This window comes from Humulus lupulus, chromosome X (assembly GCF_963169125.1).
Source record: "Humulus lupulus chromosome X, drHumLupu1.1, whole genome shotgun sequence".
Classification (NCBI taxonomy): domain Eukaryota; kingdom Viridiplantae; phylum Streptophyta; class Magnoliopsida; order Rosales; family Cannabaceae; genus Humulus; species Humulus lupulus.
In genome coordinates this window covers 1,163,717-1,295,029 of record NC_084802.1, presented here as the reverse complement: position 1 = coordinate 1,295,029, position 131,313 = coordinate 1,163,717, and the positions used below count along the sequence as shown (strand labels likewise).

The window sequence follows — 131,313 nt, the reverse complement described above, 5'->3', positions numbered from 1 at the left end:
CTATGTCGTTTTCCTCTTTTCAATTTGTTGTCGTTTTCAGCTTCTTAATTTAATGTCGTTTTCATCAACTCCTTAATTTATTGTCGTTTAAATGTTTCGGCCCGTTTTTTCAAATTTAGCTAAATTCTGTCATTAATTTCATTTTGCTCTTGAATTTTAAAGTGAAAAATACGTGAAATATATTTTTTTTTTCATTATGTTTGATAAATATGAGATTTTCAATATTGTATATTTTTCATGATTTTTTTTTACAGTTTTCTGGAATTTTTTTCCCATATTTTGATAATAATATTTTTTTACCATATTTTCTTTGGAATAATTTTAAAAAAAATTAATGTAGTAACTATCAACTTTTTATAGTTTTTTAGCCATGTAGTAGTAACTATCAAAATAGCATGTTACACTGATAACAAATAAATTTGAAACATAAATAAAAAAGGAGTTACTTAACCTTCTTATTAAAATTTCAATTTTTTTTATATTATAAATTATATTTTAGGTTTTTTTAATGATTATTATTTTTCTTTAAACTATTTAGAGTATTTAAATAGTATTAGATACATGCAACGTGCAATACAAATTTACTCAGTTTTATTTATAGAATCTATTAATTATATTTATTAAATTTGTATCATTAACATTGTTTATGATTTTATATATATATAATATGACAACCTTTATAAATATAAATGATAATTTTTTAATAAAAATTAAGATTATGTATTATATATTATTATCATACTAATATTTTATAACATTTAAATTTATATTAATATGCTTATTCAATATCTAATTTTTTATTGTATATTATTATAATAATTATATTTTTTTACATTTGAATTTATATTAATATAATTATTATATATGTAGTCTTATATTAAATATTAATATACTAATAATATTTAAATTTATATGAATATGATTGACAAATATTTATTTTTAGGTAATTTTAAAAGTATATTTTGTTAAATATTTAGATTATTTCGTTAAAGCTAACGAAACAAACAGTTAAAACCAATAAATTTTATTATCTACACATATTTTTTTTTATATATATGAGATTTTTTTGTAGTCGTATACATAACACCTCTTCTCAGATTGGAGAATATCGCAATTCAAATTTTTCATCCCCAATTTCAAAAAATATATATATATATAGATTTTTAATATTTAAAATAAATCAAATATGATGTAAGACAATAAGGTGCAGTCATGTGACTTTCACACATATATTACTAAGGTCAAAATTGTTATATAAATATTTAAGGGCTACAAAATTAAATATTTCAGAAATTATTTTAATTGCACCAAAACATTAATGATTGCACCCAAACATTAATACCAAAGAATTTGGCCACCAAATTTTTTTTATGTAAATATTTAAGTGCTACAAATATATAATAACTCCATTTTGTGTGGCTTTCTGTGTTGTATACATTTTTTACTTGATTTTTTTCCTTGTGCCATTTGCCTTTTTCTACATTGTGGACTTTCAAGGACATTCCTCTTTTCTTATAAATAAATATCATCCTTATAATTTAATGATGTTAATACATTCCATTCCATAGTTACAACTTACATCTACAAAAATAGCTCATATTACTACTACACTCTTTCTATTACTTCTACAATTCTTAAAGTTACAATTAGGACAATGGGTGAACTTTTTGAAAACAACAATCTCAAAAAAAAAGGAAATTTTCTTCAATTTATGAGCAAAAAATATGCAACTAGGGCAAAACATAGCAAGAAAATAATAGTAACAATAATAATAATAATAATCATTTTATTCAACAAAAGTACACTAGGCTTCAGCATATAATGTTTCTTCAACTTATGGAGATGGGCAGGCTGCATTTAACAAATAGTAACTAAACACTTAAACCCCCAAAGAACAGAGCTAATTAATTAATAATAGGAAGACCAAAAGAAAAAAAAACCCCACAAATCTTGGTTTCCAAGAGAATTGACTGTTGAAAGAATGATTTGCATGAGAGCCCCACTTCTACTTCAATCCCAGAAGGGTTAAAAGATGGCAATGAGAAGATCATAACAAATCAGCAAATTCTGAAAGAGTGGAAAGAATGGTTAGAACTTAGAACTCAGAACTCAGACCGATCGATGGTGGAAATAACAAGGAAGAACAAAAATCATGATAAAAATTTCACAACCCTTATACTAAATCCAAATAATACAAAGTTGAAGATGGCCTAAGAAGTATCAATGAGAATTGAAGCACCAGAGAGCAACTACTTCTGCCAGCCAGCCCCTCCTCCTCCTCCATCCATCTTTAACTCTAGCAACACTTGTGAACAGCAGCAGCCTTCTTGAAATGGCGGATTTAGAGCAACGATCACACATTCTGTTGAGTCGGAGGAGAAGGAGAAATAGGCTTCGGTTTCTTCCTCAAAAATTTTACACAGGCGAAAATGGTATCCTGACCTAGGAAAGTTAGTCTTAGTGGATAGTGGGGTTCTGGTAATTTGGCAGCTTCCACGGCATTGATAAGAGAAGGAAGACGGTAAGTAAGTAACCAGCCAGCCAGCCTTTTCCAAAAGCTCTCTTCCAACAAAAAGTACAGCTTTCCGGAGACCATATCTATGCATAATACATGTAAAGGCTATTTGAAGCGGCACAGGCAAGTGAGTTTTCGGTTGGATGCCAAGCAAGATGGAGCAACTTTGTTGTGAAATCAAAACCATTTCCGTTCGTATCGGTTCCAGAGGTATCCGCACCTTTGTGGTTAAAAGGTATATAAACAAGTTAGTTAATAGACATAATGGGATGAAAATTAATATCAGTGCCTATCAATGAACAGCGGTGTGGAAAAAAAATAAGTAATGGGCAAGACATACCTCGCCGCAGAACACGGGGAAGGCTGCCCAGTGATCTTGCAGGCCTTGTTGGATTTTGAACTTGTCTCCTGAATTCCATGAAAACAAAATGTCGTATCAAAACACTCAATGAGAATGAGTTCTGCACTAATTATTTAACTGTGTTATATATGTTGTGGTCCAACTTCAGATACAGGCATTCTCATTATACAAATTCGGAAAATACCTTGTGGGGTTTTTGCTGGCTTCCAATGTTGTAGATTCTGTGCTACCTTCGGAACAACCAAAAACACGGAAAAGATTGCTGGAATAACATAATAAAACAATTCAGAACATGTTTCTGTGCATATATACAGCTACAAGTATTATAATACGTCTATGTGTGTATTTGTATGTTAAGCAGACCTGTAGGAACCTGTTGCCACTCGACGTCCATCTCCACTTAGACAACACTCGAATTTATCAAAGATAGAATCATTTTCGTATAAGTCACACAGCTGGCCAAGACAAAAGACAAACAACTAAGATAAGTCACGTTTGCCACATCATAAATAATCTAACATCAAGAGACTTTCGGAAAGAATACATTACCCTGGGCCTTAAGTATTCATGAACCTGGAAAGTTGCAACTGGGCCAGAATCCATATTTATGTCCCAAAGCTGGGTAAGTAAGAAAAAATGTGAGAAAGCAGAAATGGTTGTGGTGCCAAAATCTACAAGTACATATTGAGCACTACGATCCTCAAAATTTCTTTTATCTATTTAAATATTACCCACACTTATAATAGAAAGTGTTTCAGGTTTTTTTCAGCAGACAAAGAACACAAACACCCAAAATAAGGAGCCATGAGCCCCAACTCATGCAAGAATGTACAAGAAATATTTGTAATATAAATATTTGTACTATGTTATTCTAAAGAGAGGTGGAAATAAGAAACTCAAAGGGCCTCTACTAATATGGCGTATAAGAACAAAAATCATTACCTTTAGAGTCATGTAGTCACGACTGAGAATATGCCTTCCATCCTTAGCAAACTTAATATCCGAGATGGAAGCTATAATCTCAGTGAAAAAAGACCTAGAACCAGGGGTTTCCTGTTCCTCGAATCTGTATCATTGGTGAAATAATTTCATTAATCCAGAAGTGACGAGAAAAAAAGATGGAGAAAAACGAAAAACCGGAAGCAGGTGCACAAACTGAACTTACAGTTTACTGTGAGTGTCGCATAAAGCCGACTGCCTCATATCAATGAGGCGGACTGAGCCTTTTGAGCTACTATATGCTAACATATTGCAATGAGTAGGGTGAAATTCTGCTGACGTTATCACCTCTGCACATATAAAGTCAGAAACATATATGTTTGCGAAGATGAAGCAGTAGCACTAAATGTAAATTGAAAACATGGCACAAAATAAAGTGTACTACAACTATAGAATGTTCCAAGCATCTAATGCAACGAAAGCATCAGATTCAAACAATGATAAAGAACCAGATCAAACATTACTTTCTTATATGCAATAAGAGTTCATTGTACTAATCTAAATATTTAAGAAATAGTTAGAAAAAGAAAAGAACAAAGTAGACAAATTGTGCATTTATAATTCGTAGTGCTGTTTTTCTACCAGTTAGATCCTCCATGTTTGCAGGCTTCACGTCAACTATATTAAAACTTTGACTGCTAATTTCTAAGTTCCAAAGATTAATTCGGAGGTCATCAGCTGAGATAAAAGTTTCACCATCACTACAAAACAGACAGGAAAAATACATTTAATATCTGTAAAATGTCACAAATACATAAGAAGAAGAAGACCATCAATTGCAGATGTAATAACCACACAAAAATTCCAAATTGTATCCCATAAAATCAATGATTCCACATTAAAGCTACTACCCCTTTCTTTTCTAGATCAATAGCAATATAACACCATAAATGACAAGAAGACAGTGAACCGCACCAGAAGCAGTGTCTTGGGGACATCTAGTTCACAAGTTAAAAACTTCACTGTTGAAAAGGAACTAAAATAGGCCTATATGCAATAATCATAGAACGAAATAAACATAAAAGGTCAAATAAAAATGGAGGCATGCGTTCATAAAATAAAAGGTGCACCTGTTATTTGAAATTGAATTGATATGATAGTCATGAGCATGAGCATAGACTCTTCGACATCTAGCCATAAGACTTGTCTCATGAGTCACCTGAATGCCGCAAATGCAAAAAATGTTAAAAGCAAAACAATATATAGCAACATTAACTTATTTCCATTGCCAACTATCAGAGCATGATAATTCTTTAAAAGAAATTCTACATATAACTAGCAAAGGAACAACTAATAGCTTCAGCTATGACTGATTCTTTCTAACTAACAAAATCATATGCTTCAATAAATAGATAAGTCGGCCTGAATACAACTACCGTGGGCAATTTTAGGGATGGAAAACCCCCAGATGGAAATAATATATCATTGCTTGGATAATTGGTGGTTCTCTCTTTACATCCTCCATTGGCAAGACAATTTTTAGAGCCTGTTGAAACAGAGCCAGCAACAGGACCATTTCCCATTGCCTTAGAAGGATCCAAATTCATTTCACATACTTTCTTAACCTTCTTCTCCTGAACCTGTTGAAAATAAATGCAAAAACATTAAAATACTGCTTTAATAATTAATTCATTTGATTACTAGAACGAAATATATAATTAATAAATTTAATGCTCTTCGTATGCAAGTGCCTTCACCGAGATGCTGGAATTTATTACAATAATTCTCAACTTCAGCCATCAGAATGCAGTCAACCCTTGGTTTACTGGTAAAAAAAATAGTTCTCTTATGAAATATTTCACATATTTATACTAACACACTTCAAATGGTGTTTTGATTTCAATATAAACATACTTTTACAAGCATCAACTTCATCCCACATTTCTGATGAATTGAATACGTTAAATGGGAGTAAAACCCTGTTGTAATAATCTCACAGGTTTACCAACAACAACACCATGCACACCCCCTTGTTTAAATGCTCACAATGTGATGCAGTATCAGCTTATTTGCTCTAGGGAATAATTATTCGAGCCTCTCTCCAACTAAACCAAAAAGTGCTCATGCAGGAACCACTACTAATTGCAGACAATTTTTCCTTATCCAAATTTTTTTCTTGTATTACTTTGTTGCTGTACAGCGCTCCTAAACTAAATATAAATTCACAATACATTTGGTCGTATGACATATGAATCATAGCCTTGAAAAGTAAAATATCAATAGAAACTGCAGGTGTTTGTCCGAAGTAAGATACAAAACTTCGACGGAAATAATTTAGAACCTTGCTCTACCTTCCAGTATTTTATGGTTTTGTCATTTGTTGAAAGAAGAAACAAAGCACCATTAGCTGCCTGGCACCATCTAATCTTGTTAATCTTCTCCTCAATTTCCAAACTCTTGAGATAGTCAAACTGAGTTTTAACAGACAAAAGAAAAAGGAGGAGAAATCATCATACTTCAATTTGTAGCGAGAAGGAAAAATATTAACTGCAACAAGAAGTTAACAGCATAATATTCAACAATAGAAAAATAATACCTCTGGTTCATGACTTTGGAACTCAGTTTTATAACGGAACTCGGGATGTTTACCGATTGAATAATCAGTCCTCTCTATATCTCTCCGATCAGCAGCATGCTACATAATATATGTTCATAATGGAGAAAAATATTACACCATTGTAACAAACAAAACACATTAGAAACTGCAAAACCGATATGTAAACAAAAAGGTAGGCAGTTAACTTACTTCCCTAACATCTGTTCTTTCAAACAAGACAACACGGCCTCCGCGGTCTCCAGTGGCCAGGTGGTCGCCAGTTCTATCAAATTCAATGGCAGATATTATATCAACTGCAAATAAAACAGTGAGCAAGTGAGAAAATAAAGTAGTTATTTATGTACTAATAATACTAGTAGGCCTAGAATCCGCGAAAACATAAAGCAACTGTCTTTATTCAAATTATAAAGACATCTCTTGAGCCATTTGGGGCTAGCCCAGGTGGTCAGGTGATTGGGTGTGTGAGTGTGTGGGGGAAATAGAAGAAGTTCAATTCCCCATTGTGTCAAAAAAAAATAAAGACATCTTTTGAGTAAGAATAAAAAGCAAATGAACCTGTAAGATTTGACCTTTTTCCTTCAGTATGCTCCAATATTTTTTTTTATGAATGTTCTTTTATCTACTTAACTTAAAAGAGAAAACCAAATTAAACAATTTCAGAAGTTCTGCCACTCTAGCTTTGTGTGTATACATGTATATAAATGAATCATTACGTCTATACAAAATGATGTTGACATATTTAAAGTGAGACTCTATTTAACATACAGGGCCAAGTACCTTCATTTTGAGGGAAAAAAACAGTGGTCAAGTAAACTGAAACCTAGACAGAAAAATATTATCTCAAAGCTAGCCTTGTGGGTGCCTAAGGTAGTGGCCTACTTGACTTTTTCAGAGTAATTGCTCTAATCTCTCATACCCACTTAACTTCTTCATTAGTGCTCCTTAAACAGTACTTAATCCCAACCCAATATACTAACAAATATGTATACTATATGTACATACCTATATAGATATAGGTATAGATATACAGGTCACTGTAAAGCAACTTTGTCTTCTGGGCAACCAAATCGCCAACACAAAATCCTTTTATCCAAACTCAATTATCATTTTCATGTATTTTTCATTCTATACACAAACTTACACACCACGCTAAGAAAAAGAAAATAAAATAAAAAATTCAGATTAGTCACAGACAAATGCCATTAAAACAATTAAACAAATAATATTCGAAAACCCAATCACCAAATGCCTAATTTTAATAAAAACCCAAAACCAAAAACAAAATATACATAAATCAGAATCGAAAACGAAAAATAAGCAAACAAAATCACCTTCCTGAACTTCTTCGCCGGCCGTACGCTCCCCAAACACCTGAGAGAACTTCCAATCCAGCGGCGCCGCTGCAGCCGAAGCCGATGCCCCATCCCCGCCGCCGTTCATTGGCAATTTGGTAATTACACTAAACTTACTTTCTATCCTCCGTACCCGAAAAATTAAGGAATGAAAGAGACGAATCAATGCAGGAACAATCGATCTGAAAATGAAATTGAGATCACCATGAAAATCTGAAAATCAGAGATTCTCATCAACAACAACAATCTTCATTAGCCAGATTAACGCACTGCCTTTCACTTCTCCATCATCATCATCATCATCATCATCGTAATCATCATCATCATCTCTTCAAACAAACAAAGCTACATACTTTTTGGTCTCAACGACGAAGAATTTCTCTCCACACTCTCTCTCTCTCTGATCTCTCCTTTTTCGATTTTGTTCTCTCTCTCTCTCTCTCTCTCTCTCTTCTCTCTTTTACCTTTTGCTTTTTTTGTTTTTTTTTTTTTTGGGTTCGGTGGTGAGAAGAGATATCTTTTATTAATAATAAAAATTAAAATAATTACAATCTCCTTAATCACTTACCCTAATTATTATTACATAATTAATTCTTTTCATTAGCAATAAATAATTATAATCAATTGAAAATGACATTAATATTTTACTTTTTATTTTTTGTCTTTAACTTATTATATAAATAAACTATAATCTCTTCATTTTTACTTTGGCGTAGGTTACTATGATAATGTCTTTAAACTAAACTAAATATGTCCTTTTTTACTAATTAATTTTTTTTTTGCTTTAATGAAAAAAACAAAGTTTATAAAAATAAACAAAATCATGGACTATTCAATCAATTAATTAATTATATGTTAACTCAAAAAAATTAATTAATTAATTATATGCATTCATTCTCCAACTTTGAGTTGATATGTGAAAAAATAAAAAAGAAATTCTATTTTTTTATTATTATTAATTTATGGTGAGAGTATATATTCTATTATTTTAAGGATATTTAATATAATTATCTTTTAATTTTTTAGTGTTTGATACAAAAAAATTGAATTAACAAGAATAAATCATAGTAATTAAGTTACTCTTTTTATAACTAAAAAACTATTGGATTATTTTTACTAAAGTTTTGGCAAAATGAAATAATAGTGTTAAATTGTTCTTTTAGCAATTAAGTCATTCAATTTAATTTAATTAACTCTAATTTATAAAAATTAAAACTATAATGATAATATTTTTTTAGAAGTATATGTTAATTGATGGTAAATTCAAATATTAACATTTTACTAAACTCAATAATTTTATGAGTGTTGACGTCGTTTTTCGTCAACGTAATTATATAGTTGAAGAATTAAACAAGAAGAAAATAAAAGAAAAAGATTTTTAGGTGTTTCAACTAGGGCTGTGCAGAAACGATCCGATCCAATAACAAACCGACCGATCCAATGTCAACCGACCGCTAAAAATTGGATATCCAATCATGATTGGATTGGATCGGAAGACATTTTTAAAAATCCAATATTGGATCGGTCGGTTATTGGATGACATGTAAATCCAATGGATCCAACCGACCGATCCAATCCAATAATGATCTAATACCATCCAATTAATATTCAGATAAAAAATATATTATATATATATTTAAAGTTAAAATATATTATATTTTATTACATTTACTGTATTTTTATTATTTGGATGAGTAATTAGTGTTTTTATAATTGAAATAATATTTTTTTTATAAAAAAATCAGCCTAAATAAAGGTTTTAAAAGATCGGATGGATCCGATCCGATCCAACGGATAACCAATGGATGCATCCAATGGATGGAACCGAACCGATCCAATCATCCATTAGATCGGATCGGATCGGTTGGTTCAAGATGATTGGATCGGATCGGATGGGCTTAAAAACATTGGATGTCATCCAATGAACACCCCTAGTTTCAACAATTAAAATATGTTTACGTCCACGAGTCACTTTTATTAAGATCTGTGGCAAAGTTTTAAGAAATATCAATTTCACATAGCGTTTTTCAGTACCCAATTGTACGTAAGTACAAATGACCAAATAATGTATTTATAGACATTGTTACAAGAATATTTTTCCACAACTTTATAGAAGTTACAACATATATTCAAATTTGAATATCTAAATAATAATACATCTTCAATGCATTATTTAAATAAATATCTCATAAAAATAGAGATTCAATACACGGTTTAACCTAATCCCAAATTAATAGGTATTTCCTAACAATTTTTCTGGGTGTATGTTTAACACGTCTCCAAGTTTGAACACTACTTCAACATGCATTCGAGATCACGTAATTTCGAGTTTACCGTTCCAGTTGTCGCCATGTCTTTACAAGACTAGTTCTTCGAACTCATCCTTTTGGATGAGACTTATCTTTCGAACCTACAACTCACGAGCCTACATTTTGAGGCTATTCACTTATTCTCAAAATTTGGGTGTAATAATAAGACAACACAACTACAAAAAAAGTTTTTTAAGACTCATAGGGCGCGAGTCCTGAAAAGTTTTATTTTAAAAAAATTAATTGATGGGTTTTGAATCCCAAAGCACAGTGGTGGTCGTCGGCGGTGGGGCACAAGCGACGATGGTGACGCTACCATTCAAAGGTGGTAATTCAGAAAACAAACTATTGGGTTTTAGAGCCCAAGCCAAGGGGAATATCATGGTGGCGGTGGTTTAGATTGAAATGGCTAAAAAAATCTCGGATCTACGCTTAAAGGTTCGGAAATCACCATGGATTCCAACGAGCATTGACTTCCAACTCCAGTGACCATTGAGTCTGATTTTTTAGTGGGTTTTGAAGCCCAAGAAGCAAGGAGTATGGTGGTGGTTCAGCTCGTGGTGGCCGGAAAATGCTCGGAAAGTTTGGGAGAAACCCATGAACGACCGAACTTCGAGTGCCCCGTTGAGGGCCTTAGGTCACGCGTGGGTGTCCATCTTCGGGGGTCGGGGTTTCGGGGGACGGCGTGTCCGACGGTGTGGTGCGTGGCGGTGGCCGGAGATGGGATGACGGTCGTTCGGCCCTGGCAGAGACGACACAAGGAGAGATAGGTAGAGTGAGAAGGAACTTCAGGAGAGAGAGGGGGAACCAAGGAGAGAGAAAAAAAAAAGGATTGGGTGATTTTTTATTGTTTGTTTTTAATAAATAATAATAAAAGTTTTGTTAAAAAAAATCAAAATTTTAGGACACGCATAGTTTTTAGGACTCGCGCGAGTCCTAAAAAGTCTAGGAGGTGTTTGTTAAAAAAAAATCAAATTTTTATGACACACATAGTTTTTAGGACTTCATGAGTCCTAAACGAAATTATTTAGCGAGTCCTTAAAAATCCATAAGTTGTTTTTAGGACTCACATTTAGGTGAGTTTAGTGCCCTAAAAAAAAGTATACTAAAAGAGTATTTTTGTAATAATACAACCATAATTATTAAAAAAAAAATTATCAAGACTATATATTATCGAACATCAAAAAATTTATAAAAGATTTATGCTAAAAACTCTTATTTTAATTGGTGAGAAACATTTTCTTTACTAATTTAAATTATAATAATTTTTATTCTCTCAAAAAAGTTATGAAAAAAAATAACTCTTATTTCAATTGTTTGTACTTGTGAAAATTCTAGAATGATTTTCAGTTATTTATGTTGGTAAGACTATGAACGAAATTTTAGTGGATAATGATATTGATGATTATCATAATTAATTAACCATTTAAGTAGTTAATTTGTTTCTTATATATATTAATGATTAGTAAATACACGTGCGAGGCACGTGCAAGTGCCTTGGACAAATTTTTAGATTATAAAACATGTCCTCTTTCTCAAATTTATTTATTTATTAAAAACTTGTCGATATTCCCTAAAAAACATTTCAATATTTATTATTTATCGAATTTTTCTTATTTAAAAAAAATCGGAATTTTCATAAAATAAAAAGACACGTGGATCAATGAGCCGAGCAAATGCAATGCAAGGAAGCCACTCTATTTTTATTTTTGTTATAAATTAAACCTCAAAGAGTTTTAAATTTATACATATATTCCTTTTATAATTTTATCTTAATAAAAAGATATTACAATACTATCATTATATGTCTTTATTAAACTAATATAAGATTATATTGCTACAAAATAAAAGATATTAATACATTTTTGTCAACAAAAAAATTACACTCATGTACCAATTTAAAAAAAATGGCCGACAAAAATACATTTTGTAAATAAATTGGAAGTGTTAGAGATATATAAATTGCTATAGGCTACGCTTTTAATTTTGTTTGAATAAATAGTATTTTTGCCCCCAAATTATTACAATTGTCTGAATGTCCCCCGAATTGTTCGCGTTGTTAAAAATTCCCCCCGAGCTATCCCGTTACTGAGTTGTGGGACTTCTGTTAGTTTTCATCCTACATAACTAACAAAGTGTTGATTTGGCACTTTAGGTACTAACGTGGCATTAACACGTGTATAATTAAAAAAAATTAAAAATTAAAAATCAATTTCACTCACTAAAAAAATTAATTTAAATTAAATAATTCATTGAAAATCAATTTTCTTCCATATGCAGAACACAAACCAGTACCAAAATGTGAAAACAACATATAAACAAATTGTAAAAATTCAAAACAAAAATCCACATTGTTCATCAATCTACAGAACATAAGCAAATAATTTAGATCCAAGCAAACCTAATATTATATTCTTCATCTTCAAGCTCATATTCAAACAAAAAACTCAAATCCAAACTCGGATTCAAGTAAACACAAGAAGCTTGCGATTGGGTGCGGTGGGCGACTGGGTGCTTCCGACTAGGTTCGCAGAGGCTTGCGTGTGACAGTCAGAATCCCGTGATCCGTAAGGGGAAAGACCGGGTAAGCTGTGCAATCCCACACTGCCTGGGGAAGGTAAAGTGTAATGATTCTAAAATTGTGTAGGTATGGGACTACACAGTTGAAGAGGGCTTAAATGGATTGATGGGTACTACCTATATCAGGAAGGTGCATCTTCTTTTCGGCAGCCCATCACTTGAGAACTCCATGGTTAAGCGTGCTTGGCCTGGAGTAATTTAGGGATGGGTGACCTCCTGGGAAGTTTTCCCAAGAAGTGTGCGAGTGAGGACAGAGTACGCTGGAAAGACTTGTCTTGGTTTGTAGGGCCAGTCGTCATTCCAGAAAGCAGCCATAGTGATGTGGGGCATAATGGTATCAGAGCCTTGACCCAGCCGGAAGTGTGGTCGACGGGGACGTCGGGCCCGTAAGGGGGGGTGATTGTGACAGTCAGAATCCCGTGATCCGTAAGGGGAAAGACCGGGTAAGCTGTGCAATCCCACACCGCCTGGGGAAGGTCTAGTGTAATGATTCTAAGACTGTGTAGGTATGGGACTACACAGTTGAAGAGGGCTTAAATGGATTGATGGGTACTACCTATATCAGGAAGGTGCATCTTCTTTTCGGCAGCCCATCACTTGAGAACTCCATGGTTAAGCGTGATTGGCCTGGAGTAATTTAGGGATGGGTGACCTCCTGGGAAGTTTTCCCAAGAAGTGTGCGAGTGAGGACAAAGCACGCTGGAAAGACTTGTCTTGGTTTGTAGGGCCAGTCGTCATTCCAGAAAGCAGCCATAGTGATGTGGGGGGTCACATTGCGACTGTGTGCGGTGCTTCGCATATGGGTTTGCAGAGGCTTGCAACTGGGTGCTTCACATCTGAGTTCGTAAAGGCTTGCAGCTGGGCTCGAGGACGTGCGCGCCTCCAATCACGTGGGTGCCTCGACTGGGCTCGCGCACCTGTGCGAGAGGCTGGGCACAAAGTCGCGGAATGATCTTGGGGTCTCGGAGTTCGCGGAGATGGGTTCAAGAGGAGGCGCGGGTTTGGGGAAGGCAACGATTTTCAGGGTGGGCTCTCATGAAGCTTGGGTTCGTGGGGGATAGGCAAGGGGTCCTGGGTACACTAGGCTTGGAGCTGTGGTGGTTATGGCGACGGAGACTGGTGGTCGGAGGTGGGTATGGCAGCTGCTAGGGGTCCAAGGGAGGAAAAAAGATGAGGGAAAAGAAGATGGGAGAGAGAGAAATATGGTATCAGGCATGGTAATATATATATATTTTTTTAAGTGCTGATGGCCAATATTTTTATTCTTTAAGTTAATTTTCATTTTTATCTAATTATTTTAATATTATTCATTTTCAAATTAAATATTTAATTAGAATTTTACATGTGGCACTGACATGGCAGTGTCGTGGCAGTGCCACGCAAGTGACCAAAATGCCAAATCTTTTATCTGTTAGCCACATGGGACATAAAGTAACAGAAGTCTCATAACTCAGTAACAGAAATAGTTCGGGAGGATATTTTAATAATTCGGATGGCACAATCAGACAGTAGTAATAGTTCGGAAGGCAAAAATGCTATTTATTCATTTTGTTTATGTTAGGGTGTGATTGAAAATCATTGCGTAATTGTCAGGCTATTATGATGTTTGAATGTTAAGTGTTTATTATATATGAATTTGTATTAAGATGTTTGGCAAAAATAATTAGTAATTATACAATAACATAATATTAGGTAATAATTAATTTTTTTGAGGAATGTAACAATTATTATTTAAAACTAATATTTGTTTTATAACACTCAATTTTTTCAAGTGATTGAGAATTAAGGAGTATAATTGAGACATTTCAATTACCTTAAATTACATCAAATGATGTTGTGAAAATACTTACCAAATTTATAATCAACATATATCAAAATGGAAAATTTTATAATATTGAATAAAAAATCTTAATGAAAATTTATTTTATATTTAAGAGTTTTTACAATTTTGATTATTGACTAGAAACAAAAATTCACATAATTCTGTGATTCTAAAAATCACAAATCGACCCAAAACTCACAAAACTAATCCCAAATACAATTTCAACCAATTACAAGCTTAAAATCGATCACAGATCAATAATACAACCCTCATTACCTTATAAACAACATTAAAAAAAGGCTCCAAAACCTAACAAAACCTCAAAAGCCAGAAATTGACTAAACACCTTAATAATACCTAAAATAGATTAAAACACAGCTTCTTATCTCTTAGAATTTGAACTCCTCACTGGATTCTCAAAGCTTGGCAACTTCTAATCCTCATAACAACTTTCAATTCCACTAAGGGTTGCCTCTAAAATCAATTCTTCAATAATCTTCTTCTTCTTGGAGCAAAGTAGGGTGTGAGAAAGAGAGCAAGAGGGAGAGAGAGCGATTTTTTCTTTCTTTTCAGAGTTACCTAAAGGCTCATAACGGACTAAATCAATCCATGTGCCTAAAATGACCAAAATGCCCCTAGCCTAAATCCTTAATCTTTAATGCCCTAAAGGGAAAAATGGTCATTTAACACAACTTTCCCGCTAAACCTCGAATTTCACTTAAAATTTTCAATTAATCCTACTAATATCCCGGTAATTCACCAAATTACTAAAATACCCCTAGGCTCCTGAGCCGTGTGTTAATCCCCAACATGACTGTAACGCCCCAACTCCAAGGACCGCTGCAGTGCACATTGTAAACAGTGCTAAACTCGCTAATCAAGTCATTTGGCCATAAACGTGTATCTAAGTGTGATTAGCGGTTTAGGGATTAAAAACGTTGATTAAGATATAACGTCTCACTAGAACGTTTACTGTATACATTGGGATCCCAAAAATATAATTTTAGAGTCTACTACAAAATAATATTTACAACAGGCCGTTCTAAGCGGCAAAATAGGGTTCAACCCTAGTTCCACTTTCAAACCTCGCCCAAGTATTGGTCGAGCAGCTGCATATGTACACGTCATCACCTCAGCTCTCCAACTCAAGGATGGCTCAGCTTCCTTTTTCCTTTACCTGCACCACAAAACACCCGTGAGCCGAAGCCCAGCAAGAAAACTCATATGCTCAAAAACAGTCATATCATGATATCAAATCATATCTGGCATGCCTAGCATTCATAGTTCTACTCAGCATGCAAATGAGTTCAAACATATGCTGGGGTATCCAGGAAAAGAAAACCTGGCCTTCTGATTGGAGGACTATCAAGTCAATCCTAATCAGATGAGTGTCGTAACACTAAAGGTTCTGATAAACCATGCTGAGTGACCGACAAGCGAATCACTAACTCAAGTGGAAGGGTGGCTGTTGGGTAAGCCTCTAACCTTCAATAGGTTCTGGTAAACCATACTGAGTGACTGACAAGCATGTCACTAATTCAAATGGAAGGCTGGCTGTTGGGTAAGCCTCTAACCTTCAACAGGTCCTGGTAAACCATACTGAGTGACCAACAAGCAAGTCACTGGGGCCTCAGTGCCCAAGCCATGCATATGATGATCAAAATGATCATGCAGAGCCCGTAGCTCTGATCAGATGAGTGAATATCACTTTGAGGTCCTGGTAAACCATACTGAGTGACTGACAACCAAGTCACTAGGGCCCAGTGCCCATTTCCTGCAATGGCTCTATATGACTAGCCTTTGGCTAGATAAATGCTTGTTTATATTCATCGAACTTGAGGTCGGTCCTGCATTAATGCTTTTGGAGTCATTCAATGCAGAGGGTCGATTAGGTCCAATCGACATAGCTTGCACTACTCACTAGGGTTGTCATGTCTAGTGAGACAGCACAATGTGGCCAGTGCCCAGTACCACTGCCGAACCTGACTAATAAGTCACAGCTTCACAGTTGATACTAACACCTTTGCCAAACCTGACTAATAAGTCAGTGCCATGCACAAGTAAGCAATGCTATCAATATGTATCATATGCCAATTATCCAAGAGTAGGGCACTCAGCATGCTTACTAAACAGTTGCTAGCATAATTATAATCATGCACAAACACAGAGACTCAAGCTCTGACCAATCTCATATTCATAATTCATGGCATGCCCTAATCACATGTTTCTCATGCATCACATTTAACCAACCAGCATGCCTCAATAATAATCATACGCAAATGGGCAAGATTGCCAAGCGTTCATTATGCTATCAATGTTTACATTTAAACATCCAACATGCATCAAACATAACCATGCATGTCACAAATGGGGTGCAGTTTTCTTACATTGGGTCCAAGCACAGGTTACCAACAAATGAGCCACAAGAACGATTAACAAATTGTTTGTCTGGTTAATTGTCTTTGTTTATAAGTGTTTGTGTGTGTGTTGTTTTGTCTTCTGTCTTGGGCTGGTCTTATTGAATGCAATGGTCGATGATGAGTTTATGAGTGACACTAAACTTGAATGCTAGAAGATGATGGATAGATTATGATTCGTGTGATTGACTCCTGTTTTGATGACTACTTGAATTTGTGATTTAAATAACGATTTATTACAGTTAGATTGGCTACTTACTTGTGTTAGGAATAGTTTATGCATGTCGAAAGAGAAAAAATAAAAAATAAAAAAAAGAAAGAAATATAGATATATTCAACTTAGCCCCCGCCACTTTAGAACACACTAGTAAATTGCTTGAGGCGAAATCATAAGTGCACAGAATTAGGAAAATGATAAAGGCAATTTCTTTGGATCGTTTGAGCCTTTCAAGCCTACCTTATCAATAATGTATCCTTAGTTCCCTGTTTTGAGCCTTATTGACCATATATTTTTTCCTAGAAAACTCATTACTTAACCCTAAACTTCTTTGTTTTTCTTTATCTGTGTTGATAACCCATTGCACCATGGCTTAGCTAGTTAAATTTCTACTATGGGATGAAAGGTTATATGAAAAAAAAAAAAAAAAAAGAAGAAGAAAGAAAGAAGAAAAAAAAAAAGAGAAGTATAGTAAGAGTTTCTGTATATGATGTGGTTATAAGTGTAAAGATCTCCTATTTATCCCCACGAAATATGTTAAAAGCAAAAAGAGAAAAAGAAAAGAAATTTTTTCTTTTCTCTTGCATGAAAATAAGTGTGGGGGAAAATAGAGAGATCAACAATGTATGAAATTTATGAGGGAATTGTTGAAGAAGATCCAAAGTAGAAATAGAAAAGTATATGTATTAGGTATGCTATGGTGCAATATGAGCCTAAAATGTATCTTTCTCATCTACCCTGTACCCTAGCCATCCATTATAAGCTGATAAAGACCTTTTGATTCTTGATTCTGTGTGTTTATATTAGTGGAGAGTAATTGGTTAGTGTCTATGGAGTGGTTGCCCTTTATATATATATTCATTTTCTGATGAGGGGCTAGTTTGCTTAAATTTTTTTTGAATAAAACGACATGTATAAATTCATCTTGATTCAAGTGAACTGGTAAGTATGACTGTTATAACTCGTGGTTTAAGGCAAATTTCAAGTGGTTCATCAATTTGGGAGTTGAAAATCTGATGGTTATGAAATTCAAAGTCACTATAGCATAATATTTTAGTGAAATTCTCTGAGACAATCATCGTATTCAGTGAGACCGCCTCTGTGATAGTTTTTAGTTTTGTTTAGAGTCTAGTGGGTTTGCTAAGGGACTAGCAAAGTTTAAGTGTGGGGGAATTTGATAAGTATATTTTTGTATAAAGTTTACCTTTCTACTTATCAGATTTTGTGTTCATAAGTAGTGTGTTTGGGGATAGCTAGAATCGTTTTGTTAATTTGATTCATTTAATCTAAATTATTATTTTTAAGGATAATTGTATATTTTTGATGATTTTTGGTTGAATGATGATTTTGTAGGATTCTAACCATTGGAGTAAAGTGTTAAAGAGGAGAAAAATCGAGAAAAGAACAAAAGTACAGAAATCTGAAAGCTTGCCGCTACAGGGAAAAGTCCCTGCCGCTACGAGGGAAATCAGAAAGGTCCTTGCCGCTACAGAGAAAAGTCCCTGCCGCTACAAGAGAAACAGAGAGTCTCGTGCCGCGGCAAGGAAAGTTGCATACCGCGGCACGCAAAGCCCATATCGCATATCTGAAGCCTCGTGCCGCGGCAAGGAAATATGGATGCCGCGGCACGCGTTAAAATTCAAATCCAAATTCGATTTTTCTTAATTTTTAGACGGGAAATAAAAGGGGGATTAGGTCATATTCGTGAATTAAGTTGGAGATACACGATTTTAGAGAGAGGAACACAGAGAGAGCGGAGGAGAAGAAGGAGGATCGCATTCAACCTTTTCAATAGTTTTCTTCTTCTCTAAACTCTTTTATTCTTTGATTCTGGTTATGTTTTTAATCATGATTGTTGGCTAAGTTTCTTTTAGGTTAAGGGTTATTCAAAACCCAGACATGAATGTTTGATTTGAGATGTGAATATTGTTCTTGATTTCCATAATGTTAAATTGCTTCTATTCTTCTATGCCTATTGTATGAAATATTGTGATTCCTTGTTAGGGTGTACAACTAATTAGGGCTTGCATTATTTACTGTCATCTTAGAATTTCTATTCACCTAATAGTTTAGGATTCTAAGTGTTTGTGATAAATTGCAATTGATGATGTGGTCAAAAACATTGTTGATTGTGATGAAGAATAGAACCTAGGTTAAATGAATTAAATGCTTCATTGATTTATTGCCTAGATTAACCTATCTCCACTGTTGTTAATGCTTTTACTAAATTAAATGAATCGTATGCTTAATAGGTTTGTTGTTTGGTAAAAAGAATTAATTATTGAGCGCTTAGCCGTAATTGATTGTGATAGGGAGATTGAGATAATTGACTGCTTAAGCGTTATCTGTAGGGTTAATAGTTTAATTGGGAATCGGAATAATATTCATTATTGATATAATTGCATGACGGTCTGAGGTGGAGAATAATTCTTAACCATCTTTAAAATCGTTGTTAATCTCTTCTTGCTATCAATTGTTTTCTTAATTTTTGCTTTTACTTTTACTTTCCAAAACCACCCTTTCCAATTTAACTTTGTTAAGCTTTTGTGAATAATAAACTGAATATAGTTCCCTTGGGTTCGACCTCTATTTGCCGTTATACTAAATAATTGGTTTGAGAGTAAATAAAATATTTGTTAAATTTGGTACGCAATACGACACGCATCAAATTTTTGGCGCCGTTGCCGGGGAACTATTTAATTCTTTTTATTATTCATATTGGTTTACGCTTACTAACTTGATTTCTCTTGGCATCTCAGAGTTATATGTCTGGCGAAGACACTCAGAATAGGTTGGAGGCAATCAAACAGTATCTTGCTACTTCATCTTCTTCTCGGACTTCGCGGACTATTACTGATAATCCACTCTTTCAACGTCTTGCTCATCAAGTGGATCCTGTGAAAGTGCCCTTACCATCTCACGACTCAGATTCAGACGATTCTATTACATCTTACAGAGATATGGCACAAAATAGGACGTTGAAAGAGTTGGCTGCGCCAGATATTGATCAACAACCGCTTTGCATTCAATATGCACCTCTTGATGTGAATTTTGAGCTTAAGTCGGGCCTCATTCATCTATTGCCATCGTTCCATGGGCTGCCTGGTGAGGATCCGAATAATCATCTCAAGGAGTTCCATATTGTATGCTCCAGTATGAAGCCAGCCTCAGTGACAGAAGAACAAATAAAACTCCGAGCTTTTCCTTTCTCTCTAAAGGATTCAGCAAAGGAGTGGCTGTATTATCTCCCCCCTGGTACTGTGGAGACCTGGAACACTATGAAGACCTTGTTTTTGGAGCGGTATTTTCCAGCGTCTAAAGTGGGGAGTATAAGGAAAGAAATTTGTGGCATCAGGCAGGCTGTGGGAGAATCACTCTACGATTACTGGGAGCGCTTTAAGCGGTTGTGTGCTAGTTGTCCTCACCATCAGATCAGTGAGCAACTATTGATTCAATATTTCTATGAGGGATTACTGCCGTTGGACAGAAGTATGATTGATGCAGCCAGTGGAGGGGCACTAGTGGACAAGACTCCTGCAGCAGCCAGGAGCTTGATTTCTAATATGGCAGCTAATTCCCAACAGTTTGGTATTCGCCAGGAGCATATGTCAACTTCAAGAAAGGTTAACGAGGTGCAAACTACTGTTGATAATAAACTTGGTCAACAGATAGCTCAACTGACTTCAGTGGTACAACAACTAGCTTTGGGCCAACAGGTGCGGCCATGTGGAATCTGTCAAGTAGTGGGGCACCCTACTGATACGTGCCCCACTCTAGTCGAGGGAGAAACTGAGGGTGTTAACGCTGTAGGAAATTTTCCTGGTCAATTACGTCAGATGTATTATGAACCATTTTCACAAACCTATAATCCTGGCTGGCGTGATCATCCAAACCTTCGATATGGGAATCAACAACAACTAGCTCCACAACCAACAGCAGCAAGACCACCTGGTTTCACTACACAACAGAGGTCTCCAAATAATTATGCACCCAGACCATCACAACCACCGCAGGCTGCTCCACCACCAAATGCTAAACCTTCTACTGAGGATTTAATCAATGCTCTTGCCACAAATACTCTTCAATTTCAGCAAACCACCCAAGCTTCCATCAAGAGTTTGGAGAATCAGGTGGGACAATTAGCGGCATCATATAACCGGTTGGAGGCTCATCTGTCAAATAAATTGCCTTCACAACCTGAGATGAATCCCAAAGAGAATGCTAGTGCAGTAACTTTGCGTAGTGGGACGCAATATGATCCACCTAATCCGCCAGTGCCCAGTACATTGTCATCCAAGCCACAAGTCGATTGCTCAGTCAATGATGATGTTCCACCAAAGCCAACCACCCCTACACAACTCAGGCCTAAGCCTACTATTGTCATTCCACCTCCATTCCCAAGCAGACTGAAAAAGACAAAAAAGGAAGAGGTTGACAAGGAGATTCTTGATACATTCCGAAAGGTAGAAGTGAATATTCCTCTTCTTGACGCTATTAAACAAGTGCCGCGCTATGCCAAGTTCCTGAAAGAGTTGTGCACTAATAAGCGTAAGTTGAGGGGTAATGAAAAAGTTAGTGTGGGGGAGAATGTTTCCGCAGTTCTACAAAAGAAGCTTCCACCAAAGTGTAAGGATCCTGGTACTTTTACTATCCCTTGCACTATTGGGAATAAAAGAATTGAGCGGTGTATGTTGGATTTGGGAGCCTCTATCAATGTCATGCCATTCTCCATTTATGCTTCATTGAATCTCGGTCCACTTGAAGAAACGGGGGTGATTATTCAACTTGCTGATAGGTCGAATGCTTATCCCAGGGGTGTAATAGAAGATGTTTTAGTTCAAGTTAATGAATTGGTGTTTCCGGCTGATTTTTATGTTCTTGATATGGAAGATGAATCTATTCCATGCTCCACTCCAATTTTGTTGGGAAGGCCATTCATGAAAACTGCGAGAACTAAAATTGATGTGCATGACGGTACGTTGACCATGGAATTTGATGGGGAAACTATTCGATTTAATATTTTTGAGGCTATGAGATATCCAAGTGATGTGCACGCTGTTTACTCTATTGATGTGTTGGATAGTCTTTCTCAACGAGTTTTAGATTTGCATAGTGAAGATGATTTGGAGGTTGTGTTGAGGGAGCATCTTGTGTTGACCGATGAAGATTTGTCTCATGAGATCATGGATGTCATAACCACACTCAATAGTGGTTTTGACAAGACTTTTAAGAAGGTTGCATTTCTTGATTTGCCGATTTCTAATGATAAATTGCAGCCATCAATTATTCAAGCTCCTACACTTGAATTGAAGCCTCTTCCGGAGCATCTCAAATATGTTTACTTGGGGAAGAACGAGACACTTCCTGTTATAATTGCAAGAAATCTTAACCAAGGCCAAGAAGACAAATTAATGAGAGTACTCCGAGAGTATAAAACAGCCATTGGTTGGTCTATAGCGGATATTAAGGGGATTAGCCCTTCCATGTGCATGCACCGAATCTTACTTGAAGAAGGGTTTAAGCCAACACGTGAGGCGCAACGGAGATTAAACCCACCAATGATGGAAGTTGTGAAGAAGGAGATTCTGAAGCTCCTTAGTGTGGGTGTGATTTACCCAATCTCTGACAGTAAATGGGTGAGTCCAGTTCAAGTGGTACCCAAGAAGTCTGGCATTACTGTGGTGAAGAATAATGAGAATGAGTTGGTTCCAACTCGAGTTCAAACAGGGTGGCGGGTGTGTATTGATTACCGCAAGCTAAATTCGACAACTCGAAAGGATCACTTCCCCCTACCATTCATTGATCAGATGCTCGAGAGATTGGCTGGCCACCCCTATTACTGTTTCTTAGATGGTTATTCGGGGTATAATCAGATTGTCATAGCCCCAGAAGATCAGGAGAAGACGACTTTCACATGTCCCTTTGGCACATTTGCTTTTCGGAGAATGCCATTCGGTTTATGCAACGCTCCTGCTACATTTCAGAGATGTATGGTTAGTATCTTTTCAGATTACATTGAGAGCATTATTGAGGTATTCATGGATGATTTCAGTGTATATGGCGATTCATTTGATAAATGCTTGCATAATCTTACTTTGGTTCTCAAACGCTGCATTGAGACCAATCTAGTTTTGAATTGGGAGAAATGCCATTTTATGGTACAGCAGGGGATTGTTTTGGGACATGTTATCTCAGAAAAAGGAATTGAAGTGGACAAGGCCAAAGTTGATCTCATTCGGTCTTTACCACCTCCATCTAGTGTCAAGGAAATACGGTCGTTTCTTGGTCATGCGGGTTTCTATCGACGATTTATAAAGGACTTCTCTAAAATCTCTACGCCACTGTGCAAGCTCCTCCAAAAAGATGTTAAGTTTGAGTTTGATGAGAAGTGTCTATTGGCCTTTAATATATTGAAAGAATCTTTGACTACAGCTCCTATTATCCAGCCACCGAATTGGGAGTTGCCTTTTGAGCTTATGTGTGACGCTAGTGATTATGCAGTGGGTGCAGTCCTAGGGCAGCGGGTTGGTAAGCTTCCTCATGTGATTTACTATGCTTCTAGAACTCTAAATGATGCACAGTTAAATTACTCTACCACTGAGAAGGAACTATTGGCGGTTATCTATGCTTTGGAGAAGTTCCGTTCTTATTTGATTGGGACGAAAGTAATCATATATACCGACCATGCTGCTCTTAAATATTTGCTAGCAAAGAAGGAGGCAAAACCAAGACTTATTCGGTGGATTTTATTGTTACAAGAGTTTGACTTGGAGATAAAAGATAAAAGCGGCTCAGAAAATCTAGTGGCTGATCACTTGAGTCGGTTGATTCGGGAGGAGGAGTTCTTACCATTGCATGAGCGGTTTCCAGATGAGCAACTCCTTGCCATGCAAGAAGTTATTCCTTGGTATGCCGACATTGTAAACTACCTTGCTTCAAAGGAGTTACCAAGTGATCTCACACAAGCACAACGGAACAAGATTAAGCATGATGCTCGCCACTATATATGGGATGAACCTTATCTTTGGAAGTATTGTACTGATCAAATCATTCGTAGATGTGTACCGGAATCTGAATTTCGTTCCATCCTTGCTTTTTGTCATGCTTATGCTTGTGGTGGACACTTTGGACCTAAGAGGACAGCTCGTAAGATATTTGACAGCGGTTTCTATTGGCCCACAATTTTCAAAGATGCTTATGCTTATTGTAAGGCATGTGATCGTTGTCAACGAGTGGGTAACATAACGGCCAAGGATCAAATGCCTCAAACTCCCATTTTAATTCTTGAAATCTTTGATGTTTGGGGTATGGATTTCATGGGACCATTCCCATCCTCTTTCGGCTATGAATATATTTTATTGGCGGTAGACTACGTGTCTAAATGGGTGGAAGCGATTGCAACTAGAACGGACAATTCCAAAACAGTAGTGGATTTCATTCGCTCCAACATTTTTGTGCGTTTTGGTACACCTAAGGCTATACTTAGTGATCGAGGCACTCATTTTTGTAACAAGAGTATAGAAGCATTGTTTCGACGCTATAGTGTAACTCACAAGGTGACAGCTGCTTATCATCCACAAGCCAACGGGCAAGCGGAGGTTTCTAATCGTGAAATCAAATTGATCCTTGAGAAAACTGTAAATTCAAACCGGAAAGATTGGAGTACAAGGCTAGATGATGCCTTGTGGGCGTATCGAACGGCATATAAAACACCTATCGGTATGTCACCTTATCGATTGGTGTATGGTAAACCTTGTCATCTACCGGTGGAGCTAGAGCATAAGGCGTGGTGGGCTGTAAAGAAGTGTAACTTGGACACGGTTGCTGTAGGACAACAAAGAATGCTTCAATTGCATGAGTTAGAAGAAATACGCAATGAAGCATATGAGAGCGCGAAAATCTATAAGGAGAAAACCAAAGCTTTTCATGACAAACATATTCTTCGGAAGAGCTTTGTGGAAGGTCAGAAAGTCCTCATGTATCACTCTCGCCTTAAACTCTTTCCAGGGAAGTTGAAGTCTCGCTGGTTAGGTCCGTTCATTGTTACCAAGGTTTTTCCTCATGGAGCGGTCGAAGTTGTAAGCCCAAGCACGGGGAAGTCTTTCAAGGTGAATGGCCAGAGACTGAAGCCTTATTATGAGTCAATGGCCAAGGAGGAGCAAGTTCATGTAATGTACCTTGAAGACCCAGTTTATGTTGATGAAGATTGAAGTTCTGAGTCGAGCTAGCGACGTTAAACGTAGCCATCTTTATTGTTTTCAGTTTTAGTTATTTTTTTTTTTTTTTTTTTTTTATTTTTGAGTTGAACATTTAGTATTTCAATTTTATGTACTCTGATTCTCTCTTTAAACCGTGAAAAACGTGAAAAAAAAAAAAATTAATAAATAAAAAAAAAAAAAAAAAAAAAAAAAAAAAAAGGAGAAAGAAAAAGGCACCATGCCGCGGCACATAAAAGCCCTGCCGCGACACGATAAGAAGGCACGCACCAGAATGCCAGACCCGAGACCCATTGGCCGCGGCAAAGAAAAAGGCTACCGCGGCACGAACTGAGCCGAGAGGAGTGTGCCGCGGCACAGCAAATCCCCTGCCGCGGCACGTTATCGAGTCCCAGAAACCGAAGCTTCCCTGCCGCGGCACGTAAATATGCGTGCCGCGGCACGTGCCCAGAAATCCCTAAAACCCCTTTTTCTTTCATTTTTCCCATTCACTCACCCATCTCTCAAAACACAAACCGATTCTCCCAATCCCCTTTCTTCTTCTTCTCCTCATCCCTAAACATCACTCCCATCTCCATCACAAAATCTCTCTAATCCTCAAACTTCCTCACCCTCATTAACCCAACATCATTGCCTAACCCCACCATACCCATCATCCATTCCCATTCCTCAAGATCATCATCCTTGGCCACCCATAACACCCATTACCAATTCTTACCCCTTTAAGCAGTGTTTGCACGGGCTAAAAGCAATATCAAGGGCAACTCACGCACGATTTTACAGTGTCTAGATTGGATTCATCATTTGAAGGTATTTTCCTCTATTTTGCTCTTTGATTGAGAATGGGTGTTGATCATTAGAGTGGGCGGGTTTTGTTGGATCTCCTTCTTTGATTTTGATTTCTGTGGTGACAATGTTTGTATACTGAGTGTATCTACATATTGGGGGTAATTGATCAAGCCATAAACTTGTGATCTCTGAAGTTTAAACTGTGCACTCTACATGCTCGATGAAATGCCACAGTGAGTTGAATAGTCAGATTTGAGCGTGTTACATCTTCTACTCTGTGCTGTGCCATTAATTATTACTCATTACCACTTTGAAGCCGTTAATCCTCAATTATTGCCTGTAATATAATGTCGAGCAAGAGATCACGCACTGACCATGCAGGCCCGTCTACCACAGCCAAAGTCAAGTATGATGCAAAGAAATTCACTTCTAAAGAAGCGTTTGAAAGCTACAAGGATGCCATTGATAAGAAGAAGGCATGGGTGGCAGAACGGGGCTTTGATCTAGACATGCATCATCCTTACCCAAGGTTGATGAGTATCATCGAGCAGAGGGGTTGGCAAAGACTGTGTGCCCAACCACAGCCCGCGGTTGTTTCGATTGTTCGTGAGTTCTATGCTAATGCAATCGACCGCAAGAATTTACAGGTAATGGTTAGGGGTGTTTCCGTTACCTATTCTGCCTCTGCCATTAACCGTTACTATGGCTTGCCAGACATTCCCAATGACGAATTTAATGCTTCTGAATCAAATCTGGACCCTAATGCCATTATCCAAGCTATTGGCATTCAAGGAGCACGGTGGAGGGCGACAGAGAATGCCTTGTCACACAAACTGGAGTCCAAGTATATGGACTATGAACTTAAGGCATGGCATCGTTTTGTTGGGGCAAAACTATTCCCAACAAAACATTTTGGAACAGTTGATTTGGCCTGTGGGAATTTGTTGAGGGCTATTATGACCAACGAGACTATTGACGTTGGCAAGATCATTCACGCCTCTATTCTGAAGAGTATGGCTAGCACACAGTACGGGTTCTACCATCCTTCATTAATCACAGACTTATGCAAGAAAGCCGGTGTGCGCTGGAATGATAATGAAGAGGTCATAAACCCAATGCATATCATTGACAGGAATACTATTCAGCGGTTTGACAAACCCGCAGCCACATCTTCTGAGCAACCTGCATCTTCTTCACATGCACCTGTGCAGCCTCACACAGGCCGATCCAGGTCACTTACTGATCGGGTTGCCGCCATGGAGACGGAACTTTATCGAGCTCGCATTGACATGCGAGCATATCATGATGAAATGGTGGCCCACAACCAACGGATGATGGAGATTGCTGCTTATCAAGACCTATGCTTCAGGATGCAGCAAACCTATTTAGGGGCGGATATGTCTGCATTCCCACCGGCCCCAAATTGGTTGCCACCTTATCCTCCAGCTGTTCCAGTACAGCCGAGTAACACTCAGGAATATGGAGATGCTGATGAAGCAGCTGGCACAGAGGAGTTCAACTATGATGAGGATGACACTTTTAGTCGCAACTGATGAGGGAGTTTTCTTTTTTCGTATTTTCTTATTTTTCTTTTATTTTCTTTTCTTTTATTTTCTTTTCTTATTTTTCTTTTATTTACTGTTCTTGTCTCAATTTGTACTTATCTCCATTGAGGACAATGTTCAATTTAAGTGTGGGGGAAAGGTAACAAATTGTTTGTCTGGTTAATTGTCTTTGTTTATAAGTGTTTGTGTGTGTGTTGTTTTGTCTTCTGTCTTGGGCTGGTCTTATTGAATGCAATGGTCGATGATGAGTTTATGAGTGACACTAAACTTGAATGCTAGAAGATGATGGATAGATTATGATTCGTGTGATTGACTCCTGTTTTGATGACTACTTGAATTTGTGATTTAAATAACGATTTATTACAGTTAGATTGGCTACTTACTTGTGTTAGGAATAGTTTATGCATGTCGAAAGAGAAAAAATAAAAAATAAAAAAAATAAAGAAATATAGATATATTCAACTTAGCCCCCGCCACTTTAGAACACACTAGTAAATTGCTTGAGGCGAAATCATAAGTGCACAGAATTAGGAAAATGATAAAGGCAATTTCTTTGGATCGTTTGAGCCTTTCAAGCCTACCTTATCAATAATGTATCCTTAGTTCCCTGTTTTGAGCCTTATTGACCATATATTTTTTCCTAGAAAACTCATTACTTAACCCTAAACTTCTTTGTTTTTCTTTATCTGTGTTGATAACCCATTGCACCATGGCTTAGCTAGTTAAATTTCTACTATGGGATGAAAGGTTATATGAAAAAAAAAAAAAAAAAAGAAGAAGAAAGAAAGAAGAAAAAAAAAAAGAGAAGTATAGTAAGAGTTTCTGTATATGATGTGGTTATAAGTGTAAAGATCTCCTATTTATCCCCACGAAATATGTTAAAAGCAAAAAGAGAAAAAGAAAAGAAATTTTTTCTTTTCTCTTGCATGAAAATAAGTGTGGGGGAAAATAGAGAGATCAACAATGTATGAAATTTATGAGGGAATTGTTGAAGAAGATCCAAAGTAGAAATAGAAAAGTATATGTATTAGGTATGCTATGGTGCAATATGAGCCTAAAATGTATCTTTCTCATCTACCCTGTACCCTAGCCATCCATTATAAGCTGATAAAGACCTTTTGATTCTTGATTCTGTGTGTTTATATTAGTGGAGAGTAATTGGTTAGTGTCTATGGAGTGGTTGCCCTTTATATATATATTCATTTTCTGATGAGGGGCTAGTTTGCTTAAATTTTTTTTGAATAAAACGACATGTATAAATTCATCTTGATTCAAGTGAACTGGTAAGTATGACTGTTATAACTCGTGGTTTAAGGCAAATTTCAAGTGGTTCATCAATTTGGGAGTTGAAAATCTGATGGTTATGAAATTCAAAGTCACTATAGCATAATATTTTAGTGAAATTCTCTGAGACAATCATCGTATTCAGTGAGACCGCCTCTGTGATAGTTTTTAGTTTTGTTTAGAGTCTAGTGGGTTTGCTAAGGGACTAGCAAAGTTTAAGTGTGGGGGAATTTGATAAGTATATTTTTGTATAAAGTTTACCTTTCTACTTATCAGATTTTGTGTTCATAAGTAGTGTGTTTGGGGATAGCTAGAATCGTTTTGTTAATTTGATTCATTTAATCTAAATTATTATTTTTAAGGATAATTGTATATTTTTGATGATTTTTGGTTGAATGATGATTTTGTAGGATTCTAACCATTGGAGTAAAGTGTTAAAGAGGAGAAAAATCGAGAAAAGAACAAAAGTACAGAAATCTGAAAGCTTGCCGCTACAGGGAAAAGTCCCTGCCGCTACGAGGGAAATCAGAAAGGTCCTTGCCGCTACAGAGAAAAGTCCCTGCCGCTACAAGAGAAACAGAGAGTCTCGTGCCGCGGCAAGGAAAGTTGCATACCGCGGCACGCAAAGCCCATATCGCATATCTGAAGCCTCGTGCCGCGGCAAGGAAATATGGATGCCGCGGCACGCGTTAAAATTCAAATCCAAATTCGATTTTTCTTAATTTTTAGACGGGAAATAAAAGGGGGATTAGGTCATATTCGTGAATTAAGTTGGAGATACACGATTTTAGAGAGAGGAACACAGAGAGAGCGGAGGAGAAGAAGGAGGATCGCATTCAACCTTTTCAATAGTTTTCTTCTTCTCTAAACTCTTTTATTCTTTGATTCTGGTTATGTTTTTAATCATGATTGTTGGCTAAGTTTCTTTTAGGTTAAGGGTTATTCAAAACCCAGACATGAATGTTTGATTTGAGATGTGAATATTGTTCTTGATTTCCATAATGTTAAATTGCTTCTATTCTTCTATGCCTATTGTATGAAATATTGTGATTCCTTGTTAGGGTGTACAACTAATTAGGGCTTGCATTATTTACTGTCATCTTAGAATTTCTATTCACCTAATAGTTTAGGATTCTAAGTGTTTGTGATAAATTGCAATTGATGATGTGGTCAAAAACATTGTTGATTGTGATGAAGAATAGAACCTAGGTTAAATGAATTAAATGCTTCATTGATTTATTGCCTAGATTAACCTATCTCCACTGTTGTTAATGCTTTTACTAAATTAAATGAATCGTATGCTTAATAGGTTTGTTGTTTGGTAAAAAGAATTAATTATTGAGCGCTTAGCCGTAATTGATTGTGATAGGGAGATTGAGATAATTGACTGCTTAAGCGTTATCTGTAGGGTTAATAGTTTAATTGGGAATCGGAATAATATTCATTATTGATATAATTGCATGACGGTCTGAGGTGGAGAATAATTCTTAACCATCTTTAAAATCGTTGTTAATCTCTTCTTGCTATCAATTGTTTTCTTAATTTTTGCTTTTACTTTTACTTTCCAAAACCACCCTTTCCAATTTAACTTTGTTAAGCTTTTGTGAATAATAAACTGAATATAGTTCCCTTGGGTTCGACCTCTATTTGCCGTTATACTAAATAATTGGTTTGAGAGTAAATAAAATATTTGTTAAATTTGGTACGCAATACGACACGCATCAAATTTCCCCGGCAACGGCGCCAAAAATTTGATGCGTGTCGTATTGCGTACCAAATTTAACAAATATTTTATTTACTCTCAAACCAATTATTTAGTATAACGGCAAATAGAGGTCGAACCCAAGGGAACTATATTCAGTTTATTATTCACAAAAGCTTAACAAAGTTAAATTGGAAAGGGTGGTTTTGGAAAGTAAAAGTAAAAGCAAAAATTAAGAAAACAATTGATAGCAAGAAGAGATTAACAACGATTTTAAAGATGGTTAAGAATTATTCTCCACCTCAGACCGTCATGCAATTATATCAATAATGAATATTATTCCGATTCCCAATTAAACTATTAACCCTACAGATAACGCTTAAGCAGTCAATTATCTCAATCTCCCTATCACAATCAATTACGGCTAAGCGCTCAATAATTAATTCTTTTTACCAAACAACAAACCTATTAAGCATACGATTCATTTAATTTAGTAAAAGCATTAACAACAGTGGAGATAGGTTAATCTAGGCAATAAATCAATGAAGCATTTAATTCATTTAACCTAGGTTCTATTCTTCATCACAATCAACAATGTTTTTGACCACATCATCAATTGCAATTTATCACAAACACTTAGAATCCTAAACTATTAGGTGAATAGAAATTCTAAGATGACAGTAAATAATGCAAGCCCTAATTAGTTGTACACCCTAACAAGGAATCACAATATTTCATACAATAGGCATAGAAGAATAGAAGCAATTTAACATTATGGAAATCAAGAACAATATTCACATCTCAAATCAAACATTCATGTCTGGGTTTTGAATAACCCTTAACCTAAAAGAAACTTAGCCAACAATCATGATTAAAAACATAACCAGAATCAAAGAATAAAAGAGTTTAGAGAAGAAGAAAACTATTGAAAAGGTTGAATGCGATCCTCCTTCTTCTCCTCCGCTCTCTCTGTGTTCCTCTCTCTAAAATCGTGTATCTCCAACTTAATTCACGAATATGACCTAATCCCCCTTTTATTTCCCGTCTAAAAATTAAGAAAAATCGAATTTGGATTTGAATTTTAACGCGTGCCGCGGCATCCATATTTCCTTGCCGCGGCACGAGGCTTCAGATATGCGATATGGGCTTTGCGTGCCGCGGTATGCAACTTTCCTTGCCGCGGCACGAGACTCTCTGTTTCTCTTGTAGCGGCAGGGACTTTTCTCTGTAGCGGCAAGGACCTTTCTGATTTCCCTCGTAGCGGCAGGGACTTTTCCCTGTAGCGGCAAGCTTTCAGATTTCTGTACTTTTGTTCTTTTCTCGATTTTTCTCCTCTTTAACACTTTACTCCAATGGTTAGAATCCTACAAAATCATCATTCAACCAAAAATCATCAAAAATATACAATTATCCTTAAAAATAATAATTTAGATTAAATGAATCAAATTAACAAAACGATTCTAGCTATCCCCAAACACACTACTTATGAACACAAAATCTGATAAGTAGAAAGGTAAACTTTATACAAAAATATACTTATCAACGATCCCGACTCCAAGCCTCTAGTGATAACCTAGTCACAACCATAATATAAAACCTCATCAAAATGAGTAAATAAATACTTCCAAACCCAACCCAAGCCTCCGAGACATCGAATCTCACTCAACTAAGTAGTAGGATCGATCCCGGGCCCTTAGAGCTAAGTTCCCATCACAAAAACCACCATTTAGTATTTTTTTTCCCTTAAGGGTCGCGTCCCTACATGGCCATGCCGCGGCCCGCCCCCCTGGCAGAGCCTCCTCCATCTTCTTCAAGCTAGGGCCGCGGCGCCCAAGAACAGGGCCGCGGCCCAACCTCGCACCAGCCACTTTTCTTCGTTTTTTCCATTTTAAAACCTTCAAAAAACCCATCCAAACATTCCCAAATCATTAAATCAAAGTTCCCAAACTTCTCAAAGGTCTAAAACCACCAAAACCTGAAGCTCAAACAAACTAAAAACTCAACGATTCACAAACTCCAATTCAAGCTTAAAAACTTTTAAAAACTTAAAACTTAAACTTGAATTACCTCCGATTGAGTTGTTTCCAATTAAATCCTCTGGCTAATAAGCTTCTAATTCTCCTTAGGATTGCTATGTCTCGATCCTTGCTTGATTCCGAGTCCTAGAACTCAAGATACCTTCGAAAATGCGATCGGGAAACGAAAAGGGAACTTTTAGGGAGAGAGAACGTACAGAACGTTCTTTTTATTTCCTTAAAAGGTTACTTCAAGCTTAAGTAGCTTCCAATAAAACCTAACGCTTGGGGTCCCGAAAACACCCCCGGGGACATTATAGTCAAAACTTCCAGAATTTCCCCCTGATCTTACTAACCCCCAATTTATCACCAAATATTAATTCTCATTACCCAATAACCCGGTAATGCTCTAAATACCCCTTGACTTACTCCGACTCAAGCTTAAATCCCGTTGTGACTTTCCCACTAGCTTACCCCCTAGGACCGTCTTGTGCTGGGTAACCCTGGCATAACCAAATAATAACAAAGCACCACACCCATTTCACATATATGCAAAAAATGCCCGAAATGGCCAAAATATGAAAATCACCCAATTAATCACAAATGGGTTCACATGCATATTTAATACACCTAAACATGCATATTATCATTAAATAGCATAATAAATCAATTATGGCCCTCCCGACCTCCTAATAAAGGTCCTAAACCTTATTAGGAAATTTGGGGCATTACAATGAATTTTCTGACAAATTACTCATTAGGATCGCCTCGTGTCACACATCCCAAATATATTCACATAATAATGCGGTCCCACTCACAAAACACGTATAATTATAATTATATTCTCTACGAGTCAAAATTACGAAAATGTCATTTTTCACCAAAACGGACCCACAATCACATTTAATACACATAAACATACATAAATAGTCATATTATAATACAACTCATATATTTCACATAATCACACATATATTCAATTAAATTAACATATAAATTCATTCATGCCGACCCAACACGATATAAAGGCACTAGGCCTTATTAGCAAATTTGAGACATTACAAAATTCCTTCCAATTCGTATTATTTTCCCATTACAATCACAATATTAATAAATTATATTACTGACAAACCAAAAAAAAAATTTCAAATATGTTGTTCGTGATTTCATCATTGGACATGTGACAGTCATTAGAGAAGCAATTAGGCTCCTCAGGAGGATGGTGATCTATGAACTTCGCCGAGAGCTTCTCGAAGTGTAGTATCCTTGCAGCATGCCGAGTTCCTTGTTTTAGGCATGAATGTCTCCAAATGAGGTCACGCTCCGAGAACCACCCTATAGGTCCTCCTGTCTTCTTGATCCGATAGTCTTCCAGGTCTAGGAGCTTTGTCCTCGGGCCTAGAAAGAGTGTCAGGTGTCCATCACTGTAGCCTTGGCCCACCACAAGATTGTATGACAGCTTTTTGGGGGCCTCGAGTAGTGGCGCTGAGTTCGTACACTTGACAATTGGTATTTCCCACAACGCCACGTGATACGGGAAAACATGCAGCCGCACCCTCGCACCCTGACAATGTTAGAAGTGTGACTCCTGTAAAGTTGATGGGCTGCAACCTACGAATTAGGCCCTTGTGATACACACGGGCCCACAATCTTTATTAGAACGTTCAAAGGAGAATATTTGTAATTAATGATATTAATGACTTTCAAGCTACCATACCATTGTAAAATAGTTTACAATTTTTATACTTAAAGCAAAATATACGCTGCCTTTGAAGCTGCCTTTGAAACACTCATTAAAGCTTGCCAGCTCAAGCTTCAAAGTTTATTTTAAAATCATTGATGTTTATATTCATTATTTTTTTTAAGTTCTATTATTAATTTAATAGCTAAAATGTCAATTTTTCAATTTACAAAAAGGTGTGGTTTGAAACCGAAACCAAATACGTTTAACTAAAATAAAATAAAAAGAAATCTCTTTAAAAAAAAATAAAAAAAAATTGTTATAGAAGATGGAACTAATAATTGAAGTGAATGAACAATCAAAATTCAAAATAGCAAAAGACTTCACTTCCCTCCTTTACTTCTTCTTCGTCTTCTTCCCCTAAACTACTAAACTAGGGTTTCATGAAATTGTCTGTCTTTCCTCTGAAACTATGAACCAAACACTCTCAAAACCCTACCATCACCCAAACCCTAACCCTAACCCACCCGACCCCTATGTCTCCATGCTCCAAGACTCCATACACCGCTTCATCGCCGATTACCGCAACTCCGTCACCGACTTCTCCAATTTCTCCTCCATTTTCTCCCGACTGCTTCAAACCATTCCCGACCCTCCCCTCGAAATCATCTGGTTCTACTCCGCTGTAACATTTCGCACCGCCAAATTCAATGCTCCGGCTACAGTCGCCGTCGTCAAGGACTTGTTCCAGTTGCTTGTTTCCTGCTCCGCCTCGTGTCGTGGCCCCGAGAGAATCGCCGTGCTCGCTCCGGTCGCTTATGAGCTGCGTAATTTATCTTTTGGTGTGGAGGAGGATCACTGTGAGGAAGAAGAGGTTCGGAGCTTGTTGGAAGGGCTTATTAGCTACATTAGCATTTCTTGTAGTAGCGGCAATGGTTGGGACGGTGATGGTGATGGTCTGAGTTCTTGTTTTTTGGACGTGGTTCGCGTTTGGGTTGTGGATAGAGTTGGGGTTGGTGGTGGTGGAGATGAATTGTTGAAAGTGTTCTTCCCGATTGTTAGTGATGAGGCTCGAAATGGGATGAAGAAGATGGTGGGAATGGGATGTGGGGTTGGCTATTTAGCTGGGGTTGTCATGTGTGAATCTTTCTTGCTAAACCTTTGCTTTAAGTTTGGGCTTCTTCAAACCTCGAGAGCAGAGTTGGAGAAGGAGGTCCGTAGTTGGGTGGCTCAAACACTAACTGGGTTTCGCTGTTTTCCCTTTTATGGTGAGATTGGCTTCTGACTTTCTCCAAATTGTGAGATATCTAGTACTGTTGTTCTTACTGCATTTCCTTGTTTGAATTCATTGTTGGGTCCTTTACAATGTTTATAGTTGTGTTGTTTTACTTGATCAAATTGTGCGGCTTCTGATTCGTCACTGGTGTGTATCAGAGACTCTCTTCAGGACCTTGCTGGAACCAGTTTTGCCTGTCGCCAACCTGCTGGTGAGTCTTCAGACCAGCTGGGATTTAAACCCCAGTCCTCTTACTCTCTCACACACACGCCCGACCACTTTTTAAAGTGCCGCATAGCTAGATAACAAAAGTAATAATCTCAATTGTCCTGTTATGGAGGGCAGGCGAATCTCGGAGCATAACATCTGGTTAGGAGTGGGGTTTACCGTTTGGATGTTGTTGTTGTTGTTGTGTGCATTTGTGGTTTGTTCATGGTAAGATAAGTTATACATACATTTATCCTGTCCTAAATAGCATGCTAATCTAGTAGTGTAGGTATAATATTAGTATATTACAATCATATGTTATGGTGTTGAATTGTTGCCAGAGCCTGGAAGTCGCTCTTTTTGGTTGGTCCTGTAAATGCATGTTATAAGCTGATAATAAGACTACAGGCGAGAAACGTCTCTTTGCTATACAATCGCTGGGTCGAGATGTATCCTCTTGTAATTGTGAATGAATTATATATGGTAACAATAGCATGGTCATGTCCAGGGAGAACTTCAATGCCATTTCATTAGAGAAGAATGTTTGATATATCAATATGGTATTTATAGCAAATATTCGGCTGATTTTAGTATTTATCTACTTGCAGAATTATAAAGACCAATGTCTTTTACAAGAAGTTCTGTATGACTCTGTGATAATGGTGAATTATTCTTTTCTCAAACCTCAAATAGGAATACAGTTACCAAGTGAACGACTGAAAAGTCTTGCCATAACATGGTTACTTGTTGCTGACAACGGCATAAGGTTTGTTAGGTACGAACAAGAAATAATTGGTTTTTATTGCGATTTAATGAGTTACTTTAGAGTATTTTCATCTGACAGCTCTATTTGTTTACCACAGGAACAATGATGACCAGAGCAAAGTCATTTCTTATTTAAATGCCTTCACTGAATCTTGCCTTGCCTCTCACTTGATCACGTGGCTTACAAATCAGACTGACACAGAGGAAAGAAACTTCAGACCAAACTTTTCAACTCCGGTGGCACTTATTAGTGAGTTCTCTGCTATCTTTATATTCCTGTCAACTTAGTTAAGTTTAGAACCCGTTCAATGTTTTGTTTTGTTTGGCTTTGATTCTCAACATGGGATTGTTGTTACGTATAAAAGTGGAGCAGAGAAAATACTAGAACACCTTCCTCTTCTGGGAAATATGGCAGCATTCTGTACTGCAATTTATTGAACTATACATGCATTCTGGACAAATTGAAGAGCAGCTAACTAGAGATGAGTTGTCCTGTTTTGTAAAAAAATTATGCCTTGGTGGAACCTTTACGACATTGTTTCTCACTGAACTAATCACAAATTGATATCATCCTCAGAGTGGATGCTGCTTGTTGAAGAGCGAGGAGTAAGAGTGTTTGATTGTGAGATTTCCAAGCTTCAAGCCAAAGGAGTTATATGCAAGTCAAGAGTTGAGTATGTGCTTCCAGAAACTAAACCCGATGAGAAAACCCTGGCCAGTGGTGATCTTGTGATGGTTGATTCTGTAGACAATGTATCAATGGCTATTAACGGCATTATAAACACAGTAGCATTCGATGGGACAAGAAAACGCAAAGGAACAGTGGACGGGACAGGCACAGGAATACAGGTTAAGTTTGTCAAGTATCACTTTGACGAGAATTCTGTGAAGAAAGGGTTTCATTCTTCGGGTAGTGATGGTAGTTTGAGCAGTGAGAGTGAGGTAGACAATCCAGATTCTGATAGAGCCATGGAAGATATGGAGCAATGAGTGAACTTTGACACTGAATTGGCAAGAGAATGTTGGTGATGCATTCAAGGTATGTGCTATTGACTTCTGCTATCCTTACTGTTATTGAAACTTCAGGAATGTATTTAGGAGTATAAACATATATCTCCATCATGGATGGATATTTCCATACTAGATTAGATTAATAGAGTAGATGAAGTATCAGAATACGGCTATTAATATAGTTTGTGTGCATTAGTAGTAGTACATCTTAATCTTCCATTTCCACTAGCTTCATTGTATCAAATAAATTGACTTTGATACAAGGGTCATGGTAGAGAAAGTCCATTTTGAGTATCATGGCTTCTCTCACGGTATTGTATATGTTCTATATGCTATGAGCAATGTTAATGATGATATTTTCAGATTTAAGTTAACTAGTTGTTTTTTGCAGTTGTATTATTGATATGTTATTAATTGATTTTGAGATGTAACACTAAAAATCTTAAGATGAATGTGATTCAATATTGATATTTGAAATAGCTATATTTTGAAAGAACATGTTATAATATAAGAACAATCTACAATTCTAACAATTTAACATAACTAAAATTACATTTTATTTTTATTTTTTTCGTTTCTACTATTTGGTCATGAAAAATTTAAACATATTTATTTATTACTTTTTTGTTTTTTAGCCTAATATTTTGTCATTTTGTTATTGCTGGTGTTGTCATTGTTGCTACAATTTGACCAAGTTGCAAGCATAATTTTTTCTTTGTTTTTTCCTACTATTTATTATGTTACCATTTTGTTATTTTGTTACTTTTTAGTTTCTTAGTCTTTACCATTAATGTCCTTTCGTTACTGTGTTACTTTGGTTTTAGTTTTTTTGTTTGTCTATTAAGTTAATATGATGTAATAGGTTACCAAGTTATAATTAATAAGTTTTAGTGTCATAATGTTTGGAACAATGACACCTAAAAAAATGTATTAATATAACTTAATATGTAACCACTTTATCACTAAAAGGAATTATTGTTGTTACATTTTGAATAACGGAAAAAAAATTAATAAAAAAATGAAAAAAGTTGTTGAATTTTCATAGAGTTTCTAAATCTTAACCTAATTTAGTTTGACTCTATCTTAAACCATTTATTTTTACATCAATGGTGATGTTTGAATATTATTATTTTTTTATATAACTAGCATGGTGTCTAAAATGTATTTTATGTACACAAGTTTTGGTATTATTTGTAATAATTCTTAAAATATATTTCACATACAGATTATTGGATTATTGGAGTTGGGCCTAATATTAACAAAAATAGCCCACTGCTTTATTTCTTTATGGGTACAATAATGGATTTGGGCCTAATAATGGCAGCCATAGTATCAATCCAATGGGTACAAGGAATGTAGAATGGTATTTTTCAAAAGTAGTCATCTTACTATAGTTATCTTTGGTGACTTAGATTAATTAAATTAATAATTATGTTGACCATATCTTTATTCCATAAAGAATTCTAACTATTGGAATGTTACTTTGGTCTAAAAAATAAACAAACTTGTGACACTCATAAGTAGTTAAATTCCAATGGTTGAAGTGTTTATTAGTCCAAGGGGTTAAAAAATTGTTTATTTTGAAAGAAAAAGAGAAGAGTAAATTTGCTTAGAAAATAAGCAATAAAATGTGAAAAATATATAAAGGGGTCCCCACAAGAATTGGTAGCTAAATAAATCCTAATCGTTCCCATGATATAAATGGGAACTCACTTGTCTTTCTCAATCCCAACTAAGTTCATAAATATTGTACAAATAAATAAATATAAAAAACAACCTTATAGCTCATAAAAAATGAGAGAATTGATAAGGGGTATTAGTGTTGTCGAACACTATGAGAAGGTGTCATATAATTATTGGTGCAATTTAATATCGAGTCTCTTTGAATTTACTAAATATTATGAGGTATCACTAACGAATTATGAAGTATCAACCCGTGTGGTGTTGAACACCTTAAAATCACAAATAACAATACTAAAATAATAATAATAATAAAGAGAAAAAAAAAAGTAAAAGGTACAACACATGGCACTTGAGAACGATGGTGATGGTCATAGATAGAGTCAATACTCATACATACATGTCATAAGTTTGACGTGAGAGCTTATAGAAAATTACACTTAATTTCTTTCACTTTACATTTATTCGTTTTATTTTATTTAATTTTAAAAAAAAAATGTGTTTGAAAGACGAGAATTTTGTGAGGACAAACCAATCTCACCGACACTTTGTGTGTTGGATCTTCTAATGTGAACCAAGCCTCAATCTAACAAATTAAACACATGTTGTACTAAGCACATAAATATCATACCCCCCCCTATTATTTTTGGTAGGGGCAAAATGGACTATAAGCATTTTTGAAGATTTTGGCTTATTATTTGCTTTTTTATTAGCATGTGGGCCTTAATATTTTTCGGTTCTTATGGAGTTCTAGATTTGACGGATATAAATTTGGATCTAGCTCGTCTTAATTTAAACTCGATTTCATAAGTTTAAAAGTTCTCGATTTAAGGATTATTAATTTGAGTCTAGCTTATTTTAATCCAAAATCGACCATATGTATTGGTAAATAGATTAGATTACATTACGTCTTATATATACATAAAATAATTTTGATTGAGACATAAAAAGAAAAAAACAATTACGCCAAATATATTATTCAATTTTTGTAATGTAAATATTTTTGAAATACATTTGATCTATTATCCCAAAATACTTTAAATTTTGAAATAATCTCTTCTTACTCAATCAAAAATCAAACGATTGTGATAAGAGTTTTTCACATTCATTCTAAATGAAATATAAATAATTATATATATATATATATATATATAAATATACAAAAGTGTAAGTACGTAGATGAACATTAATTGAGGTTAGGCCTACCAATTGGATATTTCATGTGTGTTAAAAAAAGTTGGTCAGTTTGTGTCGGTCATTCTCTTCAATAAATAAACAAAAGTGTATTTAAGAATTTGTAGATCTCAAAGTAATATCAAATTTCACATTTTTATGATTTCTATAAATCTATGCCAATCAATGCCCTCTTATCTTTTTATCTTTCTTTATATAAACAATCATTAATTAATTTCCTTTCTAAAATTATTTATTCATTTTTTATATTTATCATAATTATTATTTCTCACATTAAAATACAAATAAATAAATAAAAGGGTTACCTCCTTGTTGGGAAGTGGGAACCTTAGAAACATTTGTATGATATGTTATATATATATATATATATATGGTGGGATCTACAAAAATATATTTCTATTCTATTGACAAAGTTATATATATATATATATGAATAAATATTATTTTTGTCCATAAACTTTTGACACTATCAAATTATACCTCTAAAATATATAGTCAGTTAAATTTTTTTTATTGAATTATTGATACTATAAGATCGTGCACCCTGTTATAATTAACATTTTTACCCTCCTAACTTTGACAACTATTAAATTGTGGCCTATTTTATTATAAAAAATTTGAAAATCTATTTTTCTAATTAATTCTTACAAAATTAAAAAAAATTATTAAAAAAATCAATAAAATACTAAAATTATTTAAAATACATTTAAGTTTAAAAATAATTTTTAAAATAAAAACTAAATTGTTACAATTAAAAAAAAAATTCCCTTCTTCTTCCTTATTAATTTTTCTAATTACTTTCTTTTCTTTAATTTTTCCCCCTAAATTCATTTTAAAAATGAAATATTTATGTATAAAATATTACAATTTAAAATGTATTAATTTTAAAAGAAATATATAAAACTTAATTAATTAAAAATATTGGGAAAAAATGAAAGAATAGAAAGTAATTTAAAAAGTATATTAGAAAAGAATAAAAAAAATGGAATATGTTTTTTTAATTTGTAACAATTTAGTTTTTCCTTTATAATTTTTTTTAAACTTAACTGTATTTTAAAAGGAATTTTACATAGTTTTACTCTTTTATTGATTTTTTTTTAATTTTTTAAGAATTAATTAGAAAAAAAATCAAATTTTTACAATTAAAGATGGCACAGTTTGGTAGTTGTGAAAGTTTGGAGGGTAAAAATACTAATTATTTTATGCAAATCGTAACAGGGGCACGATCTGATACTATCAATAATTCATGAAGAAATTTTAATACACCGTATATTTTAAGGACACAATCTGATAGTGTTAAAATTCAAAGGACAAAAATATTATTTATTATATATATAGATATATATATATATATATGATCATAGATAAAAAGCCTTAATCACATCTTATAATGATTAATGTGTACTTTTAATTATTAATAATTGGTCAAAGATTCCAATATTTAAAGCTTATACAATGAGTAGCACATTAATTTAGGACAATTAGATCCAAAATATCTGGTTTATATATATATATATATATTATATAAATTGTGTGTAATGATATTACTTTACTTAGGACAATGAAATTATTAGTTTGGTAAATGTCATTTACGGCCGTTGGAGGTCTTAATCGAATATGGCCTCTTACGTTACTTATTGTAAGGTTTTTTCTATATAGTAATTCCATTTCACATAATTATAGAAAATTATTTAAAAAAAAATTATGGAATGAATAAAAATATAATAAATAAGATTAATTAGTTTTCAAATTTTATTTTTAATTAATTTATATTTATATATATTTTAGAGATAAAAAGAATGAGAATGCAAAAAACAAAATAATAAAAATAGAGTACATTTTTTTTCTATATATTTATTTGTTAAAAAATCAAAGGGTGATTTTTCTTTTAATAATAACTTTTGACTTTTTAAAAGAGAACGGTTAAAAGAAGAAAACATGTATATAATTAGCAAAAGTGTCATTAGATTATGATTCAAATGGATAATAAAAAAATCATTATATATAGTAATTTTTTCAATTACTTAGAGAAAGACCTATATGTATATTATTGATTTAAGATTTTTTTTTCCTTTTCCAATAAATTTTTGATTATAGGGTGATAGAGACATCATGATCAATTTATTATAAGGACATTAAATTTATATATATATATATGTATTTATAACGTAGATTGTAATGAAAATATATATATATATATATAGTTTATCTTAATGAATTCTTAGTACCAGAAAAAAATTAAAAAAAAAGTCATTATCATTTATACATCATAGTCACTCAACTATATATATATATAATTATAGTGTATATATATCAAGGTGAGACAAAATCTACAAGTTGAAGAAATTATGTGATATTGTAATCATATAAGTAATTTAATCATTAGGTACTTTATGTTTTTACAAAGTATAATTTTGGTACTATTTTTTTCAATAATCATCATACGGTATCATGTATTTTAAAATAATACATATTTGATACTCTAATTTCATATTTTATAAATAAAATTTTATTAATATAACTAAATTGTCATCGGTTATATGTAATTAAATAGATAATAAAATTTGAATTAGTAACTTATGAAATTGAGAACATTTGAATAAATTAGAAAAAAAATTAATTAAATTTGAGTTTTTAGTATCAAATATGTACGATTTCAAAATACATGGTACCAAATGAGTATTATTGTAAACACAGAGTACTAAAACGATATTTTGCAAAAACACAATATACCAAATAATTACGTACACTTCATATAAATATTTATATATGAGATATTTGCGGCATAAGTACCCAATGTTTGGGTTTTGTATGCGGCATAGACCCAATGTTTATTTTTAGTGGCAAAAATACCCAAAGTCAGTAAAACTGTAATTCCGTCAGCCTCCTCCGTTAGGTTCCGTTTCGTGATGACTGGACCAACACGTGTCACTTCGTGATTGGTCCAACTCAATAATATTTTAAAAATAATTATGATTTGGACCAATAAAAATGTGACATGTGTCTGCCTAACGGAGGTGATTGACGGAATTACAGTTTTACTGACTTTGGGTACTTTTGCCATTAAAAATAAACATTGGGTCTATACCGCGTACAAAACTCAAACATTGGGTACTTATGCCGCAATTATCCCTTTATATATCTATCATAAAGTCCACATGTACAGTATATATGTGATGTAGTTTTAGAACAATAATTACAAAACCAACTTTGTATGGACTTTATTGAAGGAAGGAACAATAAGGATAATGGAACCTAAGAAGCTGAAATTGCCGTTATATTCTATGTATATATATATATATATTTATATTTAATATCTTTAGAATGTTTTTAAATATGGTATTCACACTATAAATAAATGTAACATTTAGTGACAACTTTTTAGTCGCAACATATATTGTGTGACTAAATGTCACTTTTAATAACAACAAAAAATTACTTGTGATTAAAAAATCATACTTAATCACAAGTTGTTATTAATGCAGTTTTAGTCACAACCTATTATTTTTAGAGATAAAGTTTGTTGTGACTAAAAATACATTTAGTGACAACAAATTGTAATTTTTGTGACTAATACTTTTAGCCACAGACTTTTTAGTAATGACATAGGTAAGATATTTTTTCTGTAGTTATAAATTTTTTATTTTTAGTCACAAAATTAATTGCGACTAAAACTAAAATTTTTTATTAGTGTCAATTTTTTTTCTTTCATAAAAATTTTGAGTGTTAGACAATCATACAAAGACACAAACATTACTTCAAATAGTTGTTATGCAAACTAACCTATTCATAAAAGATAAATTTGCAAAAAATTATATGCTATTATTATTAGGGTAAATACTATTTTGACTTTTGTGTTGCGCAAAAGTTATCGATCGAATTTTTTATTTTGTTAAATGACAATTTAAACTCTACATTTTCCAAAATAAACAAAATAGTATCTAAATTTGGAACGGGGTCGACAATGATTGGAGCTCTTTCGACGCTAGTTGACGGGGATGATGATGCTTGAAGTGAGCACCCAAAGTTCGTGCAAATGGAGGAGGGAAGATATTTTTTTGCACAATACGAAAGTCAAAATAGTATTTTACCCTTTATTATTAATATTTTACAAATAAATCTTTCAAATAACTAAACATATCCTTTTTATTAATGTGTATAAAATTGATTTTTCGCCAATTATTCTATTAAATCACAATACTCATATATGTGTAAATACTTACTAAAATGACATATTATATTTACTTTAACCAAAAGAACAACAAAAAACACTAACAAAAAAATCCAACATATTATGCATGCATGACATGTTTAGTGGAAACTATATATATAATATTAATTTATTTGATACAATATTACATATATATATAATTAATAAAATGATGAATTAGGTTTCGTAAAAGAAGAGATTATTAATGTTGGTTGAAAACTCTTTATCTAGTTAGGAAAAAGAAAAAAGAAAAAAAGAAAAAAGAAAAAAGAAAAAAGAAAAGGTTTTAGTATTATAACGACACATACCAACTTCATTCAAACGTCCCACGTGGCGTGATGCATACATCCTATTGGACCATACTATTCCCCTCTCCTATGCTATGCTATGCTATCTCCCAACCATATCAAACACTATAAATATATCCTCCATTTTCTATTTACAAATTGAATTATTAAAAACAAAACTCTATTAAATCTATTTTATCATAACTTTATTTTTATTAAAGAAAATAAGGCCCCACGATCAGAATCTTCCTATAAAGTGGTGATAATAAGTGGATTTTTTTTTGTCAATCGATTTTTTGGTAAGTGTCGAATCTCATATGAGGTGATACTTTATTGTTTGGTGATGATACTTCATAATACTTATTAAATGTGTGAGACTCAATATAAAATTACAACAATAGTGTATGACAGATTCACGTGGTGTTGGATTGTTAAGGGACACCAGTACTACAGTGCTGTTATTAGTGCAATTTGGTTTCAAGTCTCACATATTTTTATTTAAAGTAAAATATGTGGGGCTTGCTACTCATTTACACTAATCAACACAACAAGAAAAAATGATTTTTACTTCAGTTTTTAAACTGAATTTACTTCGGTTTTCGCTAAAATTCGCAACCACAGTAGTTCGGAGCGAAGTAAAAAGTAGTTAAAAACCGAAGTGAAAAATAGATTTTCTATGTCGGTTATTATAGCAAGATATAGTGGTGTTGGGCACCATTGTTGCCTTATAACAATGCTCTTTGCTGATTCATGAATAACAATATAATTGTTATACCCAACATTTGACATTATTATGTGGCGACTCACATAGCGATGACATGCCAAGATAAGGTGAGAAGACACAACAGTCACCGTCATTTACTAAGAAGAGTGACCCTCGTCACTCCCTCAGCGCTTAGGCAGAGGCGGACCTCGCGAGCACTGACCTACTTCTCCTATTGCGTGAAGCCAAATTATCCCCAAATGACTATGTCGATGCTAATCATAGGAAGAAAATGGCCCTAGCCAAACATAGTCAATTTTATTTGTTTATTTATTAGTTTACTTTTTAAGTTTATCGTTCATATTTCTAGTATTTTTAAATACTTAATTATGATACGAAACAAAACAATATAATACAATAATAAGGAGATGAGTATAATTACAAGTACAAATCATTACGAATTAAATATGATACGATATAATTAATATTAAACTTGAATTAAAACGATATGAACATTAATTATGCTTTTGACTAACATAACACAAAATAAATATGAGTAAAATCAAAATTAAACATGTATAGGTAGACATATCAATCAAAACAAGTTATCTTTAGACATTTTAGTTCATTAGGATTAGCTAATCCATTAGTTATAAAAGAGATATTCAATGAAGCATATTATTTTATTTATGAATATTTTGTAATTTGTAGTAGTGATTTATAATAGTGTGAAGAATAAAGTTGCATGCCCCACATAACAAAATAATTATTGGAGTGATGAATATGATAATAAAGCCATACAAATCAATAAAGAGAAAAAGAGAGAATGAGAGTCATACAATACAATACAAAAAATATATATTTATATATATATATTTTTTTATTTAATATTAATATTGGTCAATTCCATTATTTGTTGTTGTTTCATGCATTACACACACTTAGACTTTTGGCACTAATAATATCATAATAATAAAATAATATAACAAAAACTTTGGAAATGTGGTAGGCCAATGATTAATTTTTGAATGAGAAATTGTGTATATAAAGAGAGCTCTAAACGAAATTAGTAAATAAAGGAGAAAGAAATGCATGAATAAAGCAACTATAAATAATTTTTTTAAGAATAATATAAAAAATAATAAAATACAAAAACTTTTCAATGACATATTAGTATCGTAAGCATTTGACATTTTAACTTAATAATAAATATTTACTAATTAATTATCTTATGTCAAATGCGGCAACATAAATATATATACACAACTCAAAAAGAATAATTATAGGTTTTATTTATTGTTATAATAACTCATTTAAATAATTGGGAATTTCTACGGTAGGGACTTAAAAATAGTCCTACCAGTGGAGTTTTTTTGTGTTATCAACACATGAATAGTTTTCGGCGTGATTTTTTTATGACCGTGTATATTGTAGTTATTTAGAGCATCCTGAAAATTTTTAGAAAATTTCGAATAATTTACAGTGCCGAAAACTAGTACAAAAACAGGTTGTTGCACGCGTGACTAATATATTTGAACATAGTTTTCGGTATTATAAATTATTCGGAATTTTCTGAAAATTTGCAAGATGCTCTAAATAAATACAATATGCACAATGATAAAAAAAAACCGCGCCGAAAATTGTTCACGAGTCAAAAATACAAAAGAGTCCCACCAATAAAGCTCTTTTTGAAGGCCCTAGCATAGAATTATCCTAAATAATTACTCATCACTACTTAATAATTTCAATATAGATAATAAGTTCTTTTTGTCGTTATTATTATTTATTTTTACTTAAATTGACATGTTATCGTTTAATAGTAAAAAATTATGACCATACATTAATTTAATTATTAATAGAAAATCACCATTTTCAAATAAAATAGAGGTTGTCATCGTTGCACCACATAATATTTTCTTTTACTTTTATTATATTAAAAAAATTACAAATTAAACTAATTATTATTATTTTTTTTAAGTAAAATAATTTTTATTGAATAAGTTTCATCATTAATATATATATTTTTTTCTACAAAGCAAAATTACATAAAAAGTTCCATGATATTTTATAGTTTACATTTTTTTATTTTCTTATCGTTTCATCTTTCTTTTTAATTAATTAATTAGAATTATAGATATTTTTTTATATTTAAAACACAAAAAAAATTAATAAATAGAATGTTAGAATAAAATTAAAAAAGAAAAAAACAACAAACAAACGTGGAAGAAAATAGGAGAGAAAGAAGGGCAAATAGGTAAAAAGAATAGAAGAAAGTGTCGGTCTGGTCATCTAACCGTGGTTAATAATTAACCACTGTCTATGGTTAGAACCCCGTTTATAGGGTTTGCCCGTGATGGAGCGTCGGTGACTCGGTGCCACTCGCCCGAGTCAACAACGAGTCAATAAATTTATTTTAAATTAAAAATAAAATATTGAAAGAGAGGGAGACGAAGATTGATATCGAATATAAATATAAAATATATATACACATAAAATACAAACCAGAGCTAGAGAGAGAGAGAGAGAACCAAATCTTACAAGATTACGTAAATGGCGGATTCGAGTGATTCAGTGTCCGTCGATATGGACGGATTTTCTCTAGGCGGAAAGGTATTGCCTACATTTCCTCCAACTTTCTTGATTTTCTTTGGGCTGAGATCTTTTTTTTTTTGTTTGATTGGGATGAAAGACCTCGAGCTTAGTTTTAATGGCGGAGGCGGAAGCGGAAGCTTTTAAGCTGGCATTTTGAAAGTTTTCTTTGCTCCTGAAATTCCTAATATTGCATTTGGTTTTGATCCTTTGAGGTTCGGAGAACTCTTAGTGCATCGTATGTATGTGTTTTGTATGTATATGTGCGTGTGTGTGTGAATGAGCAATGGAAAACTTTTAATCTTTTTCCTCAATATTCCAGCTTTCTTGCTTTTCAATGAAAAATATTGGTTCAAGTGTTGTTATTGGAGGAACTTTCAGCTTAGTTGTTTTTTGCTCCTGAATTTCTCAAATATTGCATTGGTTTCCTTTGAGGTTCGGGAAACTATTACGTTGAATTGTGCAGCTTATGTATATGTGTGTATACAGATGTGAATGAATCATATATAATGTTTTGTGTGTGTGTATATATATATATAAAGTTTATTATTTTGAAGAAGGGCATTTTAAAGGGTGTTATGAAAATGTTTTCACGACCATGATTTCTAATCTGGAAAGCGTTAGGTGGGATACTCCAAATTTTCAAATGGCACTTTCTTCTCATTTATTTATTTATATTTTCATTTTGGTTGTTATGAAATGGAAGTTTTTACTGTGCCATAGCATAAAGATTTTGATCGGTTTCTTCAGCTAGTAATTGCTAATTTTTATTGGAATATGAAGTTCTGGAGTTTGAAGAACCATTTTTTTTTATAATTACTAATATAGTTGTATGAACGAGTTGGGTATTCTTTCGTCATCTTTCGTTGACATATTTGGGTATATTTGTTGCGTGTATGTATTTATATACATCGATATTTTTCCTCTCCGTGTTAAATGATCCTGAAGATTATATACTTTTAAAGAAAAAAAAACTGTATTTTTATTTCATTTGATATTACCAGATTGTTTATATTGACATGGCTTGTGTTTATTGCCATATTATTTAATATATAAAGTGCTACTTTCCTGAATTGTTTTTCTAAATCAGCATACGGTTTATCTTTTTATGCAGGAGCATCTTATAAAAACTTGTCATGGTGTTGTGTCCGTTACTGTGATTGGAGACCAGGACAAACCAGCTCTTGTTACTTATCCCGATTTAGCTGTAAATTGTAAGTTTCTTATTTTGGGTTGTTCTTCTAGTTGGCACACTTGTCAGTGCTTAACAGCTATAAATTAATCTAATCGGATGGTGAGTGTAGAGAGTTGATTTGTTTGACTTATCATATCCAATAAACCACAATTTTGACAGAGTGTTCAGATTTTACAAAATCAGTCGTCAGATCAAGTTTGTAAATTTGACCAATCAGATCAAGTTTGTAAATTTGACCAAACTTCATAGTGAGTGCGGAAATACTGCTAGAAAGCTGATTTGTTTAATAGTGGCATCTTTAAAATTTATTTATGGTTTAATCAGATTTTTTATTTGAAGAAATTGAATCATCATATTGATGAAGAAGAATAACTTGGAATGCATCTTTAACTTTCTCATATAAATTTTCGCAAGTTCAATTTAACTTAGAAATCTATTATCCCAAAATAAAAACTTTAACATGTTTTAGCCTGTTTAGAAATGAAAATATTTGAGTGTGTATATGGACATTTTTCAGAGGTCAGATGATTTATAAAATATTTGCTTGTTTCTTAGTGGCATTACGATTTCCAATTTAACTGTTTTTCTTATGCAATTTGATCAGATGTGTCCTGCTTCCAAGGTTTATTCTTTTGTCCAGAAGCATGTTCTTTGTTGCTCCATAACTTTTGCATATATCATATTAGTCCTCCCGGCCATGAGGTTTGTCACTCAATAACTTGACTAATTCTTTTTTGTTTCCATATATGCTCTGCTCTTATTATGTCTTTTTTTTTTAAGTTGTAATTCACATCGTTTCTTATCTCGTACTTTCTTCAAGAACTATTTCAGTTGGGAGCTGAAACAATTAGTTTTGATGATCCTTTGCTTTCTGCTGATGACTTGGTGGATCAGATCGCTGATGTTCTTAATTATTTCGGGTAAGGGATTCTTTCTATTTTTCAAGTTAAGTTTTAATACAACATGAGAACACAACAAGAGGCAGAAGGAGGTCTTTATGTTGATAGTTTTTATGTAGGATTTTATTTTGGGAATTATTAGTTTTCTGATCTTGATGTAAATAGATAGACCATAGACTTAAAATTTAAATTTTGAAACTGTTGTTTCTCTAATGATTTTTTTTTTTTACTATTTATATAATTATCTTTTGGAATATTACTAATAAATAAGTTAAGAAAATGAGACAAGGAAGAGCAATCTAAAATCTCTCTCTCTATACAGACTTGGAGCTGTGATGTGTATGGGTGTTACAGCTGGAGCTTACATCATCACCCTATTTGCTGTGAGTAAATTTTTTCAAGCAGCCGTCAAATTATTATTTTGGACTTTTTAGGAATGTTTTTGATCTTTTTATGTAATTCCTGGCAACAGTTGAAGTACAGACATCGAGTCCTAGGTTTGATTCTCATATCTCCATTATGTAAAGCACCCTCTTGGACAGAATGGTTGCTAAATAAGGTTTGTTCTGTGGTGGACTTGTTTAATTTTTCTGTTGGGGTGGAGATCAAAAGCTCTCTCTCGTCTTACATAAGTTCATATTTTTCAGGTAATGTCAAATTTACTTTACTACTATGGCATGTGTGGAGTCGTAAAGGAGTTATTGCTCAAGCGGTACTTTAGCAAGGTTGGTCTTCTAATATCACTCTTGTGTACCTTTTTATACGTTGAAATCCGAATTATCTAAAAAGTGTTTGGATTTTAACTTTCTGATGGCAGGACATCCGTGGCTGTGCTCAAGTGCCAGAGTCGGATGTCGTTCAGGCTTGCAGAAGAGTAAGCCCTCTTGATATTTTGTCATTAGCTTTCTTAGTTGCATAAAAGGTCAAGATATGAGCAATCCTCTGATCTCTTCAAATTTTCTATTCTATTTTTGGTTCCTAACAGTCGCTCGAGGAGAGGCAAAGTTCAAATGTTTGGCGGTTACTCGAAGCACTTAACGGGTAAAAATTTGTCTCAATTTTCCTCCAAACCTCCTTTCAAGCCACTATTTGTTTTGAACTTTCTTTACTTTCTACAAATTTGCAGGAGACCAGACATTACAGAAGGCTTGCGAAAACTACAGTGTCGCTCACTAATTTTCGTTGGTGATAACTCTCCATTTCATGCCGAGGCACTTTACATGACATCGAAGCTAGACAGACGGTTTAGCGCATTGGTCGAGGTATGTAAAAACCGAGCTTTCTCTGTTGTAACCAAGCCATGATCATGTGATAATTTAAGGTTTCAAGTTTCAATATTGAAGAGGAAAAGGTTTTCCAACAGGTTCAGGCGTGCGGGTCGATGGTGACAGAGGAGCAGCCTCACGCGATGTTGATACCATTGGAGTATTTCCTCATGGGATATGGCTTGTACAAGCCTTCTTCTCAGTCGAATGTCAGCCCGAGGAGCCCGTTGAGCCCCTTGTGTATTTCTCCAGAGCTTCTTTCCCCTGAAAGCATGGGATTGAAGCTGAAACCGATCAAAACTCGCATTTCGCTGCAAGTTTGATTGAGTGAGTTTGGCGAGCTCGGTTTTTGCAATCTGTAAGTTGATAAGAGCTTTGTATATCCTGATTTGTTGAGAATGATATTATTAGGGAGTTTGTAGATATGAAAGAGAAAGGAAGATACAAGGAGGAGGGAGAAAGGAAAGGAAAGGTATTAGAAGAAAACAAAGCCAAATATTTTAATTCTTTCATTTGTAACCATTATATAAATGTTAGCTGTGAGGTGAGGGGAGCTTTGTTTGTAAAAATCCTTGGAAGGAACTATTTTATAACAGTGACAAAGTAAAGAATAATAATAATAATAATGACAATAATAATAACAAGAGAATGTAAGCATTCTCATGTTTATTATTATAATATTCTTTGTGTTTGAAATCAATTATTGAAACATTTGAAGCTGTGCTCTATTAGTCTCACATTCCCAAAACTTGTACCTTTTTGAAAAGTAACTGCATTTGGAAGATGATCCTTGATTTTACCAATGAGGAAGAAATTGACTATTTTGACACTTTTGCAAATTTATGTTTTAGAATTTATGACATTTTTTCTTCCTCTTTGATTTGTTTAAATAATAGGCATTCTTATAATTTTTAATTTATTGTTGGAAAACAAAATTGAAATTACATACCTCCATAAGGTGTGTTACTCTATATTAAAATAACTTTCATATGGTCATAAAAAAAATTAGTCTTAATTTGAGACTAGTTATAAATAGAAATAAAATCTACAATGTAACAAATTATAATATTTGTTTATCCTATTATAAATTATAATAATTGTCTTGAAGTTAAATATATTTATATATATGTGTTATTTTATATATTCTAAAAATTCATGTTAAAATTAATTATTAATTTAAAATTTTAAAATAATTTTATATATTTTTAACATCATATAGATATGTATATATTGTAACTACATTAAATTTGACATATTTTATCTATTATTATTTATTTTAAAATTTAAATAAGTATTTTAAAAATATTTTATAAAAATAATTCTATTAACTTATAAGTTGGTCCCAACATTATTCCTAAGGTTTAACTGTACTTGGTTGGTTTGCTTAAAAAAAAGATTCTATTGTACTTTGAAATGGGAGTATGATGAAACTTGCAATCAACATAAAACTAGTCCCAATTGGTCGATTCTTGAATCTTTGACTTGATAAGACTTGGGTCGCTTGTTATCTTTTCTTTCTTTTTTTCTCACAAAAATTTTCAATATTAAATCCAAATAAATTTTATATACTTCATTTCCATTTTGTTCCATTGGGTGCATTATTAATTTTCCAAATATCTAATTTTGTAGAATTTCAGAAAAAAAAATAAAAAAAGTTTGTTGGTTGGTTGGTTGGTTGGTTGGAATAAAAAAAAAGGTAGAAGATTAAAATTGGTGAAAGAAATAAGTGGCATCTACCAACTTGTATTATTCCCAAATTAAAGAAAAAAAATAGATAAAACACCCCATTTAATTATTTTTTATATTTATCATATAGTAAAATAACTAAAATATACTTTTATAAAATTTTAAACTTAGTGCAACTTTATTTCTATTAAACTATAATTTTTTTTTTAATTTAAATCGAGTAATTTTTATCTCTACAAATTAAGTAATAACACAATAATTAATTTCTATTAGAAATATCATATAAGAAAGTAAGTAAATTCTATTTTTTAAATTATTTTTTCATAAATTTATATTTAAGGTTGTATTAAATTTTTATATTTTCATTTACTTATCTATTTTTATTAGGAATTATTCAATTTGTTTGTTATTTAATTTTTAATAAATGGATGTTCATAATTTAAAATAATTCATGTAAATAAAATTATCAAATTATAATTTGACTTTATTTTTTCTAACTTTCTATTTTTACTTTCCACCATATTTTGTAGGATATGATGGGTATGTGACCGTACACCTGTAGCTCTTGTCAAATCACACATTACTTTTTATACATCACCATTATTTCAACTCACAAAAGTCTGTAAACTTTCATAAATAATAATACAAATAATTTAAAAAAAAATATTGGCATCATAAATATTAAATTTATGTATTATACTTAAATACTTAATTTGTTTTTTAACGGCATAAATACATATTATTTATCTTTTTATTACAATCTTTATTTTTTTACCGCCAATATAAACAAATATATTACATATACTTGTAGGTTTCTCAAGAAAAAAATAATTACATTTAACAAATTATATAGACAACAACATATATGGATATTATACTTCATTCAAAGAAAAACAATTTACACTTAAAAGAAATTGTAAAAAAGACTTAAAACATACACTAATTGAGATTGGACAAGTTTTGTTGACTCGATAATAATGAATATAATACATGAACCTCCTAATTAATAATTATATATAATAAAAAAATAACAAAATAAAAATTTTCCCATTTTGGTGTGTACCTTCTGGCTAACTTAAAATTTAGGGTTTTTCATTAATTGAGATTTAATTAATTGTATCTTTGAATTTGATTAATGTTGTTGTTGTTGTTGTCGTTGATACTAATTCTTTGGTTGTTGTTTTCCTTTCTTCTGTTCAGCTCTGCATACATTTCTTCTATCATTGGCTTCCATAGCCTAACTCTGGCGTTTATAAACCAGTTTGATACCTGTTTGGTTCAACAAAACGACAATCAACAAACCCCACTAATTTAATAAAAACGACAACGAGACAAAACGACAACCAAGCAAAAGAATACGACAATCAACAAACCCCACTAAATTAGTAAAAACGACAAAACAATCAACATACCCCCACTACTAATAAAAAAGACAGCAAAGAATACGACAATCAACATACACCATCAATTTAATAAAAACGACAACAAGACAAAACGACAATCAAGCAAAAGAATACGACAATCAACAAACCCCACTAAATTAGTAAAAACGACAACAAAACGAAACGACAATCATCATACCCCCACTAATTTAATAAAAACGACAACAAGACAAAACGACAATCAACATACTCCACTACTAATAGAAAAGACAGCAAAAGAACACGACAATCATCAAAAAACGACAACGAAAGAAAACGACAATCAACATACACCACCAATTTAATAAAAACGACAATAAAAAACAAATCATACTTGGTTTCTTGTCAACCCACTCTTTACAGCAAGCAAATGCTTCTCTGCATCTTTGGGATACCTGAAAAACAATAAAAAATTTGATTTTTTTTTTACTAATAATCTTAAAATTATGTATTTTTTCTTTATTTAAATATGTTTAATTATATTTTAGAGTTGAGTTTTCAATAATATATATATATATAAAAAAGAGTAAGAATTTGAAAACTATATTTATTCCATTTCGGATTATTTAGTATATGCAAATGTAACACTTATTTGTCAAATATGTCGATATTAAAGACTTAATTATATATTATTATTTGACACTTTTGTGTAAGAAAGAGCTATGGTCCACAAGACTAACTACAATCTCTCAATGATCTTTTTAACCATGATTACAATGGAATCAGATTAGATTTGAAAACTATTTGTACTCAATTTTCTTAATATATATTTGCAAAAATACCACTTATTTGTCATACACAAAGTTTAACGTAAAAACCTAGTTTTCAAATATGCCATTATTAATAAAAATTATATTTTTGACACTTAAGTAATAAACATAAAACCTTGAATATTTTCTATTGTGATTTAAAGCATTAGACGTGAAATTTTAAATAGCGAAAATTACATACTTCATGAATTTTTTTTATTTGACATATTGGAATTTTAATAGTGGAAATTACATACTTTGTGAAAAAAAAAAAAATTTGACACATGGGAATTTTAAATAGTGGAAATTACATACTTTATGAATTTATTTTTTGACATATGGGAATTTTAATTTGTTAATAATTTTATAGTTTCCAAATATATGGCTTAAATAATCTTACATAATCATAGATTCTTACTTGATTAATTAAATTATAAATTGTTTTTTTAAATAGTTCTCTTATTAATATGCTTATAACTGAAAAAACTATCTTTATAAGCCATATATTACATACTTTATGTTTTATTTTTTTGACATATGGGAATTGTATTTGTCAATAATTTTTATAGTTTTCTAATATACGGCTTAAATAATCTTATATAAATCATAGATTTTTACTTGATTAAATAAATTATAAATTGTTTTTTTTTAAATAATTCCCTTATTAATATGCTTATAACTGAAAAAACTAACTTTGTGAGGAAGTAAAAGAGAGATTAGCAGAAAAGATCTTACGGATGAAGAAAGTTCTGAAACATCCAAGCTCTAAGAACAGACACAGATCTCTCAGGCAACCCTCTTTGGGGTCTCCATAACTGGTCCTTCTTCTTCAGCTGTTGAAGAGCCCATTGTTTCTGTATGAAAGAGGTTTCGAAGGACTTGTCACTGCCACTGCTTTCCCTCCCAAGCTGATCGAAGCTCGTGGCTCCCATGGCCAGGCAATGCTTGCTGATCCTTTCTCTCAAACCTTTGTACAATACAGAGATTGTTTGGAGAGCGAAACGAGCGTGTATTTGAGGGTCTAGCTCGGTTGCTGCGTGGAAGGCTGATACCACCGTGTGAATCTCGTCCAAGCACTGGTTGTAGCGGTCATCAACCTGGTGAGGAAGGTGAGTCAATGCTATATCAGAATTGACCTCTAGGTGTTTGTGAAAATAGCCAATAAACTCCTTCCAACCACTCAAAATTTACACTAGGGAATCTTATACTGGACAGAGGCTAGAAATCCCATTTCAAAAATGAGACCCTCTGGTGTTTGTAAAAATGACAGTAGAGGAAATGGTTAGCAACAATATAGCTATTTATTAAAGTCCTTCCCACCACTATAGAGCTCAATTTAAACAAAGGCTAGAAGAAATCCCATCTCAAAAATGACCCTCTTAAAATGACTATAATGGAAATACTTGGCAACAAAATAGGAGATAGCCATTAAAGTCCTTCCTACTGTTAGAATTTTTGTTTGAATTAAAAAACTTATGGGAATTAGTCCCACATTATATAGGCCAAGACAGAGGAAAAAAACTTTTTATGGCCAATGTAGGACTAATCCCATATGTTTCAATTTAATACTAAGCCAAAACTTTCTTAAATAAGCCAAGAATGAGAAAAAAAAAGTCTCTCTTAATCAATGTGGACTAATTCTCATATTCTTTTCAATTCAAACAACAATTCTAACACCTACCACTATAAATTTACACTAAGATTGCTCATATTAAACAAAGGGTAGAACTCCCATCACAAAAATGACCTCTGCAGTTTGTAAAAATGACTAATGGAAATGTTTATTAAAAAAATAACCAATAGGATCCTTCCTACTACTAAAAATTTACACTAAGCCACCCTGAAACTTGCTAATAAGAAGCATAGGCAAGAAATCCCATCTCAAAAATGATATCTACGGTATGTAAAATGATTAAAATGGAAATATTTATTAGCAAAATAACCTATGAGGTCGTTCCTGCGAGCTTGGTGTAAATTCAACTTGTTTATTTTGCAAATTTGACACTTTCTTTAATGTTGTTAACTAAAGCAAAATCCCTGTCAAAAACGACTTACCAATTGTAGCAAAGACAACAACTTGGCTCTCTTTGTTTCCAACTGTCGTCGGTGCGATTCAGATTCAGTTTCTCCTTCAAGCCTACCACCATCAGAGGTTGAATCCATTGGCGACATTGTTGATAACGAGCAAGAGTTCATCAAGTAGCTACTACTTGAATGATCATGACCGATGTTTTCGAGCGAAAAGCTTGCAAAGTGAGCAAGAATTTCTTGAGCTGCAGACAGATATCTCGATCCTAATATCACTTGGGAGAGTTGCAGGGGCCTATAAGAACCAAAACTCGGCGAAATAACTTTGTTGTTGTTGCAAGAAGTTTGCTCGGATACAAGCACTGTTTCGGTGTTGCGAGCAGGCAGAGCGGCAGAGCGAGACATGTCCGAGCATTGGCCTGGAATTGTAGTAGCCATCCCTGTGATGACAGAGGGCTGAGATGTGGCCAGAGATAGAGAGAGTTCATTACTGAAATCGGAAGAACCATTATGATTATTATTACTATTCCATACATTTGGATCAAACGTTTGATGAAATTCTGAAGTCTTCCCAACAAGCTCTACATCACCCCACTGATGATTATAAGTGACATAAGAGTTGTTGTTGTTGTTTTCATTCGAAACAAAACCAGATAAAACATCATCTGATGAGTACATTTGAGGAACCGAAATGGCCAAGTTGTTGAGGTTTTCTTGAAGGCCATGGCCTGCAGCAGCAGCAGCAGCCTTTGCAGCCATGAATTTAGCAGCTTCCTCTTGTAACTCAGTGCTATTACACATGGCACTAGAACTACTGCCAACCCCGCCGAGCGAGGAGGCCTCATCTCTACTAAAACTCCTTTTGTAGGAATAGAACAAGGGGTTAGAATAACTGAAATCATCTAGATAAGACTGAAGAACAAAGGAGGAGTTCATGGCGGTAAGATCATTTCGGCTTGTCATGATCATTTCCTGTGTTATGTTAAAGGCTTGATTATTCTCCATATCACGAAAAAACTCAGCCCAGAACCACTGTCATAGCAGCAGTCGCCAGCTGTTTCAAATGGCTTTTTATCAAACCCCTCTCACTCAACACAAACAAGATCTTCACTTTCGATGGTCTGCTTAGCTTTCAAGAAGTATCATTATTGACCTGAAAAAGAATGGTTTTGAGTTTCATTTCAACACTCAATCTTGACATTTAAACGACAGCAGCAGTTGTAGAAAACGACAGTGTTGGAATGAGGCTCCAAAAGGGGTTGAAATGATCAGTATCATGATGAAATATCAAGATGTTCAGAAGAACAAAAAAAAAAAAACAAAATAACTGCTTTAAAGTGAAAGAAGAAGAATGATAGCTCACCTTGTGTTTGTGTGTTTGTGTCCATGACTAAAGCTACTATAACCATCAAACTGACCCTTACAAAGAGTAGTGAAGTGAAGGGTTGTTGTTCCTTTCAAAAGCTTTTTTCAAGGCAAAAATGATGATGGAGAGTTGGGAATTTTCAATGAAGGAAGATTCATGGGATTGTCCCAAATCAGACCTTGGAAAATTTCCGAACTTTCAAAAGATAAAGTGTTCTGTTTTTGATACTATGGATTGACAAAACCATCAAATGTGTGTATATATATAATATATGTATTTGATTTCTTTTGGGTACCAAAAATAGGTAAAAAAGAAAAAAATGCAGCAGAGTTCAGAAGCTATGCTTTGATTTATCTTTGTACGCAAAGAAAAAGAGCACAATCAAAAGCAAGAAAGAAAAAAAAAAAAGTGGTCTTTTTGAAAAATTCAAAAAACAAAAAAAAAGAATGAGTAAAAGGCCAACATACCCTCATGCATTATCCCCCACCTTTCTAAATACTAAATATCTTTTTGTAATTAAATAAATAATTAAAAAGTTGTATAATTTTGTTTGCATGAAGAACACAAAACCCAAGAAACTGAAATTGAGTAGTCTGCTGGACCCATAATAATAATGAGATTCATAATAATAATAATCTCATAAATAGTTTATTCATTGAAAGAAAATGACAGACACCCATCTGAGAAAATCATATCAGAAAGAAAGATCAAAAGGCAAAACTAATAAACAATAGACATTATGAAGAAGAAGATGAAGATGATGATCATTGTGATGATGATGATGAAATAAATGAGAGACCTTTTTGATGTTTATGACAAAACCAAACATTACTACTACTAATACTACTACTGAGATAGAGATTATATTATATAGAGTGAGTGAGAGAGAAGAGAAAAAAAAATATGAAGAAGAAAAGGAAAAGTGAAGTGAAGTGTGAAGTGTGCAGTGGCAGCACTCATTTGTGTTTGCAGGCTTTAAAAGGGCCCATGCCTTTGTCCTTCTTCTCTCTCTCTCTATTGTCTCTGTTTCACTGCAATCATCATAATCAAAATATCTGGATTCCCCTCTCTGCTCCATTTTTCTGTTCATGCCAGGTCTCTTCACCATCATTTCTCCAGATAAACAAAAACTCTTTTTTATAATAATATACAGTGGAATTCACTTATAAGAGCTCCCCCTCGGCTTCTTTTATTATTATTATTATTTTTTTTTTTTTTTTTTTTTTAATAGTGTTTTTCGAACCTCAATAGTTTTTGTTGTGATTTTTTTGTTATAATTACGTATATTGTAGCTATTTGGATTTAGAATATTTATAAATTTTTAAAAAATTTCAAATAATTTATAGTATTGAAAATTAAGTTCAAACATGTTGTTGCAGCGTGACTAATTTTTTTTATGCTTGTGGTAAGATACATGTTTGAATATAGTTTTCGATATTGTAAACTACGTAAAAATTTCTAAAAATTTGCAGATGATCTAAATAATTATAATATACATAATCATATAAAAAATTATTTACGGGTCGAGAAAACTGAGATCCTCACTTATAAAACTTTTTAATTGAAGTCCGGTATGTTTTGTCTCATTATTTGTTTAAATTCTGTGTTTTAATAAATTATTTTTTTGTGTCTTATGTTTTGTAAAATAGTTAAAATAAAATTAGTGTTTTATTTTAATTATTTTTCAAAACATAAAATTTAAAATATAATTTATCAAAATACAAAAATTAAATAAATAAGGAGAGAAAATTTAACTTAAAAAAAATCCTAAAATAAATGTACATAATATATATCGAGAGAGAGACAAGGAGAGAGAACAAGCACAGGCGATGAGAAGTGAAAAAAATATCTTGCGAATCTGAAGGCATTTAAAGAAAGAGGTTTAAAGGGTGATTGATTCAATGGAACGAGAGTAGTAACAGTGTGAGTCGTAAGGACTGTTGTTAACAGTGTACTCTACTACTAGTGCTATTTATTTATTACTACTACTTCTGAATGATGATGATGATGATGATGATGATGATGATGATGATGTTGATGTTGAGAAAAAGACAGTGATAAACGAAAGAAAGAAAGGGTTTTGTTTTGAGATGAAAATGATGATAATGATGATGATGATGATGCAAGCAATAATCAAACCTAATACCTCGTGGTGGTTAATACCTAATAGTTACTCAAGCAAAAATAGAAAACTCACGGGAAAATCCGATGGAGAAAATCTTATTTTTATTTTTATTAAATTGCGGCTAAATTATTTTTAAAAATGTTACACTTTTTGGTAGAAATACTAGGGCTGTGCATAAATTTTTACAACCCGCCCAATTGGAATAATCCGTCCAAACTAATTTGAAAAAATTGCCAAAAAATGCAACCCGAATAAACCGCCCAATTGTTACATTGGACGGGTTGAAAATAATTATTAACCCGCCCAATATAACCCAACCCGCCCAATTAATAATTTATTATTTTTAATATATTCAAATAAATATATAAATTAATTAAGTTTTGTTTTAATTTTTTTACTATAAATTTAAAATATTATTTTAAACTTGAAAAAATAAACTTCACATTATTAGTACTAATATTTAAAAGAAAAAATTACAAAAATGTAAAAAAAAAAATACAATTTCGGTTTGGGCGGGTTGACCCGACCAACCCGCCCAAATTATTGGACGGGTTAAAATTTTTTTTTCTTAATTGGGCAAGTTACGGGTCACTTTTGCTAACCCGATTATGACATTGGACGGGTAAAAATGCCTTGTAACCCGACCAACCCGCCCAATGCTCAGCCCTAAGAAATACTCTATATTTTGAAAGTGTTATATTTTTATTTTTATATTTTTTACTGTAAATATACTTAATATTTTTAAAATATTAAAAAAATATATAAAATTTTAATTAATTTTTTTTTATTCTTTCTCAAAATAATATTTTTAAATTAAAAATTAATAAATGTTCTATTAAAAATAATTGAAAATTTATATTTGTCTATCAATTTAAAATATAAATTTTTATTAGTTTGATTAATTTTAAAATTATAAATAATATTTTATTTTAAGAAATAATAAAAATGTGAAAATAATTTAAATTTAAAAAAATTATATTTTTTTCACTTTTTTATTATTTCTCAAAATAATAATAAAAAAATAAGTATAAAGGTATAATATTTTGAAAACATTAAGTATATTTACTGAAAAAAAAATTGAATATAAAAGTGCAACATTCTGAAGACATTGCGTATATTTACCACAAAAAAATAGTATTAGTATAAAAGTGCAATATAATTTTCTATTTATTTAAATATTTTATATATTTAAAATATACAACACCATATAAAGTAACACAGCAGTTTTGTTCAGCTTTATAACACTCTCCATACTATTTTTTTGAGTTACAAATGAATCAAGATGATTCTATATTAATTGATACAATTAAATATCAAATTTCGTTTATTTTATTTTAAATTAAAATATATATAACCTTACGCTAGATTATAATAATAGTGATATAGAATAATAATGATAGAGGCCCTCCTAAATAGTTGAGATTTCTAATATTAGATTATGATGTGCAATTTAATTATACAAATTAAGAGTTGAACTATTACTAATTTAGTGACACAATATGTGAATAGTGATAAATGATTATTATTTTTTTTATTTTGAAAGAGAATAAATGATTAATTTAGTTTAGTGACAAATAATGTCAAGTAGAGTATTATGTGATTAGCAATAGTAATATATAGTGATAAATGAAAGGTGTATATAATGATGAATAAATGAGACCCGTCAAACTCAAAAGTCATGTTATGTTATGTTTAACAAATTTGGAGTCGCCGCAATTGAAAACCTAAACCTATAAATATATATATATATATGTATGGCTACGTAATATTATTACTACTGCTTTACTTCTTCTACTTGGATCTCCAATCATATCATTTATTGTGTTTTATTATTCATTATTATTTTTCATCATCATTATTACTATTATTATTATTATTATTATTGGCATGCCCTACTATCTGATGTGATATCTAAAGTCATAGAAATGTGTGGTAAAATCCACCATTCTAACTTTATAACTGACACCTAAAGTAAACATCATAGGCATATAAGATTTGAGGATTATAATATTATGAAGAGAAATTAAGTGTTGTGTTAATATAACAAAACCACATAACCCATTTTACAAAATACAAAATAATAAACTCTACTCTTCTAATATTCACTCAACTCACTCTCTAATCTCCTTCTCATCTCTTCCTCTCTCTCACACACAATAGCATGACACTGTTCTTCGGCCATGTCACCACCCTCGACCTATTCGACTTAAACAGCTTCGTTGCCCTCGAGCTCGTCTCTTCGTCGCCATGTCTCTCACTCGACCAATCGACGATCACCTCTTTTGTCTCGCTCTGTCATTCGTCTATTCCTATTTTCTCTCAAGTTTTTTTTTGTGATATTTTTGTTGTTTTTTAATTTTTATGTATGTATACATTCACATTTATTTATTTGGAGTGTTTTGGACTAAGCATTTATTTGTATTTTTAAGCGATTGAGGCCATTGTCGTGGAACTTCAAAGGTTGATTATCTAAGGCATCACCAATTAAATCAAATTGGCACAAAAAATATGTTTATTTTTTATTGTGATTGTACTTATTAATTATATCACCTTATTATTAAATCAAATCATATGAGTTTTTAAGATTGGAAAAATACACTATGTTATTGCATGAGAAAAACATTATTTTACTACCAACTTCTCACCTATCCATAAATCAACATTATGTATTTAAAATTAAACATAGCTATACCTCTCAAATTATAAAAAAAATAGGAACAAAAATCCATTAACATTGAATGGGATATTTGCGGCATAAGTACTCAATGTTTGAGTTTTGTACGCGGCATAGACCCAATGTTTATTTTTAGTGGCAAAAGTACCAAAAGTCAGTAAAACTGTAATTCCGTCAGCCTCCTCCGTTAGGTTCCGTTTCGTGATGACTGGACCAACACATGTCACTTCGTGATTGGTCCAACTCAATAATATTTTAAAAATAATTATGATTTGGACCAATAAAAACGTGACACGTGTCTGCTAGGAGACTGACGGAATTACAGTTTTACTGACTTTAGGTACTTTTGCCACTAAAAATAAACATTGGGTCTATGCCGCGTACAAAACTCAAATATTAGGTACTTATGCCGCAATTATCCCACATTGAATTCAAAAAACTAAATATTTAGGGGAAAAAATATAAAAGATGTAACGTACCAAAAAAATAAAAACAAAAAATAAAATTGAAAAGAATAACTAAAGGTAGTTCTGTAAGTTGATGGAGAAACTATCTATCTTTGTGTAAGTCTTCTGAATCACTGAGTGTTAAAACGACATAATTCATATAAAAATTATCGCTTAAAACCACCAAAAACAATAAGATGAGTAAAATCAATAACGGTGAATTTTGCTCCAGTGATACTGAAAGTGTTGGTGAAGTAATATTTGCGGCAATACAATGCTCTTGACATCAAAGAAACCAACTAGGCATTTGAACACCCGAGCACTCATCGGCAATGTTGAAAAGAACACCACAACAAGTCGAGTTGATTGGATCACCTTGATAAAAATAAGAAAACATATGAGAAGCACATGTTTGAAACTTTGATATTTCTTCGCAATCCGAAGGTTGTGCCACACAAATTTTCAATGTGATCACAAGAACACAAAAATGATTAGTCTCTTCATGTTGCTATAAAACTCTCTCTCACTTTAAGTGTAATTTTTTTTAAAGGGAATGAGAACTTTGTGAATAATTGTGGTTTTTTTTTTTAAATGTACATTTATATAGAGTTGTGGTGTTGCCTAATTAAATATCTGACCGCAAATCATGTTACACAGCAATTCAATTTTAAAAGATATATTGAAAATTGAGTTTATGTTTAAATAACTAATATCCGACAATTAGGCTTATTTAAATTATATGAATTTTTAAATGAATTGTTATATTTAAATCTTGATATTTTGTTAAATTTTATGACTATTTTGGTGTCGTTTGATAACACTTAAATAAATAGTTTTTTATTTAATTAATTAAAAATTTGATAATTAAACTTAAAATGTGTTTGGTAACTTTATTTTTATTTATTATTTTTTTAAATTTTAATTAAAATTTTTTAAATTTTAAAAATAGAATTTTTTCACTTTCAATTTTTTTTTAACAGTTTTCAAATTTTCCTTTCTTTTTTTACTTATCTTCTTCAAATCAACATTTCAAAAACAGTTTGGGTTAAACAAAAAATAAAAATAGTTACCAAACATATTTTTATTTTTTAAAAATAAAAAAATATAAATAAAATAATATTTCTATTTTTGTGTTTAAAAAATTCAAAAACAAAAATTTTACCACGGGCTATGTCACTTTTTTTAGATAATATATTGTCGTTTTTTCTGATAATCCCTTTGAACCATTTTTGCTGATAATAATTGAGATGTCGTTTTGCGCAAATGAGTGTCGTTTGATGGTCCCTTTTTGGTTGTTTACAAAATTTTGACCCAATTGGTTTCAGTGTTAGACTTTAATAGGGTTTGTTTGGTCAACATTTGGGTCTGCCACTGGGCTTGGTTGGAAATAGTCTATTTAATTATACAAAATCTATACATTATTTAACAAAATCTTAGTTTTCATAGCAATTGTAAGTGTATATTATATACATACCAAATACCAAAATTTATATACTATTTACCAAATATCAAAATATATAACCTTACGAAAAGAGAAAGTAAAAAAAAAAAACTAATGAAATTTAAAATCTGATGTGTTTTAGAAAGTAAGTGAATTTCTTAAAAAAGTTGTGGAAATTTATTTATTTTTATTTTTAATACTTTTTGTGTGCATGTAGAGGAAAGAAAAAGTTTGGTGAAAAAAATAGGGGAACAAGATAAAATATTTGTTTGGTTGAAAAGAAAATAGAGTAGAACAGAAAAATAAGTGGAAAAAAATTAATGGATTCCACTAATATTTTTTCATTTCTAAATTAATTAAAAAAATAAAAAGAAATTATTTATAAAATACATCTAAATTAATTAATTTTTATTTTGAAATAATTCATATAAAATTTTACTTGTATTTTTTTTCCTCTTTCTTCTTTACCAAACAACATAAAAAAATATTTTATTTCTCTTTATTTTCCATTTCTTAGTATTTTTTTTAATTTTTCTAATGTGCTAATGCAAAAAAAATGGTGTTAATTAATTACTAATTAGGATCTAAGATTCCATTGTAATAATATAGGTATTTATACTTATAGTAAGAGTATCCATCATATTGTATTTTTCATTTAATATATCTTCTATTAATTATTGAGTATATATTATATTATTATTATTTATTTTTAATTAGAGAAGCAAGACAAAACACTATAATCCACACACCAACCATGCATGTTGTGTAATGGGGACAAAGCTAAACCTAAATTTGATTGGATGATGAAAATGTGTAAAATAAAATACATAAAAAAAGTTAAAGGCTTATATTTTTTTGGACCATGTGTTTTGTCTCATTACCTGTTTGGAACCTGTGTTTTGACAAATTATTTTTTGGACTCTATGTTTTGTAAAATAGTTAAAATAGAACCATAAACTCAATTTTGATGAAGGAAAAATTGAATATAACAACACAGTTTTTAAACATAATGATTTTATTTTTGTTCTGAATTGTTAGTTTGGTAAATTATTTGAAATTTTAGTTGAAAAAACATTGACAAAAATCGTGTTTAGGGTTCTATTTTAACTATTTTACAAACACATAGGGTCCAAAAAGTAATTTATCAAAACACAGAGTCCAAACAGATAATGGAAAAAACACATGGTTCAAAAAAGTATAAACCCAAAAGTTAATCATATATTTATTTTGTACCCTGCATTAATCAAATTAAGAATTGGTATCTAATATTTCCAATATGATTATTGGATAATTTGTAATTTCAAATTGGACATACTTTAATATATTATGGGCTCAAATTTGATCCCAAGTTTTAGAATATTAAGAGCACTCAGACCACTCCTAATGACTACTCTACCTTATCCTTCAAAAATACCTCAACAAAACCCATTTTTTTATATTTTACCTCATATATCAGATTCTCTATATTTTTTATTTACATCGTTTAAATATTATATTTTAAAATATTATCTAGTTCATATTAGAGAGAAAGAGAGAGACCAAAAATCAAAGTATAAAAAAATAATTAAAAATGTTTGAAGAATGCTTTAACTTGTCTCTAAATGTGGAGATGTACTATAGCATAGCTAAATTATGGAGTTATTATAAAGCATCCAACAGAGCATGCTTTTGGTGATGATTCTTCAAAATTTTGAAGGATGATATATTATATATAACCCATTGGGACTGCTCTCACAATGAATGAGCTAAACTATTTAATTTTTAATAATATAGAGAAAAATAGTGAAAATGAGATTCTAATCAGTGAGCTAAATTTGAGTTATTTTACACATTTTTTGTTTTAATAAATAATATTACTCCATATGTAAAGACAATTATTCATTGAGTTAAAAAAAAAAAAAATTCTCTTTTTATATTAATTATATTTTATTTTATGTTGCTTCTTTCTCTTTTCTATTTTAATATTTTAATGAATAAAAAAATAATATTTAAATGATATAAAAAAAATACAGAAAAGTTGATATATGGTAATGTAAATGTTTGATGTAAAATAGAAAAAATAAAATTTTGTTGATATATTTGAAAAAATAGAGATTTTCTAAATGGGTGTATTCCCATGAACAACATAATATTATCTTTCATCAATTTTTAAATTATATAGTACCAAATAACTATTATTAATAATATATAAACTACAAAAAATATATAGAATTTTAAAGGGTATGTAACCATTTGGTACCCTGTGTTTTTGCAAAGTATTATTTTGGTACCCTCTATTTTCAATAATATTCATATTATACTATGTATTTTAAAATCATACATATTTGGTACCCTAAACTCAAATTTAATTAATAAAATTAACCAATTTAATCAAACTGATGTCAATTATGTAAGTTTCAAATTTAAATTTAATTACTTAATTACATATAACTGATGACAGTTTGATCATATTGACAAAATTTTATCTATCAAATCTGAGTCTAGGGTATCAAAAAGGGTACCATATGAGCATTATTGAAAATAGAGGGTACCAAAATGATACTTTGCAAAAACACAGGGTACCAAATAAGTAAATTCCCAATTTATTTTAAATTACAAAAAAAACTCTATAATTATTTTTGAGAATATAAAGTACAAATATGAGCATATTTCAAAGAAAAATAAAAATGGCTCCTTATCCATTCCATATAGCTTAACTTCTTAACTAAGGAATGAAATAGAAATAGTGTTATATTAAGTTTTATTAGAGTGAAACAAATAAAAACCGCTTTTGTCAGACTGCTGAAGCAAAAGGCCAAAAAAAAAACTATTATATATTTTATCATATACTTTTTTTAATAGCTTACCTTAAATTATTATATATTTTTGTCACACATGAATTAATAAAATAAAATAGAAAGAAAAACAACTGTATTGTATGTGTACTACTGTAATAGTGTCAGTGAATTCTTATAAATAATTCATATCATGTGTTTTCCATTTATTATTCCACAGAGATATCATTATCAATTATTATTTCTTAATTATATTCAATATTTAATTACATAAGAAAATAATTATATATTATAATACAAACCCATACAGGAGTGTTTCCTATGTACAAATAGTATAGGTACGTATTAGGTAGACGTATTCATTTTTTTTTCTACTTATATACAGGAAAATCAATTTACTTTATATTTTCCCCCACAAAAAAAAAAAATCTTTAGGGGTTTCTTCGAGTTGGGGAGTATTGGGACCCAGTCTCGTATTTTGGCACTTTGATAGTTATAATCTCAAATTTTTTTATCAAACTGTGTACATTGTAGTTATAATAGACATCACATTAGTTTTTAAATTTTTTTGAATAATTTATAGTGTCAAAAACAAAATGCAAACATTATGTTGCATGTTTACCTGTGTTTTTTATACGTGTGAATGTTTAAATCCTGATTTTACTAGTATAAATTATTTAGAATTTTTTTAAAATTAGTGGGTGTCTACTGTACACAATCATAAAACAAAATTGAGATTATAACTATTTATGTGTCAAAAATATAAGGATATACCGATACTCCTTTTTTAGGGGAGTGCTAGAGAAAAAACAATAATCCCAATTTAAAACTATTTATAAATAAAAATAATTTTAGTATGGTTATAAATTCTAATTTTTCTAAGTTACATATTGAAATTTTTTGTCTCTATATGTAGTAATAATTATCTAAAAATTATAAATTATGTTTTATTTAAAATTTAATATAAAAAATATTTATACTTATGATTTATAATTAGGTTTATACATTTTTAGACCTTGTATTTTATTTCATTACCTATTTAAATTATCTGTTTTGTAAAATAATTTAAATAAACTTTTAAATCTGATTTTGATGAACAAAAAATTAAATATAACAACATAGTTATTAGGCATAATGATTATATTTTTGTTCTGAGTTATTAGTTTGGTGAATTATTTGTGATTCTAGTTAAAAAAACTTTGATCATAATCGAGTTTAAGAGTCTATTTGAACTATTTTACAAAACACGGACTCAAAATATAATTTGTCAAAATACAAAATTTCAAACAAATAATGAGACAAAACACATAACTTTTATAATTTAAAATTGTTATTTAAAAATAGACAATAACTTACTAATATTGAAATATTTTTATCTAAGTCAAAATATATTTGTTTATTGGTTCCAACAACATGTACACACTCTTTATAATATTAAAATTAGTTTATTAGTTCCAACAATAATATTATATATACATTGTACATATTATACCCTTATTATATATAAATGTGTATATTATATAGTCTCTTTAACTAACCAATTTTCATTTTGTCTGCTAATGTTTAATTTTAATCGATTTAAGATTCTTTGGTACTTGTAATTGCCTCAATGATTAAATTGTCTTTATTAATAAAATCCAATTTACTTTTAGATTTCATATATTTGTGTGACTAATCAGACACTACACTTTTTGACTGGTCAGTCTTTGTTTGATTTCATGTGATTCTCTTTGTCTCAATTGTTTGTTTTGTCATCTCTACTAATTATTTCCAATAATAATAATAATAATCTTTATTACTTTATTTTAGATGAAACATACTTTTTGACAAGATTTTTTTCTTTCTTAATCATTTTAATTATAGAGCTGAGATTTTCTCATAAATTTCATATTATTATTTTTAATTCTTTAAAGAGTATATTATGAAAAATAGTATTGAAATTCTTAATCACTTTAGGGTGCACTCAATATTTTTTGGAGTACCGGTACATCTATTTCCTGTTTTCGGTACTGAAATGATTTTTGGCGTAATTATTTTTTATGATCGTGTAGATTATAGTTATTTAGAGCATTAAGCAAATTTTTAAGAGATTCTGAATAATTTACAATATCAAAAATATGGTTCAAACAAGTTATCTTCCCCACGCCTAAGAAAAAACAGTCACGTGTGTACTATACTATTTTTTAACCTTATTTTCGGCACTGTAAAATATTCAAAATTTCTTAAAATTTTTACAAAATGCTATAAATAATTATAATATATATAATCATAACAAAAAATTCGACGAAAATCATCCTGTTATAAAAAAAACAGAAAATGGTGCACCGACAGGGCCGGCCTTGGGCATAGGCGGGCTAGGCCCGTGTCTAAGGCCCACCCCTACCCAGGGCCCATTTTATTTAAAATTAGTTTAATTTTATATTACTAAATATTATTTTAATTTTATTTAAAATTATATAAAAAAATTACATGTACAAAATGACTCATTTTTTTCAAATTTATTAAAACCGTCTTAGGCCCACTTTTTTTCAGGGCCGACCTTGTGCACCGACATACTCATTTTTAGGGAATGCTCCCTAGACATACCCAATGTTATATATTCAACACTTAGCACCTAAAATGGTTATAGAAATTCAATCTAAATACAAAGCATATTTCTTGTTTTATTATTTTCTTTTCTTTATTTATATTGTTTTTCACATTTTTGTTAATATTTTATTTGTTTGAGATATACATCAAGTATTTTTTTCTTTTAAAATAACTATTATATATGGATGGAAAAGATTAATTAAATAAATAAAATAATTGACACAATTTTCCGTATGCAGCCATACGTACAAAGCTGTATTATATCTGTTTTCTCACAACTTAGTGTGAATGTGAAAACAGAATATGGATAAGCATGGACAGCTATATTTCATTTTTCCTAATATTTACTTTTTTTTCTTCAAACTAAACCTAATTTCTTGTGAGAAAAAGTTATGAATTACCATAAATAAAGAAACAAATGAAAGAAATAAGAAGTCAATATAATGGGAATAAATATGGTATGATCTCTTTTTGCATTATCCATGAAAAAGTTATGATTCAAGTTTTGTTTTTTAACCTAATGGTATATATTTTAATTATATAGCGAACCTCATATATATGTAATATTTTCCTCTAAAATTAATTTATTATGTCGAAATTATGATTTAATAGCTTATTTCATTCGCAATGATACTGAAAATTTGGAACCTTAAATGTTAAGTTGTCTAAAATAATTTTTAGCAAGAAAAATGGTGCAATTACGTTTCTTATTAACCTTCTTCACTACACCAAAAATGGTCTTTCAGGTCACCCAAAGTTGTCAATTAACGTTGATGACCAGATTTGATGATTAGCGACTAATACACTCATTTAGTGCCAATGCATATACTGACACTAATGTGTTTATGTATATAGAATAGCATTTGGACAAGTCCATTTTATTTTTCTAACCTAACCCTAACACTCATTCTAACACACACACACATTAGTTCTCCTCCTCGACGAGCACGAGCGTTGACAGAGGCACGGTTTGGGGCGAGCATGGTAAGTTTCTTTCTCTCCATCTTTCTCCACCTCCGATTTCTCTCTCTCACTCTCTGTTCTTCAATAAAAATTTAACAGTTACATAACATATATAAATAAATATTAAGATAACCAAAAAAAGAGTACAAAGTAGCATAAAAAATTAAATGTAGTGAAAATAAGCCCTAATTTGATTTTCTTCTAAAATAGTTGGTACTCTATGAATACGTCTTCCCTTTCAAAGATGTGCATTTCTGTCTTCAGATAGCTCATGAACAAAGTGAAAAAGAAAAGATTCGCTGATATTATATATAACCCTAAGATTGTAGTCAGGGATCGTTATCAAACCTCGGTTATTCGTAACACTAACACTAACTCTAATACATATGTATAGTGTAAATCATGAATCAAGATCTCCTGTCAAATTAGTGTGTCTTATATTGTGTCTAACCAATGTAATTGTGACACTTCATATTTAATATTTAATTTATAAAAAAAAAAAACTGCTACTGTTTTTTCACAACAATTTATGTTTTAATATGAAGTGTCACAATTACATTGGTTAGACATGATATGACACACACTAATTTGACAGGGGATCTTGATTCGTAAATTATGTAATCAGTCGACATATGTTATAACGAGTTCGTTCAATAATTTTTTACAAAATAATCGTTCAGAAACCCCTTGACTAACACCTTAACGAAATTTCCAACACTATCCAAATTTTTATTTTTTATTTTTTACAAAGCGAAATTGTAAAAGAATTTATTTTAACCCCAAACACTAGTCAATACACTATATAGGAAATGGTATATTCGTATATAGATCTTTTGCTTATAATATATAAATATAATCCCCAATAATAATATATTGTATAAAAATAAAATAAAATGTATAGAATATAGTATAGATGGAAGAAGAAAGGGAGTGGAGTTTAGATCACGTGGTAGTTTGTTAGAGTTCTCACATGATCCACGAATCTCCGCCTTTTGCACTTTTCAACGATTGCGACTATTACTACTATACTCCACCCCTTTAATATTTCTATATTTATTACTCTTCTTTCCCATTTTACCCCTCCCCTTCTACTTTCTTTTACATTTTCACCCTAAATTTTTTGTTGGTTTTGATTAGTTTAAGAAAAAAGAACATTAGTATTGAACATTAAAATCAACAATACTACTAGACTCTTCACTTTCAAGCATTTGACCTTGTCACTTGTCATGTTCCCAAAAGATTATTAAATTTAAAAACAAAAAAAAAACAAATTTAGCTTAAAGACAAACACTTTCCCAATATAGTTACCCAGTAAAAAAAACATACAAACACGTATATAATAATAGAAATCAGTGAAAATAGTTTTTTTTATAATTTTTTTTGTAAAATTATATCTGTCTAAAATTCGATCAGTTGTCTAAATTTTTCGGCTGACTATTTAAATTTTTCGATTAATTATCAAAATTATTAAAATTAAATTATAGTAGAAAATAATTAAAAAAAAAAACTATTTTGGCAAAAGACGCATGTAATAATGATAACAGTCTCAATTTTTAAACTAAACGACAAATGTCACCACAAGGGTATTTTCGTCTAACTCGAAAAACGACACCCTTTCATGAATATACACCCAAGGGTATTTTCGTCCAACTCGAAAAACGACACCATTGCATAAATATGCACCCTCGTGTGTCCATATGCCGGTTCTTCATTTTTCTCTCTTCATCATCATCTTCATCTTCGTCAATCTCAATACCCTTTTCTCTGTGTATCGATACATATATAGATACATATATATATATATAGAGAGAGAGAGGGATCAAAAATGGAGAATCCTGATGATAATAATCCCCATGGCCTGAGCTCGGAGGAATACACAGAGCTGGAGCCACTCATCGCCACGTACCACAACTTCGAATCTCAACCGAACACGTGTACGTCGGTGATCACCCAACGTATCGAGGCTCCGGCGAGCGTGGTGTGGGCTCTGGTGCGGCGGTTCGACAACCCTCAGAGATACAAGCACTTCATCAAGAGCTGCAACATGAATGGCGACGGCGGCGTCGGGAGCATGAGGGAGGTCACCGTCGTGTCGGGGCTGCCGGCGTCGACCAGCGTCGAGAGGCTGGAGATTCTGGACGACGAGAAGCACGTGCTGAGCTTCAGCGTCGTTGGTGGAGAGCACCGCCTCAACAACTACCGGTCAGTCACTTCCGTCAATGAGTTTCGGAAAAACGACAGCGACGAGAGCCAAAACGACAACGGCGGTGTTTACACGGTGGTGATAGAGTCTTACATCGTGGACATACCGGAGGGGAACACGACGGAGGACACGAAGATGTTTGTCGACACCGTTGTGAAGTTGAACCTTCAGAAGCTTGCCGTGGTGGCTCTGCATGGCGGCGACGGCGGCGATGGCGATGGCGGCCATGACCTTTAGTAGTGTAATGTAAAGTAATCGATTAATCGTAAAACGGTGCGTTTTGAGTTTTTACTATTTGTTATTTTTGTAATTCATCAATATTCAATATTTATTATCACTACTCTACTACTATTATTACTACTATTTGTTTTGATTTTTTTTGGTAAGTAGCCATTTGGTTTCTTATATTTTTGCAAAATATCATTTTGATATTATCTGTTTTCAATAATATTCATATGGTACCTTATATTTTAGCTTATATTTTAAAATCATACATATTTGATACACTAAACTCAAATTTAATTAATAAAATTTTACCAATTTAATCAAACTGCTGTCAATTATGTAAGTTCTAAATTTAAATTTAATTACTTAATCATATTAACAAAATTTTATCTATTAAATCTGAATTTAAGGTATCAAATATGTATAATTTTAAAATACAAAGTACCATATGAGCATTATTAAAAATAGAAATACAAAAATGATACTTTGCAAAATCACAAAGTATCAAATAAGTAAATTACCTTTTTTTTTTTTTAATGTTTTGATGTTATTTTAGTTATTGATTTATTTTTTTTAATTTTGTGGCGTGGTAAATTTACTTATATTTTATCTATTATATATATATATATTGGTTTATCATTTCCAATACACTTGAGCTATTAATTTTAGTCAGCTAATATATGTAATTTTGTAATAATTAAATCTAAAAAAAATCCAACATATGTTAAACTTAATTAATTTATTGTAATATATTTTGCATGATCATCACAATATAGATATAGCTAAGTAGGTTTCCACATGGCTATGCTTATATATATATGTAATATTATATAGTATCCAAATCTAAAAGTAACACTACTTTCCTATCATAGTTGTAGCTAGCTTTGTTTTTAATTATATATAAACCGTCAAAATCAAATAAACCGTACAAATTAAATCGAAAAATTGATAAAAAATACAATAGGAATGATACAACAAAAATTTAAAATGGTCAATTATTATGGGTTAATTTAAGAATTATATCAATCCGCTTAATATAATATGAATAAACCAATTAAATTTTTTTTTTCATTTATAATATATATATAGTGTGTATTACTACATCTATTATATGTAATATTAAATAGGAATATGAGCGGTGATAATAGCCAATTTTTTTTTTTTAAATTACACTTTAATACTCAATTTTTTTGTAGTAATAATACATAGATCTATAATTTTTGTGCAACCGTTAGTACTCACCATTAACTTGCCGTTACGTATTCACGTGTCACAATTTTATACTCGTAAAATTAGGTCTTAAAGTGTAACTTTATAAATTATTTGAGTATTATTGCTGCCAATATCCATAAATTCTTTAAATACTATAAAAATCATTTTAAATGTTAAAAAAATCTAAAAAATTATTAAAAACTAATTAATAAAACTAAATGTCAAATTCGAAATAACCCAAATTAAAATTGAAACTCAAAATTATCTTAAAATTCATATTATTAATCATTTTTTAATAATATTTTATATTTTTAAAATTTTAAATGATTTTTATAATATTTAAATAATTTAGTCTAAAAGCATCACACAATCTAAATGTGTCACGTGGATACTTAACAGGCAGTTAACGATGAATACTAATGGTTGCAATAAAATTGTAGATTTAAGTATTACCGCAAAAAAAAAAAACAAAATTGGGTGTTGAAGTGTAACTTTTGAAAAGATTTGAGTATTATCGCCGCCAATTAGACTAATAAAAATGTGTCATGTGGACACTTAATGGACAGTTAACGGTGAATACTAACGGTTGCACCAAAATTGTAGATTTATGTATTTTTACCGCAAAATAAAAATTTGGTATTAGAATGTAACTTTTTGAAAAACAATTGGGTATTATCGACGCCAATATCTCTATTAAATATTATTTTAAAATCTTTAACAATGAATTTAGAATAATATTTTTTAAAGTTTTAATTTAGAATAATATGTCTAATCTAAGTTTAAAAGATGTAACCTATATTTTTAGTTTATTGAATTTAATTATTTGAATATTTAAAAAATAACTTAAGATTAATTAGGGCGGATTAACCCGACCAAACCTCCTAAAATATTAGACGGGTAAACTTTTTTTTCTTAATTGGTTAGGTTAGAGTTAGATTTTTAACCCTCAATTTTTACATTAGGTTGAGTAAAATATGTTATTACTTGATAAACCCACCAATTAACACCCGTAATTTGGTGAAATTATTGAAAATATATGGGTGCCATTATGTACGGAATGCTGATCTTATAAGATGAGAGTAATATATATATATATATATTATTTTTTTTTATATATAAGCAATTATCATATATATATATATATATATAAAAGAGAGAATGCAGTTGGTATATATATATATATAATATTTATGTGTATATTATATAGTTTGGTGTAAGACTATACATAAGTGTGGCTATAATGCCAACCCTGGATTCAACGGCAAGGACTAGAGGAAGTGGAGATTTTTATTTTTATCTCTTTTGAATGGGAAATGAAATGACTTGTGAACAACATATCATGTGAAAACCTACCTAGCTCATCACAACAGAACCTTTCTTTATTCAATATATATATATATATATATATGTATAAGCTAAGTTGAATTTCAGCCACTTATTTCACTTCTCTTTTTGCTAATATATAATAATATTATTGTGGGATATGGTTAAATTAATTATGTCATTATACATATAATTTAAGGTCGAGGAAGGATTCATGCATGTTCTTCATCTTTTGTAACAAAAGAAAAGAAAGGGAAATAATAACTTTTTTTAAGGATTAAAAAAAAGACTTAATCAAATAGATTGGTTCATTTCATGATAAGGGCACAAGTATATGAAATAAAGGCCCAAGTATAAAGCAATTGAGTCCATAATTATTTTGACTTGAGGCCCAAAAACATTCCAACTTCTTCACTAAAGTAAAACCCACTCAAAGGAAGCCTCACAATACTTTTTTTTTCTTCCTATATTGAATGTTTGTACATATTAAAGTAATCACAATGATACTGTACTTTAAAATACGCACCAAAATTCATCTTTTTTTTTTTTAATTTCACAACAAACTTTTACATTATATTTACAGTAGTTTTCTATTTTTCTACATTATCTAAATATTATATATTTTTATTCATTAAAATAATAAAAAAATTAAAAAATAATATTTTTTTAAGGTGAGCTAAACTTTCTCCATATATAGAGAAGAAATCATGCTGAAATATAATACATATTCCATTATATTTTTAAAATTTTGAAAGAGATATTTTGGCTAAAATATAGCGAGTACTTATATAAAAAGATCAAAAAAAGAATAGATATTTGCGGCAAAAATATATAAATTACTATATTTGTAGCACTTAAGTACTAATGTTATTTTTTTGCTGATGAAAGTACATTCCGTCTATGTTTTGTTACAGCCGACAGTTTCAACTGTTAAGTGTATTTGCGATATATCGGTGAAAATACTAAATTAAATGAATATTTATGGTGAAAATACATAATCTAATAGATATGTGTGGCAAAAATACTCAAATTATGAGATATTTGCGACAAAAGTATTTAAGTTATAAGCAAATTTGACATCAACTGCAACAAAATATGGACATAATGTATTTTCGCCAGCAAAAAAATAACTTAAGTACTTAAGTGCTACAAACATAATAATTTAGTTGCTTTCATAACAAATATCTAAAAATTAATATGACGATCTATACCATACTTAATGCTACCACTTTTTCCAATTATTTTTCATATTTATTTGCTACTCCAATTCACCTAGGAACCACCTCTTTATAAGGATAGATGCTAATAGTATATGGGGATAATTTTTTTATTTATTTAAATAAACTAATGAATAGATGTCAAGTTTCAAAAACACAAATCTAATATTAATTTAGAACAAAAGATTTAATTACATTTGTATTAACTAATCTAGTACCATGTTCCAAATTATTATTGTATCTTATTATACCTTTGTCCAAACACTAAAAAAAATCAACTTTATTTTAATAATGAAAAGTTAGTAATTTTAAATTCAAGATTTGATTTTTTTTTTTCCTCTTTCAAAATAACATGTAAAAATAAAAATTGATCGAAAACCTCTTGACCGTCCACGTGGAAAGAGTCAAAATAGGGCTTGGAGTTTTGGTGTGTGTGTAGAGGTTCACAAAACGCGCAATCACTTTGGCTAACCGGAGCTCTTTCACTCTCTCCACCACTTTGCCAAGGTCTCTCCATTACCACTTTTTCATTTTTCAATCTCTATCTAATGTCTTGTTCATTGTACTAGATCTAATTCAATTCATCTCTTCTCGTTCACAGTCACACTACTCTTCATTTTGATCTGATTCTCCCCCAAGTTGTTGATTTTATTGTTCGTATGAATAATTTAATTGATACCCAGAAAGAAAGATGAACTTTTGATGATAAATTCAGTGACTTTGTTCGTCTTTGCGTAATGTACAGTATGTATTTGTATCTACCTAAGCCTGTATATCCTAGCTTATGTATTTCTGTTTCAATGCCCCTTTTCTTCTAATTGGTTTGTCCAAATTTGGGGTTAAGTTTATGACTAATTAGCTCATCGGCTCCACAAACAAGTGGTTTTTCTTTCTCAAATAGAAGTTGGGTTTTGAGATGAGAAACTCATTTTGTTTAACGGTCCACATTGGGATACTAAACAGGCTGTGCATTTATCATAGGTTGAGGAATTGATGGCGTCCAAGCTGGTTCAGTTACAATCCAAGGCTACTCAGGCCTCTCAGCTTGTGGCTAAGCATGGTACTTCCTACTATAAGCAGCTGCTGGAGCAGAACAAGCAGTACATCCAGGAGCCCCCCACTGTTGAGAAGTGTACTCTTTTGTCCAAACAATTGTTTTATACTCGTCTAGCCAGGTCTGTATTTTATCTCACTCTATTCCATTGCTCAGTACTATCAATTATAAGCATCATCCTTGTGTTATTTTCTTGGAAAACAAATAGTATTCAAGCTGTTTGAATCTGTGAATTTTGTTGTTCAAACTCAAAGCAATGCCCTTTGAACAAGAACAACATTTCCTTGAAAGGTTATTGTGAGTGTCTGTTTTTACACTGATTTTATATCAATTTGTTTACTAATGCTAGGATGTTTAATGAGCTACAAAAAAAAAAGGGTATTTAGTAAAATACAAAAGAAATCTTTGTTATAAGGCAAATGCTAGACACCATGAATCATGATGAATTAATTATTCAAAACAAGTGTCTTGATTGATGAGACATAAGTTATTTTAACAAATAACATGTTGTGATGATTCATGTTATTTTTCTTCATAGTCTGTCGAAATGTGTATCTCAGCATTACTCGAAAACAAGCAGTCTCTTGAACTAGAAATATCACCAGAGATGAAGCAGTTTGTGTGTCTAATAATTCCACAATATCTGTTGTATGCTGGCACAGTTTACCTGGTCGTCGTGAAGCTTTGGCGAAAGAGCTAGACTACGTGAAGCATCTATGGAAGAACAGGCAGGAGCTGAAGGTGGAAGATGCTGGAATTGCAGCTCTGTTTGGGTTGGAATGCTTTGCTTGGTTTTGTGCTGGTGAGATCATTGGTCGAGGATTTACTTTCACCGGCTACTACGTTTAATTACAGAGCCACACAAATAATTGCCATTGAAGATGAACTAGTCAAGCTTCTTCTCATCAGTTAGTTAATATTTACATTTGCTCTGTGAAAATGTTTCTTTTTTGATTAAATATTAGTCTTGTTAACACCAACCATGTTGAAACTGTTGAGTGGATTAAATTCACCTGAATAACCTTCCAGTTAAAATAATTGATCAGCTTCTTATTTGTACTGTTCCCAAGTAGCCATTTTGGTAATTTCATTGGCTCGTTGTTCTATTCTCCATATTTGTTTAAGAACTTCTAGAGGATAAGTAAATACTCTTTCATATTGCTTCATTTTAGCTCTTACTATTATTAGATTATTTGTTACTATGGTCTGCTAAAAATTTCATTGCCTGAAACAAGGCTTTTGTGTACTAAAAAAAAGTACAAAATGTCAAAATACAAGCAAACTAAAGATTACAAGCCATTAACCACATCTATTGTCATATACTAATTACTGAGCAAACAATGGCTAGTATATATGAGCTGACAAGACAACTATAAGCTCAATGTAAATAAAATTTTAGTTCAATTCGATTAGGAAAGCCATTTCAAGGAACACACATTACACATCCTGACAATGACTTTTACAAAAAAAATCTTCCATCTCAAAAAATCTAATTCTTTTCTTGGTCTTGTATTTTATTCTGTAAGAGCAGCTCTGTATGGTATTTCCTAGAGGTAGTTCTTGAAGGCCGATATCATTTTTGGTGAAAAAAGTAAAAGAAATGCTACGACAGAACCGAAGAACAGTTTAACGAAGTCCCGAACTGGATCATCATCTTCTTCCACAGTAGAGATATCTGATGAGGTTGGCATGGCTGTTGCTGATGGCAGGGCTTCTACTACTGCTTCTGCTAAATCTGTGATGAAGGAAGACTTACAACCAAGCGCAGGAACTCGACCCCAATTCTTGATTCCAGATTCGAGAGCCAACTCCTTGTACTCCATGTCTATCTCTTCAAGTGTTTCTATGTGCTCACTGACAAAGCTGGACACGAAGAGAACTCACAATAAGATACAAATGCCAAATAAAATGCTTCACTCAAGTAATTTTCAGTGAGTTCTAAACAAAGAGTTTGCGCAATGAATCTAGGGAATTTTGTTAGGATAAACAATGGCAGGGAGAGTTTTCCCAAGAGACTTGCATTAAGAAAAAGATGTAATTGTGCTGATGATATATTATTTATTGTAAGACTTAATTAACATCAGAGCATCATGATAATCAGACACACAAGTGCCCCTTTTAAACATGTACCTGACTGGAACAGCTAGGAGACTTTTGACACCGCTCTGGCCAAGCTCAACAAGGACTTCATCGGTATAGGGCTTCAGCCATTGAACAGGACCAACTCGGCTCTGATTTTGCATCCAACCAATGAAAAAATGTCAATGTTGTAAGAAGGCTAATAAAAGAAGACCATAATTGTTAAAAAAAAAAAGAATTGTTTGCCATTTGCCAAGAGACGCAAGGCAAAAAAGCATGAGCTAAAAATTAAAGATCTGAAGTTTAGTTAAGCACCTGATAAGCAAGAGTGTGCTTATTATCAATTCCTCTAGCTTTCAGCTCTTGCATGATTAAAAATATACACTCCTCCATCTGATCTTTGTATGGATCCCCTGCATTCTCAACGTAACTGACAGGGACACCATGGGCACTGAAGAATATCATGACCTAAAGTTTTCACCACCAAGATACAAAATCAGAATATGCTTAATATTTAAAGCATACATGTCCACTGCATTAGGAAACCTTCAGAATCTGCAATGAAAAAATTTAACCTACCTCCGAAGGCTCAGAAAAAGTCTCTAATTCTTTTGAAATCAAGTCAGCCATTGACTTAACATAACCTTCTCGTTGGTACCATGATTTTATAACTGCAACAGGCAGCTTTGACAGATGGGCATCTTTCCTGGCAGTCAAATCTCGTTCAGAAAAAATATGAACAAACAAGAAATAAAAATGAATAGAAATCACATGCTTTAGAAGATGATAAGTTGAGACACAAAATTAGCACCTGAACAAATTCTGAAGCACTCGGATGCTTGATCCAGTAGTAGAAATAGAGAACTGTGGATACAGAGGTAGCACAACAAGCCTAGTGATCCTGTCCCTCTTGATCTGTCATAGAATCATAGATAATGACATAAGTTCCTATTATCAAGCAGTTAACAGAAAGATTGGAAAGGCATAATCATTTACTTTAAACAATGTGAAAAATAGCAAAATCATCAGCTGCTCTAAGTAGGCACACAATAATCACATGGTCCTATTTTCTTTATCATCTACTCATTAACATGGTTTCTCAATTTTTTCATACGAACAAGAACTGCTAAGGAACATTTTTTAAGAAACCAATAGAAAAGCCAGTACTAAAAAGATCGCATCGAAGTGAAGGACTAACTTGCTGAATTGCCTCCTCGGTGAATGGATACCAGTAGCGCATTCCGACGTAGACATTTGCAGATATTTCCATTGCTTCCAAAGCCATTTTAAGTGCATTTGCCTGCATCATATGAATATAGCATGTAAACCAAACTGAAATTCCAACCCTATTCCAAATGAAAACACTAGGAAACATTATAAACTATTAAGCAATGCAGATTTTACAATGAGCAATCACTCAAATACACATATATACCAGTTCATCAGTAATTATACGCTTAAAACACTGAATAACATTATTAACAATTAAGCAATGCAGATTTGGCAATGAACAATATCTCAAATAGACATATCTACCTGCTCATCAGTAATTTTACGCAACGGTGAACCACCTCCGATAGCAGCATAGCCTTCTTTACTTTTGGGTGCTCGAAGAACAGAAATCAATTGGGCTAGTGGTCTTTGAAGAAACCGAAACAATCTCGGGAGACGAATGATATCCTGCATTACCCCATCCAGAAAACATTATTATGGCTAACCAAATACAACAAATAGTAAAAGGCAGTGAAGCATTACCACCACAAACTTACAGGGTCAGCAAATAAGTTGTACAAAAATGGTTGAACATCATTAAGAGTCTCAGGCCCTCCTAGATTCAGAAGTAGAACCCCAACTTTTTCTTCCTCAACTTGAGAATGAGAATCTATAGCAACCCCATCATAAGTGCAAACACCCGCAGAACAAAATGTTTTCCCCAATGAGCTTCTCTTGCCAAATGTTAAACACTGATTCGAATGCGATAACCCACGCGTGTTAGATTGTGATTTAAATGTTACATTGTCAAGTTGTGAGCTTTTAGATGAATGGCACGAGACATTCATAGGAGATCTTGGAGGAGAGCAAGACCTGAAATGAGCGCAATCAGTAAAATCCTAAAGCAAAATCTTTTACCCATCCACTGTAGGGATTTAAATTTTATATAATTGTAACGATTCAGGTCAAAAGCATCGAATTTCAGACAATTCTGCCTCGTCTTCAGGCTTTCAATCTAAACTAAAGAACCCCAGATGAAATTCTCTCGGTGTTTCTCATGAAATTCGCACAGTTCAATAAAATTATCGGATCATCCATAATTATAATACATACACAAAAAAGATTCAGTCTTTGAAGAAAAAAAAGTGTTAAATCGAGAACTTACGTAGAAAATGCATGATCCGACTTCCGGAGAGTCAAACCAGTTAAGTTGGCGTTGGAAAGAAGGCCGGAGCAGGATTTGGCGTCCATGGCGTCGGATCACTTCAGAAATGAGCCAAAAACCCTAATAGTAGTATTGGGTAATTATTAGTTGGAAGAGAAAACGTGTGAGAAGAAAAAGCGAAAAAGGGAATTGGATTCTTGAGAATCAAGGAAGAAGGGAGTAGTTGAGAACTTATAATGAAACCAACAATAATCCAAACCAAAAAGTCAAAGTCAAATATGGAGGATATTTCTCCCTACTCTCTACCAACTATGACTATCTCTTTCGTAATTATATATATATATATAATTATATGGAGTGGAGCAGTAGTAGCAGCCATGGGCGGTGGCGTGGAGCTCTGTACGCCTAGCGAAGCAGTAGCTCAGCTCTGTCCAAAAGTACACTATGTGGGCCCATGGGTTTTGGGCCTTAACTACTAATTAGTGGAAATTACACCACATTTTTTACCCTAAAAATAATTATGTAGAAATTTATGTTTTTAATATTTTTATGGTTTTTTTTTTTAGAAATTACACTATCATGATCTTTTTGTCAGTGAGAATATTGTTGTCCGTAATTTCAGCATTCCCAACTCCCGAGGAACTAGTCGGAACGTGATCCTCTAGGGCCCCATCGAGCTATGACTAATTCATCACAATATTGAAGAACCTCCTCCGGGGGATGAGGACGCTTGACAAAGTGAAGGCCACAGAGGTACTGTGGACCACAGATACCTGTCTCACACTCAATGGTTGTAGGGATCGTGTTGTCGGTTCCGTACGAGTGGCAAAAAGAATGTCTCACGACGCCGCCTAACATGTGAAAGTGTGCAATTGCTATTCTCTCACAACATCAAGGACACTTTTCAATTAAAGTAGTGGACTTGACATCCTAGTATTGGATCTGCCAAAAGCCTACTAGGGCCCACCGACTTACTTATTGTATGCAAACCTTCATCTATAGATAACTAATCTCATTATGGGAATAATTATTGTAACCAACTCCAATTAATGAGTTTAGTCCCCTTAGCCACCTATAAATAGGGATAAGGTACCATTTGTAAATGATTTGGAATTTTAGAGTGAGCAAATACGATGCTTAAATTCTAAGATGGACATTGTGACACTGAATATCTCCCCTGGATTCTTGACCAGGTCTATTTCATCGACTAGTTAGTCTGCCACCTCTATTGGCATTCCAGATGATACAGATAGGTTGGGACCAGGAAGATGAGTCGGGCCTGCATCTTAGTCTCGATTCCCTCATTATGGTCATGCCCATCGAACGTTGTGGGGCTCAATGATGGTTGGGTTATCAGGATTTCTTCCTTCCCCATTCATTGGGCTCCAGATGGGCCTGGACCTCTTTAAGAGGGCCCACAGACCCATTGAGTTAGGCCACGTGTCACGGGTGGAAAACAGAGATAACAAGTTACTTAGTCAAATCTTAAAAAACAACATCTAAAAAGCAAAATCAGATTTTAAAACTACCATGAAGAATGAGATTAAATAAGGTGACTTGTTACAACGAGTAACTTAGACAAATTTGGAAAAAAATATGATCTGAAAAAAAAAGTAGATTTGAAACAAAATAAAGACGCGGAAGAACGTAAAGAAGAAGAAGAAGAAGATAATGATGATGATGAAGAAGAAAAGGAAAAAGAAGAAGAACGCGAAGAAGAAGATAAATCAGAGATGTCGTCGGCAGTGATCAGAGGTACGTTGTCTATTTGCCGGTGTGGAGAGCTCCTATTGTTGTGAGAGAAAATGGTTGGTTGTCATTGTTGTGAGAGAAAATGGAGAGTGTGAGTGAAATATACACGAGAGGTGGAGTGAAAGAGAAAAGTAAGAGAGAGAATGTGTATTTTTATTTATAATATTTTATGAGATTCACACATTCAAACAATTTTTTTTCTAGAATTATATTTTGTCAAAAATATAAATATAGAAAGTAAGTTATTTTTTCCCATGTCTTTATAAAATTCCTATATGTATTCAATACTCAAAACTAAAAAGCCCAACACTAGTTCGGCCCATTGTTTTTCTACTGGAGAAGAAATATGTGATTAGGGTTTGGGGAGCAGCTAGCTATAAATAAAGGCTTCAGCCGAGTCAAGCATTGTGCCTCCTCCTCTTCTTCTTCTTCTTCTTCTATGGTTTCTTTTCTCTGGTTCATCATCGAGTAGAAAAATTCTCTTATGTATATGCGTATGTGTTTATGTATTGGGCGGCACTTAAGTCAGACACGGGTGTTTGTTGATGAAACAATAACAAGCGACCTTTTGCAGTGTGCCTAAACTGAGCTTCTAACACGATTGGAGGGAGTTACTCAAATCTCCATGGCTCCCTTCAAATTTACAGTAGCTACATTTATTTCATCATACATATACATACATTCATATATATATATATATATACACACACATAGATACAGTCTCCAAAGGCTCTATAATTCGAGTCAACAGCGAGAGCCTAGCTAATGGTGCCTTGTCTGCCGCTTAGAGCCCAAACTCAGTTGCCACCTGAAGATAGCCTGAAATATCTTTTTGTTGTTTCATGCTACAAATGTTGGCTACATATTACCAAATCAACTTTTATAATCCCAAGTTTGGTTTTTTTTTACTTGGGTTTCCTCGATTCATCTAAAAATCGAACACAATGGATCTAAAAATGTTGTCTTTTTTCTCTTTGAAAACTCTTGATAGTTTAGTATGGCACGGTGCAACACCCCGGGCTTCCCTGATGATCTGATCTTTCTGATGGCGTGAGCCCCAATGCACGTGCTAAAACGGTGCCGTTTAGTGTTGCAGTTTGGCTTCGATGCTATTCCCACGGCTCATCTGTGTCAAAGAAACGGCTACATCTCTTTCTCTATCTTTTTCTTTGAAGTCTATCATTGTGCTTGTTGATTCAGATTCATATTCATATTCTGGTGTCTGATTTGTTAACTTGTGAATTGTGCAGGTTATGGTAATGGAAATCTAGACAAATGGGGTTTGAAAAGTTTGGATTTTTTTGAGAAAAAAATCATTTGATTAGTTGATTGAGAGATATTGTTAGCAATGGTTAATTGTTCTTTTTTTTGATTGATTGATTGGCTATGATGATGTAATCTCAGCTTAAATGCCAGTTCTGCTTCAGAAAATTCTTGATCGAAAGAGCTGTTTACAACAAGCTGAGCCTTTTAATCTTGTTCTATATTATCATCTATTGAAATAGATTCCATTGATGACTCAATCCAATTTGTTGAGGTGTTGTGGAGCTGAGACCCTGTTTACAGGGAGAACCCCTTGGTGAAGCTACATTTCATATGAGATTAATGGATTTAACTGAGGATATATCTTAGATTATGATTTTTAATTATGTTTTTGAGTTTTAACTATACTCTTATTCTTAATCTGAAGTGGGTATAAGAGTCTGAAAAACTCAGAGATTGAGTGTTGTCTATCAGCTTCATCTTTTGTAATTCTACGAGAATGGAGTTAAATAACAGCACTACATACACATATATAGTTGTATATTTATATGTATATGTTTATTGGAGATGAAAGAGATTTTCTCATTGATGATCAACCAAAGATGACGAGTCCGATATCCATTCTTGAAATCGTGACGACAATCGAGGCATTTGTCTGAGAGGCAATCTCTTCTTTAATTGATTTCGTTATTAGATTGATGAGGCATAATGATGAAATGTTTTTCTGAGATATTGATGAACACAAAACCTCCTACTCATTCTGAATGCCTGTTCTAAATTAGTTTTATTTTGATTTGTTGAAATTTGTTTTTGTTTTGGTTTTTATAAAAGAATGGAGATAGAGAGGAAAAGGAAGGTGTTGCTATGATGATAAAACAGATTAAACGATACACTGAGAAGCATCAATGATTTTGTTTCAAGCACTTTTGAGCTGCTTCTCCTTTTCTTTCTTTCTTTCATTTCCTAATTTTATTTTTAATTTTCTTTAATTTTTGTTAGCTCATATTTAGATTTCTTACAATAGCTAAGTGGAATTTGTGGACATGTGATTCCAAGACTATGAAACCTTTTATATATATTTTTTTAATTTTAATAAGGATTAATGATTTTTTAGATCTTTATTTTGGTTCTTTACTTGATTGTATTCTGTTTTTTAAATAATTCAAGTCTGCTCTTAAATCAAGTTTGTTTTAACTAAAATGGTAATTAATTCATCATACTAATAACTCAAACAAAAATAAATCTAAAAAATTATAAATCCATTTAATAAAACATCTTAAAACTACAAATTTCAGTTTATGTGGGTTTTTGTGCAGCAACAATTGAATTTAAAAAATATGCATAATTCTTTTAATGTTTTTAGTAATTTTATGTAAATGTTTGTTTTTGACAAATGACAAATAAGGTGAATGCTCTTGCACTATGAAACTTGTAATATTACAATTTACAACTTTACATAGGGACTCGTAGAACATTTAATCAACAAATGAAAGCTTATACTTCGACAGCATCACAATCAAAATTTCAAAGGTAGCTAACTATTCGTGTTTATAATAATGTTTATTTGAAAAATTTTAAAATTGTACTTTATTAGTACTTTATATTTTAAAATTAATAAAATTTACAAATTTAATTATGCTGTATTTAATTATAAAGTTCTAAATTAAAATTTAATTACTTAATTTCATATACAATTTGATTATATGACAAAATATTATTTATTAAATATAAATTTAGGGTATTAAATATGTATAATTTTAAAATAAAGATTATCATATGAATATTATTGTAGTAAAATGATTCTTTGCATAATAAGAAGTACTAAAGGAGTAAATTCCTAAATTTCAAAGTTAAAAGACTTCATTAATGAAAAAATGAGAGAAAATAAATATTAATTGTATCTGCATTAGAATGAACAAAATAAGCAGAATCTTTATGAAAAACTCCTACTTATACGATTTCATGATCGTATAAATATTCATTAAATTGAATAACAAAAAATAAAATCTTATCTTTAAATGGAGACAAAAGAATAAAAAAATTAATTTGTTTAGAAAGAGAATGAATTTAAAGGGTTAAAAAATTAATAAAAACTATTGAACTTTTATATATCTAAATATTATACATAGTGATGTGTCATTACTTTTAAAACATTGATATTAAAATAAATGTTGAAATAGGAGGAAATGTAAAAAAAAAAAAAAGATATTGAAGTAGAACTTGGTATTAAAACATTTTAAGTAGAAGTAAATGTAAATAATATTGGTATAAAAATTAAAGTTTTAATTTATATTGTTTCATAGCCATTTCGTGACATGTATAGGAAATATAAACATAGTCCAGCCCTACGTAATTAAACAAACAAAATTTAGTAAATTTCATAAAATAATGCACTAAGCAATAATATATAACATGACAAGAATGCCCATTAGGAATATGAATATTTTTACAATTGCAATACAATCAAATTAATTTTCACAAATATCTTGATAAATACTATGGCTATATCTTAATACACTTTTTGGGGTACATACAAATTGTAAAATCAAATCAATAATGTAAAAAACGACATTAATTGCAAAAAACGATAATAGTTATAAAAAACGACAACAAATTGGAAGGAAGTGGTGGCTAATTCAAATAAAAACCACCATACATTGGGCATCAATGAGTGATTATTATCATTACTATCTATTTATTACTACCTGATTTATCAGTCTCATCTTTTCTTCCTTTTTTCTTGCCTAAAATATCCTCAATCTTCACATCTTAGTTTATTAGAGCATCTGCAATGTATCAGCAAAATGCTGTATTTGGTGCAGATATCTCTCCAATGTAACATTATACTCTACTGCATTTTGCTGTGTTTGCTACAATACACAGCATATATGACGTGTATTGTAGCACACGGTATTAACTTTTTTTAAAATTTTTTATTATATATATTTATATTATTATTTATATATATTTATATTATTATATATATAATTTAGAATTTAGTTTATTATGTGGAGATTAAATTGTATATACCACAAAATAATTTTTTTAATTATAATTAAATAAAACATTATTAAATATTTGTATTTTTTTTAATATTACACCATACAAATATTACAAATTTAAAGACACATTAAAAAAATTAAAATTGAACACATTAAACATCACATTCTCAACATTCACAATCAATAGTATTATTGCTATGTAATTAATGAGTAGTTTTATTTAAAACATTAATTAGATATAATAATTGTGATGATTTTGATAAATTAATATAATAATAAAAAGAATATTCAATTTATTTATAAAAATAATATAATAATAAATAAAAAAAAAAATTTGGTAGTTTTTAATGTTGTGGTTGGAGTGAAAATAATTTTTGACACCAAATTTGATGTTGGTGTGACACCAAATTTAGTGTCAAGTTGGAGATGTTCTTATCTTATTATTTTTCATTTTCTTGCTTTCAAGAAAGAAAAAGAAAAAGAGATACAGTGGGTAAAACATTAATTGTTAAAATGTTAAAACATTGATTGGTAATGACTTCTTTTTCAAGTGCACTAATTTAATAATACAATGTGTGTGATTTAAATTTAATACATATTAATAGAAGCCAAACTTTTTTTTATTATAAAAAAGTATATATATTTTGTACTTTGTATTTTGTCCAATTAAAAGTCTGGACCCTATGTTTTGATAAATGATTTTTTATACCTTATGTTTTATAAAATTGTTTAAATAAAACCATAAACTCGATTTTAATCAAAGTTTTTTTTTAGCTAAAATTACAAATAATTCACCAAACTAACAATTTAAAACAAAAACAAAATTATCTTAGCTAACAACTGTTATTGTTATATTCAATTTTTTCTTCATCAAAATTAGATTTAGAGATTTATTTGAACTATTTTACAAAACACAGTCCAAAATTTTGTTTGTCAAAATACAAGATCCAAACAATCAGGTAATGAGACAAAAAATGTATAAACCCTTTTATTATTAGCATTGAGAAAAGTGGTAATAAGATAATAAGATTCATACAAAAATAGAATGGATAATTGAGGTAAAAAGTAAAATCCCATTTTATATTAGTTGTAAACTCTCAGATGAATACAGGACTGGATTTGGCACTGAATTCATAGGCAGTGACATCCAACTATAACATATGCTCACCTTTGTAAGAGGTTAGCTCATTTTGGTCATATTTATATATCTAATTAATCCCATAAAACTGTATCATTAACAACTCAACATAAAATGTAGTGTAGGCATATGATATTTCTCATTCCACATGAGAAAGACCACCTCCTTCTGCCTTTGTCCTGAAAATTAAAAGAAAAAAAATCAATTAAAAAAAAATACATATTGGTTAAAATAAGGCTTTATAATTTTTTAGACTATGTGTTTTGTCTCATTACTTGTTTGGACTCTGTGTTTTGACAAATTACTTTTTTGACCCTGTATTTTCTAAAATAGTTCAAATAGACCCCTAAACTTGATTTTGATCAAAGTTTTTTGAACTAAAATCACAAATAATTCATCAAACTAACAACTCATAACAAAAATACAGTCATTCTGCCTAAGAACCGTGTTGTTATACTCAATTTTTTGTTCATTAAAATTAAGTTTCTATTTGAACTATTTTATAAAACACAAGATTCAAAAAGTAATTTGTCAAAACACAGGGTCCAAACAGGTAATGAGACAAAACATAAGACAAAACATAGAGTCTAAAAATGTATAAACCCTTCAAAATGGAACCTACATTCATTCTGATGATCAAGAAAGAAGACTTACTTGTGATCAGAAGGATTTGGCATGAGTTCATACACAATTGTTGCAACAACATCCCTCTTCAACTGGTCACCCAAAAACACAGTCAATGACCTAAGTAGCAAGTAGTACTATGTACTAACACTCAGAAATCTGTATAGGGCTATCGTGGGATATGAATTTACCTGAGTTGCTTCGCCTTTGAAACCAATATAGTGAATCTGAGAGGCATCGCCACCGAAATTCTCGGGGAAATGTAATGTGATATTTCCCACACTTTGGAATTTGGAATATCTAAATGTCATGGATAAATTGAGACAATATATTACTAAGAGCATTACTATAACGCCCCATATGGTACCCAACACCACTTGAAATATCATAAAATGAGTGGTTATATTTAATTGTTCTAATATTTTAAAACCATATAATGCCTTGTTGCATTAATCTTACTACTACGGAACATATATTCACATATCAGTTGGCAAAAAGGAACAACAGCTGCCAACACTGCTTTTGTACAAAGTGATTATAGATCAATGCATATTTCTCAAGTAGCACTTGAGACAGGTAATAGTTACCTTGTTTGGTACTCTAAGACTCCCTGGGAGTTTTCAGCCAATTCCCATTCCTTAAACACGAGCAAATAGTCCAAATAAGTTGAAATGTTTAACATTTTCAATCAACTCACACGCAAACTAAAGGTTAAGCAGTACCTGAATAGCTTGCATACTTTGAGCATCCGAAAAATCAATGCCCTCTCGGTTTATGAACCTGGTTTAGATAACACAATCTAAGAGCTTTCTTCCAGATATAATAACAATAGGAAGGACGAGATCATTTTTTTAAAAAAAGCTGTGTCAATGTTATTCTGTTCCTCTCACGCGAGAAAATAGATAACTTTTCTACCTTTGCTACATCTGCTTGCACACGATGAAACCTTGACCAATATAAGTAAGTCGTGGTTTAGCATGAAAAGCTCGAAAGGTTTAACTTACGCTCTCATCTTTGATGGACTTGTTCCATCAGCACCACCAACAACACATATGCTCTTGATCTTTACATCTGATGTAAACCTATCACCAAAACAGAAAAAAGGACAGGAAACTAAGAAAGCCTGGAAAAAACTTTATCATACATAGTAAAGCATAACTAATCTCTACTCAAAACCAAAGCTAGAAATTTATTGGGGTTTTTCTTAAGTGAGATAGTAATGACTACCTAGACTCAACGAGACTGGAGTAAGATACAATCTGTCAGTGATATCACTACTCAACTTAAAATCTGCCATGAACTAAGACACAGGAACAGATGTTGAATTTACAGTGTCATGCGAAACTAGGCACGATGCCCCCTAAAGAAATAGAGCAAGCATACCAAGCTGACATTATTCTGATATGAACCCATCCAACATAAATGAGAATGAATTTACACAGTTAACAAATCGGAATTAAATATCTACGCGTCTTGATGTTTTAGTATTTTACTCTCTATCTATACTTGATTTATTTTTAAGGGTTTGTTAGAACTTATAATGAATGTTGCGGAGGTAATAAATAGCCTCTTAAGAGACAAAAGCAGCCACTTACGGAATAAACACTAGTAACTCGGGGTCACCCTCATTGCTTTCCAAGTGTTCCTGTTGTAGAAAAGAGTATGAAGTAAAGCATTATATGCCCAGCAACAAATATTCTCTTACACTAGAATTATAAAACTCATGCAATAAAGAATTCTAAGAGTTGTGGTGTTTGAAAAATCAATGTGAAAATAAAGGTTCCAACTACAACTGGACTACATAAAGCTAAAGATTGAATACTCATTATGTAATGTCACACTACAGAAAAGCATAAAGGTATATTCTGTAACTTAAGGTAACACGCTAGGAATATGGTGTTTCAACTGGTAAGCGTCTCAAAAAACATTCAGCCGAAAACAATTCTGGAAGTTCCCTTCAAATCATACCTAAGCTTAAATTTGGTTTTGTATGAATATATCGTCTTTGAGCAACAAATTTTAAAAAGAAGGATTAAATGAAGCTAATTACCCCCGTAGAATTCAATCGATGCTCCCAAGCTTTGAACACAGATTTAACACTTCCTGGAGTAGCCTCGTTCAAAGCAGACACCTAAAAACCCATCAAAATAGGATTAGAAAAATGCACAGCATCAAGGAGTGGTTTGAACTCATGCAACTGAAGGAAATGGAAGAAAAATTTAGAAAACAACAATGGGATCATTGGTAATCAACAAAAAATAAGTTCCAATTACATAATCATTAACAAATGATTCGATTTCCCAAGTTTCAAAGTTTTCAATGAACCAAAAATGAATACTTACCATATTTCCAATAAATAACCAACACGATTACATCTCTTGAAAAACTACAGAAGACAGCATCAAACATTTCTGGAACTAATTTTTCAAATATTTAAGCTATTGGGTCTGAGAATATCGATCTTGGACTGCATAAAAATATATAGCCAAATACGTTGCGAAGCACTAACAACCAAGAAAACCAGTTCAACAATATCAATCCAATTGATCACCGAGGAAATACAATAAGAAACAAAATCAAACAGTCTGGGGTTAATTCTTCAAAGATTTACGCTAGTGGGTCATCAATCAGGAACAAAATTGCTCCACAGCAACAATGGGTGTGAGAATCTCAAACTTGGGTTACAAAATAACATGGAAAAGATAACCTACAAGGAGTTGAGTTGAATTGAATTGACAGTGAATATAAGAAAAGAGTAAAGTTGGGAGTGAATGAAAATAGTAAAATACCTTAGGGAGGTCTATGTGCTTGTACAGAGACCAATCAGAGGAACAATCATGATCTTCGCAGCTATGGTCGTGTAAGCAAGCCATCTTTCCAGGGCAACTGAGAATGAGCTCAAACAAGGATTAGACCTTAGAATTCTAAGGAAGGAAATGGAAGAAACTACGAAGAAGAAGAAGTTGGCGTCTTTAGGCATCAAACTTAAAAATTCAAAACGACGTGTCGTAGAGTACAATAAAATATATATATTTTTTGAGATAAAACAAAAAAACAAATTGTAGTTATTAGCATCCTATTTAAACTAAGATTTATCCTTAGATTGATGAGATAGACCAATAAGATAAGTTGTCTCTAATTATTTTAGATTTTGGCATCTCGATATAGTTGGTCAATCTTTTAAATAGAAGAAATTACTTTTTAGTATTTTGACTTATAGTTTATTTGATTAGTCAAATTAGAATTTTTGTTAGAATAAATCAGATAACTAAATCTTTAATTTAAGAATATTGCTAAGGGACAACATTTCTTGAGCATCCAACATCCCTTGTTGTGACATATCACAATTTATGCAATTTAATATCCAGTCTCACATATTTTATTTTAAGAACTTGATGTTAAAATGCACAAATCACAATAACATTAGACACCATATTATGTCAATAAACAGTGCTCATGATTTAAAGGAATATAAACAACTTCGACCATCTTATAAATAAAGGAAGTTATAAGAATGAAGAAGACAATTGATTTTGGACATGGAGAAACGCTATCAAAGTTTGTATTAAAACAAAATATTAATAACAACCTTCATTAGACTGATAAATAAATATTTTTTAGCATCCAACCACTATAATTTTGTTGTTTTTCAAAATTTTTTACTATTGTTATACATCTAAAACATAATCATGTTTTAGATTATTATTGAGAAAAAACCGCATCAAGAGAATAACTCATAGATTTAGGTCACATTGACACCTACTCTAATTTTTTTACCGTCACATCTCTTGTTTATATGTTGTTGACGAAATATTGCATCAACACAAATTAATAAATATGATTTATCATCAAAATTAAAAATAAATAAAACATCAACATAACTTTGAAGATGTTATTAATTAAACACATATGGTGTATAATAATAATAATAATAATAATAATATAAGAAAGTAATAAAATCATACTCTCAAAATCAATAAAAAAAATAATGAATATAATTTTGAATCAAGATTAACCAAATAAATGTATACCACAGCACATAAAATAACTATATTAATCCAAAAAAAATCAATATCATCAATATTAGAAAAATAAATATAAAATTAAATTTATTAAACAATATATACTACAAAAATATACTATTTTAATAAAACCTATACCATAATTTAAAAAAAAAATTACACACAGACAAGATATACCACAAATACCAACATCAAGTTATAAATTGATATTGCTATAAACTAGAAAAATTATAATGTATAAATTTATTCTAATTTTGAAGGAACATGGAATCCTCATTTTGAAAGGAAAAAAATTAGGTAAATTGATTATAAATTGGTTTGAATCCATTCTTTTAAATGAAATGGAATCAATTTCGAAAATGTGAGAAGGAGAAATAAATAAAATTGAAGAAAAATAATTATATAGCATTAAAAGTTCATCTTGCTACAACTTTAAAAATTGAGACATTTTCTTAGTAATGTTTATTAAGGCAAATTTGCTCCAATAATAAATAGGGAAATTTGCGGCATAAATACCCATTTTGTTCATTTTGTTGCTAATAAGTATCTAATTTTTAAAAATTGTGGCATAAATTCCCATTTTGTTGCTAATAAGTACCTAATTTTTAAAAATTGCTGCATTAATACTCAAAATTCTACTTTTTAGACTCTGCCGTTGGTACCCACTTAACAGAGTTACTATTAAGGACACGTGTACTGTCCTGATAATTCTTTTTTTTTTCACCTAATTAATTAAGAAAATACAATAAGTACCATCAATAATGTGTCTAGCTTTATTTTTAGCCCGATAAAAAGTCAAAGAGGAAACTTTAGAGTACTTACTATCAGATGTCATCTGTCTGTAAGACTTTAGAGTACTAATTTTTATTTTAATTAGTTTTATGTATTTTCTTAATTAATTAGGTGAAAAAAAGAAGAATTATCAGGACAGTACACGTGTCCTTAATAGTAACTCTGTTAAGTGGGTACCAACGGCAGAGTCTAAAAAAATGGAATTTTGAGTATTAATGCAGCAATTTTTAAAAATTGGGTACTTATTAGCAACAAAATGAACAAAATAGGTATTTATGCCGCAATTTTTAAAAATTGGGTACTTATTAGCAACAAAATGAACAAAATAGGTATTTATGCCGCAAATTTCCCTAATAAATATGACCTAAAATTGAGAAAGATGACTTGGACTAATCAAATAAGTAATATTTAATAATGAGTGAGGCTTGAGATACATATACTTTTTTATTAATATTTTTGTACAAGTGAATTAGGAGACTCTTTAGGCAACTTTCTTATCCATTATTTTTTTAATTTAATGACATATGTGATCTTTAAACAATATCTATTTTTGCAAAATAATATTTAATTTTATTACAATTATGTCATTATTAAATACAATTTCATTTATAGAAATCAAATTAACTATGAACAAAAATCCAATGAACAATAAAAAAAGAATAATTTTTTTTTTCTAATTCTGGAGTTTGTGTACATATATATATAGTAGAAATACTATTAATACAGAAAAAATATTATTACGTTAATACATTATTTTCTAAAAATATATTATTAAAAGAATAATAAATAATATAAATATAAATATAACTAATAGATATCCATTAATAAAAAAACAGTTTCAAATACAAAAAAAGGGTTAAAATAATAATGATAATAAAATCGAAACACTTCTGTACACACTTCAATAATAAAATGGAAACACTTTTTTTTTTATAAATATATAAATAAGGAAAATAAAATATTTATATGAATTTATTTAAAAAAAATAACAACAAGTTGTATATTGTTTGTATTATTGATAATATATTTAAAATTTTGATGAAAACCAATATGCATACTTGAAATCATCTTAATGAAGTGGCATAGCTCTTCTTTAATAGATTATGAATTCATTATTATTTAAAATATGATAATGAGTAATGAATATGACAGAGAGTTCATCTTTTTGATATAGATAAATAAAATAAGTATTTGATGGTAACATAATTGTAATAAAATTAAATTATCATGAGTTATTATTTTGTAAAAATAAACATTGTTTAAAAAATAATACATGTCATTAAATTAAAAAAAAAATGCAAATATTATCTGTGACATAATTATATTAATATAATTTAATAATTATTATAAAAAATCACTAACGAATCATCAATTGCCACCTCACCTCGCGGGCTAAAATATAGAAAAGTGTGTCTCAATAAATATATCTAACTAAAATTGAGAAATATGACGTGGACCAATTAGATAATTTTATCTAACTATTTTTTTTTTTCTATAAATTTGCATAAATATATCAGTTAGCTACACCCAAATCGTGCATCTTCATCATCGGTTCGCTCAGGTTGTCGTCCTCCTCCTGAAACGGCACCGTTCGGAGTCTTCTCGACTGAAGAAACGACACCGTTCGGAGTCTTCGCCATCCTCACTCACAGACAGTCTTCTCGACTGAAGAAACGACACCGTTCCAAGCATGGAAGGAATCGAGGGAGATAGCTCAGGAGGAGCGAGCAACTACGTGTTGCGACCTTCACGGATCATGAACGAAGATATTCTCTTCTGCATTGATGTCGACCCTGAATCCCTCGTCGAGATGAAGGTTTCCGGCCCTAATGGCAGACCCATTACTCGTTTGGACTCAATCAAGCAAGCCATTCTCCTCTTCATCAACGCCAAGCTCACCATCAATCCCGACCATCGCTTCGCCTTTGCCACTCTCGGCAAATCCCCTTCTTGGGTCGGTACCCTAACCTACTCTTGCTCTGAATTTTATGTGTTGTTGTGTGATTAATTGAATTGGGTTCCTCGCTTTCGATTGTGTTATTGCCTGATTAACCTACATTTGCTATGAATTGGGGAAAAATGCGTACAATTATTAGTATTGATCTTCACTGAGCTGTACATGGTTGTTTTGAATAGCAATTGTGCATGATCAATGGTTGAAACGGCTGGTTGATTCGATTTAAGTACAAAGATGAATTAATTTCACTATAGATAACCATTTAGTTTTTGGGTTCTTTACAAATTTCAAGAGATGTTTGGACCTTAATGTGATCATATGTGGACAAGGCCTGAGGAGGTTTGGTTTTCGAAAGCTGTCATTGTTAGGTGACCTGCTTGATCAAGCTTTTTGCTTTGTTGGTGGAATTTTAGTTGGATGGAGTTAGAAATCCATGGGTTTTGTGTGAAACCATTAGAAGTGTTTTGCATTTGATTTTTAAGTATCAGAAAATTAAGACCCAAGTAAATTCCATACACAAGTTCAGATAATAGAAGAAGAAGAAGAGTATACTACGTGAATTTCCTCTGTACTTAGCAAAAAATATACAAAACCAGTTAGACAATACCAAGAACCTGGTAGTATTCAAGAGACCACCCCTTCTCCCAAGAGCATCAGCTCCTAAACCATTTCATATAATCCACACCCATCTTCAATCTCTTCTCTTCTATGCTGTTTAAATATTCTCACTAATCCTGGAAAAAATTTCAAACTTCCCCATAATATAACTCACTCCTAAATAAGGAAAATCCTAGAGGACACACGTGTAGAACACATCTATCTTTACAAATGTGGGGTACACATAATATTATTGTGGACGTACTACTTTATATTAGTGTATGTTACCCACACAACCTTTTCTCTTCTATGCTGTTTAAATGTATTCACTACTTCCAAAAAAAATTTCACAATTCCCCATAATATAACTCACTCTTAACAAAAGAAAATAAGGAGTCACGTAATATTAATAAGAGAATTGCTAAGGGGCACCACTGGTGCCCAACACCACAAGTAGTTGACTTATCGCTATTGGTGCAATCCAATATCGGGTCCCATTTGTTTGAATTTAATAAGTATTATGGGGTATGCCACCTCATGTGGTGTTGTGGTGTTGGACACCTTAAGGTGCCAAATAGCAACACTCTATTAATAATGTGGACCTACTTTTCTATTTACCATTACCACTAGAAAATATTTTCACTTCCCACGACTTAGTTTGTTCCTATTTTACCCTTTATTGGGTGCCTAACACACAACCATGTGGATTCTGTAGCTGTATTAAGAAGCGAATTCACCATCCTTGTTTCGTTATATATTTTACGCACTAATCTTTTTCTTCTTCCCTTATTCTCTTAAGTGTTTTATTCTCATTATGCTATTAGAATATTTTTTCTTTTATGAACAAAACAGAGCCTTTTTTGAAACACAAGCCAGAGTTCTAGATGTTTGATTTTACTCTAACATAAACATGCAGCCTTTTCGCTTGAACAACTCAATTTCCATTGCGTGTGATTTTGTTTAGTTCTGTTTGATTGAGGCAAAAATTTCTCTCTCTCTCTCTCTCTTATATTTTGAAGCTTCGAAAAGAGTTTAGCTGTGACGTTGAGTCTGCAAACGAAGCACTTCGGGGACTCTCAGCTACTCAAGCAACAGGTCAAGCTGATCTCACCAATCTGCTCCGTGTAGCAGCACACGAAGCAAAGAGGTCCCGTGCTCAGAATCGTATTCTTAGGGTGGTTAGTAGTTTTGCTTCACTTCCATTTATGCCTTTCTCTCATTCTTTGACCAATCTGATCACACTTGACATAACCTTACCAATTGCAATTTGCTCTTAGATTCTCATCTACTGCAGATCATCCATACGGCCGCAACACCAATGGCCTGTAAACCAGAAGTTCTTCACTTTAGATGTTATCTACCTTCACGACAAGCCAGGACCCGACAACTGCCCACAAGATGTCTACGACTCACTCGTGGACGCCTTGGACCATGTTAGCGAATATGAAGGCTACATTTTCGAGAGCGGCCAGGGGCTGCAGCGTGTCCTCTTCAAGTACATGTGCACACTGCTGGCACACCCTCAACAGCGCTGCGCACAAGAGTTTGTGGACTTGCCGAAGGCTCTTACAAAGAAGTCGCTTCCAACAGACACAGTGCCGGAAGATAGTGTACCTGTATCCGGCGGCCAATGAGATGCGAGCTAAGCTATCAGTTGAGTGGATTCATCTATTTATGTGCAGCTTTTGCTGTGCCATTAGAAGTGAATGTACTCTTGGGTTGGATAATCAACCAAGCTGATAGTGTCTCCTATCCCATGCACATGTATATAAGGGATCTGTTGTTGAGGCTTTGAGTGTGTTGTTAGATCTGGATATTATTGCTCATTTTAGTGGTACTTCTATCCAAGGTTCTGAGACTGTCATTGTATTTGCAAGATGACTTTATTGGTTGAACTAGGGCTGAACAACAGAACAAGCCTTGTTTTGAACAAGTTCCTACTATGGCTCTCCTATTATTAGCCATTCCGGATCCAATTTTCACTAGAGGTTCTTAGGTTAAGATTGGAATATTACTCTCCAAGTTGCTCACTCAGTTGCTCTTTAAATCAAATTAATGTTGCAATATTAGAGAAAAAATTATCTTCTTTTTTGGGGATACAAAAAAAGAGCAAGTTGTAGTAGTTCAAATTTAAAATTTGTTTTTAATATTAAAACCCCATTAAAATTATGGGTTCTATTTTAACTATTTTACAAAACATAGGGTCCAAAAAGTAATTTGTCAAAATAGAGGGTCCAAACAGGTAATGAGAAAAAATACAGGGTCCAAAAAGGTATATAAAATTATTAATTATAAAAAGTTGTTGAGTCAACTAATTTTAGTTTATAACAAAAGCTCTTCAATTAACACTAATATTGTTAAAAAATATTTGTTGGGAGACTCTAATTAAATTTTTAGGGAGAGTCTAGAGTAAGGTATGCCTTTTTACTTTATTAGTAGGGCACGATCCTGTTTTAAGCACGTAAATTAGTTATGATCTTAGTTTTTTTTTATTATTATTATGACAGTCTTCAATAAATTTTTAATGATTTATTATGCTAAAATCAAATAGTCTGTTTTTCATGCGTATAAAAAAACAACATATACAACATACTCTTTGAATCTTAATTTTGTTACCATAAAAATTTCTCAAAAATTTATAAGAACCCTACTATAACTACAATGAACACCACCATCAAAGTTGAAAAAAAATTAGTATTTGAATATGTGCCTAAAATAGGATCATACCTACTCGTAAGGTAAAAATGTGTACTTCAGGAGCAGACCCACATAGAGATGAGTGTGTGCTGTTGCCCCCACTAATTTTTTTTTAAAAAATATATGTATTTTAATTAATTAATGTATATATTTTTAATTGAAGCTAATATTTAAATAATAAGACTTTAGTGTAACAAATAAATTGATATATATAAATCACCCTAACAAGGTTTCAAACTCCACTAAATGTGTTTTTTTTTTAAGATACATATGATATTTATTATTATTTTTTTGGCTTATTATATATATAATTTTTAAAATTCGTCCCTTAAAGTTAAATTCTGGGTCCGCTTTATTGTAGATTTTTTCTAAATCTTTATTACAAGGGACTTTTAATGATTAAAAGTAAAAAGTATTCATAGACTAGTTTATATATATATATATATTTATTTTGCAAAGTTATAGTTTAATTTTCACGATATAGAAGGCAACATTCAACTTTTGTTATATATTAAAAACTTGGTAACATAGATAACTAGTAAAGGGATCACTTTGTTAGCCGAAGGATGAACAAAACAACAAGAGCTATCACCACAACATTACATTAAAAAAAAAGTAAGATATTACTTGTTGATTTTAAATTTCAAATATGGTTCAAGTAAAGTATATACTCGAGTTGAGTGAGGCTCAAATATAAAAGTACCTTATGTAAATGTAATATATTTAATTTAAATTTTAAAAAAAATTCTATTTTACAAAACTACATTGTAGAAAAATTATTTAGCTATTAATTACTTATAATTAAAATTAAGACCATGTTAATAATAGAAATATATGTTAAGACTATATGTTAGGATATAGAAAATGTATATAATTGGCATCATACTTTTATATTTGATTTGATTTGTTAGACAATTTTTGTATTATTATATATTGTTGTATTAAATAATTATTTTTTAGTGAGTTTTTATAGGAAAGGATTACCCAATGCTCATATCTCTTGTAAGATAATAATCATAGCCTATTCATTTGAAAAAAAATAATGGGATAAGATAAAATATATATATATGAATTTTTCTAAAGAATATTTGTTGATTCTCAAAATGTGTGATAGTACAATTGGTAGTCTCTCACCAAATGAACCACACAACTTTCTTTCATAATTTTCTCATATATATTTTTTATATATATATATGTATATATTCTCCAAATGAATATGAGCCTTACATGTTTTTTAATTATTTATATTTAGGGTTTAGATTATTATGTCAAACAAGTGTGTTAGAGTTAGATAAGCATTTGATGTGGAATGAATCTAAATTAATAACATATTGTATTGTCCTCATCATCATATATTCATGCATATTCCACTTTGACTCATTCAACATATCTTAACACTAATTAATAATAATAATAATAATAATAATTATTATTATTATTTTCATTTTAATGACATGTATAAGTATATAATTAAATTAAATTGCATACCAAAACGAATTGCCACAAATTTGTGGCCGGCCTTTTAATGTTAGGAAATCTTAATTTTAGCTTTTTCACTTCTGAAACACTATAAAGCAACAGTAATTAAGCTCTTTTTTTAATAATTTAAACTTTTAATTTGCTCATTTCTTTAATAATAATTATTATTATCATTTTTCCTGTTTAAAAAGTTACATATTATATTATTTTTAGAAAATATCATTTTGATTCAAATATTTTGTTGAACTATATTTTCAATCTTGTGTTTTATAAAATGTATCAAAATAGTACCTTAAATTCAATTTTTGTCCGAATAATTTCAAATATAATATTTCTTTGTCTGCTCTTTGGCCACATTTCTAACTTTTTTGAACTCATTATATCGTCGAGACCTAATAATTTATCTTATATTTAAAATTATTTTGATATATTTTACAAAATACGTGTGTTGAAATATAATTTAGCAAAACATAAGATCCAAATGAGTAATCGTGTAAAATATAAGAGCCAAAATAGTATTATTTTTATAAATAATAAATTATGATAGAAGGTTTGAAAATAGTGTATATTTAATTTATATCAATTAACCTCTTATTTTATTAACTTAAAACTTGTAATTTGTTCATTTCTTTAATATCATTAGTTTTCCTCTTTAAAACGTCACAATTTTTTTTTAATTTTATAAATAATAAATAGTGATATATAGAAGGTTTGAAAATAGTATATATTTTAGTTTAATTTGGTGTACGTACGTGTCATTTTTATTCAACTATACAGTACTCCTGGCCTTTGGGTTGGAGCAAGAGTTTTTTCTTCTCTTAAAAAATTAATATAAAGCTTTATTTATATAATAATAAATTAGGCTTAGTTTACTAATTATTTTAGTTCAATTGTATGTGTTAAGCTTACGTTGTTCTTCGTTTGCTTTATCAATTAATTAATCCAAAAATAATTAATTTATTTTATGATAAATTCAAACTGTATTCTTCTTCTTCGATAATCTAAAAATATATTATTACTACTCGTGGCTTCCACACACATTATTTATTTAAATAAATAAGATAGTAGAAGAAGATGACAAATATCCATACAATTGGGAATAAGAACCAAAAAAAAAAAACTGAAAAAAAAATATTAAACTATATTCAAACAAAGTTAATTATATTGAAATAGGTAAAGTCTCATGCGTGTGTGTTTTCATACACTGTATTAGACCTTTGTATTGGTTTTAAAATATATTAAATGAGTTAAATAAGTTGTATAAACAAGTTAAATAAGTCATACACGTGTTAAACTTATCATGAGTAAATGAATAGATTGATAGGTTGACACAAATAGATAATTAAGTTGAATTTGAGTTTTAATTTTTGACAAGGTTATTAAATTCGATAGGTTTTGATTTTAATATATGAGTCTTGACACGACATAAATACGAGTTAAACACGAATTGTTATTCTTTATCAAAGAGTATGAATTATAATCGATGTAATCTATACCTGAAAATCTAGTTTAGTTTAGTTGATTATAGTTTAGGTGTGTTGGGTTACCATAAAATAAACAGTTATTTATTTATTTATTTAAGTAAAAATCTAAAAACAAAATTGAAAAACTTGTTTGATAAGTTTATTTCTAGCTTTTTTTTTAAATTTTAAATAAATTTTGAAAACAATTCTTTCCTACTTTTATTATTTTTAATTACGTTTTGTTCCTCCAGTCTTTCTTCTTTATTGTTTGTGAGCCATTTCTCCAAAACTCAATTCACGATCTTCTCTCTTTGGTCGTCAAAAATGTTTTCTCCGTTATCAAAAAAAACGTTACCTTTAGGATGAAAATTTTCCCCGCAGGGATGGGCCCTGTGGTACCCGGCCCTAATGGGATGAGGATTCCCTGCCTAAACAAGGAACAGGGCGGGACTAGGGCCATTTTCAAACCTTGAATGTTAAATAGGGCAGGGACGGGGATAGCACTCCCCGACCTAATTGAGCCCTATTTTATTTTTTTATTAATTTTTTAATATTTTTTAATTTATTTTACATATTTTTTTATGTGATTTTGTAGAATATTAGTAAATTTTTAAATATTTTTAATTTTATTTTGTACATATTTAATACCTTGAGTGATTAATATAGTGTAATATATATTAATTTTCGGTAATCTATTTTTGTTTATTTTATTTTTAAATAAATGGGTACCTCGGGCATTTTCCACCCCAACGGGTATTCCCCACTCTACCCTCGATGGAGAATATGCAAGGATGAGGATTAAAATGATAAATGGGGATAAGGACGGGTGGAGCAACCATGCCAATTACTCGCTTCGTTTTCATTATCTATTCGGCCATCAGAAAACTATTGTAGATTGGCAAACGACAAAAGAAAAAAAGAAAAAAATAAATAGCAATTGTCCTCTTGCCTCCGATCTCACTTTCTTGATATCTTCCTCTACGATTTTGCTTCCTCCATCGATTCCTTTTTCGGCTTCGATCTTACTTTTACCATAATTTCTGATGGTTTGAAATAATTTACAGTAAGGTGCCATTGACATTAACAATACTGTGTTTTTGTTTTTGTTTTAAAAACAAAATAATAGAAACAATTATACTAAACATATTTTTATTTTCAAAAAACAAAATGTGCACTTTTTGAGAGAATTTATAATGCAATATTTGAAGGAATGCAACTCATATCTCAACCTTCATCCAAAATTATATAGAAAAGACAAAAAAAAAACAAATAAAATTATATTTAAAAAAAGTACGAAAAAGTCAACTTATATAGAAAAGAGAAGAGAAGAGAAGAGTAGAGATTACGATAATGTAAGTCAAATATCAAACAATAATAAGTTTGGTTGGTGATAAGAAAAGTCCACGTAATGAAGGGTGGGGATGCAGTCTGATCAGATCAACTTCCATGACGTGTATTGTTAAGCACGATTATATTCAATAATTATGGAGAATTATTATATACCATTTTTTATTTAATTTTAGGGAATTTACTCATGTGATACTCTATGATTTTGCAAAGTATCATTTTGGCACTATTTATTTTCATTAATGTTCATATGGTACTCTGCATTTTAAAATTATACATATTTAATATTTTAGACTCAAATTTGATAGATAAAATTTTGTCAATATGATCAAACTGTCATCAGTTATATATAATTAAGTAATTAAATTTAAATTTAAAACTTACATAATTGATAGCAGTTTGATTAAATTGGTAAATTTTTATTAAATAAATTTGAGTTTAGGGTACCAAATATGTACGATTTTAAAATACAGAGTACCATATAAGCATTATTGAAAATAGGGGTACTAAAATAATACTTTACAAAAACAAAGAGTTTATTTAATTTTGTAAACTACATATCTAATCTAATTGCTTATCTCATCTTAAGGTTGACTGCCGTACCGTACAATACATTGCTTCTCTCTTTTTATTTGTTTTTGTTTATGTTTTTATTTATCTAGGAGTAAATTACAACTAAGAATAAGGTATCAATGTTTTTAAAATATTGTACTTTTATTATCAATATTTTTTAGTATGTCTTTAAAATGTTGTATTTTTATACCTAAATTTTTTTGGCAGTATTTAATATTTTTAAAATTTTGTACTTTTATATTTATATTTTTTATCATTTTAAAAAATAATAAGAAAGTAAAAGAAAAGTATATGTATTTATTATTTTTTAAAATTTTAAATTATTTTCACTTCTTTATTCTTTTTTCAAAATATAAAAAAATGAATTAATCAAAATAATTAAAACTTATATTTTAAATTGATGGAAAAATATAAGTATTTAATTATTTTAAATCATTTTTTTATTAATTTTATTACAATATTTATTAATTTTCAATTTAAAATAGTTATTTTGAGAAAGAATAAAAAAGAGAAAATAATTTTAAATATAAAAAATAATTAAAAAAACTATATTTTTTCTTTACTTTCTTATTATTTCTCAAAATAATAAAAAAAATAGGTATAAAAAGTATAACATTTTAAAAATATTTAGTATACTTATTGGAAAAAAAAATTTAGTATAAAAGTGCAACATTTTAAAACATTGATTATATTTATTGTAAAAAAAAATATAAAAGTGCACAATTTTAAAAATATTATATATTTTAGCCACAATTTATTCTTTATTAATAATGAGAGTGTTGTCATAATAATAATTAATAATATATATATATATATATATAAAGTGACAACCAAAAACACATACATGCTAATAATAATAATAAGTGCTAAGCCATGCATACTTTGTTTAATAAATTATAAAACTAGTGAGTAGTGAACCAATCATATCAATTGGAATATTCAAATTCCAACCCTCTTTTCCCAATAATTAGAAAATTTTATAATTTGTCAACTTCTAATTATCAACATTAAAACACTTCTCTTCCTATCAATGCAAGTGCTTATATGTTCTTTTTTTTTTTGCTTTTCTTTTCCTTTTTTTTTAAATAATGTATTTATTTTAATAAAAGTATAATGTTTGTCAAATTTAATACACATTTTGGTACTGTATAAGAGAAGACTTTTTTTTTCTTTCAAAAAAATATATATTAAAGTATAACATTATTATTTTTATTTTACCAACTACATTTTAGGTGTACTAATACTGGTTGTAATATTAAATAGGGGTAACTTGCAAACTAAGTAATGATAAGGGTATATAAGAAAATAAAAAATGTCTGTGTTAATATTCAGTTGGGGTTTAATTGATTCCGCGTAAGAAGAGAATAGACAATAAGCCAGCACTCAATGAAAATACAATTAAATAAAATTTTATATAATTTCATACTCTTCAACAATTGTTTGTGTGGTTGACTGTGCTACTACATATTAATTCAAAAATAAATCTACAAAAAATTGTAAATAAAAAAATGTACATCTGTCCTTTGAAGTGAATCTTGGGGTAGCCTAAAATAATAAATAAAATTAAAAAAAACTAATATATTTTTAGGGGTTTTGTGGTGTGGTCCTTCAACTATTCTAGATTTATAAATCCTTCCTTGAAAACCATTTCGTGATAATTAGTTTCTTGATTTCATTAAATAATATAGCCATCTACTTCAATTGGTTCAAATAAGGGAAATAATTTGACCACATAATTGTATGTAAAAAATGAAAACTAGTTCGTTGATTAGAGATGTCAATTTAACCCGCACGTAGGGTTCTTATGAGGACCTACCCCTAATGGGGCAGGGACGGGAAACATGACTCCCGTCTCAAATCTGTCCCGTTTACATTGTAATTTATATTTTTAATATAAATATTATTAGAAATATATAATATAATGATTTATATAAAAAAATATATTTATTAATGGTATAATTTATTTTTTTAATTTTAGAAAAAAAATTAAACATTTTTATTAAACGGATACCCGATGGGGCCCCAATCCCGAGACGAGGCGGGGATGGGGGAGTCATCCCCGACCCCACCCCACCTCATTCACATCCCTATCATTGATTGCCAAAAAAAATTGCCCTCATTCCAGTTCTCGCTCTCATATGTCGCATTTGATACTTTATTTACTCTCTCTTAATTTATGATACGTGTAGGGCGTAAAATCTGTGTTGAGGGTTTATCTAGAAAACGATATAATAAAAACAAATAAAAGTAAATAAGTAAAAAGGGATTATTTTTTTTTTAATTATTGTGTAATTTTATTTTAGTTTACAAAAATAGTTCTATTGATTTGAAAACCCTAAACGAAAGTAAATAAAGAGAGAATAATAATTTTTAATTATTAGCGTAATTTTATCTATAAATATAAATTAAAATATAAACAAAGTTGGGATAAAAATGTCATCTCCATTCTCGTTTTGATGAGAAATTCTCATCTTATCTAAGTATCCTAAATTATATCTATGATAAACATCTTTATAACAATTTATTACAATTATTAACCTAATATACCATATAGGAAACTAACATTTGTTCTTTAGAAATTTTCTATGAACCTTATCACTAATCTGATTTTGCTAACACAATTAGGTTTTTCTCCAATTTATCAGTTAAGTTATTAACAAATTTCACCTAATTACCACGTAGTTAGCTAATAGTTAGCAAAATTAAGGACTAAATTAAGTCGAATTTTGCTAAGTGGGTTAATTTGCAAATTAACTAATAGTTCAAGGATGCCATTTTAAATTTATTTACAAAAGAATGATGTAAGCTATAGCAATCTTAGCCAGTAGGAGCCTATTCAGCACCAATATAATAATATTATCTTGCTAACGTGCGCCGTTGGCGCTAAAATATTATTTTTTTTATTTTAATTTTTTTTTACTATAAAAGCATACGATACGTTGAGACTTGGAGAGAAAGGAATAAGAGATATTCAGAGCCATGGGAATCTGCATCTCCAAAGTATCCTCAGAGATCCACAACGCCGATTCCATTCACGGCCATGAAAACGCAGTCATCTTCTTCGATAATCGAGCTCAGAATTTCACTCATCAGAGTCTCCTCAACCTCAAAGCCTCTGTTTACTCCAGAGAAGGAAGCAAGTGTCTCAACCAGGACTCCGCCATTATCTACCAGGTACTTTGAGTTTGATGTTATCGAGTTTTGAGAGTTGAATTTTTTGTTGTGTGAATCTGAATCTGAATTTTTGGTTTGGTTTGGTTAGTGTTTTGGAGCGGGAGAAGGAGACGGAGTTTTCGCTGGAGTTTTCGATGGTCATGGACCGAACGGTCATGTAGTGAGTGAGTTCGTCAGAAATCGCCTTCCTCTGATTTTGTTGGATCGAAAAGAGGCTTTTGATAAGCTTGGATTGGATTTGAACGATGATGTTTACGAAAGTTTTAGAGAGAAAACCTTCGATACTGAGCTGGTGCCGGTCGATTTGGATGGAGATTCTCAGAAATGGAAGGATGTTATTACCAGCTCCTTTAAAGTCATGGACAAGGAGATTAAGCTTCAACATCAATTGGATTTCTCTTGTAGTGGAACCACCGCCGTTGTCACCATTAGACAGGTAAACGAAGCTTCAAATTTCAAACTAGATGTGTGTATGTATATATATATGTGTGTGTGTGTATTGACGATGAAATTGAAACAGGGGGAAGATCTCATCATAGCGAATTTGGGGGATTCAAGGGCTGTTTTGGGAACAAGTACAGATAAGAATGGAATTAAGGCTGTTCAATTAACCACTGATCTAAAGCCTAGCATACCGAGTAAGAAAATTTTACCCAATTCCTCAAATTATTGGTCAAACAGCGTCTGAATTTTATATGGTTTGAGATTGACTTAATTATGTTGTGTTGCAATGCAGGTGAGGCAGATCGAATAAGGAGTTGTAATGGACGAGTTCTTGCGCTGAAGAACGAACCTCACATCCAACGAGTATGGTTGCCGCACGAGGACGCCCCTGGCCTAGCCATGTCTCGTTCTTTCGGAGACTTTCTTCTCAAAGACCACGGCATCATCGCTGTCCCTGATGTCACCTACCATCGCCTCACTCCCAAAGACCAATTCATGGTTCTCGCCACTGATGGGGTAATTAAGAACTATACATCTATTCGATATATTGGATTTTATAAACGGTTTCTGATTGGTGTTCAAATAATGAATAGGTTTGGGATGTGTTGAGCAACGACGAAGTTGCCTCGATTGCTTGGGAAGCGAAGAGCGAGGAGGGAGCGGCGAGAGCGGTGGTTGAGGCGGCCATGGGAGCGTGGAAAAGGAAGTTCCCTCATGCCAAAATGGACGACTGCACTGCGATTTGCCTCTTCTTTGGGAAGTAACATTATCCTGGTTTGAAGACTTGAGATGTTTTTGTTGCACTGTTCTTATTTGTTTCAATCAAAATGATGGCCATGCTTGCCTCTGTCAATGCTTTGCTTTGCTTTCTCTTTTGGGTATTTTTTTTAGAATGGAGAAAGCTCCAATAGAGTAGAGTATGATGTTCCAAATTTAGAGGAAAAAGAAAATAGATTTATGTATATGTATATGAGAAAGAATATGATCATATATAGTTTGGTCATAATCTGAATATGATAATTGATGATGATGATGATAATGATAATATAGGGATCAACCTTGAGAAGTTGATATTAATCAAAATTAAATAGACTTTCCCATTTCATTTTTCTCTTGTTACATTGCATTTTTTTTTCACTATGATTATAGAAAGGAAAAGGATTTAAATCCAAAGAAACAATGAGAGTTAAATTTAGGGTTCATACTTTTTTTTCTTCTTTGTATTTTTATTCTCTTTATTTGTTTGGACACTGTGTTTTAACCAATTAATTTTTAGACTTTATGTTTTGTAAAATTATTCAAATAGACTCCTAAATTTGATTTTGATCAAAGTTTTTGTAACTTAAGTTACAAATAATTTACCAAACTAACAATTCAAAATAAAAAAAATTTGTCTAACAACTATATTATTATATTTGATTTTTTGTTCACTAAAATTTGTCATTATATTACTATGTATGTATATGTATTTGTCTTTTTAGACTGTCGAATCATGCCACATTAGCACAATATCAGTATTACATGAGCAGACTGTTTAAAAAGTTGAACAAAATGTAATATAAAAGGTACATTTACAATAATTTCTATAGTTCAGGAAACAAATTTACTAGGAAAAAAATTCAGGCAAAACTCTATAAAATGTCATAGTACATGGAGAAAATTTCTTATTTACCCATTACATTATAAGTTGTTAGCTAAAGTGGTTAAGAGAACAATAACATAAAAGCTAGTGAGGTATTCTATCTGTTTTTTCTGATTTTGAGGATTCAAGAGAACAAATCTATGGTTTGTAATTCTCTTCTACATACAAAGTGAGTTCAACTAGGACTTTGTCCTTTGATCTTGCTTTGACACCACAACTAAACATGAATAGTTTAACATTAAATTTGAATAATACACTCAAAATTTCAAATTTTAATAATACAATTAAAATTTACAATAATATAAACAAAATTAAAAGTTTCAAATAATTAATTTGATATATTTATAAAGATAGTGAGTGCAACCACGACTACAAAATTTCAAATCACAAATAGGGATGTAAATGGGTTGAGTTGGCCCCGCCCCCGCTAAAGATCCGCCTTGACCCGCCCCGTTAAGGCATTTGATGCGGGTCGAGTCAGACCCACCCCAGATGTGTTGGAGCGGGTCAGACCCGACCCGGCAATGATTTTTTTCTTTTTCTTTAATAAAAGAAAAACATTTTTTTTTATAAATGGTCTTGCATACTAAAATAAAAAAAAATTAATATATTTCAAAGCAAAACATCAATGTTCTCTTCTATCTCTCTTAAATATATTTTGTCTTATTTATATATATATATATTTGGATCGTAGATTATCCTAAATAGTGTTAGTAATTAGTTTTTTTTTTAATTATTTATTACAAAAAAAACAACAATAACCGGATTTGGTCGTGATCCGACCCGTTTCAATTGTTAGCGGGTCGGATCTCGACCCGCCCCGGTTATATCCGGATCAGGGGCGCCTCGTCGGGTCGGGGCTCCGCCCCGATCCATCGAGTTTTTTTGCCATCCCTAACCGCACCAAAAAGAATTTAAAACTGCATGGTGCTGTGTGGACGAATTTTGAACACCTTTATATTGTAAGTAGTTAAAACACCTTACTTTTTGTCTATAGAACAATATTATTGATATTGTTTGTTTTATGCATTTGTTCAGATTCTTTGTGTTCTGTTTTCATTTCTTTGGTTTTATCCTAACAAAAAAATTCTTTGTTTAGATTCTCTTGTTACAAATTAATTTTTTATTTCAGTTATTTGAATTAAAAAAATATATATGCTACAAAATTCCCTACAAATTATTATTACCTTCCTATAATAATCGACTATGTATTATTATATGTGATGCATAAACTTTTATTTTATAGTACCACAAATAGCTCATGGATCATATAATTTATAATTTTGTCGATAAATAGTCTTAATAAGAAGGTTGACTTATTGGGAAAAATAAAATAAAAATTCTGAAAGAATTAATTAAATATAAAAGAGTCACAAATTTAAATTGAATGATTGAAGAATTCAAACAAAAAAAATGAAAGGTCCACAAAATTTTATGGAAAAACTATATGTTAATTTGGTTTGAAAAACTAAAAAAAAAAAATTAGAAGCTATTGATAATTTGGTTTGGTCAATTAAACTCTAAATTTCAACTAAGAGGTGTTATAATTTTGTTTTATTTTAAAGAATAAATAATGTTGTGACTAAATTTATTATGGGGGAACACCATTGATTAGAAGAGTCAATTAATGAAACTAACTAACTTAAGGAGTTTGATAATTGATTAAACAAATTATTAATTACTAGAAGGAGCTTATTATTGTAACTTCTAAGACAATCATGAGCTAACCCTACCAATTATAATATTATCTTCATAAAAAAATTATAATTTTTCATTGTGATGTCACCCATATTTATAATTATTTTCTTATATAAATTGTTATCATAATATTTATACGTGTGTGCAATATACTATTTGAATTCTAATTTCACAATTTTAAATTATACATATTTTTTTAAAAATTTATAAAAATTCTCTTATAAAAACAATAGAATTGTAACTTATATATATATACCGAAATACTAAAAGTAACTATATACAATAAAACAATGTTGTGAAATTAATAGCTTACTTGATGGCACATTATCAAGAGTTTTCATTATGGAGTTAATGACTATAAAAATAAATAAATTATACACTTATTAAAACTATGATAAATTTCATCCATTCATCACAAATAATTTATTAAGATATTGTTTAAAATACAAAGTGAGAAAACAAATAATGAGTGTTGGTGGTCCTTCTTGGGCGAATATGTATTATTATGATTATTAATTATTAATTATTAATATTCCTTATGTTCTTAAAGAAAAAAGTAAAAGAAAAGCAACCTAAACATAATAATAATAGATAAAGAATGTTATAAGGAATGTTTGGCAAAATAGTTATTTAATCTGTTTTTTTTTTTTAAATGACTATCCAAGCACACTTAATGATTTATATGTATAAAAAAGTAAGGAAATTCTCCAATAGGGCTTCACTTTGAGTCTTATCGATGGGGCTCTCAGTATTTTCGACTTATGAATAATTTTCGGCGCGATTTTTTTTATAACCGTGTATATTGTAGCTATTTAGAGCATCCTGCAAATTTTCAGAAAATTCTGAATAGTTTACAGTACCGAAAACTAAGTTCAAATATGTTGCATACGTGACTAATTTTTTTTATGTGCGTGGAAAACAACATGTTTGTACCTAGTTTTCGGTACTGTAAATTATTCGGAATTTTCTGAAAAATTTGCAAGATGCTCTAAATAGCTATAATATATATGGTCATAAAAAAAAATCACACCAAAAACTGTTTACGGGTCGAAAATACTGAAAGCCCTACCGATATGACTTAAAGTGAAACCCTGTTAAAAAATTATCCTAAAAAGACAAAAAGTATATTAGATATCCTACTTGAAACACTATTTTACAAAGCTATAAAAAATTATTTTTACAATTGCTCACAATAATAAAAAATTTAATTAATATTCATAAATTGGGAAAATAACAACGTATCACAATTCCTAAAATCATATTCATATCATATTAAATGTTGTTTTTAATTAATATTCCTTATGTTCTTGAAGAAAAAGTAGAGCAACCTAAATAATAATTATAATGATTACTTGGCAAAATAGTTTTTCTAGTGAGTTTGCACAATAATTTGTTTTTTGTAAATCTTTTATAATATAAACTTAAATGATTTTTTAAATGCATTCTATAATCTAAATTATTCAAAATATTATCAATAATTGCATTTAAGTACTAAATTAATTTTATTTTTGAAGTTAATAATAATAAATTCTGTTGCCCGGAATCAATCAATTTTTTTTTACCACAATAAAACTTAACTTTACTAGCAATTATACTTAAATATCAATTTTTTTTACAACAATAATATCTTAAATAAGTAATCTTAGATATATTAACAAAGGCTGATATTATTAACCTAAAAAAATTAATTTAATACTTAAGTTCAACTATTAACAAAATTTAGTATAATTAGCGTCAAAATATGATTTATTATTTAGGAAGTGACTATAACTAATTTGTTTTTTTACAACAACAGTGCATTCTTTTTCTATTTTCGACACCTGAATAGGTGTAATCACAAATTTTTTTTATATGATAATGTACATTGTAACTATCGAAAACATCCTACAAATTTTCAAAAAATTCTGAATAAATTAATATACCGAAAACATGATTAAAACAGCTTCTTACAAGCGTGTAAAAGTCAACTGTTTGAAGCATGTTTTCGGCACCGTAAATTATTCGAAATTTTTTAAAAATTTGCAAAGTATCTTAAATTATTACAATGATGTATACTGTCGTCTAAAAAATTTGAAAAAAAAAATCTAGATATAAAAAACACAAACTTGATGTACCAATATTATAAAAAAAGAAAATTGAATGCACCTTAGTAGCTCCCATATAATTTAATTTAGCACAATAAATAAACAATATATCATAATTCATAAGATCATATGGCTTCTTAAAAAACAGTATATTAATTTAATTAAGTATTTTTTTAACCAATTAATTTAATTAAGTTGACATACATAATAATAACAAGCAAAATAACAAATATTCAGTTAAGTCCGCCATGGGACTGTGCCTATCCAAACTCTCGTCGGAGCTCCCCCACTCCGACTCCCTCAACGGAGGCCATGAAAGCCGAGCCGTCTTCTCCGACCAACGCAACTCCACCAATACTCACACTCGGCCCCACGCTCTCTTCTCTCTCTACTCCCGCAGAGGAACCAGACCTCTCAACCAAGACTCCGCAGTTCTCTGTCAGGTAACCATGGCTTCCGATCCATTTCTTCTTCTTCTCTTCCGACTTCTTCCTTTCATTTCGATTTCATTCGCCTTGGTTAGGGTTTCGGAATGACTGAAGCAACCGTCTGTGCTGTTTTCGACGGCCATGGACCCAACGGCCATGTAGTGAGCGAGCTGGTCAGGAATCGCCTTCCTCTGATTTTGCTCAACCAAAGAGTCGTCGTCAACGAAAGTTCTGCCGTGAAAATGGAAAACATTGAATTCAAATTGGTACCGCCTAATTTTGATATGGATCCTAAGATTTGGAACGAAGTGATCACCAGTTCGTTTGAAGTTATGGACGCCGAGCTTGAGATTCCGCATAAATTTGACTTCTCTTGTAGTGGAACCACCGCCGTCGTCGCCATTGCACAGGTTCGATATAGATCATAGCTTCGACTATCAATCTGTACTGTACTGTACATATATATATGATTATATCAATCTGTGTAGGGAGAAGATCTCATCGTAGCGAATTTGGGGGATTCAAGGGCAATTTTGGGGACGATTACAGAGAACAATAGCGGAATAGAAAGTGTTCAATTGACCACTGAACATAAGCCTAGCGTAACGAGTAAGAAAGAATTAAGAATCATTTTCTGTTTTTGGGTTCAAAATCATTTGGTGGAATTTGAATAATCTTCTGAATACAATGCAGGAGAGGCAGAGCGAATAAGGAGTTGCAATGGAAGAGTTCTAGGGCTGAAGAAGGAACCAGAGAGCAAGCGAGTATGGCTGCCGAACGAGTACATTCCTGGGCTAGCCATGTCTCGTGCTTTGGGGGATTTTGTGCTCAAAGGCCACGGCGTCATCTCCGTCCCTGATGTCTCCTACCGTCGACTCACTCCCAGTGACCAATTCATCGTTCTTGCTACTGATGGGGTAACACTAAAACTGATTCACACACCCAATTTGCTCTTCGTGTTATGATTACATATGTGATTTGCTTACACAAAGTCTTTGAGGTTTCGAGTCCTTTCCATGGAAATTGCTATAGTTTGTTTAGTGCAGAGAGTCTATTTCGAAAATAAGTTTGATGTTGATATTGGTACCAATACTAATAGTAACCATTAGTGTCGAAAATAGAATTTATATATAGAGAAGGGGCCAAAACAAATTAATTTTAGAGAGGGTGCATATAAATTTGGGGCTTCTCTAGTGCACACTCAATTTTTTGGTGTACTCTGTGCTGTTTTCAACCCAAGAATTTATTTAGATTCCAATACAAGGTTTAAACAAGTTAAATGCTAAGGGACGTAAGAGCACTCCCATCCGGTGCTCTACTTCAACTTTTAAAATACCTCTAAAAAACACACATTTTTCTATTTTACCTCTAAGTTTTACATTTTACAATACATCAGATTCTCTATTTTTTTCTCTATATCATTTAAATATTATATTTTCAAATATTTTTTATTCATTTCAAATATTTTTTATAACTATCAATAATATCCTAATGTATTTTAATATTATAATATTAGGTTAAAGGATGAATAGTGTACATTAAATATAACTTGGTACTGTAGCTTTATCTAAAAATATTTATCTAAAAATATTTGTAAAATACATCATCCAATGTATACCCATTTTTGTTAGTTTTAGCTATTTTTTACATATTTTGGTAATATAACTCACCCAATGTGAGTGCTCTAAGTGGTGTTCAATAACATATGTAGTTAGCATATCACTATTGATATAATTCAATATCACTATTGATATAATTCAATATCGAGTTCTATATATTTAAATTTAATAAATATTATGAGTTATTGTGAACCAACTATAGGTGTCAACTCATGTATTATTAGTTACCTTAAAGTGTCAAATATCATCACTTTTGTACAATATATTGCACCTGTAATTGTTTTTGATACTAATGTGAAATAATCTGCTTTCATCTTAAATTATTAAATTTTGTACGGAATGTTCTAAATAATACACCATTATAAAATGGGGGTGTACATTAGATAATTTTCATATAAATTTATACACAAATTTATATTAATTTTTTCAAAAAATATAGGTAAAAAAAAAGTCATTAGTGATGATGGTATTTGTTTGGATTTGGTGTGGAAATGAATAGGTTTGGGATATGTTGAGTAATGATGAAGTTGCGAAGGTTGCTTGGGAAGCCAAGAATGAGGAGGCGGCGGCAAAAGCGGTGGTTAAGGCGGCCAGGGCGGCGTGGAAAAGGAGGTCACGTGCTCCCAAAATAGATGATTGTACTGTGGTTTGTCTCTTCTTTCACAAGAAACGGTTCAATAGTGTATTATAGAGTTTGGAATATTAGGATTTTTTATTTTTTGTTTTTATTTCTCTCATTTTTTTCTTTCCAATTAAGCTCTGATGCTGAATTAATTTGCATATAATTATGTAATAAGAGAGTTGCTAAAGACACAAGCACTGTCTAACACTATAAAGAAGTGGTATATTGTTATTGATATAATTCAATATTAAGCCTCGCATATTTTAATTTAGTAATTATTATGAGATATTGCTAGCTAACTATAAAGTGTCACCTCATGTGTTATTGGACACCTTAAAGTATCAAATAGCAACACTCATGTAATAGTAGAGATGAGAAAAATAAAGGGTTAAAGGCAATACTTAAAATTGGAAAGTGAAATTTGAGATTTTATGCATAATGAGGGAGCCTAAAGCTAAAGCAGTCTCAATCTTGACATCATGTAAAATTGATGCTAAATTTTGCCCAATTACCGAAAATACCCTTACTAGATTTTCTAACTCTTTTCTCATCTCACGAAACTCTATTATATTTCTCAATCTCAGATACTTCCATAGCACAATCACACCACACACACTTCTATTTCTTTCAGATTTGAAGACCATACATCAACCCACGAACACCATGGAAGCTCTTTTGCCATCTTTTTGCTTTGTTTTTTTTTTCTTTCTAATTTTATTTGTCTTTAATGATTCAAAGTTTAAACTAAGTAAAAAGTTCAGTTAAAATACTAGTATATGCATTTCAAACAAGTATGTGTTTGATTTTGTTGTTTTCTTATAATTTTTTAGATCTAAACGTAAAAATTTAAAGAAAACTCGATATATCTCGATATCCAGCTCAATGGGTCTTTAAAAATCATGTTTTTCCTAAAAATATTTATCTACCTCGACAAACCTCGATAGAACTTGATGGAACTCGAGGTAATTCATAGAAAGTGCATAATTTTTCACTCGGGCATCCGTTTTGGGTGATTTTTTTTAATTTGGATATTTTTTTAGATCTACACGTCTATGATGTGTACACACACATTTGAGAAGTTCAAAGATTAAAAACACCCCAAAGTTCAAAACAATGCCCTTATATTTTCAAAGTTTGGTATGTTTTTTTAAAAAAAAATACACTTAATATGAATTATATCGAGACATGTCGAGGTTGTATCGATTTTCATCGAAACCTGTTGAGGCAAATGACTTTTCATGAAAAACATGATTTTTGAAGGCCCATCGAAGTGTATCGAGGCATATCATGAGAAACAATAAATACACGTATGATTAGTACTTGAGACAATGATTTATTGTGTTTTTTTCACATATTTGAAACTATATGTGGTATTCTTGCAATTTTATTTATAAACTTGAAAGAAGTTCAAAGTTTCACAAGACAGAATCCTAAGACCAAGACATGCCTTGTTGATTTAGTTCTTGAGTTATTCCCGAGCGATGGTGCTGCTCAACCACTATGATTAAATATTCATGAATGTAAGAAAAATAATTCACAAAAAGACCAAAACTTTAATGACACCTTTCTCTTTCAACAAAAATTAACAATAGCTGATTTACTCAGAAAACTCTCGGTTGCAAATTGTTGCCTCCAGAAAACCAATAATGAATCAATTCTCTATATTCCAAACCCCATCTTTATCAAGACCGAAGCTATAGAGCATTTTAAAAGACACAAATAAAGTGTTCCAAGAATCAAGTTGTATCATCTTTAGGATCACCTCCAACTCCAAGTAGATCATCATCATAAGAAACAGGTACCCTCAACCTCTCATGGACAGACATTGTTTTTTTCTCATCATTTGTGGGCTCACTTTGATTCTTCACTTCCAACAAGACTTGCAAGCCATCCGAAACATCAGATGTTGTTGTCTTGTTCGAGGAGTCATCGGCAATGCTTTGAGATGAGTTACCTTTCCCTTGCTCTGTTTCTTGTGTCATATTTAGTTTTGGTCGCTTGAATTGCTTCTGCAGAAGGATAAAGAAACTTGTTAAGAACTAGTGATTACCTGGGAAATGAGAACAAGACAAAAAGCCGCCACTTTCAAGAAATATGGTATGTGTGCAAAAATTTGGATTCAAACTTGAGAATGTGGAAACCTTATGCTTGATCATAGTACTTGAATGTCTCACAGCACGGAACATTCTCAAGTCTGCTCCCAACATGGTAGTGCTAGTAGGTTTCAATATTACCACAATTAAGTTTTTCTAACAAGAACTGCCTATGAATGAAATCGCATAGAGATAATACGAGTCATCAAGCATATAGGAATGTAAATATATATACGTGGTCCTAAATATGCATATGCAGTTCACTAGTTCAGATTTCACGCACCTCAAATTCCTTTGCTTTATTCATTATCTCTTTGTAGGCTTTTGGTTCTCGCGTTTTAAGGATGCTCCATAATATGCCACCACCTGTTCGATATCGTCTGCCATCAGAAGTCATCTGACCTCCACAAGCCTGGACTGCTTCCACCTACAATATTTTCTTATACACATCAAAAGATTGTTCCAACTACTTTAAGATTGGGAGATGGAAAAGTATCCCGTTCTTCTGATTGATTACACAAACAAGATGTCTCGAAGAAAATATGCCCCTTTTCTCTCTTCGAATTGATTGGTTAAAGAAACACACAATAAAAAATACTTCTGCTAACCATCATCCTCATAACACAAAATCTTCGGCATCAAATTTTTTTACTGAACAAAAAATCATTTCTATGTTTCTCCCTATATGTATTATTGTCTTGTGAGAACTAACACTCGCTGTTAACCATGCATGTTTATAATTAATCTTTTATAATTAGTTAATAAAATTACCGGCATAAAATGATAGCAACATACAGAAATAGCAAACGATGAAGATTCGGCCAGAGAACATCAAAGCACATAGCACAGGACTTGAAGGAGCAAAATAGCTTTTACATCTACAATAGAAATCTGCAAGTATTGGGAAACATTGTTGAGCATCAGAAATTAGGAATCGTTGTGGCTACTAGAGTGGATAAGTATTCAGCTCCACTGCTGGTCCAAAATCAAGCACAACCAGTTTCTCACCTTCCCTTAGAAGGGCTAAATATACCATGAATATCTAAACCAAATGGGGAAATAAAGAGAGAAAAATTAAAAAGTGGAGTAAGGAATAGACAGAAGACTAGGGAGGTCAAATTAACCTTTAAGGGCAATGCAGTTCCAAGTTCATAATCTGTCTTCCCGGTAAGAAGATTGAATTGACACAGTGACAAGAAAGAGTTTTTGACAGATCATGAAAAAGAAGACAAAGAGATAGAAAACCAGTTTCAAGAGAGTTCTGTGAATGGCAATGCAAGGTATATAAAAGTCCCATTACAGACAATCACTTTTAAAATATTTCTGGGAAAACCAATATGCTATAGTTACATCAATTGAGCATAGTCTACAGATAGGACTGCAAAACATGCTAAAGACAGGTTACTGAAATAAACCTCAAACACTGAACTAGTAAATTTTACGTCCTCATATTATCCCTCAACAAGTAATGGACAAAGTCAACTATTGATATCCCACCATAATGAGTTGAGATAATTTATAATATGAATTCAAGACACAACACATGAAGAATAACTCCATACCTCCTTGATGAGATCACATAATGCAGAGACCCCAAGACATCCAACTGCCGTATAAACCATGTATGATTTCTTCTCTTTCAAACGCCTACATGCATCTAACACAAATCTGCAAAAGAAGGAGACTTTCTTCACAACATTTTCCGAATTTAGTAATTGTTTGATATGTAAATCCTGAACTTTGTTTACCTGTTTATATCTGTGACATTAGGAGCTGCACCAGTCCTCTTTCGCTTATTCTTCTTCTTGTTGGCCCTCCGCCTCCGCGTTTTACTCTGAGAATCTTGGTTGGTTTCATTGGATTGACCCGTCTGATTGTGTGAATTTTGGTCGACTAGTTCACCTTCTTCCACATCAACCATTTCAACGTCATCTTCGAATATATCATCTTCCTCATTAAGGGTATCCAATATGCTTTCAACTCCTTCCATTTGGATTGAAACTGCAATATCGAGGGGCGACGTGAGAGAGAATTTTGGTTACTCTTTAAGCTTTAAAGGGTTTGTTTGTGTGTGAATTTGAGAAGCAAAGAAAAAATCGTACGAAAAGGAATATTGCTAAAACACCATAATCATATGTTCACTCACTCAGTAACCAATAGTGATGTCAAATGTCAATAGTAATTAGCCATTTCTTTTCATTCAAACATTTAACCGAACACCTAAACTACGTAATCTTAACTACATAGCCAAAATCAACACTCTGCAAACACTTTCCTTCATACAATTAATTGGGTATCAAAGATATTCTATACGCATGAATTTATTCTAGCTTAGAGAGAAAAAGAGCAAGAAAACAATAAATAATGAAACAAAACTACATTCGAAATCAACAATTGAAGGTCATCAATACAGCATCAAACAAAATGACATCAATATACCAAGAAAGCAATAGAAAATTTAGAAAATAATACCGTAGTTCGATGAAAAGCTGGAGACCCAAGTTAGAACGTCGACTTCGACGGTGGCTGGCGCTGGTGGAAGAATGACTTCGACCGTGGCTGGCAGCTCCGAGTGTTTTGCGAGAGAAACAGTGTAATGTAATGTTAGGGCTTTTTTGGGCTTATGACTTTATATATGCGTACGCAATATTCTAAATCTTAGGCCAACGAACGCAATTATTAAATTATTAAATATAATCACAAAAATACGTTAACAAACTTCATTTGCAAAAATACCTTCTCAACCGAAAAAAATATCGGAATCAAATCTCAGGAATCCCGATATTTTCTTTATTCATAAAAGTAATATTTTGGTTACTTATAATGTCACTTTAGTTACTTATGATACTGATTGGTTACTTTTTTTAATAAAAAGTTTCATTTATATTATACATTTTGGTTACTTTCAAGCCTATTTGTTGAGAAAAATGATTATCTTTAGAAACCAATTATTATTTTTTTAAATGAACCAATTAGTTACTTTAATAAACATAGTTTTAGTTTTAGGTTATATTGTAGTGTTTTATTATTTAAGACATTTTTACATTACCAATGAATAGCTTATTAGCAAATGATACTATTTAGTATACTACATAGTTACTTTTAAATGAAAAAATATAATATACTTTTTAGTCACCCATAATATTTAGATGTGAATTATTACATTTTTTTACTAACTGAGTAGAAAAGAAATTAAAAGTTACATTAGAATTATATAAAAAAAAATACACAAAATGTATAACAAGTTACCATATAACTTATTATGAATGTTATCATTTAGTATACTATATAGTAACTTTTACATGTAAAATTAAAATACATTTTTTGGTCACTCTTGTAATTTACATGTAAATGAACGTAGTAAACATATCATAAATAAATTAATAAATAGGTTAAGTTTAAGTTAACCTGTTATATGACTTGTGTTTACAAAGTTTTTCAGAAACTAGAAATAGATTAAGATGTAAGAGTTAGGAAGAAAGGTTCAAAGATAAACAAATAGAGTTTTTACGTGGTTGGGGCATTAATGAGCCTTAGTCCACGAGTCTAATGTATTAGATTTTAGAGGGCTTTTGACAATAGAGTTTTCTGCAAGTTTTAGCAGAGTAATTGCTCACAAGAGAAAATCTCGGATCCCCGCTACAGTGCACAACTAGTCCTATTTATAGGCAGTCAGGTGCAATGAGCTTGAGCCGGATTAATCCCGGCCCAATAGGGATATAATCATGGTTTACTCGCTAATGGAGTCATAATACAAAGGATATAACTTAATAAAACATATTAATCAGGGCCCATTGGGTCCGCTTGAGCAGAGCCAAGCCTTACAGTTGCCAATAGTACGTAACCTCAGACTGGTCCGCGTGGGCTTCTAAAAGGATCCTGATGACATGATCTGTCAGAGTAGTGGGAGTATTGTTTCCTAGGAACAGTGTACGTTCCGTGTGTAACCTCTTCTACAGGTTAGTTGAGTAGACCAACTTCCGTGTTTCTTGGGGACATATCAGCGTCAGGGAAGATCAAACTTGCCCTATCTGGACGTCTGGTCCGGGTTCCTTTACTAATGTCCTGGTTCGCTCACCAGGACAGGTTCATTCTTGACAAGGTCTATTCCTAGCCTAGCGAGCCTGCTACCCCTATTATTATCTCGGAGGATGCGGATAGGTTGGGGCTGGGAAGATGAGTTGAGCCTGCATCTTGGTCCTAGTTCTCTTGTTATGGTCGCGCCCATCGAATATTGTTGAGCTCATTGACTATTGGGCCGTTAGGACTTTTTTCTTCCTTGTTCTTTGGCCTCGGGATGGGCCTGGATCTCTTTGAGGGAGCCCATGGACCCATTATATCATGCCACATGTCCCAATGGGAAAACAGGGATAACAACTTGTTTAATTAATTATACTTAATTATGTTAAGTTAACACATGTCAATTTCGAGTTTAGTAGGTTAACCTGATTTTGACCTGAAATTTATTAGTGTTTAATCAGATTTAATCTATTTTAATTGGTACGTGTTTATGTTGAACCCAAAAGCTCACTAATGTCGTGTTGTTTTCAAGTTGTGTTATCGTGTCGTGACTTATATTATCAACCCTATCAATAGTAAGCAATATTACATTATATTTCAAAAAGGAAAAAAATTCTTCCCCCTTTATTTAATATTAATATTGTAAATTTATTTAATATTAATAGTGTAATATTATTGTAGAATTACCATTGAAAAATATAAAATATTATAAACTAACTAACATTACATCAATAGTTATAAAAAAATTGACAAAAATTATGTTCAATGTAAATTTTATAAATTAAATATTTGTTTTAAATACTTTATTAATTCATATGGTATACTCAATTTCTGAGTGGTTTAATATAGGATATGGTTGAGGGTAAATTCACTTTAGATGTGATCAAATCAGGAATGGAAATAAACATGCTTGATGTTTATTTGTTATTTTAAATGACTGATTTGATTAGAAAGTCTTACCAAGTAAATTTCATGAAATATAACTTGAATGGTAGTTTGTTTGATTGTCATTTGATCATGTTGTGATATATAACCATTTGTGATTGTAACACATTGTTTTAATCTATAATAACATCAACTTGTGAAGTATGTAGATTTTAATTATTAGATTATATAAAAATCGTGATTTCTTTTATTTCAATTTTATTTTTGTTTGATTGCCTACTTTTTTTATAGACAAAACCTTACATCAATACATACTATAATATTTCAAGCCTTAGGTAATACTTAAGGGTTAAAGACCAATAACTATAATATATATTTTTATGATTAAATAGACTAAGATGATATAATAATGAAAAAAAGAAAAAAGAGGTAGGATTTTGTCGCTAATCCCAAAATTTTCTAAAAAAAATATAATATAAAAATAGAAAATCTCCCCACCTAATTTTCTGTTTGTTTTTAATCATAAAAAAGTTGATATAATAGTTTATTTCATTTTCCAACAAAATTTAAACAATTTAACGTTAGTATTAATCATAGAATTTCTTTATAATTACTTGATTTAATGAATTTTTAGCTAATTAAGGTGACTTTAGATGGTTAAGTGATATGTTATTATTTTTAAAAAAAAAAATTATATGTTGTTATTTTTCATTTAGTTTAAACACAATGTTTTTGTGGTTGTATACATACTAGATATAATTAACTTGCAAAGCAAGTTTTATTTATAAAAATTATTAATTATTTTTATTAAATTTATATTAATGTTATATTAATTTTAAATAAATATTTTATTTTAATTAAATAATTTATTTATTTTTATTAAAGTTAATGTTTGTTTTAGTTTTTGAATTTAGAAGTGAGAACAAAAAATTATATATTGTATGTTTAATATAATATTAAATATTATACGTGGATTTTAAATTTAAGTCTTTTGCTAGTTTTTTTTAAAAGTAATTTGTTGCTAATTGACAACAGATTATATTATATGTTTAATATGATATTATTCTATTAAGTAAGTTTAAGTTTAAATAAATTTTATTTAAGTTATAAAATATATAATTTTATTATTTTTAAATAATTATCATTATAAAATATCTCAAAAATATCTTATTTTAATTTATTTAATTATTTATTATTTTTAAATAATTATCATTGTAAAATATTTAAAAATTTTCATATTTTAATTTGTTTAATTAATTATTATTTTAAATAATTATCACTGTAAAATATCTCAAAAATATCTTATTTTAATTTTTCTAATTATTTATTTTATTTTATTTAAATTTAAGTGTTTACAAATTACTGTTTAGTATACGAATATTCTATTAATATAAGAATATTTCGTTAAAATTAATATTAAAAAAATAAAAAATCATTAAAACAAAAATTTTTCAGAAGTAGAAGAATTGCCCTTTTCTTCTAATTAGTTTTATTGTCTCTCTCGACAACCCATTTATTTATAGATTCATTGAATCTAGTCTTCCATTTTTTATTTTATTTCATTTAATGGAAGAATAATAATGTTACGTGTAGACTAGACTCTCCTCTAAAACCAATAACTGGTATTGATTCTTGTAAATGTAATTTAAAAAAAAAAAATCCATTTAACGTTTAAAATGGATCAAAATCTTACAAGTCATGATGCAATGCTTAAAAAGTTGCACAAATCTCACAACAAAAATGACTCAAATAAAGGCTAATCAAACTAAGTACACTAGTAAAGTAAATTAACCCAATAACTAAGACATTCCTAACAAAGACAAAATCAAGTTGCATCTAGAAGAGGAACACCGCCCACCACACCCACAGCCACCACCAACTCCACTGGCCTACCGAGGTGCCACTAGCCACACTTGAGTCGAAGCCAACACCATGACCTAGCCCAGCACTAGAACCACAACCACTGAGATGCACAAAGAGACACATCACGCCAAAGTAGCCAAGCTACGACGCAGCCCACAAACCCCGTAGCCAACTACTAGATCCAATAACCCACCCTTGTCACATACTACCATATCTAAAATCCCATTGTTGTCGACCACCAGAGCTCAAAGACCTGAAGGAAGCCCCATATTAAAACCAAAAGGAGAATGTGCTGCCATGAGAAGCACGAAGAGCTAGTGCACGGTACCCCCACTTAGGGGTGTGCACGGTGTGATTTGGGCAGTTTGAACACTTTTTAATACACCGCGCCACAAGTGCGGTGTAGTAACTAGACACACCGTGCGATGTGATTTCGTTGCACCAAACCGACCAAACCAAACTATTTTTTGCGGTGTGGTTTGGGTGGTTTTCCACGGTGTAAGTGTGTTAAAAAAATATGTGTGAGATAGAGATGATGATAGGGAGGAGACGCAAATGAGATGAGAGATGAATGAGTTATTGTCGTGTATGATGTGTTAGAGAATAAGGTTATACCCTAATTTAAGTGGGCTCCTAATTTCAGATTGGGTTACTAAAAAATGGTAAATATGTAAAGTTTAATTTTTTTTAACATATTTGTAAGTATACGGTGCGGTGTGGTGCAAACCAAAATTTCACACCGCCAAACCGCGCACCGCACCGCACGGTTTAGCTAAGATACAAACCATACCGAACCATTCCACTTTTGACACCGCGGTTTGTGGTGTAGTGTGGTGCAGTGCGGTCGGTCGCCGCAGTTTGACGGTTTAGATGCACACCCCTACCCCCACCTATTGTCACGAGCCCAATCAGTCATAGCCATCTTCTCCAAAGGAAGTCGACAACCTCATCCATTATCAGCTAGAGTGGCCTTAGACGCACGCTAAAATCAGCAGTGGCCACCCTAACTGAGAAAAGAAGACGAAACAAAAAAAGAAAACCATATGCGGCTAGGGTTTAAGAGAAAAAGTGTTCCACCATAATAAATTTCAGTTTGCTTTTTTGATAATATATTTTAAAGATACTATTATTATTTACTTATAAATATCATATACACTTAGACTCGTTTGGCCAACTTATTAAACTATTGGATTGGATGATTCTCCCATTCAATGTTCGGACATGGTGAAGAACATGACAAATTAGTCCAATTCTCCAAAATATTTCTATGTATACAGAATTATTTAACCCATTATATAATCTCTCATGCAAGTGGTGGGAATTATATTTTTAATTTATATATAAAATCATTATTATATTAAATATTTATTTCAAAATTATACTAAAACAAATATACATTCTAGATAAGATTATTATTTTTAAATCTTCTTTTTAAAAATATTTTATTATTATTTTTCATAATTAATTAGATGAAAGTGTATCACCATTCTTATACTAGGCCAAATCAAAATATAACACTTAATTGCATTCAATAGCATAGTACAATCTTCCATCCAATAATTCAATCCAATTATGTTGGCCAAACAACCCTTATGATAAGATTAGTCAATATTATTGGAAAACAAATCAAATTACAATTATTATCTTAAACAGCTGAATAAGAATCAATTTTCTTGCTATCATAATTTGGGCCATAAGTAGAAAATAAAGTGGCCATAGTTTTTTTAGTCACAATTATATAATGGAATCAGAATCTTGATAAAATAGAATCTTGATAAAAAGATATTGTGATTGTGTCAATTTGTGACAAAATGTATTGTGACTGCAAATGATAAGATATTTTGCAAGTTGATGATATATTTTTATTCAATTAATAGGATAAGTTTTTGTAGTAGTTGTTATATTTTTATTCAACTTGATAGTTGAGTATAATGAAATTGAGACTTTTTGGTCCATATATATATAGCATAGGTACCCTACAATGATATTGACATTTATTATAATAATAACTGTGAAATTAATTATCATTCATAGTCGTGCTACATATATAAATTGACAAGGAGTTTTACTTTAAGCCCTATCAGAAAAATTTTCAGTGAATCTCGACTTGTGAATAGTTTTCAGCGCGATTTTTTTTTTATGACCGCGTATATTGTAACTATATAGAGTATCTTGCAAATTTTCAGAAAATTTTGAATAATTTACAGTACCGAAAACTAAGTTCAAACATGTTGATTTCCACTCGTATAAAAAAAATTAGTCACGCGTGCAACAACATATTTGAACTGTAAACTATTCAGAATTTTCTGAAAATTTACAGGATGCTCTAAATAGCTACAATATACACGATCATAAAAAAAATCGCACCGAAAACTGTCAACAGGTCGAGAACACTAAGAACCCCACCGATATGACTTAAAATAAAATCTCTATAGGAGAATTCCCTTATACATTTAAGTAATTTAGTCATGAATAAAGATTTCATTACATAATTTTATATGTATATATTATTCCATATAAAGTTAGGACAAATTTTTGATGAAGTTTTAGTTTATACGCATTAGATTGTTTAATATACTCATTTGTATAATTCATTAAAGTATAAAAATGTGTCCCACGTTGCTTGACCTTCCAAACTTTATGTATCATATAATAAATATAAATATTTTGAAAAGGTTTATGTAAGGAATAGTTATAGAAAAAATTAGTTGATTTTGAAAAGTTTGGTATTTCTGTTCGGCTCGTTTGTTTCTTTTCTCCATCACGACTAATAATAGTTTGCATAGTAGAGTAATTGAGTGTACTTAATAGTTTGCCTAATGAGTTAAAATATATATTATTATAAATTAACATGAATTTGACAATATGTTGAGATGAATTTGAAGTGTTGTAATTTAACACGTAAGAGCATTTCTAATCACACTAGTTAAATCTTTTTTTTTAGCTAAAATAATTAAAAAGTAATTTATTTTGTATTTTTAATCACTCAAATGGGCTAATTATATTTTAACCATTTAACTTTTTGACTCTCTGAATATAGAGAGCATCCATGACTAGCTAAACTTTATTTTATTATCATCATCGCTATTTGATTATTATTTCCATAAAATATATATTTATATAACTAATGTGTGTTCCATAAAAAATATTAAATTATTCAATAGCTAGTTAAAATAGAGGATAATTATAGATGTTAAGTTAAAAATGACTCCTAAAATAATTTTTTAGCTATTTTAACTAAAATTTAACTAAAAAATAGAGAGCATGGTTGTAGTTGCTCTAAGGTGGCCAACACTACAAGAAGTGTTATCTTTTAATTGGCTAGCGATACCCCATAATAATTATTAAATTAAATTGTATGGCACTTCATAATTATCTTTTAAGGTGCCCAATACCACACAATATGACACCTCATAATTAGTTAGCGATACTCCAAAACACTTATTAAATTCAAATATGTGAGACTCAGTATTAAATTGCATTAATAATAATACGCCAATTTCTTATGGTATTGTGCACCACTAATACTCTCTTAATAATTTACTAATAGTGATATGTCGCCTGTTGTGAGATTGGACCCGAGTGGTGGCCGCAGTAATTCTCACATGAATTTGTTTTGTGCATTGCGTGCAAGAGAAAAAGAAGGCCATGTTGACGTTGGTTTTCCCGATTGTATGGGAAAATAAGCCAATGGGAGCACATACCTTACCGACCTAAACTTGTCTTCCTCCTCATTCAATATTCCATTCCATTCCATCACTAGACTACTCCTTCACAAATAAATACAATGGACCCACCCACACTACTATCTTTTCCTCTCATACAAATAAATTCAATACAATACAATTCACTTTTTTATTTTATTTTAAATTTTACTTCTGCCATAGATCTTATAATACATCTACCAATTCTATAAGAAGGGCAAATTTTCTTTTAATATTTCACAATTTTTTTATATAATAATTTACATTGTAGTTATAATATACATAAAAAAAAAAAATTCTTTTCAAAATTTATTAATCAAGGCCCTTAAATATATATATATATTGTATATTTTAGTCTTTTTTGTGGTTTATTTTATTTATTTATAGCAGATATCTCAATAATTTTTAGAAAATTTCAAATAATATATGATGTTGAAATTAAATAGTGTGTTTTATACGAGTAAAAAAAATAAGCACTTTAGCAATTGCTTATTTAAATTTTAATTTGAGTATAATAAATTATTCAAAATTTTTTAAAAATTACTAAGATGCCGACTAGAAGTACAATATACACCATCATATAAATAAAAAATAAATTATAATTTCTCCACCTTAAAAAATATAGATAAAGGCTGTTAATAGAGATTAAAGTGACTTTCCCATAATATATTTGTTTATGGAAATGATATGCAATGCAACTCGATTTTAATTTTAGAT

At 31.3% G+C, this 131,313-nt stretch overlaps 12 protein-coding genes and 6 non-coding genes across 22 annotated transcripts; 13 read left to right on the top strand and 5 right to left on the bottom strand.

The window, feature by feature from the left end:
* Positions 1-1,764: 1,764 nt before the first annotated feature.
* On the bottom strand, positions 1,765-8,268 carry LOC133805436 (serine/threonine protein phosphatase 2A 55 kDa regulatory subunit B beta isoform-like). 2 transcript variants are annotated; one of them, XM_062243620.1, is made up of 14 exons: positions 7,764-8,268; positions 6,622-6,725; positions 6,412-6,510; positions 6,167-6,286; positions 5,252-5,455; positions 4,946-5,034; positions 4,458-4,576; positions 4,042-4,165; positions 3,819-3,942; positions 3,426-3,494; positions 3,240-3,331; positions 3,061-3,138; positions 2,856-2,923; positions 1,765-2,735 (listed from the first exon to the last, which is right to left on the bottom strand). In XM_062243620.1, the coding sequence occupies exons 1-14, from the start codon at positions 7,870-7,872 to the stop codon at positions 2,599-2,601; spliced, it is 1,536 nt and encodes a 511-aa protein (XP_062099604.1). In that variant the 5' UTR covers positions 7,873-8,268; the 3' UTR covers positions 1,765-2,598. The 2 variants fall into 2 exon arrangements, with proteins under 2 accessions (XP_062099604.1, XP_062099602.1); XM_062243618.1 differs by having other exon boundaries at positions 5,249-5,455; positions 7,764-8,267.
* Positions 8,269-34,717: 26,449 nt separating this feature from the next.
* Positions 34,718-38,014, top strand: LOC133803617 (uncharacterized). 2 transcript variants are annotated; one of them, XM_062241718.1, is made up of 5 exons: positions 34,718-35,649; positions 35,816-35,868; positions 36,473-36,630; positions 36,728-36,879; positions 37,207-38,014. In XM_062241718.1, exons 1-5 carry the CDS (start codon positions 34,854-34,856, stop codon positions 37,617-37,619), a joined length of 1,572 nt encoding a protein of 523 aa, XP_062097702.1. In that variant the 5' UTR covers positions 34,718-34,853; the 3' UTR covers positions 37,620-38,014. The 2 variants fall into 2 exon arrangements, with proteins under 2 accessions (XP_062097702.1, XP_062097701.1); XM_062241717.1 differs by having other exon boundaries at positions 36,473-36,639.
* A 10,155-nt stretch (positions 38,015-48,169) lies between these two features.
* Positions 48,170-52,342, top strand: LOC133803328 (protein NDL2). Its single transcript, XM_062241327.1, has 11 exons — positions 48,170-48,324; positions 49,418-49,517; positions 50,103-50,200; positions 50,330-50,418; positions 50,720-50,780; positions 50,870-50,956; positions 51,045-51,122; positions 51,215-51,271; positions 51,383-51,438; positions 51,524-51,659; positions 51,761-52,342. The coding sequence occupies exons 1-11, from the start codon at positions 48,265-48,267 to the stop codon at positions 51,983-51,985; spliced, it is 1,047 nt and encodes a 348-aa protein (XP_062097311.1). The 5' UTR covers positions 48,170-48,264; the 3' UTR covers positions 51,986-52,342.
* Positions 52,343-54,216: 1,874 nt separating this feature from the next.
* Positions 54,217-59,919, bottom strand: LOC133804582 (homeobox protein ATH1-like). Its single transcript, XM_062242729.1, has 5 exons — positions 58,910-59,919; positions 57,574-58,699; positions 56,254-56,615; positions 55,104-55,164; positions 54,217-54,617 (listed from the first exon to the last, which is right to left on the bottom strand). Exons 2-5 carry the CDS (start codon positions 58,549-58,551, stop codon positions 54,459-54,461), a joined length of 1,560 nt encoding a protein of 519 aa, XP_062098713.1. The 5' UTR covers positions 58,552-58,699; positions 58,910-59,919; the 3' UTR covers positions 54,217-54,458.
* Positions 59,920-73,633: 13,714 nt separating this feature from the next.
* LOC133804703 (abscisic acid receptor PYL2) lies at positions 73,634-74,478 on the top strand. Its single transcript, XM_062242846.1, has one exon. It carries the CDS (start codon positions 73,750-73,752, stop codon positions 74,362-74,364), a length of 615 nt encoding a protein of 204 aa, XP_062098830.1. The 5' UTR covers positions 73,634-73,749; the 3' UTR covers positions 74,365-74,478.
* Positions 74,479-78,462: 3,984 nt separating this feature from the next.
* LOC133805109 (uncharacterized) lies at positions 78,463-80,213 on the top strand. 3 transcript variants are annotated; one of them, XM_062243210.1, is made up of 3 exons: positions 78,463-78,611; positions 79,086-79,279; positions 79,821-80,213. In XM_062243210.1, exons 2-3 carry the CDS (start codon positions 79,098-79,100, stop codon positions 80,005-80,007), a joined length of 369 nt encoding a protein of 122 aa, XP_062099194.1. In that variant the 5' UTR covers positions 78,463-78,611; positions 79,086-79,097; the 3' UTR covers positions 80,008-80,213. The 3 variants fall into 3 exon arrangements, with proteins under 3 accessions (XP_062099194.1, XP_062099195.1, XP_062099196.1); XM_062243211.1 differs by having other exon boundaries at positions 78,490-78,611; positions 79,068-79,279; XM_062243212.1 differs by having other exon boundaries at positions 78,589-78,848.
* Positions 80,214-80,374: 161 nt separating this feature from the next.
* Positions 80,375-83,905, bottom strand: LOC133805108 (ferrochelatase-2, chloroplastic). Its single transcript, XM_062243209.1, has 9 exons — positions 83,615-83,905; positions 83,007-83,322; positions 82,774-82,917; positions 82,436-82,537; positions 82,049-82,152; positions 81,817-81,943; positions 81,553-81,705; positions 81,289-81,389; positions 80,375-81,021 (listed from the first exon to the last, which is right to left on the bottom strand). Exons 1-9 carry the CDS (start codon positions 83,698-83,700, stop codon positions 80,706-80,708), a joined length of 1,449 nt encoding a protein of 482 aa, XP_062099193.1. The 5' UTR covers positions 83,701-83,905; the 3' UTR covers positions 80,375-80,705.
* Positions 83,906-86,364: 2,459 nt separating this feature from the next.
* Positions 86,365-86,517, top strand: LOC133807520 (small nucleolar RNA snoR134). The gene has a single exon (XR_009879428.1). It is a non-coding gene; the product is annotated as a small nucleolar RNA snoR134 (small nucleolar RNA).
* Positions 86,518-86,744: 227 nt separating this feature from the next.
* LOC133807493 (small nucleolar RNA Z223) lies at positions 86,745-86,838 on the top strand. Its single transcript, XR_009879404.1, has one exon. It is a non-coding gene; the product is annotated as a small nucleolar RNA Z223 (small nucleolar RNA).
* A 35-nt stretch (positions 86,839-86,873) lies between these two features.
* Positions 86,874-86,988, top strand: LOC133807496 (small nucleolar RNA Z278). The gene has a single exon (XR_009879407.1). It is a non-coding gene; the product is annotated as a small nucleolar RNA Z278 (small nucleolar RNA).
* Positions 86,989-87,047: 59 nt separating this feature from the next.
* Positions 87,048-87,155, top strand: LOC133807513 (small nucleolar RNA snoR97). The gene has a single exon (XR_009879422.1). It is a non-coding gene; the product is annotated as a small nucleolar RNA snoR97 (small nucleolar RNA).
* Positions 87,156-87,209: 54 nt separating this feature from the next.
* LOC133807522 (small nucleolar RNA SNOR75) lies at positions 87,210-87,293 on the top strand. Its single transcript, XR_009879430.1, has one exon. It is a non-coding gene; the product is annotated as a small nucleolar RNA SNOR75 (small nucleolar RNA).
* Positions 87,294-87,329: 36 nt separating this feature from the next.
* On the top strand, positions 87,330-87,393 carry LOC133807494 (small nucleolar RNA Z105). Its single transcript, XR_009879405.1, has one exon. It is a non-coding gene; the product is annotated as a small nucleolar RNA Z105 (small nucleolar RNA).
* A 3,291-nt stretch (positions 87,394-90,684) lies between these two features.
* Positions 90,685-94,362, bottom strand: LOC133803756 (uncharacterized). Its single transcript, XM_062241867.1, has 9 exons — positions 94,183-94,362; positions 93,444-93,524; positions 92,989-93,038; positions 92,398-92,475; positions 92,116-92,173; positions 91,981-92,030; positions 91,585-91,693; positions 91,424-91,485; positions 90,685-90,948 (listed from the first exon to the last, which is right to left on the bottom strand). Exons 1-9 carry the CDS (start codon positions 94,264-94,266, stop codon positions 90,909-90,911), a joined length of 612 nt encoding a protein of 203 aa, XP_062097851.1. The 5' UTR covers positions 94,267-94,362; the 3' UTR covers positions 90,685-90,908.
* Positions 94,363-97,725: 3,363 nt separating this feature from the next.
* LOC133804573 (uncharacterized) lies at positions 97,726-100,721 on the top strand. Its single transcript, XM_062242724.1, has 3 exons — positions 97,726-98,161; positions 99,781-99,939; positions 100,039-100,721. The coding sequence occupies exons 1-3, from the start codon at positions 97,898-97,900 to the stop codon at positions 100,393-100,395; spliced, it is 780 nt and encodes a 259-aa protein (XP_062098708.1). The 5' UTR covers positions 97,726-97,897; the 3' UTR covers positions 100,396-100,721.
* Positions 100,722-109,270: 8,549 nt separating this feature from the next.
* Positions 109,271-111,043, top strand: LOC133804572 (probable protein phosphatase 2C 72). The gene is made up of 5 exons (XM_062242723.1): positions 109,271-109,494; positions 109,583-109,930; positions 110,015-110,132; positions 110,231-110,454; positions 110,532-111,043. The coding sequence occupies exons 1-5, from the start codon at positions 109,300-109,302 to the stop codon at positions 110,700-110,702; spliced, it is 1,056 nt and encodes a 351-aa protein (XP_062098707.1). The 5' UTR covers positions 109,271-109,299; the 3' UTR covers positions 110,703-111,043.
* A 4,117-nt stretch (positions 111,044-115,160) lies between these two features.
* LOC133804571 (probable protein phosphatase 2C 72) lies at positions 115,161-118,271 on the top strand. The gene is made up of 5 exons (XM_062242722.1): positions 115,161-115,805; positions 115,886-116,200; positions 116,279-116,399; positions 116,484-116,707; positions 117,909-118,271. The coding sequence occupies exons 1-5, from the start codon at positions 115,611-115,613 to the stop codon at positions 118,098-118,100; spliced, it is 1,047 nt and encodes a 348-aa protein (XP_062098706.1). The 5' UTR covers positions 115,161-115,610; the 3' UTR covers positions 118,101-118,271.
* Positions 118,272-119,462: 1,191 nt separating this feature from the next.
* On the bottom strand, positions 119,463-122,751 carry LOC133804570 (uncharacterized). The gene is made up of 5 exons (XM_062242721.1): positions 122,597-122,751; positions 121,873-122,125; positions 121,687-121,792; positions 120,408-120,551; positions 119,463-120,040 (listed from the first exon to the last, which is right to left on the bottom strand). Exons 2-5 carry the CDS (start codon positions 122,112-122,114, stop codon positions 119,768-119,770), a joined length of 765 nt encoding a protein of 254 aa, XP_062098705.1. The 5' UTR covers positions 122,115-122,125; positions 122,597-122,751; the 3' UTR covers positions 119,463-119,767.
* Between the last annotated feature and the right edge of the window lie 8,562 nt (positions 122,752-131,313).

What these genes read in the sequence shown, in the direction of transcription:
- LOC133804573 (XM_062242724.1), top strand. Translation starts at nt 97,898, where the DNA reads ATGGAAGGAATCGAGGGAGATAGCTCAGGAGGAGCGAGCAACTACGTG. An exon ending in TCGGCAAATCCCCTTCTTGG is followed by an intron (nt 98,162 to 99,780) that starts GTCGGTACCCTA and finishes TATATTTTGAAG; the next exon opens with CTTCGAAAAGAGTTTAGCTG. An exon ending in AGAATCGTATTCTTAGGGTG is followed by an intron (nt 99,940 to 100,038) that starts GTTAGTAGTTTT and finishes ATTTGCTCTTAG; the next exon opens with ATTCTCATCTACTGCAGATC.
- LOC133805108 (XM_062243209.1), bottom strand. Translation starts at nt 83,700, where the DNA reads ATGGACGCCAAATCCTGCTCCGGCCTTCTTTCCAACGCCAACTTAACT. An exon ending in AGCACACTCTTGCTTATCAG is followed by an intron (nt 81,390 to 81,552) that starts GTGCTTAACTAA and finishes ATGCAAAATCAG; the next exon opens with AGCCGAGTTGGTCCTGTTCA. An exon ending in CTCCTAGCTGTTCCAGTCAG is followed by an intron (nt 81,022 to 81,288) that starts GTACATGTTTAA and finishes CTTCGTGTCCAG; the next exon opens with CTTTGTCAGTGAGCACATAG.
- LOC133804572 (XM_062242723.1), top strand. Translation starts at nt 109,300, where the DNA reads ATGGGAATCTGCATCTCCAAAGTATCCTCAGAGATCCACAACGCCGAT. An exon ending in CCGTTGTCACCATTAGACAG is followed by an intron (nt 109,931 to 110,014) that starts GTAAACGAAGCT and finishes AAATTGAAACAG; the next exon opens with GGGGAAGATCTCATCATAGC. An exon ending in TCTAAAGCCTAGCATACCGA is followed by an intron (nt 110,133 to 110,230) that starts GTAAGAAAATTT and finishes GTTGCAATGCAG; the next exon opens with GTGAGGCAGATCGAATAAGG.
- LOC133804570 (XM_062242721.1), bottom strand. Translation starts at nt 122,114, where the DNA reads ATGGAAGGAGTTGAAAGCATATTGGATACCCTTAATGAGGAAGATGAT. An exon ending in AATGTCACAGATATAAACAG is followed by an intron (nt 121,793 to 121,872) that starts GTAAACAAAGTT and finishes CTTCTTTTGCAG; the next exon opens with ATTTGTGTTAGATGCATGTA. An exon ending in ATAAAGCAAAGGAATTTGAG is followed by an intron (nt 120,041 to 120,407) that starts GTGCGTGAAATC and finishes ATCCTTCTGCAG; the next exon opens with AAGCAATTCAAGCGACCAAA.
- LOC133805109 (XM_062243210.1), top strand. Translation starts at nt 79,098, where the DNA reads ATGGCGTCCAAGCTGGTTCAGTTACAATCCAAGGCTACTCAGGCCTCT. An exon ending in TTTTATACTCGTCTAGCCAG is followed by an intron (nt 79,280 to 79,820) that starts GTCTGTATTTTA and finishes ATGCTGGCACAG; the next exon opens with TTTACCTGGTCGTCGTGAAG.
- LOC133805436 (XM_062243618.1), bottom strand. Translation starts at nt 7,872, where the DNA reads ATGAACGGCGGCGGGGATGGGGCATCGGCTTCGGCTGCAGCGGCGCCG. An exon ending in CCCTAAAATTGCCCACGGTA is followed by an intron (nt 5,035 to 5,248) that starts GTTGTATTCAGG and finishes TGCGGCATTCAG; the next exon opens with GTGACTCATGAGACAAGTCT. An exon ending in AAACATGGAGGATCTAACTG is followed by an intron (nt 4,166 to 4,457) that starts GTAGAAAAACAG and finishes TTATATGTGCAG; the next exon opens with AGGTGATAACGTCAGCAGAA.
- LOC133804571 (XM_062242722.1), top strand. Translation starts at nt 115,611, where the DNA reads ATGGGACTGTGCCTATCCAAACTCTCGTCGGAGCTCCCCCACTCCGAC. An exon ending in ACATAAGCCTAGCGTAACGA is followed by an intron (nt 116,400 to 116,483) that starts GTAAGAAAGAAT and finishes AATACAATGCAG; the next exon opens with GAGAGGCAGAGCGAATAAGG. An exon ending in TCGTTCTTGCTACTGATGGG is followed by an intron (nt 116,708 to 117,908) that starts GTAACACTAAAA and finishes GGAAATGAATAG; the next exon opens with GTTTGGGATATGTTGAGTAA.
- LOC133803756 (XM_062241867.1), bottom strand. Translation starts at nt 94,266, where the DNA reads ATGGCTTGCTTACACGACCATAGCTGCGAAGATCATGATTGTTCCTCT. An exon ending in AGCACATAGACCTCCCTAAG is followed by an intron (nt 93,525 to 94,182) that starts GTATTTTACTAT and finishes ATGGGTTTTTAG; the next exon opens with GTGTCTGCTTTGAACGAGGC. An exon ending in GTCTTAGAGTACCAAACAAG is followed by an intron (nt 91,694 to 91,980) that starts GTAACTATTACC and finishes CATGACATTTAG; the next exon opens with ATATTCCAAATTCCAAAGTG.
- LOC133803617 (XM_062241717.1), top strand. Translation starts at nt 34,854, where the DNA reads ATGAACCAAACACTCTCAAAACCCTACCATCACCCAAACCCTAACCCT. An exon ending in TCGCTGTTTTCCCTTTTATG is followed by an intron (nt 35,650 to 35,815) that starts GTGAGATTGGCT and finishes GGTGTGTATCAG; the next exon opens with AGACTCTCTTCAGGACCTTG. An exon ending in AACGGCATAAGGTTTGTTAG is followed by an intron (nt 36,640 to 36,727) that starts GTACGAACAAGA and finishes TGTTTACCACAG; the next exon opens with GAACAATGATGACCAGAGCA.
- LOC133803328 (XM_062241327.1), top strand. Translation starts at nt 48,265, where the DNA reads ATGGCGGATTCGAGTGATTCAGTGTCCGTCGATATGGACGGATTTTCT. An exon ending in GATTTTCTCTAGGCGGAAAG is followed by an intron (nt 48,325 to 49,417) that starts GTATTGCCTACA and finishes CTTTTTATGCAG; the next exon opens with GAGCATCTTATAAAAACTTG. An exon ending in GATGTTCTTAATTATTTCGG is followed by an intron (nt 50,419 to 50,719) that starts GTAAGGGATTCT and finishes CTCTCTATACAG; the next exon opens with ACTTGGAGCTGTGATGTGTA.
- LOC133804703 (XM_062242846.1), top strand. Translation starts at nt 73,750, where the DNA reads ATGGAGAATCCTGATGATAATAATCCCCATGGCCTGAGCTCGGAGGAA.
- LOC133804582 (XM_062242729.1), bottom strand. Translation starts at nt 58,551, where the DNA reads ATGGAGAATAATCAAGCCTTTAACATAACACAGGAAATGATCATGACA. An exon ending in TGTTGTCTTTGCTACAATTG is followed by an intron (nt 56,616 to 57,573) that starts GTAAGTCGTTTT and finishes CTTCCTCACCAG; the next exon opens with GTTGATGACCGCTACAACCA. An exon ending in GTGGGTTGACAAGAAACCAA is followed by an intron (nt 54,618 to 55,103) that starts GTATGATTTGTT and finishes TGAACCAAACAG; the next exon opens with GTATCAAACTGGTTTATAAA.